We start from the raw sequence: 144,179 nt of genomic DNA, 5'->3' as shown, positions 1-144,179 counted from the left end.
AAAAAATATTGTTACGCTGCCTTTGGCCCCATTCGCACATCAGTCCGCAACTTAGACATCACCTCGGTGCCATCCGGATCTTGGCATCTCAGCGCCTTGTGGTGTCAGTCAGAAAATATTGTTGCGCTGCCTTTGGCCCCATTCGCACATCGGTCCGCTACTGACGCCATCTCACAGGCCAACGGGGCGCCCCACGCCGACTTTCAGCATTGTTGGATGGCCACACCAGTGCGGCAACTTACTAGACACCACCTCGGTGCCATCCGGATCTTGGCGCGTTGTGCTGCCTTCGGCCTATTCGCACATCGGTCCGCTACTGACGCAAACTCACAGGCCAACGGGGCGCCCCACGCCGACTTTCAGCATTGTAGGATGGCCACACCAGTGCTGCAACTTGCTGGACACCACCTCGGTGCCATCCGGATCTTGGCGCGTTGTGTTGCCTTCGGCCTATTCGCACATCGGTCCGCTACTGACGCCGCCTCACGTGCCAACGTATTTTCTCCGCATTTTATACCCTATGCCGCATAACAGGTCATGTGACTTGTTTATAAAACTTTTCATTGGTTCATTTTACTTTTGGTTTCCTAATGATGGAAGGCTTGATCATATGACCTAAAAACAACACTTTTCATTGGATGAAAACTTTTTTTTTTTCCCAAACGATGAAAGCCCCACCTTGTTTCTGGATGTTTCAGACTAAACTGGCGTCAGCATGAGAGCACCACCATCTCGTAGCTCCGTCGTGGTCATTCCGCGAGCAATCATGGCAGCCGCTCCCCACCAGAAGCCTGCAGGAGTCGGGGCCCCCAAAACTTTTGATGAATTCTCAAGGCGGAGGGGACGCTTTCGAGAATGGGGTCCAAGACCTAGCAGACAAGCGTCCGATTTCCAAGGTGTCCCAGGGCCATTTCAGTGGACCAGGCCCAAAAAGGAAAGAGCCTGCCGCCATTTTGAGAGTCCTGTGACAGCCGCCTATCGCTGCACCGCAAGAGTGGGCGCAACTCAGCTGAATTGCGGCTTTTGACACAGTGGACCAAAAACGGACGTAATGGCAACTGAAACGGTAAAGGGGCGCCCCACTACAACAGATGACACTCCACCTGGAGAGGCACATTCACGCCGCCTCCCCCGGGGCGCCCCACGCCGTTATTCGGAGCAGCATTGTAGGATACCAAAACCAGTGCGGCAACTTACTGGACATCACCTTGGTGCCATCGTTCTGCTGCCTTGGAACTATTCGCACAACAGTTTGCTACTGATGACCCACCCCCCGCGACGCCCCACGCCGTTATTTGCTGGGTGGCAACTTACTAGACATCACTTTCGTGTCATCTAGATTTCGGCGCGTTCTGCTGCCTTGGAACTATTCGCACAACAGTTTGCTACTGATGACCCACCCCCCGCGACGCCCCACGCCGGAAATCTGGACGTTGTGCTGCGTTGGGACTATTCGCACAGCCGACCGCTACTTCATTGTTTTTCCCTAAAAATGTTTATGTTATTACTATTTTTGTTTTCTTGTATATATTTATAAATTATTAAAGTTTTATAATCTTACTACTTTGTCGGAGTGCTATATATTTTTAATGTGACACATAATTGTAAAAACTTTGATGTACAAAGAGTCATCCCTGGAATCTTCCGCTTCACGCTCGGTCCCCTCCCCAATCACAATACAGGATGGTTTTCAGATAATAGCAACGCTTCTGCTGTGACGGATCTCCTCGAGTGTGGGCCTTGATCTACTATAACTCCTTTGAAGAGGGGTGATTCTTTACAGCTGTGGCCATAAACTACATCTGCAGGGCTAGCTGATAGCCTAGGACCGGCCTGGACAATCGGACACAGAGGAAAAGGAGTGTCAGAGGGTGCGGTAGTGAATAGGGCGAAAGGGAGGTGTCGGGCGGGCACAGGGTGTGATTCTCAGGGAAGAGCAGCGCAGATGGGGGGAGGTTTATTACCCATGCATAAGACAGAGAGCGGGGGTGACCACTGCCTGGGTGAGATGCTTGCGAGGGTGGGGAGCCATGCTAAGGATCGACAGCGTGCACAGAGTGGGTCTGGTCAAGGCATCTAAAATGGCTGCCGTGCACGACAAAGGTGTGGCATTTGAAAAAAGACAAGATGGCGCAGACAATGTTTTTCAACACTTCCTGATTTCCTTCGAATCGAACGTTAACAGACGTTGGGGCATATTACCAAAGTTAAGCGATATTTATCCCTAAAGATGCATTGCAAAGATTTTTTTACCGTCAGAAATTATCGCAGATAAACCTTGCTATTATCAAGGTTTATCGCAAATACGTTAAAAAACGACCGCAATGCATTAATATCGCTGAAAACTCAGCGATATTCATGCATTACCGAGCTAATGCTCTTAGCCATGTTATCCACCTCCCATTGGATAACATGGCTAAGAACTGCTCAGGGCAGCTGTTACTTTTTGGAGATATTCGCGCTTATCTCGAATATTTCCAAAAGTTGATAATAGGAGATAGCGATGTTAGCGACTGTTTCCAGTCGCTAACATCTTGGCATGCCCACTTTGCATGTCATTAGTGATAAATATCACTCACATGCAAAGTGGGGCCCAAGATGGTCGCTATCTCCTACTAGCCGTCGCTAACTGGTGTTAGCAACAGCTAGGTAATACAGATATAATTTTATCTCCGCGAAGCGGAGCGCTGTTACAGATATATATCTTGTTTTTGAACGTTAATTTCTCAAAATGCACTGAAGCACATATATTGAGACCTAGCAAAGGCACATCGGGCTACCAGTCCCTAATATTTTACCAAGTTTTGTGCAAATCCATTCAGCCGTTCGATTATTATTATTATTATTTTTTTTGCCCCGCGGGGCCCTTTTAAAACCTCCACATCAAACCTAGGGGGTCAGCGAGGATCTACTATGCCCCCTTATGGTCATTTGCCCCTTCGCTTTGGCCTCCTCTTGTCTCTCGATCCTACCGAGAGACAAGATGGCGGCCGCTACGTACTGTTTGGAATGTTTACAGACACCGGAGAGCCAATCAGCTTCGCTTCGCAAAGCTCCGTAACGCGAAAAGTACGCGAAGCGGTGCGCTGTTACAGATATATATCTTTTTTTGAACGTTAATTTCTCAAAATCCACTGAAGCACATATATTGAGACCTAGCAAAGGCACATCGGGCTACCAGTCCCTACAATTTTGCCAAGTTTCGTGCAAATCCATTCAGCCGTTCGATTATTATTATTTTTTTTTTTTGCCCCGCGGGGCCCTTTTAAAACCTCCACATCAAACCTAGGGGGTCAGCGAGGATCTACTATTCCCCCTTATGGTCATTTGCCCCTTCGCTTTGGCCTCCTCTTGTCTCTCGATCCTACCGAGAGACAAGATGGCGGCCGCTACGGACTGTTTGGAATGTTGACAGACGCCGGAGAACCAATCAGCTTCGCTTCACAAAGCTCCGTTGCGCGAAAAGTACGCGTCCTGGAGCGCTGCCCGGTCCGCTGTTACAGATATATATCTTTTTTTAAACGTTAATTTCTCAAAATCCACTGTAGCACATATATTGAGACCTACAAAAGGCACATCGGGCTACCAGTCCCTACAATTTTGCCAAGTTTCGTGCAAATCCATTCAGCCGTTCGGGCTAAAAGTGAGGCCAACCGCCCTATAGAAAACTCAATGTTAAAAACACGTTTTGGGACCCCCCTTTTTTCTCGACCCCCCCTGGACGAACCCCCCCCCCAATTTTCAGGGGCTGCTCAGAAACAAAATGTGCCATTTTCCTGAAAATTTCAGCCAATTCCGTCCACAAACGCCAAAGTTATTAGACATAGAATTTTCAAAAAACCCATAGAGAAAAAATCCTAACTATATATACCTACTGGCGACCGCCAGTAGGTAATATATATATATATATATATATATATTCACTGAAAAAACCATAGGTTATACACCATATATAGTTAGGAATTAGCATTTAAAAAACCTTATTTTACTCACACAAAACCATTGAAATTCCATATATAGTTAGTTGTACTAACTATATATCGCGCACCCGCAATCCACTGCTGATCATGTCACATATTACATCATTCATGACATGGTCAGTGACATCACTGATGACATCACTGATGACATCTCAAATGACATCACTGATGACATCACTGATGACATCACTGATGACATCACTGATGACATCACTGATGACAACATCCAGTGACTGTATTTTTCTGTAAAGTTAAAATATGTCTTACATATTTAAGAATGAGTGGATGTATAAATGTCTGGATGAAGGATTTAGTAGGTGCATGACTGACTGTATGAGTGATTAAATGTGTCTCACTGAGTGCATGGGTTAGTGACTAAACTGTCTCAATTTGTGCATCATTATGTCTGTTGTTCTATCAACTGCTGCATGTGTTGATCATTAGCTATATGATTAACTATATGGGTTATTGATTGGTTGCCCAAGTATTTCTATGGGAGACTGAGAGTGTGTATGGGTGGCTGGGAGGTGTATGACTCTGTGCATAGATGTGTGAGCAGTTGATTCACTAGATGTATGGGTTCAAAAGTGCATGTGGAAACAGCTGTATGGGCGGTTGACTGTGTGCATGAGTGTATTGGTGAGTGAATGGATATCTCAGTGCTACATGTCAAAGTAAGTACATATGTAAAGCACAGTACATGTGAGAGTTGACATATATAAATAACTGTGCAAAAGAGCCAGTGAATGTGTGAGTGGCTGTATGGATCATTGTGAACTTGTATCAGGGATTGTATAAGAGAGTAAATATGTGTTAGTATATGTTTGAATAAGTAAGGTGTGTATAACTGTATAGTTGAGGAAATGGAGGTGTGATTGATTCTTTGCATGACTGACTAGGTGTGTGAGTAACTCCATGGATGAGTGACAGTCTGTGAGTGTCTGTTTACACTGAGTGTATCTAAGGTTATATTAGAGTCTGAAGAGCATCATCGTATTATCACATGAATGATGTCATCAGTGATGTGATCAGTAATGTCAAATGAGATGTCACCAGTGATGTCATCAGTGATGTCATTTGAGATGTCATCAGTGATGTCATCAGTGATGTCATTTGAGATGTCATCAGTGATGTCATCAGTGATGTCACTGACCATGTCATGAATGATGTAATATGTGACATGATCAGCAGTGGATTGCGGGTGCGCGATATATAGTTAGTACAACTAACTATATATGGAATTTCAATGGTTTTGTGTGAGTAAAATAAGGTTTTTTAAATGCTAATTCCTAACTATATATGGTGTATAACCTATGGTTTTTTCAGTGAATTTTCAAGGTTTTGTAAATGCTAATTCCTAACTATATATGGTCTATAACCTATGGTTTTTTCAGTGAATTTCATTGGTTTTTTAAAAGCTAATATCTATAGCTGTAAAATGTATTCTTCTTTAAATCCAGAAATATATTTTATATGTTTATTAATAATTTTTTTTTAAATATTTTTTTTGTTTCGCTCCCGGTCCGCGAACCGGAAAGCTTTCCGTTAGCTCACATTGATGCCGCGACCCGGTCCGCGAACCGGTAAGAAATCAACATCGTGACGCGTCGCGAAAGCGCGACGTATCGCGTTGCCGCGTAATGCGTCTTATGACGTACCGCGTTAGCGCACCCGGAAGTGCCCCGGGGCGCGGACCGAGGCGCGAAACGCAGCTCCCCGGAAGCGATCCGCGGCGCGTCGCGAAAGCGCGACGTATCGCGTTGCCGCGTAATGCGTCTTGTGACGTACCGCGTTAGCGCACCCGGAAGTGCTCCGGGGCGCGGACCGAGGCGCGAAGCGCAGCGACCCGGAAGCTAACCGGGGCGCGTTCCGCAGCGCGTAACATGAGCGTGAGAGGTCATGTGACTTGTTAATAAAACTTTTCATTGGTTGATTTCACTTTTGGTTTCATAATCATGTAAGGCTAGGTCAGGTGACCTAAAAATAACACTTTTCATTGGTTGAGAACTATTGTTTTTCCTAAATGATGAAGACCCCTCCTTCTTTCCTCACTCTGACTTTCATCATTGTGAGAGGAAGACCTTTATTAGTACTTCAATACTTCAGAAATGGCTTCAGTAGTTGCTTCAGCTGGTGCACCCCCACCACCACCTCCACCTCCTCATGGGAAGAGAGGACCACCTCCCCAGGTCATGACCAACACAGAGGAGGAAGAGGAAGAAATGGAGGAAGAGGAGGGAGAAGAACCACAGTTCCTCGAAGAGGTGCCCCGGGTTTCCCATAAGAAAGCCAGTTTCATCTGGCAGTTTTATTCAATCCCTCCTGGCCAAAAAAAAGTGAATGCGAGGTATGTCACCTGCCTCATCTGCAAAGATAAATTATCAAGGGGGACAGATAAGAAGTATAGTTATGGGAACTATACTATGCACAGGCACATGACCAGGAAGCATCCACTTAATTACAGCCGGGCGGAAATACGGGATTTGGAGGAAAATCCTACATCAACTCCTGTGGCCAGATCAAGATCATCAATTTCATTGACACCAGCAGAGGCACGGGAAACTGTGCCAAACATACAAGAGAATTTTGGCCACATGAAACATACTTGTATGCACTGTGGTGCGTTGATAGCATGTGGCAATATGAGTATAAATGCTATCAACCTGGCTTATGAACATCATAATTGCCCTAACCGCCCCCAGTAATTTTTTTTTTGCTCCTGTTGAGCCCTTTTCAATGCCTGTTTTTTGTTGTTTCCCCCCCAAAAAAACCAAAAAAAATATAAAATCGTTCAAAAAATACAAAAAAAAAAAAATGTTCAAAAAAAAATATATATATATAAAACAACAAAAATATTTAAAAAAAAGTTCTTTTCAGAACTACCTCCCCTTTCAAAAAAAATTGCTAGAATGTTTAGCACTCTGGCAAGCTCTATTTCTTTTGGTTCGCTTCCCGGTTAGCTTCCCGGTACGCGGACCGGGAGCTAACCAAAAAAAATAAAAAAATAAAAAAGAGTAAGTATAAGGAAAGTAAACAGAGAGTGATGTTAAAAGAAAGACAGCTATAGGGAGTAAAGAAGAGATACTGTTTAATAGATCTATTTACCGAAGAAAAGACGGAAGAGGGTATAATTGTGAAAAACAAAATAGATAAGGAAGTGAAAGAAAAAAAAGAGAGTATAACATTAACAAAGAAGAGTTTCTTGGAGAATGTGAGTGAATGTTCAAAATAAGATTAAAACATGGGGAATAACAGAGAGAAAAAATAGAAAACAGAAAACAAAAAATAACAGAAAAAGATTAATTGAAACAGCAAAGAAATGTAAGTAACATAGAGCCATATCATCAACATAGGCAATAAAAGTTTTGCAGCTTTTATTGGCAGAAATGTGTCGCTAAAGCCGCTTTTGCGGCAGAAAACTGCCGCTAAAACCACTTTTGCACCAGTTTTCTGCCAATAAAAACAGCAATAATTTTATTGGCTGTGTTCATAATATGCCCCTTAGTGTGCTTCAACTACACAGAGAAAGCATTATGAACAAATAGTGATAGAGTGATCAGTCAAAGATACTAAGAGTAATAGAGACGGAGTGAGTGAACAAGAGTGAGGAACTATGAGAAGAGAGGGACTGAGAAAAAGAGTGGAAGGAGTTGAGTAAGTAGGTAATAGAGAAAGGAATGAGGGAAGTAGCAAAGGCAGGAAACTGAGGGTTAAAGAAATGAAGCAGTGGAACTAATAGAAGTTAAATGTGATAGAAATGTAACGAAAAGAGTACAAAACATTTACCTTATAATTGTCGTTAAATTACTCACTTTTTGTTTTTATACTTTCAATCTGTGAAAGAGAGAACAAACATTTGAAAAATATTAAAACATGTATTTAAAAATTACAAAAGACAAGGGAAAAGATTGAAGGACAAACAGTTTTTCAACAACTTTGACACTTACAGAAGCTTCTGCTTCTCCAGGCCCCCTACACAGTCCTAAAGATATACATTTTAAACTAACAGTATCTTGATGCAGATGAAGTGAGGCCTATCTTAAAACATGGTGCATCTTTTGCATTGCTGTTGTCTCAGAAAAGTGTCGCAAGACACTAACATTTTAAATGATTGCTTCAGGATGCCAATAAGATGTGTCCTATTCAAAGGTTTGTTTGAGGTGAGGCCTACTCAGGGTTGCAGATGAAATTTCGAGTTGTTGAAGAGAATAGAGGACATAATACATGTGAAGGTCTACCAATGAAGTGAGTCATGTCCACTGCACTCTTGAACAAAGTCCAAATCTCCTATGTTTCCCTGGACAGACCTAAACTTGATCTGCACAATGTGATTCGTAATGATAGGAAACACAGGTGATGTAATTGAAATACGTGCAATTTCTTTTGCTCATTTCACAATCACATCACTTGTGTTTCCTTTGCTTAGGTATCTCATTGTGCAGATGTAGTCCAGCATATGAAAGAGTACGCAGAAGTGCAGCACTGCATGCAACAACTTTGACACTTACAGAAGCCTCACCTTCTCCATGCCTCCTACACAGTTCTACATATACATCATAAATGCAAACAGTACAGAATTAATTATACATGTTAAATGGTTTATTTTTGCTGTTCTCAGAATGTATCAAAATTCACTAAAAACAGTGACTTGAAGGTATTCATCATATAACAGCGGGGAAAAAAAAACACAATCAAAATGATTGTGTTTAAAAAACCCATACAACATAACAAATCAGAATTCAGAACTCCTTAAAGTTAACTTACTTTCCATGACGTCAAAGGATGTCCTATGAACAGCTTACACTCTGTTGTGCTGTTATTACTTTCAGCCCGCCACTTTCTGAAAGAAAACCTCCATCGTTTTTAAAAACATGTTACATGCAATAAATGACTTCTTGCTCTCTACCACAAGTTTCCACAAAGCCAAATCTTGTCAGAGCCATTTATAACTCTTGGATTTCTTGTAAGCCAATCCCGTCATTTGGCATTTCTGCAACTTTCAGAATTAAAATGTTGAAGATCATTTTCACAATCCTGGAATAGTAATATCTTCCCCTTCTTGCTCAGTCATGTTCTACATTTCCTATGACACTGATACTGCTTACTATGAAGCAGACTTACACTACCTCTATGACTACTACAATTATTTAATTCTCTACATCACTATTAATCACAAAGCAATGTAAAACAGTAGACAGCATTGCAGACTTACATTCCCTCTACTCTATGTTTTGATTGGCTGCTTCAATTAGCTTATAAAAAGAAATAGTTTTTCTGAACTCATTCAAAGTGCACTTATTTCTCCATGACGTCCAGTCTTATGGTTAGAAGTTATGTCTCTGAACTACACTTATCCTCAAGGCCAAATCGTGTAGGAGCCATTAGAACTTCTTGAAATTCCACAGAGCACATCCCGAGATTCTTTCCCTAAAATTTTGGTTTTAAAAACACCAGGTAAGAGTTTTTAAGGTCATACGGCAATTTTTTTTTGAAAATTAAAACAGAATCATTGCAGAATGACCAGCCATTTCTAGACTTTAAATAAGCTGTGTAATGTCCTGATGTTATTGAAGGACCGTCATGATATATAATTGCTGCAGTTACAAAAGTCCTTCCTGATATTGACAACTGCGAAGCCACAAAATTTTTAATTAAAGTTGTCAATTTTGTTCCATCAGGCCTACATCGTTGGAACATTAAAATGACATACTGGCCATAAGTTCGTATAAATAATGTGGACATCATTTCAGATTTACATTGGCTACACTCCATGTTGCGATCAGCTGCTTTTACTAGCTTATTAAAGGAGACTGATTTACTGTCTGGCAAAGTTAAATATATAAATCTTTCTACACTAGTAGTACTTGATACCATACAGTTCTCGCAGTCATGCTGCCATTGATAAGAAAGCCCAAACAGCTGATCTACATCTACACCTTCAGCATGCAATACATCAAGCGTATACATTAAAAACTCCTGACAATCTTGCTGAATATTTTGAGAGAATTGTGTTTGGCCTGAACATCTGTCTAACAGATTTCGAATTTCAGACACACTTTCTATGTTTCTTCTATCAGTGCTACATTTCTCTAACACAGAATTTAACAAACTGCAAAATCTTTGATCAGAATTGACCTCAATCTCTTCTTTTACATTTTCTAGAGAAAACAAAACATTAACCACTACATTAGCATAGCAGTTGACACCAGAACTGTTTTCAAATTGAAAACCAACAACATCTTCAACAGAATTCTTTTTGTTTCTGCTTATAATTTCAGGTTCATCGACTTTTCGTCTTTTTGCTACAACCTCCCCAGTATTGGTTACATTTCTTCGTTTCCGGCCTACCACACGTTTCTCAAACAAAGGATATTGAGGCAAATGTGGCGCATACTCTCTTCTTAACCTATTGTATTCCTTAACACAATCTAGATCCGCACAAATGCTTGTGACATCACACTCAATCAAGTACAATCCCGATAAAGTTCTAACTCGTGACAATGCCACATATGCCATACCCTCCTTGAACACAGAACTGCCAATATTCACCAATGCACTGTCTACACTTAAACCTTGCGATTTATGGATTGTCACCGCATATGCCAAGCAAACAGGAAACTGCTTACGGCGAACATATAAGTCTTTTACAAGCAAAAATCTAGCAGAGCAACGACCAATTAGCTGTACTTCCTCAATGCCATCAAATTTAATTTTTAAAAATTCAATTCCATCTCTATTTCTGTATTTTACAAAATCAACAACATTACCCATTGATCCATTTACCAGACCTCTTTCAACATGTAAATTCCTTCTTAAAATTATACGGCAGTTCAAGCACACATTCAGAGTCTTTTCAAAACCTGCAGTTTTAGATATACTCTTCTCTAATGAATCCAATTTTGTTTTCAGATTCTCAGACAAAATAATTGTTGATCCCATATGCTCTACTCTGTCAATAGCTTCCAGTTTCACAATCTCTTGCTTTTCTAAATGCAACATTTTGTTGTTGAATTTGGCACATTCTGCAAGAGTTGGCATCAAACATATTCCAGATTTCTTCTCAGTAATTTTCTGAAAAATATTCTAAGGCACAACATCTTGTTCTGGATATACATTTGACAGTAATCGTGCATGTAAAGCTTCTTTCCCATGCTCGGTCACTTTTCCAATTCTAACATCTTGTAGAATAGTCTTGTAAACTTCATCCTTCGCCTGACGCATATTTTCATGCAGTTCAGCATAATTGAAGTTTAACCATATATTGACGTTGCCAATGCTGCCTAGGCACTTCCTGGTATCTTCATGCGTGAGCATTTTGAACACAGGTTGCCCTTTCACTGGTGTCAGCTGCAGAAGATCTCCGAAAACAATGATGTGTTTGCCACCAAATAACACATCATACTCTGTTTTGAGAACTTCTTGCATTCTCAAATGCACAAAGGCAAGCATGACATTGGAAACCATGCTTACTTCGTCAATGATAAGAAGTTTCATTTTCCTCAAGATTCTTGAAACTTCAAAACAAGCATCTCCAGACAGCTTGTGATATTGTAATTTGTTGTCATGTTCCACTGGCAGCATCAGTAAACGATGTAAAGTAATCCCTTTAATGTTATGTGCTGCCAGTCCAGTTGGAGCGGTGACAACACAAGACAGCGATGACTCTGTCCTTTCCTGCAAATAGCATGAAATTGCTTTAATGAGGAAACTTTTTCCAGTTCCCGCTTCTCCACTCACGTACAGTCGGACAGGCTTCAACGACGTACATGAGCACTCTTTCTTGTCATGACTTAATCCATGATCAATTTGCATGGTAACTTCGTCATATATTTTCCTCTGCTCAACATTGAGTTGTCTTTCCAACTCTTCTAAGTTAACTGCATCCTCCTGAGCATGTGCCATGGCTCTTTCCACTTCATTCATAGCAGTGGCAGCTTCATTTTCGATAACAGGTCCTCCTAGTGGATCCTGACTCAATGAAGCAGAACTCTGACTGTCCTGAGAACTGTCTCTGGCAATCTCGGCTGCAATCATTGCTTCCTGCTCAATTTCCGCATTCAACATTTCTACATATTTGGGAAAAGCAGGACATTCTATGGTCTCCTTGGCGGCATTGAAAGAGTCTTCGTAACAGAGAAAATCTCCAAGCAGTTCCTCTTCTGCACACCAAGGCTTGAAAAGTTGCAAAAGTGCTAAATAGAAAAACTCCTTTTTTTCAGGAGATTCGCCACTCAATTTTCGATGGTTTACCAAGTGGCATTTTCTTTGCTTGACCAGACATCCCTCACTTCCTATTACAGCATACACTCCTTTCTCAGTATCTTCTTTGATGTTCCTCTTGAATATGTAATTTTGCAGAACCTCATACAGACAAACATTCTCGAGGTGACTGCTTCGATTTGGATAATATGTATCCAACATGTTGGTCTTCAAAATGTCGGTACTGTTTGGCTCCTTTTCCGCCAAATACTCAATTTCCCGCACAGGTTTGAGAACTCGATTACGCGTTGCAGCAAGACCAAGACTCGCCCAAATGATACTCCTGGACTTGGCATAGAGACTTGCTGAAGACAACCGGTCAGAACATTCGTACGCTCCGATTTCTCGATGCGACAACATCTTCAGACTGAAACTGTACAACTTCTTGCTGAGGCTCTTTTCATGGGAAATGTCCTCCCACATATCCTTCAATTCTGTCTTCTCTTTTTTGGTGATGTAAGACGTCACATACCGAGCCACAGCCATACAGTTATCAGCCACAAACTGTATATCCATGTTAGCATTCCACATGGACAAAATCACCGGGTTGTAGTCGTTGATGTACTTGGACTCTTCGTTCCTCTTCAAATTGTATGTGTTTTTAGGTGATTTCTTCATCACATTATGTCGCAGCGAAGACATCAAACTGTTTACTCTTCCTTTAGAAATCACCGGTCGTGGAAAACCGAAACGACATTTGGTGTAGAACTTGTCCTTGTTTCGGAATTTACGACGACAGTACTTTCCACATCGATGGCTTTGGAAACGCAGAACTTTTTCTCTTAGGCTTTTCTTCTCCTTTGCGTTTGGAACAGCACACGTAGAATACTGTTGTATAAAACTCATCACTGAGTCTTCTGGATCCATTCCAAATTTAGGTGCATCCTTGATCTACAGCAACATATGTATATGAGGAGCACCTCTTGCTTGGTACTCCTTTCTCCAGAAGAAATCCAACACCTCTCCAAGAGGTGGATTCTTCTTATTCATGATGAAAGACATCATAGCTTCAAATCTATGATTGAAGTACCTACATACATTGACTGGATCCAAAGAGCACAGTTCTCCGGGTGTCTTGAATTCGATGTTTTCTACGTTAGCATTTGCCTCTCGTAGAAATTCAAGTAAGTCTTCCCAGTCATACTCGGCACAGCTCAGAGTGAGGAACCATGTGGGAGTACCTAAGTTCCTCAGCATACATTTTAAATCACCATGACGACGGTACCAGTACTCATTAGTACCACGCTGACACGCCATGAGATTAATCAGGTGAGAATCCAAAATACTGTCTTGGACATTGACTTTATCCATAAAGTCACTTGCCGAGATGTTTTGCATGTGTATACCACTTTTCAAGATGTGGTTCACTGCATATGACAGTCCAGACAGATCGCTTTCAAACAGGAGATGAAACAAATAAGGAATGCATTGTCGAAACCTAGCATCTCCTGCATACAATCGCAAAGTCCGGTATTCAGAAGCAGGAATTTGATGAGGTCGCTCATCATATCTTCCTCCCTGACCTGTTGGAAAAAGCTGTGGGAAACACCGAGCTTCCAAACTTTCCTCCCAAACACTAATGGGACTCCCTTTGGCTTGTTTCATTTGAAACAACTCAATAGCATTCCCCATGACTTCCTTGGAATGCAAAGGATGAACACTATAATGTTCATATATTTCTTCACTAGTAGAAGTTTCTACTTTCTCAATTTGACCAGCACACAAATCGCTATCCTCTTCCTCACTTACTTCCTCTTCTGCAACATGTACATTCTTATAGTATTTACTATTTTTTTTCAAATACAATGTTGCCTTTTTAACTTTCCTAACATCTACTAAATCTTGCCATATTTTCTTATTCTTTGTCGGAACCCCATTAACTAAGATAACCAGAGGTTCCTCGTCCACTTTTTCTACTCCAATTGTGTTAATGTTTTTCTTCAAATCTAGAGGCAAATAAACAACTCTTCCCTTTAATCCTCTCTGTAAATCTGATGGAGGCAATTTCCCTGTCTTTGGCTCCATTCTTACAATAGCCTGAAAGGGATGGATACTTTGAATCAAAATAGATTCATAAGTATTTAAATCCTTCAATTCAGAAGGAATCTTAACCAATTCCAGATTATTATGAACTGCTCTAGCAGGCATCTGGTTTTGATTTAATTTGCAACAACAATAAGTACACACACGTTGATCCAATCCCAAATCAAAACAATTTTCTACCAACAAGTATGTTGCGAAATCCTTCCATTCACTATTATTTTCCCTTTCACTTTTTGCATATAAATCCACTAACTTAGTCTGATTCTTATAATAAGTGCGTCGACAACACACACAAGTGAAATTGGGCCTCTCACTTGATTTGACCTGAAACGTGGCAATTTCCCTCTGGAAATTATCTGTACTGGAAACCTGTACACTATCTTCCACATTACCCGCTTCTTCTTGGTCAATTTCAACATTCTCCTCTTTACTTCCAAAGTAACAAAACTCAATTTCTTCACATATATTCTTCACATCTATTTCAGAACCATGCAAAAGAGCAGCACATAATTTTTTTAAGCATAATTGCTGGACTCTTAGCATAATACAACATTCTAACTAATTTCCTCACTTTATTATGATGCACTGCTAGCATCCTGAAATGATGAAAAACACTCTGGCATACTCTCCTGGAAAGACAAGCCAGTGAATGACCATGCAAACCTGTCACTTCTCTCACTCTGCAAGGATCTAATTCTTGCAACAACCTTATTTTCTGCTTCAAACTTTTCTTATTAAATGACCGTACAAAATCACAAAGCAAATTGATGGAATCCTGTCGCACACTGCAAATACTACTACACTTCCAGGTGTACACAGGACCCTTAGCACGTCTTCCTAAAACCTCATTACCTAACACCTCTTCTGCCTCTGTTGTCACAAGTTTTTCTTTTTCAACTGGACAACCATCTTTCACTTCATAAGCACGACCACTGGTGTCAACTGCATGCACCAAATCATTATCCTGGAAATAACTCTCCTCATTAAAAAATGCCTCACAGCTTGAACTATGCATCCATTCTCCAGAAAAAACTTCACAAAAATTACGACGATTAACTATTCTCTTCCATCTACTATTTCTTTTGAAATCATAAATTGCCTTGTTTAGCTTCCTAATTCTATTGATTATCAAAATAAATAACTTACGTTTAATTTCAAATGCCTGATCAGTAACTTTCTCAACTTTTTTTTTCTCTTATAAAAAACCACTTTCTGTTGACCTTTCTTAATATTTTTTAACAAATTGCCAATTATCCTGTTGCGGAACATTCGTTTACGAATGTCCCTAAACTGTTGTTTCCTTCTACTATCATGCACAGAGTTATCTCTTGCTCTAGCAGTAACATTTTTGATTGGCCTTTCCTTTCCATTTGAATTGGTTCTCTTTTTCTGGACTGAAACATTTTCTGTAGTAATATTTTTTTTACTGCAAATATTTCTTATGAATGTTTTTGTACTCTTACCCGGTGCTTTCTTGTTGACTTGACAAATCTTTTTGTTAGAGGACTGCTGCTTTTTTTCAATCACCTGCTGTCTTTGACGTTTTGCAGCCTTTCTCAGTCTTTCTTTCGTTGGCATGGTGAAATGTTGAAATGATCTGCAGTTGAATCTGTGGTAAAATATATTAAAAAATGTTATTAACCACTATTACCCAACAGTACATCAATAACAGTAATCAAAAACTTAAAACACTACTTTACATTTTTACATATAAGATTTTTTAGTGCATGGCAATTTTAGAATACAGAAATAGCAGAAAAGAAATGGAATTTATAATCATGTTACCTGTGCTATCTTATATGTGAATCTGATCTAATTTTATGAGCATATTTTAATATTTTATTGAAGACACTACACATAACCTGTTTTTGAAGGTGTCTTTATTTTTAAATTAAACGGTTTACATTTTTACTTTTTTATTATTATAAAATTTTAAAATAAATGTTTATAGTTCCATAGGCTCAAGCAGGTCAGCTTCCCACCCTATGTCATATAATTCGGACAAATCTGCATCCTCATCACGTTCTTCTTCATCCTCAGGATTTAAATTATCCAAGGGATCAACATCCACTGATGTTTCAATTACAAGTTCAATGATGAGGTCAAAATCAACTGATTGCAGATTATCGCTCATGTTGATGTTGTCTTTATCTTTAAAGAAAGATAACAACAATGAGATGTTGCAGAGTAAGAGACAAATCTCAGAGATTATAATAGTAAAATTGTTTAACAAGAGTAACATTTTGCAGCTATTATTTAGCCATGTTCAGCGATGCTGAGCAGGTGAAGCCTATGTCTAATTTTTCAGTGAACAGGACTCATCTCTTCTTAACCTTGGATAAGCCTCACCGACTCTGTGTCCCCTGCAGATACTTAAATGTAAAGGGGCAGATTTATGTTAAATGGCACATCCCCAGGCATGCACCAGTTAACGTGCACCGCTGCTCTGCCACCCATGGTGTGCCGCATTTACAATCAGATAGGAGAAAGCTGCGTCAAAACCCTGCGCCTGCTTTAACCAGGCATAGGTCTTGACGCAACATTGTGGAGATGGGGCACCTCTGAGCCTTGCTGGAGCTGCATCACACTTGCAATACAACTCCAGCAATGCGCCACCTTTACAGCACAGATACGTCACGCATCTGTGCCATTTTTGCCCCATGCTGCGCCGCATTGTAAATGCAGCACACCATGGGTGGCGGAACAGCGGCGCAGGATGACTGGCACATCCCTGGTGATGCGCCAGTCATCATAAATCTATCCCTAAGCTTCTTATCTTGTTACAGATGAACCGCCATATGTATCATCAAACTATTTTGCATTTCCTAAATAGCGAATTTTAAGGAATAAATAGCAATTCTTTACCATTCCTAATTTGCAATGAGCAAATTGCTAATTGCAAATTACCCATTCATTTCCATGGGCTAGGAGACTCATAGGAATGAAGGTGCAATTTGCGATTAGCAATTAGCTCATCACAAATTAGGAATTTTTTCAAGGGTGCAGGGGTGTCTCAAGAACACCCTGCTGCACCCCTGAAAAAGAAATTTGGGGGCATATGGCGCACATACATGCCCTAAGGGCATGTATTGGCGTCATATGGCACCTTTTGTTTTTTGGAAAAAAAGCTTTTTGAAAAGAATTCGCAAATTACCACAAACTAGAAGTTGGTGGTAGTTTCCAAATCCTTAATGTCATTTTTTACATATTTTTTGTTTGATACATTGCATTTAAGGAATCGCAAAATTTGCAAATCCTTCAGTGCAATCGCAAAATAAGGAATAGCAAATATTGCTATTCCTTATTTTGCATCAAACTTGTTTGATACATACCATTTGTCTAATTAGCATTCGCAAAGGCCGAAATTTGCAGAATTTTGATCTTTGCGAATGCTAATTAGCTTGATACATATGTCCCAAGTGAGGCCTGTCTTGCAACATGGTGCATCTTTTGCATCACTGCTGCATCAGTTTCATGTGGCACGTTTTTTTTACACCATGACACATCTGCCTAAATGCATCAATTTGTAATTTTATCGCCTCATAGCAAATCTTTTGCACCGCCGCTGCATCATAAAAGTGACGCACAGTGGTGCAAAAGAGGCATACACCTATCATAAATCTGTCCCTAGCATTTTAAATGATTAATCCAGGATGACGATAAGGTGTGGCCTATCCAGAGGTTTGTTTAAGGTGAGGCCTACTCAGGATTGCAGATTAAAGTTACGCTTGATGAAGAATACAGAGGAGATAATACATGTAAAGGCCTACCAATGAAGTAAGTAATGTCCACTTTATTGCGCCAGTCATCATAAATGTATCCCTAAGCTTCTTATCTTGTTACAGATGAACCGCCATATGTATCATCAAACTATTTTTAAAAGCGTTTTTTGATTGCCTTTGCAGCATGTTTGTATCACTTTTAACATGGCTATGTACCACAAACATTCAAAATCTAAATTTGCCATGCACAGGTGGGAGCATATTTACAAGCAATTTGCGCCACAGAGAAAGGTCTTACATTGAAATGGGAAAAAGAACATCAGAGACAGTCAATTGCCTTATAAAGAAGCATACACCATTATGTCCTTGTCATAAATTTAAAAACAATTCCTTTTCCCCAAAAACGATTTTCAAATCATAATTTCAAAACACTAAACATGGGAAAATTACTTAAAATGTCCTTAAGACACATAAAAGCGTTTTTTGATTGCCTTTGCAGCATGTTTGTATCACTTTTAACATGGCTATGTAACACAAACATTCAAAATCTAAATTTGCCATGCACAGGTGGGAGCATATTTACAAGCAATTTGCGCCACAGAGAAAGGTCTTACATTAAAATGGGAAAAATAACATCAGAGACAGTCAATTGCATTATAAAGAAGCATACACCATTATGTCCTTGTCAGAAATATTATAACCATTAATTTTCCTCAAAAACGATTTTCTAGTCATAATTTGAAAAGACTCCACAGCTCCTATGCAGAAAAACACCCTGTCAGTACTAATACTTCACATTTTCTCCAATTACATTTTCTCAAAGAAACAAAATCTATTTGTAAAACACTTGAGACAAAGCAACATTTGAAAAACACAACTTTCTTCATAATTTTCTCCTAAAAGCACACTATTCTCTATCTAAATTAAAGAAATATTTTCTCACCTTAGCAAATACTTTGAGTTTGAAAACAGTCTCAGAAACACACCAATTTGTCTTCAGCAGAGCAAAAGGTATGCACTCCAGAGTCTGCAGCTATCAAAAGCACAGAAATGCTGTAATTCTTCACACATATCTCTCATGTCACCCAATCAAAACTCTTCCCTCACTTTTTTTCAAATGAAAACCCTTCCCCCCTCTGCCCTTTCTGCCTTTTCTGCATGGCAACCACCTCTTGGAAGACTTCTGGTGTTTGCAAGTTCACACAACAATGTTGCAATTGAACTCTGAACTCTCAGTGCACCTCATATCCAGTGCATTCTTTCATTTAATGATTTTTTCCTGACCACTCAAAATACATCTTTCAAACAACTCATCCATGCACCCTAACTTTCTGTTTTCAGCAATCAAATTCCACCAATCACTGTTACTGCTTCATTAACACAGAAACTCCACAGTTTTTTTCATTTTAAACTCTTATTTTTTCAACTGCCATTTCATTGCCACACTTCATCTGACTGCAGGAGAACCTTCTCTCACCATGTTTTCTGTCTGGATTGTTGGACATAGTTACATCTATTGGGCTCAGAGGTATGCTGAGAACAGGAATTTACCTAACCTCAATTTACAAGATGTGGAAATTAAGTGGTTTGGCCGCAGAGGATTACAATGTCACCAATTGATACCATTGGTGAAAACCTTTATGCATTTGCCAAAACCTGACCTGTTAATTGTGCACTGTGGAGGTAATGATTTGGGCACTTTGACTGGGGTAGGTCTGGAAATGCTTTTAAAGGACACCTTTGAGCAATTGATGGCACTTTTTCCTCAGACTGCCTTGGTATATTCAAATATATGCCAAAGACAGAAATGGAGGTGGTCAAACCAATTTTGTCCACAAATTGAGAAGTCGAGGAAGCATGTAAACAAATCTGTTTCAGCTTACATGAGAGACCATGGAATGGGCTCCCTGTACAACAATAACTTGCGTTACTACATGCAAGATATCTACAGAGGAGATGGAGTTCACTTCTCAGATGAGGGCAACAGAGTTTTCATTCTGAATTTAAGACTGTGCATTGGTACCTACTTATAAGTACCTAAATGTACCATAAACCCAAAAGCTCTTCTCAGAGCTACCCTACATCTGATCACTCACAATTATTATTTTACTCTAACTTTTTTCACTAATTTTCAACAAAGTACGCTCCCTGGGGCGCTTACCGGTACGCGAACCGGGAGCTAACCTCGCTAAATTTTAAAAAAAATGTTTTTTTTCGCACATATGGGCCTCCTCAGCCACCCTCAGAAAACCTAGGGGGTCAAGATAAGTCTACCGTGCCCCCTTCTACCCATTCTGAACATTATTTGCCCTCCATCTTGTATCTTAATTCGACCGAAACACAAAATGGTGGACTCCCGTAATGCTTAAGGTTCGCGAACCGGGGCGCTCACCAGTTCGCGTACCGGGTCGCTCCCTGGGAAGCGCACCATCAAAAAAGGTGGGAAAGTAGTTTACAGAAAAGCGACTGGAGACAATTTCACCAAATATAGATTACCTCATACTACATACCAATGTCTACCATTTTCACAAATTTGATTGAAATTCCAATTAACCATTTAGCCTGTAGACCTCTCTAAATACCCTGAGGTAAATTACTTCACAAAACACATCTGAAGTGTTGGAATTGACAACCAATTAAAATGTTACTTTCATTTTCTACTTTTTTTACCTGACATTTGATTGGTTATGTACCTGAATATATATAAAGAAAGAGAGAGAAACACAGCCATTTTGACTACTACTTCCTGAATTACATTGCAAGATCATTTTCACTCACAACTTAAACTTGTTTTTAGAAGGTGAGATATTATTTTATAAATTTGAAAACATTTTCAGATAGTTATATACTATCCCTCTGTAAGAGTTAGACATTGAGAAAGGCTTCTTTATTATAATTATGGATTGATTTAGGTTTCTGTGGTATAATTATGAATTTACTTAGGCTTCTTCTACTATCCCTCTGTAAGAGTTAGACATTGAGAAAGGCTTCTTTATTATAATTATGGATTGATTTAGGTTTCTGTGGTATAATTATGAATTTACTTAGGCTTCTTCACAGGCACTTTTTAATAGTACTACTTCACGCCTGAAACCATACAGTGCCCATAGATTACTTCTCTGTTATAAACTCACAAGTACCTGTCTGAACTTAAACCCAACAGTGCCCTATCACTACTGATATATTTATTTTTTATGCAAATTACAGCAATAAAATGAAAGGTGAGCAGAATGTTTCCTTCGAAATTGTTCTGGACAGCAACAATGAACAAGTTATGGAACCCATTGATGACTTAGAATTCATGGATGAGTCACGGGACTATGAATTACTTCAATGTGTAGAATCTGTCGATCATTTACTCCATTATGATGACGGTCAAATGTGGGAACTTATGTTCACTCAACAAGAGGACATATCGGACAGTCAAATGCTAGACGTTCTATTAAATTTTGAAAAACAATCTGAAAAATAAAATTGTATGTAATATTAAAAAATTGTTTGAGTCTTTAATCATTTTTATATGTAATTCATAAACTAGTTAAATGTTAGAAATGTTATTAAATTTTGAAACACAATCACAATAATAAATAATTGCTTAAAAAATTAAAAAATTAAAAAATAATCAACAAAACCAACAATCAATTAACATACAGTATTTGAAAAGTCTATCATTCATTTTTCATTATAGTACGCTGCCCAGAACGCTTCCCGGTTCGCGAACCGGGCGCTACCCACGCAAAAAAACAAAAAAAAAAATATTTTTTTTTTGCCCCGCGGGGCCCTTTTAAAGCCTCCACATTAAACCTAGGGGGTCAGGGAGGATATACTATGCCCCCTTATGGTCATTTCCCCCTTTGTTTTGGCCTCCTCTTGTCTCTCAATCCTACCGAGAGACAAGATGGCGGCCGCTCCGGACTGTTTAGAATGTTGACAGACACCGGAGAGCCAATCAGCTTCGCTACGCGAAGTTCCGGTACGCGTAAAGTCCGCGAACCGGAGCGCTGCCCAGAGCGCGCTTACAGATATATATCTTTTTTTAAACGTTAATTTCTCAAAATCCACTGAAGCACATATATTGAGACCTAGCAAAGGCACATCGGGCTACCAGTCCCTACAATTTTGCCAAGTTTCGTGCAAATCCATTCAGCCGTTCGGGCTAAAAGTGAGGCCAACCGCCCTATGGAAAACTCAATGTTAAAAACATGTTTTGGGACCCCCCTTTTTTCTCGGCCCCCCCTTGACGAACCCCCCCCAAATTTCCAGGGGCTGCTCAGAAACAAAATGTTCCATTTTCCAGAAAATGTCAGCCAATTCCGTCCACAAACGGCAAAGTTATTAGACATAGAATTTTCAAAAATCCCATAGGGAAAAAATCCTAACTATATATACCTACTGGCGACCGCCAATAGGTAATATATATATATATATATATATATATTTTAAAACACCTCCTGGTTATACCCTCTTCACAGAAACCAGAGTCATGGCCCCAATAGTGCACAGAAAAGGTTTATTTGGCACAAAGGAAAATTACCTTCCGCGTTTCGAAGTCAGCCGACCTCTTGCTCACGGGTGGAGATCTCATCCATTGCCATTCCTTTTAAAGTGATAGTGACATATTTTGCTGGTGTGCATGTGATCAAACAACATAAACAACATACTTAGAGTGTTACATTGTTACTCAGTCAAAACCCAGTGATAGTAAATCAAATTGCAGTATTTTAACAAAGCGATTTACACATTATTGAACCACGCATTATGATTGTTATATAAATCATATTGTCCATTTTGTCTGTTATTTGTCCATAAATGCCCCAGTGGGCATATATTGTTTCCCGTACTTTCACCAGGGACAAAAATTATTTTATAATACTTCATGAGTATTGCCCAAGTGGACGAAGACAGTCATGTGTCCAATAGGTCGCTTCTTGTCCTGCAAACCAAAAAAACAATGAAATTCCTACTCCATACTGTTATGTACTCGGTTTGATCACAAAGTAAAAGTTAAAATCATTTAAAACCATAGGAATGGAGATATACTTTTCAGGCAGCTGTCATTGTCTCACAAGCATAAAACTTACAGTAATACACTATAATTACGCAAACTTGAGTCTAGATATATCATTCAATATGACACTTTACAGCCAAAAGGGCATAATGTGGGGGAAGAGTTGGCGATTCATCTGCAGAGCTAATACAGTGTCTGTGTGTTTCTGTAAAGTTTAAATATGTTTTACATATTGAAGAATGAGTGGATGTATAAGTATCTGGATGAAGGATTTAATAGGTGCGTGACTGACTGTATGAGTGAGTGATTAAATGTGTCTTACTGAATGCATTTGTTAGTGACTAAACTGTCTGAATGTGTGCATCAGTATGTCTGTTGTTGTGTAAGCTGCTGCATGTGTTGGTCAGTAGTTATATGAGTGGCTATATGGGTTATTGATTGGTTGCCCAAGTATTTGTATGTGAGTCTGAGTGTGTGTGTGGCTGACTGGGAGGTGTGTGACTCTGTGCATAGATGTAGTTGATTCACCTGGTGTATGGGTTCAAGAGTGCATGTGGAAACAGCTGTATGGGCGGTTGACTGTGTGCATGGGTGTTTTGGTGACTGAATGGATATCTCAGTGCTACATTTCCAAGTAAGTAGATATGTAAAACACGGTGCATGTGAGAGTTGGCATATATAAATGACTATACATGAGAGCCAGTGATTGTGTGAGTGGCTGTATGGATCAATGTGTACTTGTATCAGTGATTGTATAAGAGAGTAAGTATGTGTTAGTATATATTTGTATATTTGAGGTGTTGTCTGTATAACTGTATAGATGAGGAAATGGGAGTGTGATTGATTCTTTGCATGACTGATTAGGTGTGTGAGTAACTTCCTGGATGAGTGGCAGTGTGTGAGTGTCTGTATAGGTGTATGAGTGCATATGATAGTTTTGTATTGATGAGTGTCTGTATGTATGAGTGATTGTATGTGTGAATGAGTGGATGTGTGTGTAGACCTAGGAATTAGTGAGTCTGTATGTAGTTACTGGTATTGATGTGTCAATAATTTCAGGAATGGTAGTTTGTATTTAACACTTGGTGGATCAAAGGTTAGATTAGAGTGTCAGCAGGTGCATCGTATTATCACATGGATGATGTCATCAGTGATGTCATCAGTGATGTCATTTGAGATGTCATCAGTGATGTCATCAGTGATGTTATTTGAGATGTCATCAGTGATGTCTCTGACCATGTCATGAATTATGTAATATGTGACATCATCAGCAGTGGATTGCGGGCGCGCGAGTTATAGTGAGTCCAACTAACTATAACGTGGGAATTTCAATTTTTTTTATGAGTAAAATGTTCAGCTAACTATAACTGGTGTGAAACCTATGGTTTTTTCAGTGAATTTCAAAGGTTTTTTAAAAGCTAATTCCTTACTATAACGAGTTTGTAACCTACGATTTTTAAAGTGAATTATTACGTTTTTTTAATAGCTGTTTTTTATAACTATTAATTATTATATTTTTTATAAACTTTTTTTTTTCTAAAATTAATTTTTCAATGTATTTTTCCTGTGTTTTTTTTTATCATTTTACCTCAGAGCGCTCAGGGTACTTGCACCCGTAAACGCACCCATAAACGTAGCAAGAGCGCTATTCCCGCGTGCAAAAAAATATATAAGTATGTATTTAAAGCAAAATAATAATGCAAGACATTCAGTGGCATACTTATAAAAGTACTATTTTTGATTTTAAATAACCATATTTTAACTTTAAACGCATTTCCTAAAATCTAACAAAACGTCATTCAGGCGCGCCGCGTAAGCGCCCCCGGAAGCGCCTACGTACGTGCCGCGTAAGCGCCCCCGGAAGTGCTCCGGAGCGCGTAGCGTAAGCACGTCAAGTCATGTGACCTTAAAATAACACTTTTCATTGGTTGTTAACAGTTTTTTTTACAACTAATGAAAACCCCACCCATATCCTTCACTACCTCTTTCACTTTGTAGAGAGCAAGACCTGTTCCCTTTTTCTCCTCTTCAATTCTTTGGAAAGAATGGCTGCAAGAGCACCAAGCAGCAGTGACTCTGATGAGTTTATCCATGAGGACCCTCCTCAGCCAAAAATTAGGGAGCACTTCATCTGGAAGTTTTTCAGCATTCCAGAAGGTGAGAAGAAAGTAAATGCTCCAAAGGTGGAATGCAAGATATGCCACACAATTCTTTCACGTGGTGACCCCAGAAAAAAAAACAGTTTTGGGAACGCCACCATGATTAGACATGTGCAAAGAAGGCACCCCCAGAACTATGCCCGGGAAAGTGTCAGGGACCTGGCACAGAAGGCACCGAGAGATGGCCCCTCGACTTCCACCAGAGGACCAACATCATCGGTGGGAGGAAGATCAGTCGAGTTGATACCAAATATTCAGCCTGTTTTTTCTGACATTACAATTAGGTGTAAGCAGTGTGACGAACTGCTTTGTTATGGGGAGCAGAGCATTCTATTAATTGTTCGAAAAAGGGAAGAACAATGCTGCGCCCCTCAGCCCTAATTTTTCCCCTTTTTTTTGCTCCTGTTGAGCAGTTTGGCATTCCCTAGTTTTGTTTTTGTTCTGAAAAAAATACCAACAAAAAAAAAAAACGTTGGGAAAAAGTACAAAAAATAAAAAAAAGAAGAAAAAAACAGTTCTTTCTATAACTACCTCCAATTCTCCAAAAAGAGCTATATTCTTTACAAATTCTAAAGGAGTGAGTGAACTGAGTACAGTGAGAGAGGAAAGGAAAATGAGTGAGGGAGCAAAGAAAGGGACGAGAGGGGAAGGGAAGTGAAGTAAGGGGACTGAAAGAAGGTGAGTGTGGGAGGTGAGTGAAGGGAAGGGGAGTGAACATGGGGAATGAGGATAAGTGAGGAAAGCGGAGTAAGGGAACGGGGGTGAGGAAGGGTAAGAGAAGAGCAGTGAGGTTGAGGAAAGAGTGGTGATAGAGGGTGGATAAAGGCAAGTGAGCGTGAGACAAGGGGAGTGAAGGAAAGAGTGAGCGAAGAGGACTGAGTGAGGGAACATAGAAAGATAAGTGAGGGAGTGCAGATGAGTTATAGGGAGTAAGCATGATGGAAGAGGAGTGAGAAAGGGAGGCATCGGAGGTAGTGAAGCTAAGAGAGAGGGAGTGAGGGAAGGAGAATGAGGATATGACAGGACAGAGGTAGTGAGAGAAAGAGTGAGTGAAGTGGTAAGGGGAATGAGTGAGTGAGCGAAGGAAGGGAATAGAGGGGAAGAGGACTGAAGCATAGGTACTGAGAGAAGGTGAGTGGGGGATGAAAGTAAAGGGAAAAGGAAAGAAAGTTAGGGAATGAGGGGTAGTGAGGGAACCAGACTAAGAGAACGGGAGTGAAAGAACGGCAGAGAGCATGAGTAAAGAGGGTGGATAAAAGAGGGTGGATAAAAGTGAGTGAGGGTAAGACAAAGGGAGTGAAGAAGTGAGGGGATAGAGGTACTGAAGGAAAGAGTGACAGAAAGGGACTGAGTGAGAGAGCAAAGAAATATAAGTGAGGGAGTGTGGCTGAGTTATAGGGAGTGAGCGTGACAGAAGAGGAGTGAGAGACTAAGAGGACGGAGAGAATGGGGGTAAGAGAGAGAGAGTGAGGGAAGGGGAGTGAGGAAGTAAGAGGACAGAGGGAGTGAGAGAAGGAGTAAATGAAGTGGAGTAAGGAGAGTAACAGAAGGGAAAAGAGTGAAGGAGCGAAGGAAGGGAAGAGAGAGGAAGGGAAGTAAAATTCTTCCCACACTATTTCAAAACCAAACTAACATTTTAATTGGTTGTACATTTCAACACTTTGAAACTCACATAATATTCACCCATCCCCCCAGTGCTCATTCACCCTGTTACCATGGTAACCCCCACCTAACTCAGCACACAGTTGAAAAGTTCATCATACTATGTTGCAAAAGAATCCAGTAAGGGTGTTTGACCTCTCAATGTAGTAGCTAATCATGTGCAATGTTTCTTTCAATGACTTTTTCTCAACCATTAAAATGACTTCTTTAAAAAAAAAAGCATGCACCCTAATTTTCAGTAGAGAATTTTAAGAAACCACCAATCATTTCTTGTTTTTCAAGTGCACTGAATCTCAACCACTTTTTTTCATAACTCCTACTTTCAAACTGCCATTTCATTTCCACAACTCATCTGAATACAAGCACATCCACCTTCAAGATGCCAAAAGTCTGGTTTGTGGGTTATAGCTTTGTCTACTGGAGTGAAAAATGTGCAACTAACAGAGGTATTTCCAACCTTGATTTACCAAATGTGGACATTGTGTGGATTGGACACAGAGGATTGAGAAGTTACCAATTGATACCATTGGTAAAATCCTTTATGCATCTACCACACCCTGACCTCATAATTGTGCACTGTGGTGGCAATGACCTGGGCACTTTGACTGGGGTTGGTCTGGAAATGCTTTTAAAGGACATCTTTGGGCAATTGATGTCACTTTTCCCAAAAACTGCCTTGGTATTTTCTAATATATGCCAAAGGCAAAAATGGTACTGGTCCAACCAATTTTATGCACAGATTGAGAAAGCAAGGAAACATGTGAATAAATCTGTTTCTGCTTCCCTCAGAGACTATGGTATGGGTTCCATATACCACAACAATTTGCGTTACAACATGCAAGGCATCTATAGGAGAGATGGTGTACATTTTACAGATGAGGGGAATAAATTCTTCCTCTTGAATTTGAGACTCGGCATTGTTACCTACTTGTAGGTACAAAAAACACCCACATAACACAACAGCTCTTTTCAGAGCTACCCTACCTCTAAGCACTCTAAATTATTTTTTTACTCTAATTTTTTACACTGTTTTTCCCCGTGGTGCACTCAGGGTACGCGTGCCGGGAAGCGTACATGGGAACGCACCCAGCGTTTACCCAGCGAAAATTTCAACAAAAAAAATAGTTTTTTTGCCCTTCAGGGTCCTTCTAGGCTCCCCTCAGAAAACCTAGGGGGTCAGGGGGTATCTACCCTGCCCCCTTTTAATCATTTCCCCCTTTTTATTTTCACCTCTTGTGTCTCGATTCTACCGAGACACAAGATGGCGGACTCTCCGGACTGTTTAGAATGTTGACAGACATCCGAGAGCCAATCAGCTTTCCGCTCGCGCACTCCCGTAGCGCGCCGGGGGCGCTCCCCGGTACGCATACCGGTAAGCGCTTGAAGCGCGCCTATAGATATATATGTGTTTTTGAAGTTAATTTTCGAGAAAACCACTGGAGCAATTTTCACCAAATATAGCAAAGGCACTTCTGCGTACCAGTCTCTACAATTTTGCAAAGTTTGGTGTAATTCCGTTCAGCGGTTCGGGCTGTAGCCTTGTCAATTCGTCCTATGGAAATTAACATGGGAAAACACGTTTTGAGACCTCCCTTTTTTCTCGGCCCCCACTTCACAAATCCCCCCGAAACTTTCAGGGAAGGAGCGGAGTTGGCCTAAATTTTGGAAAATTACACGCAATTTCCTCAACCGGCGCCAAAGTTATTCCCAATAGAATGTTGCGGATTTCCTATGGTAGCTAGGTCCTAACTATAACTACCTACTAGCGACCGCCAGTAGGTAATATATCTCCTATATAAATAAAAAGGTAAAAGTTTGTTTGTTCAAAATCGCAAATCTCCGAAAGTTCGTCACCGACCGCTTTGAAATTTTGACACAACGTGGGATTCGAATACGCTCATGTTTTTATATGCACAACGTTGGATTCCAATATGCGCGTGACGAATACGAGCATGTTTTTAATCGAAAGCCCGGACAGACACATAAAAATGTCAATGTTCGTTTGTTCAAAATCTTAAATCTCCGAAAGTACTTCACCGATTGCTATGACATTTTGACACAACTTTGGATTCGATTAAGCACATGTTTATATATACACACAACGTTGGATTTGAATACGCATGTGTCCAATACGCGCGTGTTTTTATTCAAAAGGCCGACCAGACCCTATTGATTTGGTTGCTGCGCAAAATCTACAAGGGACGCATAGAGACAATAGTCTAAATATATTAGGATGGACAGTTGGTGTCAGGATGGCAGACCGGGAACTGGGTGGAGGGAGAGGGGAGGAGTTGGTTCACTTTGCAACATTAAGAAAGGACGCATAGAGACAATAGTCTACATATATTAGGATGGACAGTGGGTGTCAGTATGGCAGACCGGGAAGTGGGTGGAGGGAGAGGGGAGGAGTTGGTTCACTTTGCAATATTAGCGCGAGTTTATATATACACAACGTTGGATTCTAAAACACATGTGTGCAATACGCGCGTGTTTTTAATCGAAAGAACGAACAGACCCTATTGATTTGGTTGCTGCGCAACAACTACAGGGTAAGCAAAGAGACAATAGTCTACATATATTAGGATGGACAGTTGGTGTCAGGATGGCAGACCGGGAAGTGGGTGGAGGGAGGGGGGAGGAGTTGGTTCACTTTGTAACATTAAGAAAGGACGCATAGAGACAATAGTCTACATATATTAGGATGGACAGTTGGGAGCGGGTAGGAGTTGGTTCACTTTGCAACATTAGCGCGTGTTTAGATATACACAACTTTGGATTCGAATACGCGTGTGTACAATACGCATGTGTTTTTAATCGAAAGGCAGAACAGACCCTTTCGATTTGCTTGCTGCGCAGCAACTAAAAGGAACGCATAGAGACAATAGACACAAAAACATATTATGTACCCACAAGCATTGTGAAATTAAACATAATAGAAACGTGTGCTTACTCTTTTCTTTCTCTTCCATTTAACCAGACTGAGCCACCGCAACGCGTGGCCGGGTACAGCAAGTATAAATATATATATATATATATATATATATATATTCACTGAAAAAACCATAGGTTTCAGACATGTTATAGTTAGGAATCAGCAGTTAAAAAACCTTAGAAATTCACTGACAAAACCATAGGTTTTAGAGGTGTTATAGTTAGTTGGACATTTCACTCGTACAAAACCATTGAAATTCCCCGGTTATAGTTAGTTGTACTAACTATAACTCGCGCGCCCGCAATCCACTGCTGATGATGTCACATGTTACATAATTCATGACATGGGCAGTGACATCACTGATGACATCACTGATGACATCATCCAGTGAATGTAGTTTGGTTCGATATTTAAATAAGTATTACGTATATATAGCAATCTGCCCTGAAGACTGAGTGGAGGTATAATTGTCTGAATGGAGGATTTAGTAGCAATGTGATTGACTGTCTAAGTGACGAATTTAAAGTGTCTCAATAAATATATGGGATAGTGAATAAACTGTGTGAATGTCTGTATCACTCTATCTCTTGTTGTGTAAACTAGTATTTGTATGGGATAGTAAATGAATATGTGTGTGGTTGGGTGGGAGGTGTGTGACTGTCCAAAGATGTGTAAATAGTTGATTTAGTAGGTATTTGAGGTTAAGACTGTATGTGGAAACAGTTGTTTGGGTAAGTGAATCTCTTTATGGGTGTGGTGAGGAGTAAATATAATTCTCAATGATACATGTCCAACAAACTAGAAATAGAAAAGGCATTGTATGTGACAGTTGTTGTATATAAATAAGTATACACAATAACTGTATTCTGGTAATAGTGATTTTATAACACACTAAGTATGAGTTACTATCTACATGAATACATAAAGTGGTGTTTGTAAGTGTGTAGCTTAGTAAATATAAGTATGATCAATTGTTTGCATAAGTGAGTAGGATGACTGCATAAGTGGATAGGATGTGTGCTGGTGTGTAATATTGATGTAGGTGTATAAGTATATTTAATAGTGTTCTATTGATCTTTGTTAGCATGTATGAGTGAATCTATAGGTAAGTGTTTAGATGTGTGTGTAGATGTAGGAATCACTTAGTGGGTTTTTAGAAACTTGTATTGGTGTGTCAATGGTTTCAAATATGGTACTTCATATTTTATAAAGAGTGTTGAAAAGTTATACCAGTGTATGATAAGATGTATCAAATTGCTCACGTAGATGATGTCATCAGTGATGTCATTTGAGATGTCATCAGTGATGTCCTCAGTAATGTCACTGACCATGTCATGAATGATGTAATATGTGACATCATCAGCAGTGGATTGTGGGCACGCGAGTTATAGCTAGTACAACTAACTATAATGGGGGAATTACAATGGTTTTGTACGAGTGAAATGTCCAACTAACTATAACACCCCTAAAACCTATGGTTTTTTTCAGTGAATTTCTAATGTTTTTTAAATGCTAATTCCCAACTATAACATGTCTGAAACCTATGATTTTTTCAGGGAATTTCAAATGTTTATTAAATGCTAATTCCTAACTATAACATGTTTGAAACCTATGTTTTTTCAGTGAATTTCAAAGCTTTGTAAATGACAAATGTTTAAATGTATTTATTCTTCTATTTTTTTTATACTGATTTACTAAATTTTTTTAATGATTTATTTTTAGATATTTTATTTTTAAAATTACATTACGTTCTGTGGTCCCCCTTCCATTTACTTGTTTTGGGCCGTGAGGGCCCCATCCCCCAGAGCCTGACTCGCAAATCAAATTTTATTCATTTTTTTTTTCATAGGAAGGGAATTCCTTTGGAAGGAAATACAAGTTATTTGTAAGTATGCTTAGAATTACTTTTCAGGGTTAGTGCTGGGCTAAGAGATGCAGCACTGGTTTCTCTCCCGATAACAGGTGAGTAAATTGGAATTCGTTGTTCGGATGATTTTAGGTGAATATTTTAAAGGTCCAAAACTCCACACTTAGAAGAATTTCCAAGTGAAACTAGTGAATGTTAGCCTATGGAAGGAAATTCACTTAGCAGGTAAGTAGTGTAATCATTACCTTTTCTTACTCAGGGGTGGATCCTGGATCCAGCACTGCTGCATCTCCTCTAAACAGTTGAAAGAATGCAAATTACCAAAGACGCGCGGAAGCCCACGTTTCTTTCTTTTTTTTATATTGCTAGAATGCGCTGATCATACGCGCACTCCGCAATTTCCCCCCCCCCCAAAAAAAAATGTGGACCCTGGGGGTCCTTGTGGGACCTCCTGAGCAGTCCTAGATCAGGGTGTGTCTACATTCCCCCTTTTCACGTTTTAAACACACATTTCACAGGTTTCTTTAGCCTCCCTTCTACCGAGGCATAAAATGGCTGCCAACAGTTTCTAGTTTCGAATGTTGACAACCACTTGACAGCCAATTAGAATTGAGCGCGTGAACCGAAGGGTTCGCTTATGGTACGATGGCAATGCGCGCAGTATCCATATTCATTTTTTTTATGGGAAGGGGGCCTCTTGGCCCCCCTCCCGTGGCCAATTCCCGGCACCGGTGACCCCATCCCCCCGGACATGGCCAATAATTGTTTTGGTTTTTATAGAGGAGGGCTGCATAGCCCCCCTCCTGAGGCCACTTCAAGGCCCCAGGGACCCCATTCCCCAGGCCTGCCTTTTTTAAAATGTATTTTTGTTAATGGGGAGGGGCCGCGTGGCCCCCCTCCTGCACCACTGGTAGCCCCGGGGAGCCTTTCCCACGGGGCTGACCCTCACCAGTGGGGACCATGAGGGGTCTCCAGTCCCCCCACGGTCCACCCAGCTCCCCGCCTCCTGTGGGAGACGGTGTTCTATTGATATCTGAACCCCATCTGTGTGTGTACCCCCTAGGAGTTGCCTTCACTTTACGCATGCATGTTTGTGGTAGCGCATTCGTGTTAATGTTGTGCATGCGCACAACACGTCCCACCATCTGGCCGTGTACCCCTAATGTATTTAAATTTATTTGCGTATGCTCAATTACAACATGCCTAATCACAGCTCTCACACCCAGTGACATCATGCTCAACCAATCATCGTTCTGCAAAGCATTTATAACCTTCCAACCTTCTCGAACTTTTCACAGCCCTGCCGATAGTGTTCACTCCTTGCATCGCGTCGCTGAACTCGAACTTTTCCTATTCCGCAGACAAAGCCATTGATAGTGTTCGTATCCACTTCTTCGTGGGTGAGTACTTTTTTTAACGGTGATTAAGTCAATTAATCTGAACCATCTTTAAGTAACGCGTAAATGCTTATTTTTGTTCGATTTGGCAATGCTGTTTTTAGGCACGCTTTCCTGCTTTTTTATATCGTTAAAGTTGACTTCGTAACCTTTGTGTCTGTGCAAATAACTTAATCCTGCTGTGTTTCTTTAATTTGCCAAGCGTCACGTGGCCATTCCCGCAGCAGTGTGCCACATGCTGTTCACGTTAATGCGATGTAGTTTTCTTGTGTAAGTAGTGCTTCACGTGCCCCATGCATTGCAAAAGTAATGTTTTTGGCCCTAGTGTACTTTAGCACGGTTTCCAGCTTTTGTATGTCAAATAACTTGCCTTGGTAACCGCTAATTCTGGGCAAATCACTTAATCCTGCCGCCTTTCATTATTTAAGTAGTGCGCCACGTTCTGCTTCCTCCCCATGCACTGCACATGTAATCGATTGGCCAATGTTGTATTTTATCACACTCTCCATGTTTTTTAATAACGTTAAACTTGATTTGCTATCCTTTGTTTCTGTGCAAATCACTTAATCCTGTTGCGTTTCTTTATTTTGCCAAGCGCCACGTGGCTGTTCCCGCAACATTGTGCCAGGCGCTGTTTAAGTTAATGCGATGTAGTTTTTCTCATGTAAGTAGTGTGTCACGTACCCTATGCATTGTAAAAGTAATGTTTTTGGCAATGCAGTATTTTAGCATGGTTTCTAGCTTTTGTATGTCGAATAACTTGCCTTGGTAGCTGCTGTTTCTGGGCAAATCACTTAATCCTGCCGCGTTTCATTATTTAAGTAGTGTGCCATGTGCTCCTTCCTCCTCATGCATTACAAATGTAATCGATTGGCTAATATTGTATTTTACCACGCTCTCCATGTTTTTTAATAACTTTAAACTTTATTTGCTATCCTTTGTTTCTGTGCAAATCACTTAATCCTGCCGCGTTTCTTTAATTTGCCAAGCGCCACGTGGCAGTTCCCGTAGCAGTGTGCCACGTGCTGTTTAGGTTAATGCGATGTAGTTTTTCTCATGTAAGTAGTGTGTCACGTACCCTATGCATTGTAAAAGTAATGTTTTTGGCAATGCTGTATTTTAGCATGGTTTCAAGCTTTTGTATGTCGAATAACTTGCCTTGGTAGCCGCTGTTTCTGGGCAAATCACTTAATCCTGCCGCCTTTCATTATTTAAGTAGTGTGCCACATGCTGCTTCCTCCCCATGCACTGCACATGTAATCTATTGGTCAATGTTGTATTTTAGCAAGCTCTCCATGTTTTTTAATAACGTTAAACTTGATTTGCTATCCTTTGTTCTATGCAAATCACTTAATCCTGCTGTGTTTCTTTAATTTGCCAAGCGCCACGTGGCCATTCTCGAAGCAGAGTATTTTAGTACAGTTTCCTGCTTCTTTAACTTGTCTTGGTTTAGAATCTCAAGATAACCGGTGCTGCCTTTACCTTAAATATATGGAACGTTATTGAGTATTTGAAGGGTCTATGTTCTGTGCTGCATTTGGGAAGAAAGTTAGCTTGAAAAGTATTTCATATTTTGAAGTTAGAAAGGTGGTGTAGTATTTCTGTAGAAACATCTTTCCTAGGAATTAAAGCTTGGTAAGTAGTCAAATGTTCTGAAACTTCGACGCGAGGGGTGAGAGGCGCTGCTCCTGTTCCCTGTGGCTTATTGGTAAGTGCTGCCCCAGAGTGACAAGAGTTTGTTGCCCCCATTTGTAGGGCAGGTTTTATTCAAGGCAAGGAGTACTAGTGGTAATCATTGATATACATTTGACGAGTTAGTCAGCACTTTCTGGTACCACCAACTTGAAATAACCACAGTGCGTAGGGCCGACCATTTTAAAAACAGAGTCCAACCTCTGTGTGTTTGAAAATCACTTAGGGGTCCATTAGGATGTCGGGCGGTGGCACCACCGCGGTGGTGGCGGGGCGGAAAAACAGATTTTTCCACCCGCGAGCAGCGGTACTCACGTCCGCCACATTAGGATAGCGAAATATAGGTCATTTCCCGTCCGCCGCGGAGCGTCGTGCACCGCCATCAAAGTGCGCCCGCCACCGCAGCGGCGGGAGCCAATCGAGACTATCCGCCGAATGACGTCCGCCCCGCTCGACAAATTAGGATGCCCCAAAAAAGCCGACGCACTGCAGCGGAGACACCGCCCAGCCTGAGCAGGCAGAAAGTCGACAGAGGAGCGCGATCGCCGAGACCCAGCCATGGACCAAGCCCTCCATATGCATCCGGTGATGTAACTGCTACAACACTATCGCCAGATGGGCCGCCGTGGACGATGCTGCAGGTACGCAACTACACATATGCAACACACACCACACATGCCGACACAGGGCCCAACACCACACAAACACCCTGCTGGGGGACACAACACATCCAGACGGGCACCCACACATCACCCACCTGACAACAAGGCACCCCTCTGCATCCGGAACCCACATCGTCCGCCAACCAGCAGCAACGTCCCAGTCCCAGTCACGTCACCGCCGCGGTCAACACATGCGCACTACGCAGAAGGCAGGGCCACTCCAAGGCATGGGCAGGGCACAAACACCATAGGGACACACCACCCCCAACCACAAATCAACACACCCCAACAAGTCACAGCCCAGGTGCCCATCCCGTGCACCACCCAGGCACACCAACAAAGCACTGCAACAACAAGCACAACACACACCCTCTGCACCACACACCACACAACCAGGGACACAGTCACTGCAGGAGTGGCTGACAAGGAACACACAACACCAGTGCCACACACACTGAAGGCTCACAATCCTTGCCAGCACATACACACACAAACAAACACACACCCTGGGTGTAGCCACAAACACAACCCACACACAGGGATGCCTCAACAAATGCCTGCACAAGAACAACACACAAACACTACAGGAACACATACTGAACTCCAACAGAAACAGACATACCCAGTCAGCCAAACTGGCGAAAAGCAATGGGAGCACAGACACAAAAGGAGTACACAACAACATCACTCAGGAACAAAACACACACACCATAACACCAATCACACAAGAAATGCATCTGGACAAACACACACTGCCACATCAAACCGACAACAGATGCACATGAAACCCCAATCAACAAACACCACAAGACATCAGGGGATGCACATCAGGCAATGCCAAAGCCACATAAACACACCACTGCATGCACAACAAGCAGTGTGTGCATAACAAGCACAACAGCCACACACACACATGATCGACACAACCGCATCACCCACACCACAAATCAGCACTGCACAAATACAAGAGCACACCCAGGAACTGAAGCAATACCACAGCCAACATCCACACATCCAACACAACAACTACACATAGACCATTCTGGGATACAAGAGCCCAGCCACCTCCACCACACACAGCTGAAGTGCACATGACCACTACAGAATGACCAATAGCACAAGGACAGCACACATAAACCATTGGGGCAATGCCCAGAGTGGAATACCACTCATGGCCCAAGAACTGCACCCAAAGCACAAGCCCACAAATGAAGTGATGTGGAGGCACACACACACATGGAAAACAAGGGGACAGCTGACATCAAAGTGAAACAGCCTGCATGTCAGTAGCAGACATGTAAGGGGTGTACCACACACAAATAGAGGGAGGGAACACCCACAATGGCCAGGCACAAGTGGCACACATAGTGGATGGTCCAAAACTAGACACACCATGCCATACAGGAGTAGAAAAACCACCATGTGCCTGCAATGCATGACAAACACAATGCTAGTCTGGAGCAGCAGGGCCACACAGTTTACACAAAAACACCCAAAACACATTGAAGATCAACCAAACACAACACTGATGTGCAACTCACACACTGTGCACACTTCAAACTTACAAACACAACAAGGAGGAGTCACACACAACATCATGGATACACCAACACACAGCACAGTGCACTACAAACAGATCACACAAGTGCATACAATCCTCTACACAGGTCAAGACAAAACAAACAACAGGAATACAACTCCTTGGTGACACATGTGTGTCCCCCACAATACAGGAGCACACATACATCCACTACAAACTCACACCCTTCACACTGCACACCTCTGCTACACCCAAGTCCACGCATCTCATGTAGGCCATGGTACCAGGACCAAGGGCCAACACAAGATGACCATACACATACAAGGCTGGGCACACAGAAAGGAAACAACACACATACTTCATGACATATCCCAGCCAGCTCCTAAACACTTGCACAGCATCACACCCTGTGCTGGCAGTGTCCCCCAACCCGACATGTGAACAGTGTAGCCAACAGTAGCAAATCACTAACAAGATGGCTGCATGGCAGGTAAAATAGCCATCACACATGACAACATTTGCAGGCTCAGAATGGCCTTAAGACCCTGTAATCCCTGTCCAAAAATATGATGCCTGCAAAGAGCCTTGCAATGTTGAAGTTGGAGGCAAGCTAGCCGGGCTGATGAGAGGTGTTACCTCGAAACCGGGCCGGTCCTCGGATGCTTGTTTCCGTTCTGGGAAGGACATGGCTTTTGTAGTTCGGACTGGACTGTTCCCATGGGGCACAGGGTCAGCGCTGATTTGCATATCGCCATTGTCTAACCCAGGGTGGTGTGGAGTGGAAAAACGATGGATTTGGGCCCAGATCTTTGGACTGGGGTGAATGTGTGACATTGATCCACATTCTGTCCATCACTGTTGTGTTTGCAATTACCGCTCTAAGTGTACTGGGGATGCTCAGACGTGAGTCCCAGGCACTCCACACCACTGGAGGCAAGCTAGCCGGGCTGATGAGAGGTGTTACCTCGAAACCGGGCCGGTCCTCGGATGCTTGTTTCCGTTCTGGGAAGGACATGGCTTTTGTAGTTCGGACTAGACTGTTCCCATGGGGCACAGGGTCAGCGCTGATTTGCATATCGCCATTGTCTAACCCAGGGTGGTGTGGAGTGGAAAAACGATGGATTTGGGCCCAGATCTTTGGACTGGGGTGAATGTGTGACATTGATCCACATTCTGTCCATCACTGTTGTGTTTGAAGTTATACTTTGAGCATGGTGCACAGGCAATCAAATGCGAACAGAAACAGAACTTTAATCAGCAAGGAAACTGACAAAACAGACAAAAGAAGTAACTGTATTTATTCACAGATTGCACAGATGTAGCGGTACAACAATTGTAGACAACAGCAAGGCTCAAAATGATGTACAAATGCCAGATACCATGCACAGGTGAAACACAAATAGGAAGGCCAGTGTCCATAGCATAGGGGAAAGGCCAACACAGCAGAGTAGCAGGGACAGTGTCCAGGGGAGAGTAAGGCACAGCAGAGCAATAGGGCCAGTGTCCATGGCAGGGGAGAGGCCAACACAGCAGAGCAACAGGGCCAGTGTCCATGGCAGGTGAGACAGCAAGTAGACGAGAGGCTGCACAGGGGAGAGTACAGCACAGCAGAGCAACAGGGCCAGTGTCCATGGCAGGGGAGAGGCCAACACAGAAGAGCAACAGGGCCAGTGTCCATGGCAGGGGAGAGTACAGCACAGCAGAGCAACAGGGCCAGTGTCCATGGCAGGTGGGAGGCCAACACAGCAGAGCAACAGGGCCAGTGTCCATGGCAGGGGAGACAGCAAGTAGATGAGAGGCTGCAAAGGGGAGAGTACAGCACAGCAGAGCAACAGGGCCAGTGTCCATGGCAGGGGAGAGGCCAACACAGCAGAGCAACAGGGCCAGTGTCCATGGCAGGTGAGACAGCAAGTAGACAAGAGGCTGCAAAGGGGAGAGTACAGCACAGCAGAGCAACAGGGCCAGTGTCCATGGCAGGTGAGAGGCCAACACAGCGGAGCAAAAGGGCCAGTGTCCATGGCAGGTGAGAGGCCAACACAGCAGAGCAACAGGGCCAGTGTCCATGGCAGGTGAGACAGCAAGTAGATGAGAGGCTGCACAGGGGAGAGTACAGCACAGCAGAGCAACAGGGCCAGTGTCCATGGCAGGTGAGAGGCCAACACAGCAGAGCAACATGGCCAGTGTCCATGGCAGGTGAGACAGCAAGTAGATGAGAGGCTGCACAGGGGAGAGTACAGCACAGCAGAGCAACAGGGCCAGTGTCCATGGCAGGGGAGAGGCTAACACAGCAGAGCAACAGGGCCAGTGTCCATGGCAGGGGAGAGTACAGCACAGCAGAGCAACAGGGCCAGTGTCCATGGCAGGTGAGAGGCCAACACAGCAGAGCAACAGGGCCAGTGTCCATGGCAGGGGAGAGGCCAACACAGCAGAGCAACAGGGCCAGTGTCCATGGCAGGTGAGACAGCAAGTATACGAGAGGCTGCACAGGGGAGAGTACAGCACAGCAGAGCAACAGGGCCAGTGTCCATGGCAGGGGAGAGGCCAACACAGCAGAGCAACAGGGCCAGTGTCCAAGGCAGGGGAGAGTACAGCACAGCAGAGCAACAGGGCCAGTGTCCATGGCAGGTGAGAGGCCAACACAGCAGAGCAACAGGGCCAGTGTCCATGGCAGGTGAGAGGCCAACACAGCAGAGCAACAGGGCCAGTGTCCATGGCAGGTGAGACAGCAAGTAGACGAGAGGCTGCACAGGGGAAAGTATAGCACAGCAGAGCAACAGGGCCAGTGTCCATGGCAGGGGAGAGGCCAACACAGCAGAGCAACAGGGCCAGTGTCCATGGCAGGTGAAACAGCAAAGTAGACGAGAGGCTGCACAGGGGAGAGTACAGCACAGCAGAGCAACAGGGCCAGTGTCCATGGCAGGGGAGAGGCCAACACAGCAGAGCAACAGGGCCAGTGTCCATGGCAGGTGAGAGGCCAACACAGCAGAGCAACAGGGCCAGTGTCCATGGCAGGGGAGAGGCCAACACAGCAGAGCAACAGGGCCAGTGTCCATGGCAGGGGAGAGGCCAACACAGCAGAGCAACAGGGCCAGCAACACGCCCATGTTCAAAACAATGTACAGGACTAGCACACCTGTATGATGCACAGGCGTATGAGGGTGATGTCAACTCACTCCTGGCTGTCATGCAGACTTGTACCTGGCTCTGTGTCGGGGACAGCAGGCCCACTTGAATTTGGTGACAGAGCCCCAGGTGCTGTGGGGCTAACAGTGGCTTGGCAAGCTAGAGGGCTGTGTGGACCAGGTGGCATAGTGGCCCGTGGAGGTGGAGTCATGCAAACCTCTGACACAGTGTGGGTGGGTGAGGTTGGAAGGGTGCCCTTCCACTTTCTGGGAATATGAAATGGATTCCCTGTCTTGGGGTTGACGGGAAGTGGTGATGACACAAAAGGTACACAGCCCAACTGTCCCACATCTGGTGCAGACACTGACACTACCTCTGGAGATGTGCTGGAACCCACGGAATGCTTGGTCTGGCTACGTCTCTGGACCACTATCCCCTCTTTGCCAGGTGTACCCCCTACCGTGCCCTCATTTGCCTTCTTGCCAGGTGTACCCCCTACAGTGCCCTCCTTTGCCTTCTTATCAGAGGTGGTCTCTACACTGCCCTCCATTGCCTTCTTGGCAGGGGTGATCTCTACACTGCCCTCCTTTGCCTTCTTGCCAGGGGTGGTCTCTACACTGCCCTCCTTTGCCTTCTTGGCAGATGTACCCCCTACAGTGCCCTCCTTTGCCTTCTTGCCACGGGTGGTCTCTACACTGCCCTCCCCCACCTGCATCAATGGAAGTGGAATTGGGGTAGATGGTTTTGGTGGATGTGTCCCTGTGCTCTTCCTAGGTATACCCCTAATATGCAAACCCTCCTCAGTGGGCACAGACACTGCATGGGTAGGTTTGTGTGATGTACTACGGACAGGAGATTCTATTGTTGGTGTTGCCTCTGCAGCATGTGAGGCTGATGTCAGCTTCATTGCTCTTCTGGCCTTTCCCTTCCCTGACTGGCTCTTGTCTGTGCATTCAGGGGTGGCCATGCTCTTCAGTAGGGATGGTGTCTGTGGGCGGGAGTGTTTGGGTTGTGTCTGTTGTGTGCTTCTGGTGCAGTACCTTTTCGTTGATGCAGGCGAAGCGTTCCCACTGTCATCTGATGTGGCCACTGACTGGGGGGTGGACAAAGGCACCTGCGCTGCAATGGGAGCATGTGCCTGTTGAAGGGCTGACGTGACTGCGGATGACAACGCCTGGACTGTACGGTGTAGCCCACCCAGGTCTGAGTGTATGCCCTCCATGTATGCAACCACCTGGCCTAATTTCTTGTCATGGTCACTGAAGACAATGGGTGGAACGCTGGTTAAGCATTGTGCAAGGTGGAGACCAGCAGCGTTTCTCTTTCAGAAGACCCCCAGACTGTTGTTTCTTCTCGCGGTTAGAACCGGGAGTCTGTTTCCAACAAAAGACTTTGAATCAAAGTGGTGACTGTTCGTGTTTTTCTCACTTGCATCACCTGAAAATTGCCGGTATCCGTTATAGATTTTGAAGACTCCACTGTCTACCTTATCCGAGGTTATTCAGAAGTTCTCCCCACAGGACAGACAGATTGGCCCCTGAAGAAGGGACTCTCAGGTCCCGAAATGCATCGGGCCCACGTTAAACAATTTTTTTCGTAAACAATTGATTATCTGTCTCTTTGTAAATGTTCTCAAGATACATGTATAAGGAGTTCATGCTTTTGATTTCTATGTGAATGCAACTAAAAAATGATATCAATGTAAAAAAATGTTGGGGGGATTTCAACAATTACCTGTAAAGATTTACATTTACAAGTATATTTGCTATTCTTGTGATTCATTTTTAATATAGGGTTGTTAAATTGTATTCAATGACCTAGAGGGTCACTTTGTGACCATTTGTGGATAGTGCACAGTGTTGCGACCGTCTTGGTAGCATTTTTCCACTTTTGTCTATTGACCCCTGTTAGACAGCGAGGGTTACACTGCTGCACCAATTGTGTTAAGATTGTTTATTTGTTATCAATATATGATTACCTTTTGAGTACCTTTAATTGGTGTGCGCTTCCAACCCCACTTCTTTTCTCACTGAAGGCAATGAGCAGGGTGGTCTGGCCCACACAAAGCTGGCGCAGGAGCTCAACACACTCTGCACTGAGGGCAGCAGGAGAAACAGGTGCAGGGGCAGCAGTGCCAGGTGTCAATGTGACTCGTCCCCTCTTAATGACACGGATACGGGCAGCACCAGAGGAAGTGGATGGGAGGCTGGGCACTGGCCGCTGGGTGGTAGATGATGATGCAGACTCCCCATCCCCTGTGCCTGCCAACATGGATGCATCCCCACTGGCATCTGATGATGTGGTACTCTGTGTCTCTGGCACAGATTCCTCCTGCATACTTCTGTCCTCCTAAGATGCACTGGTGGGCTCTGTGTCACTGGCCTTCAGTGCAGCTGTAGTGCTGCTCTCGCCATCACTGGTTTCTGGCTCATGCTCATCCGTGGTCTCTTGTGAATCTGCATGAGAGAGAGATACAGGGTTGTGTAAGTGTCATCATCTGGTCACACGAATTACAAGCAATGTAGTATAGGAGATGCCCAAATGTACATGGTAACCACCACACCCTTCAATCACTGCGCAGAAACACACTACATAGACCTCAACAGTGCCTGTAACGCACAAATAATACCATGAATTAGCCATGTTGATGCAACACAGCACTACTCCCTGCCCGTAGATGGAGTGCCCCCCTCCACTCACCCTGCCCTAGGGACATGATGTGGACACAAAACTTATAACCAATGTCAGACCTTCAGGGAACAGGAGGGGACAACACACACATCTATTAGGGCATTACAGTCCACAATGCCAAGTAGGCCATAGCAAGCACCATGTGGTAACCTGGGGCACATTGTTGCCTGATGTGTGGGCCTCAACGATCATGGTGCATGCAAAGTAGGCATACATGAAGTCACACTCAGAAAGTCGACACTGCAGTTCATCCCATTATGGATTCCCCACACTATCCCAATGAAGAACGACCATGTGGAGCCTAACCCATCTGGCAATGCGAAAGTACAGCAGGGATTATCAGCTCAGTAAGGCCAGGGTGAGCCAATGTCTGATAGAATGACACATCACAGCAGCCACTCACATTACACAGCACATCAAAGTACCGCATGCACATCACATGGGTCTCCGGTGCCACATGCCCTGTACACATGCATCCACTCCCAGCAAATGTCACCCTCCCCAGATACTCACCACCCCTGCCTTGCTGCCGATGCTCCCTCAGACGTGCATTCAGGTCTGAGTCACTGCCAAGATGCGGCCCATCAGTGGGGTCATGCTGCGCTGTGCCAAACGCCCTGTGCGTGGTAGCAACCCCAAGGACATCTCTGCCACTAGCTTTGCCAGCCGGCTGATGTTGTCCCAACTCTTGTGACAGTGGGTGCGTCGTCTGTTGGAAACCCCCAGGGCTCGCACCTTTTCTGCAATGGCCCTCCACAAGGCCTTACGCTGGTGTACCTTGAGCTGCAGGTAAGAGAGAAAAGAAGGGTTAATATACAGTTACACAATGTCAGATACCAACATCTATCAGAACAGTAGCAAGACACAGACTCATGACTAATTGTAACCTCCCTCCCTCCAGAACTGGGTGCCCACTCACAAGGGCACTATGCATGGCCCAGACATTTGTGATTGCATGCACACATTGGGGCGTATATGCTCCATGATATTCCCACAAATGCATGATGCCTCAACACAATATGCATAGACAGAAGTGTGTAGGTCTGCAGTAATCCAGGGCGTAGATGGGGCATATCTACTATTCAGTGTGAAGGAACTGGAGCAAGGAGCATGTAAGTCTGGTGAAGTATAATCGTTTTGTTGGGCAAGCCCTGAATCTACTCTCTGGGTCACACTGACTCAGACTACAAGTGCACACAGAAATATTCACACATGCAAATACTGTCTAAGCCTGGGCGGCCAGCTACGCTCCGTGCACGGAGTGCACGGAGTGCCGCCTCCTACGCATTTTGCGTAGCCAGGCGGCACTACGCGCGCTCCGCAGACGGAGCGTAGCCGGCCGCCACCCGCCTCCCTCCCGCCCTCCCTAAATACATATATAAATGTATAAAAAGCTTTTTAAAACACTTACCTTGTCTGCCGCGTCCCCGGGGCTCCCTCTCGCCGTCCCGCGATGCGCGCCGCCATTTCGGATCCTAATGCGCATGCCCGGGCGGCCGCGCATGCGCATTTCTCATGAGGAATGCGCAGGCGCGGCCGCCCGCGCATGCGCATTAGGATCCGATTCGGTGGCGGCGCGAACGGCGAGACGGCGAGAGGGAGCCCCGGGGACGCGGCAGACAAGGTAAGTGCTTTTAAAAGCTTTTTATACATTGATTTATGTATTTAGGGAGGGTGGGAGGGAGGCGGGTGGCGCGGAGTGGGGCTACGCGGAGTGCGCGGGTGGGCGTAGTTGCGCGCCCACTTCGCATAGCTCCGCGGAGCCCCACTCCGCACACTACGCCCAGGGTTAATACTGTCCTGGCACCTACATGGCTATCAACCGTTGGCTCTGTATGTCTGACAAAGTAACACACACCACACAAACATACAAGTCCAGGCATATAAAAGAGTGACATTGTGACACACACACTCCCTTGCCCTGGAGACAGCGTGTCTGTCAGTGTTTCACACAACACCACACCACCAGGCATATACTGCAGTTGCGCACCCCCCCCTGCCCTCCAGCTACCTTCATGGTGACTTAAAACTACATTGGGACCACCAAACAGCCTTGGGAAGTGTCCCAGCACCTCGTCCACAAGGACCTCCAGCTCCTCACTTGTGAATGGACTGGCACGGATCTTCTCTGTCCTTGCCATCCCTGTGGACATGTAACACCTGTGGTGGAAGTGAGTGGTGAGGGGACCCAGGCAGCAGCAGGAGAGGATCCCAGGCATCAGCAGGAGAGGGTCCCAGGCAGCAGGCTCTTCAGGCAGCAGCAGCAGGAGAGGGTCCCAGGCATCAGGCTCTGTGAGGCTCACTCCCACAGAATTATAGCCCCCTGGGTTCGTTTGGAAGCAGCAAAGCAGCAACAATTGGTTGTCCAGGTGTGCCTCAAAAGTATCCAATGACCGCCTCCGCAGTGGCGGAGCACACCTTCCGGGACTTTCAAATCTGCATCTTGCCACCGCGATCATCGCTCCCATTGGGTGTAGGCTATGTTCCATGACGGTGATGCACCGCGGGTGCCCGGGGTGCGCTACCGCGATGTTGCATCATTTAAATGCATGCAATGACCGCCTCCGTGCAAGGCGGAGCATGCCCACCGCCATGTACACATGTCCATATGCCAATGCCTACCGCACTTGTGAAAGGGGTGGTGCTGGCGTCACACCGCCGGAGACAGGCGGTAGGTGCCACAATGCATGCGGCGGAGCATGCCCACCGCCATGTACTCATGTCCTTATGCCAATGCCTACCACACTTGTGAAGGGGATGGTGCTGGCGTCACACCACCGGGGACAGGCGGTAGGTACCGCGATGAGTGCGGCGGAGCATGCCCACCGCCATGTACACATGTCCATATGCCAATGCCTACCGCACTTGTGAAGGGGGGGTGCTGGCGTCACACTGCCGGGGACAGGCGGTAGGTACTGCTATTTTCATAACCATTAATGGCTATGTCAATCCTGAACACTGTATCAGTACACAGCAGCAACATGGTGAAGGGCACATCATTGTACACACAATGCCATACTTCCATGTCATCCACAGATGGACGCACGTTCAGTGTGACACACTTTGGTCTGTGGTCCCTGCCATGTTAGTTATGCATTTAATGGCTGATGATGCTTGACACTCTTGAGCTGGTGTTCATGATGTAGTACAAATCCATTTGTTGTGGGTCAGTGATGACCTTGACAAGGCTTGTGTCACTGCATTGTATCGTATCAGACTGGTGCATTCACAACAGCTCATGCACACAACTGAACGTTTTCCTGATACTCTGATCATTGTGTTGATGGATGTGTGCAGAGTTTACATGATGCATGTGACAGGTACAGCAGATGGGTATGATACAGACATGGTAATTTCCAAAACATTGGCGGATGTTGCAGCACCTTGCCTGCACATATGAATTGTGTTCTCCAGAATGTGCGCATTCACATTCCCCGATGTGTTTGTGGCACTTGTGTATTGTCAGTGGAGAGGTGTGCCCTCTGTGTGCATCAAAAGGCCAGCCATGTAACCTGGTGTGCCTTGCATGTCTCAGGCAGTCGATGTTTTTCCATGACATCATTGATGGTATGTGCTGTGCCCATCTCATGATGGTTGTCACTGACATTTTCAATTTGACCTCTCAACTAGGAGGAGGCCAAATCTCCTACGTCACCTGACAGTGCTGGAGGACATGGAGAATGAAACAATAATACGGAAATTCCGCCTGGATAGACCAACATTGAAGATCCTGTGTGATCTATTGGAGCCCCACCTGCAGCCTCGCCGTCACTATCCAACGGCATTCCCACCCACATACAAGATGATGGCAGCACTCCACTTTTTTGCGACAGGTTCCTTCCAGGAGACCGTGGCTAGCGCTGGAGGGATGTTCCAGCCCATGTTCAGCATGGTGCTGAGGGATGTTCTTGCTGCGATGATTCTGTATCGAAATCGCTATATCCACTTCCCTAGGGGAGGAGAATTGGCTGCCGTGAAGGGGGACTTCTATCCCCTTGGGCGCATCCCACATGTTGTTGGTGCCATCGATTGCACCTATGTAGGTCTGGTGGCACCACAGGTAACGGAGCACATTTATAGGAACGCAAACATTATCATTCCATCAATGTGCAGGTGGTGTGCCTTGCGGACATGACCATGTCTCATGTATGTGTGAAGTATCCTGGCTTGGCGCATGATTCGTACATCATGAAGAACAGCATGGTGCCACGGATGATGGAGAATCTGCATCCCGAGCGTGCTTGGACTGTGGGTGAGTATGCCTATTGATATGGCGTGCTGTGTGTTACCTGATGCACTCTGGCTGTGCAACATTGCAATGGGTGTTTGCCATTCACAGGTGACTCAGCATATCCCAGTAGGCCATGGCTATTGAGCTCCCTCAGGAATCCCAGGACCCCAAATCACATCCGCTACAATGAGGCCCATGGCAGGACCCGACGGGTAATCAAACTGACTTTTGGCATGCTGAAGTCAAGATTCCGCTGCCTTGACAGGACCGGAGGTGCACTGGCATACTCGCCTGGGAAGGTGTGCAAGATCGTTGTGGCATGCTGTATGCTGCACAACCTGGCCATCCACAAGGGGGTCCCCCTGCTCCTGGACGATGGTGAGGAACCAAGGCCACCACCTGTTCAAGGACCTGAGTCCAGTGATGAGGACAGTGAAGAGGTGGAAGGAGTAGACCTGCGCCAGCAGCTCATTGACCGCTACTTCACTTGAAGATGGGTGACGAGGTACAACGTGTACATTGTCTGGTGTGGTTGCTGTTGTTGTGAAGGGCTATGCACGGATGTAACCGACAGGCACGCGTTCAGTCACCTGTGTGTGGTAAATGAGACTTTGACGTTCCATGTGGGGACGTATGATGGACCCTATTTGTTCACACCTGCAGCCCAATGTTTAGTATGCCTGTTGTGTCTTGTATATGTTTTGTGTAGTGTTCTGCCTGTGATGCCACAATGAGACCAGTGACTGTTGTTCTGTTGTGTCTCCCTAGGTGCTACAGAAGAATACTGCCCTACATACTGTACATCATTTGGACACATCATGGACATTGTCAACACTGTAAATATTGCGCTAAAAACGAAAATGCACAAAAACAGGTGCGTCAGGTATTTTATTTTGAAAGTGGACATGTGAATTGTGCGGGAATATTTACATGAAGGTGGGGAATGAGCAGTGAGTTGACAGTCCTGTTCGATGAGATGCAAGAGTAGACACCGAATGGATGGGGTGACCCAGTCCAACAGACAGGTGCCATTGCCAAGGAAATGTGGGGAAAGAAAGTCCAAACAGTAAATGCAGTGGGGAAGAGGGTTGTCATCATGGCTGGCTCCGTGGCTGGCGTGTGGCTGGTGCTTTGCCTACGGAGACTCCCAGGCTCGTCTTCGGACGCCCCCTAGATCTTTTTGGCAGTGGGGGGTCTGCTGAATGGCCAGCGGCGTCAGAGGACTCGCCCCTCTCTGTTGGGGCAGGGGAGGATGGTGCACTGTCATCCTGCGGCACAACAGGAGGGGACGGAGGTGGTGGTTGGGACATAGGCCTGTCCCTCTGCAACGCCACTTGCTGGCCCATGAGGTCCACCATCTGTCCAAGGTGGTTGTCGATGGACCTCATCAGCAGGATGAGCTCCCTTAATAGTTCATCCGACCGGCCACTTTGTCCCTGGACCTCTTGGTATGCCTGCACAACTCTGGTGAAGTTGTCCAGGGATGGTGCCCACTCCTCCACAGGTCTGGTGGTGACCCTGGCCCTCCCACCTGCTCTGCTGCCACTGTGGATCCACGCACTCTCTCCCTGCCCTCCACAGTTGTTTCTGTGGGCTGGTCATCCCCTGGGACAGGGAGGGTGCTGCAGGTGGTACTGGTGGTACTAGTGGTAGTGGCGGTGGTGGTGGTGGTGGCTGCAGTGGAGGCAGAGGTCGTGACAGCAGGGGTCTGCTGCGCTGTTGTTGCTGCAGACGTGGTGGTGGGAAGGATGGGGGCCTGGGACCTCTGGGTCTGTGGCACACCAGATGGGCCGGGCCGGAGCTCATCGTCCAAACTGTCCTGGGAGTCCACTTCTGAGAGTCCATGTGCCGGGGGTGGAGACTGGCTCTGCTGGTCGTTGGGGTGGTCCTCAGCAGTTAGTTCTCCATCCCCTGTGGAGTAGATGGGGAACGATCAGTGTTGGGCACTGTGCAAGTATTGTATCATCTGCGTATCATCAACTGTCTGTACACTACACAATTATGAAGTCAGCAGTAGTACAATTCATGGCAACACTGTGTGTAATATCATAGTGCAGAGGAACATAATTTACTCATACATGTTGAATGTCAATGCATTGCATGCAATTGTTGTTGCGTTTAGGGATGCAGGTCTACCACACACACACATCAGGAAGAGTTAAGATAGTACCGACCTGTTAGGTGAGGGTGAATAGTGCAATGGCTGACACTTGCTCCTGGGTGGGGGAGGCCTGTATCCTGCTCAGCTGTGGGCCAGGGGGCATGGTGGGAGTGGTAGTGCAGGCCTCCCTCCATCAGACAGATATCACAAGCAAGATAGCTACCTACCTGTTAGGTGAGGGTGAAGAGTGAAATGGCTGACACATGCTCCTGGGTGGGGGAGGCCTCTCTCCTGCTCAGCTGTGGGACAGGAGGCATGGTGGGAGTGGGAGTGCAGGCTTCCCTCCCCCAAACACCCTCCAAGTGAAGATGGCTACCTACCTGTAAGTTTGTTTGTTGAACAGTGCAATGGCTGACACATGCTCCTGGGTGGGGGAGGCCTCCATTCTGCTCAGCTGTGGGACAAGATTGCATGGTGGGAGTGGGAGTGCAGGACTCCCTCCCCCAAACACCCTCCAAGTGAAGATGCCTACCTACCTGTAAGTCTGTTGGTTGAACTGTGCAATGGCTGACACTTGCTCCTGGGTGGGGGAGGCCTCCATGCTGATGGAGTGTGGGCCAGGGGACATGCTGGGAGTAGTAATACAGGCCTCCCAAACCCAAACTGTGCTCCAATACCAGATGCCTGCCTACCTACCTGTATGTCTATTTGTTGAACTGTGCAATGGCTGACACTTGCTCCTGGGTGGGGGAGGCCTCCATGCTGCTCAGCTGTGGGCCAGGGGGCATGGTGGGAGTGGTAGTGCAGGCCTCCCTCCAACAGACAGACATCACAAGCAAGATAGCTACCTACCTGTTAGGTGAGGGTGAAGAGTGCAATGGCTGACACATGCTCCTGGGTGGGGGAGGCCTCCATGCTGCTGGAGTGTGGGCCAGGGGACATGCTGGGAGTAGTGATACAGGCCTCCCAAACCCAAACAGTGCTCCAATACAAGATGCCTACCTACCTGTAAGTCTGTTTGTTGAACTGTGCAATGGCTGACACATGCTCCTGGGTGGGGGAGGCCTCCATGCTGCTGGAGTGTGGGCCAGGGGACATGCTGGGAGTAGTGATACAGGCCTCCCAAACCCAAACAGTGCTCCAATACAAGATGCCTACCTACCTGTAAGTCTGTTTGTTGAACTGTGCAATGGCTGACACTTGCTCCTGGGTGGGGGAGGCCTCCATGCTGCTGGAGTGTGGGCCAGGAGACATGCTGGGAGTAGTGATACAGGCCTCCCAAACCCAAACAGTGCTCCAATACAAGATGCCTACCTACCTGTAAGTCTGTTTGTTGAACTGTGCAATGGCTGACACTTGCGCCTGGGTGGGGGAGGCCTGTATCCTGCTCAGCTGTGGGCCAGAGGGCATGGTGGGAGTGGTAGTGCAGGCCTCCCTCCAACAGACATACATCACAAGAAATATAGATACCTACCTGTTAGGTGAGGGGAACAGTGCAATGGCTGACACATGCTTCTGGGTGGGGAGGCCTCTATCCTGCTCAGTTGTGGGACAAGGGGGCATGGTGGGAGTTGTAGTGCAGGCTTCCCTCCAACAGACAGACATCACAAGCAAGATAGCTACCTACCTGTTAGGTGAGGGTGAACAGTGCAATGGCTGACACATGCTTCTGGGTGGGGGAGGCCTCTATCCTGCTCAGCTGTGGGACAGGGGGCATGTTGGGAGTGGTAGTGCAGGCCTCCCTACCCCATACAGGCCTCCTAAGCAAGATGGCTAGCTACCTGTTGTGTGAGGGTGGACAGTGTAATGGTGTTTAGGTATTGCAAGGAAGTACTTCTCAGTGTGTTGTTTGGCATTTGTTTGTACTTACCAGCCTCCGCTCCCCCAGCTACTCCTGTGAGACTCTCAGGAAGCAGTATGGCAAGCACCTTCTCCTCCCGTGGAGTGAATGTTTTCGGTGGGATGGGAGGGCCACTGCCAGTCACGTTCACCAGCGTCCAGTTCTTACTCCTCCTCTCCTTGACAATCCTCTTGAGATCATGCCACCGCTTCATGATCTCCTTATTGGATCATGGCGTGGTCCCTACTGCATTCACCCTTTGGACTATCCTTTCCCACATTTGTGTCATCGTGGCTATTGGTGTCTGTTGGACCAGGTTACCAAACAGTTGTGGCTCTACTCTCACAATCTCATTGACCATGACTGTCAACTCACTCTCAGTGAATTTGGGCATTTTTTGTGATGTCATGGTGTGTGTTGGTTGAGGTGTTTGTGGGTGCAGGGGTATGGTGTTGAGGTGTGAGGTGTGTTGTGTGCTGGGGGATTATTTGTGCTGGTGTAATGGTAATGGTGCTCGTAGTGGTGGATGTGTGTGTGTGCTGTGGTCTTTTGCCTCTCCTGTTAGATGTGGTGTATGGCCTTCTCTTCTGGAGTGTTGCAAAGGATTGTGGTTAGTGAAGGGGGGTGGCTTTATACTCAGCGGTGTGGGTGTGTCCAAGTGGAATTTGGGTGTCAGGTGTGTTTTGGGAGTTGTCCTGTGCTATTTTATTTTTATTTGTATTTATTTTTGTTATTTGTATGTGTGTTATGTATTTGGGGGGCATGGCTACTTTTATTTTTGCAATGTTTGGCATCACTGTGGTGTTTTGGCATCGTCCGCCATGTTTTTCATGTCCCGTCCGCTGCGGTGGCTATGCTGCAGCTCTTCCGCTATTTCTCCCATTCACTCCTGTGTACGTCCGCGGCGGTCGGTACCAGTGGTTCTGACCGCGACACCCTCGAGGATATACTAAATTCCCGTGCGGTGTGTCCGCTGTCCTTGCGGCGGGTTGTTGCTTTTCCGCAGCTTTTCCGACCGCCGCGGTTGGTTTTTGGCCATCACCGCCCACGTCGGACGGCTTTGCTTGGCCCACTACCGCCGCGGTCGGTGTTTAGTGGCGGTTGATGCTAATGTGGCCGCCGGTGTATCCGCGGTGCAGGCGGGCGGTTGGTTTCCACCTCCGTGGCAGTCGGGGTGGTTTTCCGCCCGCTATCCGAATGACCCTCTTAATCTCTCCATGGCACTTAATCTCTCCCACGCTGATTGTGAAGCACTGCACCAATTGGCCATGCCACGCACAGACCTCGTTGCTGAAGCAGCTTGTTTTCACTAAGTTACAACTTGACATCTTCATCAAAGTGGACTTTCCTTTGGGACTTCCTTGTGGCCTCTGTTTCTGCGTATTTACAGCAACCACTTATTTTCCCCAGCCCTGAATGTGAGGCAACATGATTGTGAAGTGCTGCACCATGTGGACGTCCCTTCTTTAAAGCTTGTGAGCAGAGTGAGGGGTCAGGGGTGGGGGGCAGTTGTTATATTAGTGGTGTATTTACTCACATATTTAGTTATTTATGATATTGTAATCAGCGGCGGCCGTTGGTGGGAGTACCTGCTGGGCGGTGACGTGGGGAGGGGTAGGGGCAGGGTGGGGGGTAGTAATGTATGGATTACGGAGTTTAACAGGTAATTAAACATATAAATAAATAAAACACATTTTGTTGCTCGCACTGCATCGCATTTGGTGATGCAGTGCACGCAACGAAATTTGTTTTATTAATTTTTACTCCCCACGTCACCGTGCGGCAGGTACTCCCACCACTGGCCGCGGCTGATTGTAATGTACTGTGAGCATGTGATGATATTCTCTTAACCTTGTTTTTATGTTTATCCGCATTTTAAATAGAAATGGATGCCACTAAGTTCCAAGAGCTTTTTCATTATGTGACACATAAAGTGTATCCTGAACATTTCACTAAATTCCAGAAGCATGGATTGCATAAACTGTCTAACAAATTCACCATTGATGGTACTATAATTTTTTAATTCATGTTTTTTCATGGTAATGTTTTAAGACTGGTTAAGAAAAAGGCATGGTCTCATTTCATGTCATTCTTTGCGACATGCATAGTTTCTTTTCTCTTTTGTCAATAGATGGTAGCTTGTTCTACACTGGTAAAGAAAAGAACAATACAGTTGTCCTTGGTGCTGCAGCAGCCTAAACATTTTTTTCTGAATTCCATTTGTCTCTTATTAGTGGGCATTTTGGTATCAACAAAACGAAAAAAAAGCATGTCCTCCTGATTTTATTGGCCAAATATGTCAATTGAAATTGAACAATGTGTGAGTTATAATTTTTCTTTCTTCTATAAATATTTTTTTTAAATGTAAATCTCCATTGTGATAGTCTTATAGACGTTTGTTTCTGGAGCCCATATATTTCTCATTTAAATGCTTGTTACACGTTTTCCGCCTGCACTTGAGATACAAAGTGAAAATGTTATTTTGAAATTTTTTATTTGAAGACATGTCTTTCAATTTTCCTTGATGTTTATTAAGTGCAACCTATCACCCACAGACAAATGGTTTAGATGAGCATACTAATATATAAGCTGTACACCTTCAGAGAAGGAGAGTTAGTGCTTCTGACAAATTGCAAGCGAACAACAAGAAAAGGAGGCATTTTGGAGCATAAGTTTACTGGACCATACCGTATTGCTGATTTGCAAAAAAAGCTTGTAAAATTAGTCAAGAATGCTAGCAAGATGCCTTTACGTACAACTTATAATCTCGACATGTTGAATCAAAGCAAAATATTTAACATAACCATTCGAATTTATCTAAAAGGTTTTCCTACAGATATTGAAGCATCCCGAATATGACCAATGGCAGTTAGTGATAGAATCTAACCAAAAACAACAGGGCAGCTACAATTGTGGTGTTTTTTGCATTTTGGTAATAATACTTCCATTATGGTTTTTTTAAACAATAATTTGTTGAAGATACATTACTTTATGTTATTTTATGTTAATAACTGTTTTCGTTAGAATAGTTGTAAATAAGAAACAGGGTTTTTAGGGATGACACTTGTTAACGCCTTCCGAGCGCATCCATAGTGCCCATTGGAAGCATATTGGTATTCTCATATGATTTTCTCTAACCGCTAGTATGGTCCTAACGCGGTTGGTTTGAAACCTGGTGATTGCTTTTCAACCCCAATCCTATTGAGAACAATTGTTTTTATGTACATTAAAATTAGGCTTGGACATTTGTACAACATATACATTTGTAACTCTTTTTTCAGTTTGCAGAATGTTTCATAAGTCAGCAGCCAATTGCCGAGATTGAAGAAAGTATATGCCCCTGTTCTAGCTCATTATACAGATGTCTCAATCATGGGACGAACTGGTCGCCACAAGCTAAATGAAAATTGCAATGGACCTAATGGAGTCATCAGGTTTGACATTAACATTTCATGATAGAAGATGTATAATACCCTAGTGGTGTCATAAACTTCGGATTACTTGGTACTTTGTTTTGTCTTTGAATTTTTTTTATTAAAAGGCACAGCTTAAATTTTGAACATAGTATAGTAAGATATTTCCATTATGTTTGTGAATTTCAAATTATGTTTTTTATCCTGCCATAACAAATTGTTTTGAACAGTTGTGACTGTCCTATGTACTTGATCGGTGAACACCTGGAAACATGTAGAAAATATTGCAAATTAGGTACTACAATTTTTATTGTTGCTGTTATGATGTGCTAATGTATATCTTTTTTACATTTAGAGTCTTTCTCTATTGTATGCAGCCAAAGGGATTCACACATTTTTACGGATAACGTTAAGGTAAATACTCCCAATATGACTAGTCGACGAAGTTAAAAAGTAACGGATATAAGTACTTGAGGGGTTTTTGGTGGCAGATAATCTCCAATTCACACTGGTGCGGATGAGTCTGATACAGGGTGGATCTCAGTATAACTAATGGATTTGCAAGGGTCTTTTCTGAGTTGCATCCACCATGTTGGTTCACTGGCTATACACCCTTTCCAGTTATGGACTCATTACCACTTTGCCACTGACTGGGGACAGTGCACTATGTTTAGCATGTAGATAAATTTTACAAAAAACTATTAGCCTGTATACGATTCGAACAGAATAAAAAATCAATTTTCACTTACTTCCCAACAGGCACTATGTCAAGAATGCAGCCGATGGGTGCACTTTAATGCATAGAAACAAATGCAATATCCTAGTTACCTTTTTCAGATTACAGATGTACGAAATGTATGTATTAATAAAAGTTTATTTACATGGTAATGATGTGTACGCATGCTAGTTGTAGATTTACATACTCTGCATACTCTTGCCATCTAGTGGTGTGTCCAGATTATCATAAGTAGTATTTCTTTGAAGAAGTCTTTCAAGTTGGGAGTAAAGTCACTCCTCCTTTTTTAATTAGTCTGCTTGGACATCGACTCCATTGTTACATTCTATTCACACATGAGGTTGAGATAATGGACTGAGTAAGTGTATTATAGAGTTGTCAATGCGTATGTAAAATAAATAAAACATGAAACAACCACAGGTGTTGGTGGGTAGGTAGGGGGGCACATGTGAATCAATATTTAACATTTCAAGAATAGAAGGTGACACTGATAATGCCCTAGGTATTGACCCTGTTTGCAGATTCTTACATAAGTCAACAGCCAATGCCAGACAATGCTTGATTAGCCAATGCTGTATATTAGCACACTCTCCATGTTTTTCAATAACAAAAAGAACAAAGCTAAAGAAGTCTTTCAGAATCCCTACTGTAAGGCTGTTCTGTGATACAAGCGAACCATAACTGTGGTTAATTCAAACTTTAGAATGGCTACATGGTTAAACATGAGACATGTACCAAATTGCCCAAATTAAGTTTACACTTTTTACAATAGCAGTTAAGATGTGCTAATGTACATCTCTCACACATTTGTTTACATTCTCTTGAAGAGTTCTGCATTGTCTACAACCCAAAAATTCAGACATCAACTCAATTGGTGCGTTTTGAGTGAACAAAAACAAGAATCGTACAAATGTTATGTTCGACACTATTGCTTCCAAGCGCCCTTTCAGTAGTTTCTTCCGTACAGCCAGAACTTTTTCCATGGATGTAGATGCATAATCTTTCACGTCTGTACAACCCTAAGTGAAACAAAATGTCAAACTTAGGGTAGCTAGTGATGTCAAATGCATATCAGACGCGGTGGGTGCGCAACTCCCGCCCCGCGATTTTTTTAATGTTGATAAACGTATTTATATATATTTAATATAAATATTAAGACAAGAGATTATCAGAATATTGTTTAACTTTATTAAAAAGTATATCACTTTTTAATGCAATTTCGCTAAGTCGTGCTGGGTGCATCCTACGCGCACCCCATGTGACCTAAAAAAAAAGAGATTTAATTGGTTCATTACATTTCCTATTGAAATTATTGAAGGACCCCACCCATTTCAATCACTCTTTTTAGAACTTTTCTTAGGGAAAGACCTCCTGAGAAGATCTGCTGCTCTTTCTTTTTTGGATAACAGATTTACTTAAAGATACCATGGCTGCTAATCCACTATCATCCTCTGATTCAGAGAACTCATCAGAGCACAAATTTGTTCCTGAACCTCCACCAAAGGAAAAGTATAGCAGCATTGTTGTCTCGACATTTTTCACCTTTCCACCTGGCTTTAAAAAAGATGAATGAAACAAAAGTGACTTGCCGCATATGCAAAACTGCATTCAAGAGGAGACCCCAATAAAAAGTACTCGTGCGGAACTGCAAGTATGCAGAAGCACTTGCAGACCAAGTATCCTGTCAACTTTGAAGGGAGGAGTTAAGGAGATTGAGAGTAGCTCTTCCTGGTTCATCAGAAGGCCATAGTACCAGTGGAGCACCACCGTTAACCCCTACGGCACAGTCTAATATTCGTCCCCAATTTAGAAAACTTAGAATTACCTGTATAAAATGCGGACTGTTGATAGCATATGGAGAGCAGTCAGTGGATCTTTCCGACAGGCTTAAAAAAGGTGAATGCAACAAAAGTTACTTGTCGCACATGCAAGGAAGTTTGGGAGAGTACCAACAACTACAAGTCATGGTTTCTTTAAGTTACAAATGACATTTCAGGACGAGTAAATGCCAGAGACAAAGTTGTATCTCATTACAGTCTCATACATAAATACATACATACATACATACATATATACATACAGGAGAGGATACTTTAATTCTTCTTCCTAGTACATTTAAAACGATCTAACATTAATAAAAAAGGCAGCACAGTATACATTTCCTTTTTACCTTTTTTACCTCACAAGTACTGACCTGCCCATAACACACACTGTCACATTCATTCAGCCATTACCATGTCCTGGTTTGTTTAAGTTACAAATGACATTTCAGGACGAGCAAATGCCAGAGACAAAGTTGTATCTCATTACAGTCTCAGTCTCATACATAAATACATACATACATACAGGAGAGGGACCGCCACCCCCGGTGCGTCTTTAAAATATGTGGGGGACAGCCCCCCAGGATTCTAAGTCAATATATGCGGGGGGCTCATGGGGCCCCCCCCGCAGCCCCTGGGGACAGCCACCATTGGGGCTTCTTTAAACTGGGTGGGGGACAGCCACCCCTCGCGGCTCTAAATTAATATATGCAGGGGGGCTTACTGCCCCCCTGCAGACCCGGGGACTGCCACTCCCTGGGGCTTGTTAAAAAGGGTGGGGGAGCTCTCAGGCCCCCCAAGCCCCAGGGACCGCCACCCCCCGGGGCTTTAAAATGTTAACTGGCGGGGTTTCGAGGCCTCTCCAACCCTGGGAACCACTACTCCCCGGGGCTCTATTTTAATGTCCGTGGGGGGCTCACAGGGCCCCCCCAGAGCACCAGGGACCACCACCTCCCAGGGCTTCAAACAAATGGGTGAAGGGGCTCTCGGGCCCCAAGCTCCAGAGACTTCCACTCCTCGGGGCTTCTCAAAAATGTGGGAGGGGGCCACGCCGTCCCCCTCCTAGAGCCTTCAATGGCCCTGGGGACTGTCCCCCCCAGGGCTGGAGTTCTATCCATCTATGGACCCCTATGTATCTGTATACCGCCCTATTTCACGGGGAGCTGATATAGACTGGTTCTGTCTGTCTGCTGCTGCTCCCGTATCTGTTTGTGACGACTAGTACATTTCATAGTTGAGACATCTGTGTAATGAACTGGAAAGGAGAGATATACTTTATTCAACCCCTGTTTGAAATCTTTAACCTGCAACTATAAAAAAAGGTTTGTTGGGTGATTTTCTATATGCAGTAATGGCCAACAAATGAACTCTGATTGAGGCATATTTAAGACCTGCCCTAGTTAAATAAAGGAGGTAAGGAAGAATCTCTACCTCCTGCCCCTTTTGTAGGGTCAAAGTGATTTGCCACACACCATAGGTAGAATCTCTTTCTCTTAAACACGTATGACACTCTTGTGGAAGGCCTCTTAGTCTCTTTCAGAATGTGCATGCAGTCCTGCGGCAGAGTTAAGTGTCCCTATTTCAGGACCTCAGGAGCCATGCTGCCAAGTTAAATGAGGGAAGGCTGGGTTGGAGAATCTTTCCACCCATATTCATCAGTAGGTCCACCCTGGAAGGTAGTCTCCTGTAGCGGAATACCGATAACAACAAGTCCTGGTTTGTTTAAGTTACAAATGACATTTCAGGACGAGTAAATGCCAGAGACAGAGTTGTGTCTCATTACAGTCACATACATAAATACATACATACATACAGGAGACTATACTTTAATTCTTCTTCCTAGTACATTTAACACGATCTAACAATAATAAAAAAGGTAGCACAGTTTACATTTCCTTTTTACCTTTTTTACCTCACAAGTACTGACCTGCCCATAAAACACACTGTTACATTCATTCAGTCATTACCAAGTCCTGGTTTGTTTAAGTTACAAATGACATTTCAGGACAATTAAATGCCAGAGACAAAGTTGTGGCTCATTACAGTCTCATACATAAATATATACATACATACACACAGACAGGAGAGAGACCGCCAACCCCCGGGGCTTCTTTAAAATAGGTGGGGGACTGCCATCCCCCGGGATTCTAAGTTAATATATGCGGGGGGGCTCGTGGGGCCCTCCCGCAGCCTCTGGGACTGCCACCCCCTGGGGCTTCTTAAAATGGGTGGGGGACCGCCACCCCCGGGGCTCTAAGTAAATATATGCAGGGGGCTCACTGGCCCCCCTCAGTCACAGGGACCACCAGCCCCGGGGCTTTAAAATGTTAACTGGGGGGCTTTGAGGCCTCCCCAGCCCCGGGAACCACCACGCCCTGGGGCTTGATTTTAATGTATACAGGGGGCTCACAGGGCCCCCCGCCGCACCAGGGACCGCCACCACCCAGGGCTTCAAACAAATGGGTGGGGGGGGGCTCTCTTGCCCCCCAGCCCCATGGACGTCCACGCCCTGGGGCTTCTAAAAAATGGGGTGGGGGGCCACGCTGCCCCCCTCATGGAGCCCTCAATGGCCCTGGGGACTGTCACCCCCCAGGGCTGGTGTTGTATCCATCTGTGGACCCCGATGTATCTGTATAACCCCCTATGTCACGGGAAGCTGATATAGACAGGTTCTGTCTTTCTGCTGCTGCTCCCATATCTGTTTGTGACGACTAGTACATTTCATAGTTGAGACATCTGTGTAATGAACCGGAAAGGAGAGATATACTTTCTTCAACCCCTGTAGGAAATCCCTAACCTGCAACTGTAAAAAAAAGGTTTGTTGGACGATTTTCTATATGTAGTAATGGCCAACAAATGAACTCTGATTGAGGCTTATTTAAGATCTGCCCTAGCTAAATAAAGGAGGTAAGGAAGAATCTCTACCTCCTGCCCCTATTGTGTGATTTGCAACACACAATAGGTAGAATCTCTTCCACTTAAACGCATATGACACTCTTGTGGAATGCCTCTTAGTCTCTTTCAGAATGTGCATGCAGTCCTGAGGCAGATTTAAGTGTCCGTATTGTAGGACCTCAGGAGCAATGCTGCCAAGTTCAGTGAGGGAAGGCTGGGATGAAGAATCTTCCCGCCCATCCGCTCTGGAAGGTAGTCTCCTGTAGGGGAATACCGACAACTACAAGTCCTGGTTTGTTTATGTTACAAATGAGATTTCAGGATGAGTAAATGCCAGAGACAAAGTTGTGTCTTATTACAGTCTCATACATAAATACATACATACAGGAGAGGAACCGCCACCCCGGGACATCTTTAAAATGGGTTTGGGACCGCCACCCCCGGGATTCTAAGTTAATATATGCAGAGCTCATGGGGCCCCTGCAGCCCCGGGAACCGCCATCCCCTGGGGCTTGTCAAAATGGGTGGGAGACCACCACCCCCCGGGTCTCTAAGTTAATATATGCGGTGGGGCATACTGGCCCCTCCTGCAGCACCAGAGACCGCCACCCCCAGAGCTTTAAAATGTTAACTGGGGGGGCTTTGAGGCCTCTGCAGCCCGGGTACCACGACGCCCCGGGGCTTGATTTTAATGTATACGGGGGATCACAGGGCCCCCCACAGCATCAGGGACCGGCACTACCCGGAGCTTCAAACAATTGGTTGGATGCTCCCATCCATACTTTAATTCTTCTTCCGTGTACATTTAAAACAATCTAACATTATTAAAAAAGGCAGCACAGTTTACAATTCCTTTTTACCTCACAAGTACTGACTTATAACTTCTATGTAAAGGCATCTTGCTAGCATTATTGACTAATTTTACAAGCTTTCTTTGCATTTCGGAAATACGGTACGATCCAGTAAAGTTATGCTCCAAAATGCCTACTTTTCTCATTGTTCGCCTACAATTTTTCAGAAGAACTTACTTTCCTTCTCTGAAGGTGTACAGCTTATATTTCTTAGAAACTCTCTTTTTATATTTTTCTTTGTTTTTCCTGGGCAACCTCAATATTCTGCTTTGTCTGCTTCTGCAAATCTGCTTTTCTAATTTTCTCTTCTGCGATAATACCTGTATATTAGCTTTCTGTAGGTAGTACAAACTCAAGCTAATAAAGGAAATATTCTCAGAAAACAACATTCAACTGTCCACTCTGGGTGAGGACACCCCCTTTGGCTACTATTTATTCAAGTCGCGAGGTAAGGTGACTTCTCCTTTTGTAGTTAGTCCGCTTGTGCATCGGTGCCATTGTAAAGGAAACTTAAAACTCAATCATGTGGCTTCAATCGTAAAGCGAACAATGCATGGCTCAACTATCAATACCAGTCCTTCTGATGCTCATTCATGTACTTACACAAGGTGCTCAAGTTGGACAGTCTTCACTTTTAAATATATCAAGTTTTTGTTGGATTTGGTCCACCTCAGAAAGGCAATGTTCCTGCCAGAAAGCATGTCACCACCAGCTTTTTGACTTAGCCTAGTACCAAAATACCCATTTCCTGCTCTACTCTGCAACAGATTTTTTTTCAAAATGGGTTGAGGCATTTCCTCTGAAATCCAAGACTGCAGCCGTAGTTTCTTCAACACTGTTGCAACTGTACTTAGGCCATGGAAGTCTGATAATAGTTCTATCAGATCAAGGCCAGCAGTTTGTGAAAGAAGTGAGTGACCAATCACGGCCTAACATTTTGATAATGCAAAGATATTTTCTATTTTCCTTGCCAAATATATATATATATATTTGTTTTTTCAGTTTCATTCAGACTTATCAAAGCTCTTAAAAATAAAACGTTATGTAAGTGCAGCTTATCATCCACAGACATGGTTTAGATGAGCGAACCAATGCTACCATTTAAAGGTAGTGCTAATTCTTCTTCTTTAAAAGTTTGCGAATACTTGAGGGGTTGCTCTCATGGCGGTCTTATTGCATCTGTTGAGGGGGCGGAAGGGTCATTAGGGTATGACAGAAGGAGTTGTGAGGAAGATGGGAGGAGGGCAGGAAGTTGATGGGTTGGTAACAATTTCGCGGAGGTAAATTAAGGGATGAATACAAAGTCTATAACGGAACTCCATTGAGAACAAGTGGGATGGGTGAGATGCTGTTTGTATGACATTCAGTCAGGCAGCTCCCTGCTGCACCCCTTGCAATATTGTGGCCCTTGCTCGGCCTAACTCACCCATGCACAAGGCCTGCACTGTATAGTAAGCAAGTTCCCCTGTAGAATTTACTAACATATATATATATATATACACACATAGGTACAACTATATTATACTCTTAATAACTCCATTCTCACCATCTGTGTCCAAATAGACTAACAATTGAGTTGATTTCCATGCACAATATCATCGAAAGGAGGAGACAGCCTAACCACGTGACTAGATAGACTTCTTCAAAGAAAAACCACTTGCAAACATCCCAACACACAAGATGACAGGACTATGGAAACCATTTGAATCTACAGCACTACATGCCAAGAGTAAATAATTACTGAGTAACTGACATTTTCTATCCGTAAGATCTGTCAGAAGTAAAGAAACATGTTCTCAGTGAAGTGAAATGAGTTATTCTGATACATTGAAACTATTTTCACAACTTGTTATATCACTATTTGTGCTCCTCACGTTTAATATTTTGAGCTACACTGAAACTATTTTTACAACTTCTTTACTGTAATATCGACATTTGTGGTACTCACATAAAATATTTTGTGATACATTGAAACTATTTAAAAAACTTCTTTACTGTAATATCAGTGTTTGAGATGCTTAGGAAAAAAAATTAAGATACATTGAAAATATCTTTACAACCTCTTTACTATAATATCGGCGTTTGTGGTGCTTACTATAAAATGTATTTAATATTTATTTTGGAAATCAAGGAACAAAGTTTGTGCTTGTGGAAATTATTTTGAAAACATTCACTATTTTGTGATACATTGAAAGTATTCTAATAACTTCTTTACTGTAATATCAGTGTATGACTTGATCAGAAAAAAAACAAGATGCATTGAAAATATTTTTACAACCTATTCACTGTAATATCAGTGTGTGTGGTGCTTAATATAAAATGTCTTTAATATTTAGTTTGTAAATGAAGGAACAAAGTTTGTACTAGTGCAAATTAATTTGAAAACATTCAATAAATGTTTACAATAAATAAATACGGTGTCACTATGCATTGTGTCAAGTGCTTTATTAAAAATATGCAGAAACATTGTCCCTTTAATTATTGTGACACACACAGCCAGACAAGAATGAACAGTGCAACTGAAGTGCATTACAGAAAGGTAGCAAGCATGTAATTTGATGATTGGGAATTGGGATGGCATACAGAGCTCACATATAAAGTGTTTCCCAGCCTTCTTACTTTTTCTCTTGAAGGGTTGATACCGTCTTTCCCAGAGAATTTGAAAGCAGAAAGTAGGAGATGAAGAACAGAGGTAGGAGGTTATATCTCAAAGTGCAAAAATGGATAAAAAGGGTGGACCAAAGTATGCATGCACAATGGCCAGTGGAAACGTTTTGAGAGCGGGTACGCCCAAGGTGGTGTACAATGTGCAATATCTGGTGGCAGTACCACCATGCACCGAGTGGGCAAGGGCACATAAATTGATGGATTGTATGGGCTTGGACAATGAGGAGAATACACTGGAGGAGGACCAGGTCAAGTGAAGAGATTTCATTGAGGAGGCATAGCAAAAGAGGTGGCCACAATGGGGAGGAAGGTCCATGGGTGGTGGAGGCTGGGTTTGTAAATCTGTGTCCTACCTACTGTGTTGCAAGCTTAAGACACAGTAATAACCAGAGCCCCTTACTTTGTGTCCCCCGATTATTTTGTCAATTAGGGTGGAGGGAGGGAATGGAAAGGAGTAAACTACATGTCTACAAGTGTACTGGTATGTTCAGAACACTACATCAAGCGCTGAAGAACAAAGGACACATATAAAAGAAGAAGTTACTCAAAGGAAGGCTGCACAAGAAGGAAGGTGAATCTTCTACACAAACAGGTAAGTGAGCAAAAGAACAAGTGAACAGGACTAAGAACACTGGAACGAACGGACGCTGTGGAATAGATTGCGATAAGAGGTAGAAAGTTACTGTAAAAAAGATGCGATGACAAAGACGCTGGGGTAACACTGTTGTCCAACACTTTTAATAATGCCCCCGGGATTTGCCCCCCCCCTTGGTCAAATTAAAACAAAAATGCTTAAGAAGGACACCTTTGGGGAATTGATGTCACTTTTCCCCCAAACTGCCTATCTATTCTAACATATGCCAAAGGCAGAAATGGAACTGGTCCAATCAATTTTGGCCACAGATTGAGAAAGCTAGGAAACATGTGAATAAATACGTTTCTGCTTTTCTCCGAGACTATAGAATGGGGTCCATTTACCACAACAATCTGAGTTTCAATATGCATGGCATCTATCGAAGAGATGGTGTACATTTTACAGATGAGGGGAACAGAGTCTATCTGCCCTCTCTTCAAAATAGGAAAGCAGTTCGCAATGACATAGTGCGAGCCGCAAGGCTCCCGCCCTGCCATTGCAAATGCCAGTGTCCTGGGGGTGGGTACCCTAGGACACTGCAGGCGCCGGCGCTGGGGGATGGCGGTCCCCAGGGCCATCTTAGGCTCCAGGAGGGGAGCCAGGTGACCCTCCCTCCCACACATTAAAGAAGCCCTGAAGGGGGATGGTCCCCAGGGCTGGGGGGTCCTAAGTAGGCCTGGATGGCAAATTCCGTTCCGCTTGCAGAATTTGGGTAATTTCGCGTTCCACGGAGAACGCGAAGAACGCGAAAGAGGCCAAAATTCAGCTTTCCGCTTCTTCGTGACATTTTTTGCTTGTTCGAGTTCTTAAAATGCGTGTTCGCAAGATTTTTCCCCCAGAGCACGCAAACAGCAATTGCGAACAGGAAAAAAGCATCTACGTAAATCTCCGCGAAACTGTAAAAAAATCTCTGTGAACAAGCAGAAATTCCGCGAACACGCGGAATTGCTTGTTCACGGAAATTCTGCTTGTTCACGGAGATTTTTTTACAGTTTCGTGGAGATTTACGTAACGCGATTACGCAAATTCCCCCCACCCCCACCCCTAGCCCTAAGACCCCTCACCCTTTTTACCAAGCCCAAGGGAGTGGCGGTCCCCGGGGATGCGGGGGGGGTCAGTGAGCCCCCTGCATATATTAACTTAGAGCCCCGAGGGGTGGCTGTCCCCGGAGCAGTGTGTGGGGGATTGAGACCCCCCACACTATTTTTTATAAATTCCCCCAGAATTTGGCCGCCCTGGGGACTAATAACCTTTAAACCCCAGGAGCCCGTGCTTCGTTTTTTTTTTAAGCGGTGAAATGCGTGGATCCTACACGCATCCTGCGGTTTATAAAAAAAATTAAAAAATATGTTTTTGCCCTAGAGATCCTTGTGTGACCCCCTGAGCAGGCCAAGGGGGTCAGTGTGTTTCTACCCTTCCCACTTTTCACAGTTTGCACACATATATTTTACAGACTTCTTCACCCTCGCTTCTACCGAGGCACAAAATGGCTGCCAACAGTTCCTGGTTTTGAATGTTTACAACCGCTTAACAGCCAATTAGCATTGAGCGCGTGATCGGGATGGTGCACTTATGCTATAATGCCAATCCTCGCACAATCGCGGATCCAACGCGCCCATAGATATATAAATGACTTTAACCGTAATTTTGTCAGGAACTACTGAACAGTTTACCACCATATAAGCAAAAGGCACAAGTCGGAACTGAGGACTACCTCTCTGCCAAATTTTAAGAAGCCACAGGGAGTGGCGGTCCCCGGGGCTGCGGGGGGGGGCAGTGAGCCCCCTGCATATATTAAATTAGAGCCCTGAGGGGTGGTGGTCCCCAGGGCAGTGTGTGGGGGATTGGGACCCCCACACTATTTTTTTTAAATGTCCCCGGAATTTGGCCTCCTCGGAGACTAATAACCTTTAAACCGTGGGACCCAGTGCTTCATTTTTTTTTCCGGCGGCGAAATGCGCGGTTCCTACACGCATCCCACGATTTAAAACAAAAAAAACCATTTATTGGCCCTAGAGGTCCTTGTGCGACCCCCTGACCAGGCCTAGGGGGTCAGGGTGTGTCTTCCCTGCCACCTTTTCGCGGTTTTCACACATATTTCACAGACTTCTTCACCCTCGTTTCTACCAAGGCACAAAATGGCTGCCAACAGTTCCTGGTTTTGAATGTTCACAACCGCTTGACAGCCAATTAGCATTGAGGGCGTGACCGGGACGGTGCGCTTATGCTACGGTGCCAATCCTTGCACAATCCGCGGATCCACCGCCCCAATAGATATATAAATGACTTTAACTGTAATTTTCTCAGGAACTACTGAACAGATTGACACCATATAAGCAAAAGGCACAAGTCGGAACTGAGGACTACCTCTCTGTCAAATTTGGTGTCATTCCGTTGTGGAGAGCTGGCAGGGACTGTGGGGGGATTGGGGACCCCCAACGGTGCCCAACGAGAGGCCAGGCCCCAGGGGATGGGGACTCTGGTGCCAGAAGTGGCCCGGAAGGGGGCTACGAGGCCCTCCTCCACAACAAATGTTTAAAAAAAAAACAAGGCAGAGCCCCGGGAATAGGGTCCCCGGGGCTAAAAGAAGCCTCAGGAGGGGGGGCCATGCAGCCCCCTACCCATTTTTTTATAATGAAAAAAATAATTAGGGGCACGCCCTGGGGATGTGATCCCCAGGGCAAAAAAATAGAAAAAGAACGGGGCTACACGGCCCCCCTTCTTAAAAAAAAAGGCATTGCACCGGAGGCCACGCCCCCTACAAACAGCACTCTGCAAACGCGCCCCATGGCACGTTTGCAGAGGGGGAATGAATTCCCCTTGAATACTGGGTGTCCCAGGGGGCCAACTAGCTCACCAGGAACCTCCAGTATGCGCCAGGGGGCTGCGTTGCGGAGTGGTGTTCTGAGGCCATGCCCCTTTTTACACCTCTCTGCAACACAGCTCTGTGGTGCTTACTAGAGGTAGCTGGTTGGCTAGTTGCGCCCCATGCACCCTCAGGATTCAAGGGGAGTTAATCCCCCAACTTAAAACGCACCACGGGGCGTGTTTGCACAGTGGTGAAGGGAGGGGGTGCGGCCTGAGTTCACTTGTGTGCAAACACGCCCTGTGGCGTGGTTTAAGTTGGGGAATTAATGCCTTGTCAATACTGAGGGTCCCTGGAGGCCAACTAGCCCACCAGGTATCTCTAGTAAGCGCCACAGAGCTGCGTTGCAGAGTGTTGTAAAAAGGGGAGTGGCCTCTGAACACCTCTCTGCATTGCAGCCCCCTGGCTCATACTAGAGGTACCCGGTGGGCTAGTTGGCACCCAGGGGACCTCACGATTCAAGGGCACTTAATCCCGCAACTTAAAACGAGCCACAGGGCGTGTTTGCACACATGTCACCTCAGGCCCCGCCCCCTTCCTTCCCCATTGTACAAATATTCCTCTAAAATCAGCCGAACTACGAATTTTGATTTACTCACCTGTTATCAGAAGAGAACCGAGTGCAGCATCTTTTAGCCTAGCACTGACCCTGAAAAGTAATTCTAAGCGTACTCACAGTAACTTGTATTTCCTTCCATAGGAATCCATTGCGTGGTTTTCAGCAGAAAAGTTTCTAAATGTCTATTTTTACAAACTAAAAATATTCCTTAAAAATCGCCTGTATGACTTAAACGCATTCTTTCAACTGTTTACAGGCGATGCACCAGCTCTGGATCCAGGATCTACCACTGAGTAAGAAAAAGTAACAATAACACTACGTACCTGCTAAGTGAATTTCCATAGGGTAACATTGAGTGGTTTCACTTGGAAATACTTCTAAGTGCGGAGTTTTGGAACTTTAAAATTTTCACCTAAAATCAGCCGAACAACCAATTCTCAGGAAAGACCTCACTGCTGCATCTTTGAGCCCAGTACTGATCCTGAAAAGTAATTCTAACCATACTTACCAGTAACTTGAATTTCCTTCCATAGGCTAACATTGACTGGTTCACTTGGAAATTCTTCTATGTGGATGGAGTTTTTGAACTTTATAAAATTCCTATAAAATCAGCAGAAGTACAAATTTCAATTTACCCACCTCTTATCAGGAGTGACCTCAGTGCTGCTTCTTTGAGCCCAGTACTGATCCTAAAAAGTAATTCTAACCGTACTTACTAGTAATTTGTATTTCCTTCCATCTGAATCTATTGTCTGGTTTTCACCAGAAAATGTTCGAAGTGTCTACTTTCATAAACTAAAAATATTCTTTAAAAATCGCCTGTTTGACTTAAACGCATTCTTTCAACTGTTTACATGAGATGCACCCATGCTGGATCCAGGAGCCACCACTGAGTAAGAAAAAGTAACGTTAACACTACTTACCTGCTAGGTGAATTTCCTCCCATAGGATAACATTGGTGATTCTATATGAAAACGTTTTTGTGTCAACTTTTAAAATACAATAATATTCCTTAAAAATCACTACAGTAACCAAAACGCCTTTACGCAACTGTATACAGGAGATGTCCCAGGACTGAATCTAGGATCCAGTCCTGTGGTTAGAAAAGTAATCCAAAAAGTAACAAATTGCATTTAACTAGAAATTCACATTGACCTCGATGTTGCATTGTGTCTGAAATTGTGTTGCGCATTACAACAACTGTAACTACTGTACTTAGAAGACTATTGCCTATTTGCAAAGTATTTAAACTAAAGTAATTCATTCTGAGAAAGTATATTTTATAATGTAATGTATAATGTAATTATAATGTAATTAAAAATATATATATATAAAAATAAATTGTAGAAAAAATGTAGAAAATTGGTATAAAAAAATAAAAATAACAATTAATACATTTCAAAATTGTCACTTACAAAACCTTTAAAATTCACTGAAAAACCCATAGGTTTCAGACATTTTATAATTAGGAATTAGCATTTAAAAAACCTTTGAAATTCACTGAAAAAACAAAAGTTTTCAGACAAGTTTTAGTTAGGAATTAGCATTTAAAAAACCTTTGAAATTCACTGAAAAAAACATAAGTTTCAGCCACGTTATAGTTAGGAATTAGCATTTAAAAAACCTTAGAAATTCACTGAAAAAAACATAGGTTTCAGGGACGTTATAGTTAGGAATTAGCATTTAAAAAACCTTGGAAATTCACTGAAAAAAAACATAGGTTTCAGACATTTTATAGTTAGTTGGACATTTTACTCATACAAAACCATTGAAATTCCCCCTTTATAGTTAGTTCAGCTAACTAGAACTCGCGCTCCCGCAATGCACTGCTGATGACGTCACATATTACATCACTCATGACATGACATGAACCTCCATCGGTTTTAAGGATGGGCCAGTTTTTCTTAATGATGCCTCTAATGATACGCTCTTGTTTGCTAAACGTTAGTATTAGACGAGGAGTATCTTCAACATCTACCTTGTTGGAATTTTTAGGCGTTAATAAAGAATCTCTGGACCTGTCCTGTGTTTTGGACAGTGCTTTAGACAGAGTTAGATCACTATATATATATACACACAAATGTTGCCACAGCGAAGAACAACAGGGAATAACAGTGGTCTGCATGCAGGCACGTGTTTTTATTTAATCCTTGGCATGATGCGTTTAAGCTTTGTGCCTTCATCAGATGCCAAACAAACATTACTAGTGCTAATTCACAGTTCCTCTTTTGAATACTGCCTGCATTCCCCCCATTGGTGGAGGCCTGATGGCCCGTAGAAACTGCAAGTCTCAGCAGCCCCCATCTTGGGACACTGAAAATAACTGCCAGACAACGGAGTCATGGTACCTGAGACTCCGCAATCCCCACTTGCTGAGACCAACGTCTTCTGCCGCCAGCCGATGTAGACCGGTTTGTGAGGCGCCGGTAAATACTCAGCGTCTCGCCATGTAATCATGGCCCCATGCTGGCCAAGCACAATCCTCTCATGGTCGCAGCGCTTCCAGATAGATTCGATCCCTCGAAAAAACACACCTGTGCCACTACGTTCTGGAAACGTTTGGCCGTTTTAAGTTGGGGGATTAAATCCCCTGAAGTTGGGGATTAAATCCCCTTGAATCCTAAGGGTCCCTGGGGGCCAAAAAGGACATGTCCTCAGACCGCCTCTCTGCAATGCAGCCCTGTGGCGCTTATTTGAGGTACCTGGTGGGCTAGTTGGCCCCCAGGGGCACTCAGGATTGAAGGGGAATTAATTCTGCAACTTAAAATGCGACACAGGCGCATTTTCGGAGTGTTGCTAGGAGGGGGCCGGGCCTCTGGCCCGATGTTGGCTTTTTTTGTATTTTTTACAAGGGAGCTGTGTGGCCCCCCTTCTCTTTCTTTTTTTGGGGCCCTGGGGACCCCATCCCCCAGGGCCTGACCTTTTTTTTATTTTTACACAGGAGGGGGGTGCATGGACCTGCTCCAGAGGCCAATTATGGCCCCGGGGACTCCTTCCCCCGGGGCCGGCCTGTCCGTTTTTTTAAATTATTAGTTTTTACAGTGGAAGGGGGGGCCAAATGGCCCCCCTCCCTGGCCCTGGGGACCCCTTCCCCTGGGGCCTGCCCTGTCTGTTGGGGACTTTGGGGGGCACCCCAATACCCCCATGGTCCTGCCGGCCCCCGCCTCCGGCGGGAGCTGTCATTGCTTTTGGGCAAGGGGAGCTGCTAACATGCAGCTCCCCTTGCCCAAAAGCAATCTTGCTTTGCTGCATTGAAGCAAGAGCAGGTTTTTCTGCTCTTGCTTTAATGGAGCAAAGCAGAGTTTGCTGTGACAAGGCGGGAGCTGTGCTCCCACCCTGCAATAGCAAACAGCAATGGCCCGGGTGGGCACCCTGGTACATTGCAGGAGCCGGCCCTGGGGGATGGTGGTCCACAGGGCCATGAAGGGCTCCAGTAGGGGGGTGCACGGCCTCCCTCCCTTCCAGTGCAAAGCCCCAGGGAGTTGGTTGTCCCCGGGGCTCGGGGTCCGTAATGTACCCCCACATTTGCACAAGTAGTGCCCCAGGAAGGTGGTGGGTCCTGAGGCCTGTGGGGGGTGGATCGAATCCCCCACACAGGTTCTTTTTGTAAAAAGAATTGAGAGCCCCAGGGAGGTGGCGGTCCCCAGGGTGTGTGAGGGGTTGGGGTCCCTTCACACATAAGTTTTTTAATAAAACAGGAGAGCCCAGGGGAGATTGTGGTCCCCCGGGCTCCGGGGGGCTGCATGCCCCGGCAAATAATAAAACCAGCATTGGGAGGTGGTGGTCCACGGGGCGTGTGGGGGCCCCTGCAGCCCCCCGCTATATATTTTGACATTGCCCCCAGGACCTGGCCCACCCGGGGGTTTAAAAATAACGAAGCGCGGAGGCCTTTACTTCATTTTTTTCTCAACCGGATTTGCGCACCCAGCGTGAATTCGGCAACTTAAAAAAATATATATGCTTTCTTTGGCCCTCAGCAGGCCTGGGTGGTCAGGCTGTACCTGGTGGTCTAGTTGGCCCCCAGGGACCCTCAAGATTGAAGGGGAACTAATTCCCCAATTTGCAGAGTGTTGCTGGGAGGGGACTGGGCCTCCGGCCCGATGTTGGCTTTTGTTTTTTATTTAAAGGAGGCTGTGTGGCCCCCTTCTCTTTCTATTTTTGGCCCTGGGGACCCTATCCCCCAGGGCCTGACCACTTTTTTTTCCTTTTTTTTAAACAACAGGGGTGCCGTGTGGCACCGTTCCAGAGGCCAATTATGGCCCCGGGGACCCCATCTCCTGGAGCCTGGCCAACATCTTTCTTTCTTTTTTTTGTTGGGAGGGGCACCGTGTGGCCCCATTCCAGAGGCCAATTATGGCCCCGGGACTCCATTCCCCAGGGCAGGCCTGTCCATTTAAAAAAAAATTATAAGTTTTACAGGGGAGTGGGGCCGCATGGCCCTCCTCTTGGGCCACTTCTGGCCCCAGGGACCCCATTCCCTGGGGCCTGGCCTCTCCGTTGGGGACTGTAGGGGGAGCCCCAATGCCCACATGGTCCCGCCGGCTTCCCGCCTCCTGCGGGACTTGGATTTCTTTTCGGCTAGAGGTGCTGCTAACATGCTACTCCCCTTGCCCAAAAGCAATCCTCCTTTGCTTCATTGAAGCGAGTACAGGTTTTCCTGCTCTCACTTCAATGAAGAAAAGCAGAGTTGGCTGTGACAGGCCTGGAGCCGTGCTACCACCCTGCCATAGCAAACAGCAATGTCCCGGGGGTGGGAACCCTGGGAAATTGCAGGAGCCGGCCCTGAGGGGGTGGTGGTCTGCAGGGCCATGAAGGGCTGCAGAAGGGGGGCTGCATGGCCTCCCTCCCTTCCAGTGCAAAACACCAGGGAGGTGATTGTCCCCGAGGCTCGGGGGTCCATAACGTACCCCTACATTAGCAGTTTGGTCTGTAGCTCTGTCTAAAGTTTCCTATGGAAAATAACATGGTGAAAATGCATTTTGGGACCTCCCTTTTATCTCGCCCCTGCTTGATGAATCACCCCAAAACTTTTAAGACAGGAGCTGACCGGAGCGCGTCACTAGTTTTTAATATTTCGCAAAGATTTGTAAACTGGCGCCAAAGTTATTGGGAGAAGAAAAAAACGCTTTTACTAGCAAAACTAGGTCCTAACTATAACTACAAACCGACGACCGCCAGTAGGAAATATTCATGCAAGATCCGTGGACCCCTCCCAGAGGCGCACCGGTGGGCCATGCTGAGCCCCATAATGGGTCCACGGCTCTCGTGTGTAGCAAAAAAATTGCTTGTTGCCATTTCCGATCCCAGTAAACATGATTTACTCTCTTTTTTAACACACACAAGGGGCCAGGAAAGCTTTCACCTGACCTCTTCATTTAGTATTCAAGCAAATGGATCCATGCAGGGTCTGCACCCCTAGATATACACTTTTGTATTTCAGGTAGTATCTCTAAAACTACTGAATGGATTTACACAATTCATACGATATTTGCTTTCTGGACCAAGAGCTAGCTGTATGCCAAATTTGGTGTAATTCCGTCCAGCAGTTTAGCTGTAGTCGAGTTTGAAATCCCTATGGGAATTAAATTGGGGGAAATATCTTTTAGGAGCCCCCTTTATGTCGGCCCCCACCATGAGAATCACCCTGAAACTTTCAGCAGCTGAAGTGAGTGTAAAAAACATTTGGGAAACTTTCATGAAGATTGGTTAACCCACGCAAAAGATATAGCCAAATCTAAAGCACGGTTTTACGATGGAAACAGGCTCGTAACTATAACTAACTACTGGTAACCACCAATAGTTAAAATATATGTATGATACACAGTGGTAGTCACTAGGGTAGAGGAACCAATGCAGCTCCAAAGGAAGGAGGTATTGTGCTGAGTTTCGCCTGTGTGTCACTCATCCAATCCGAAAGCAGATTATTGCAGAGTGCCATGTGGGCGTGTCCAGCAACATGGAACAGCAAGTCCAGACCCACAGCTGTCTCCTGTGAACCAGAACTAGGACCAAACATCAGGAAAATGGGAGACAGGAAGCGGGATGCTAAAGAGCTGCCATCTGCCATTGCCACTGCCACCACCACCAATGCAGGTCCGTTGAGGGTCTAGCTCTTCCTGTTCTGCCCAGGACCACCGAAGGTCCCGCTGGTCCTGTTTTACCTGTGTCATACCCTATGGCACACACCTTACTCTGAGACCAGGTGAGACCTGGATGGCTGGCGCCGGAGACAGGCCACACAAGTGGTAGGTCTTTCCTTGTCCTCAGTGCCGCATCGACTATGCCAGCAAATTCCAGGAGGACACACAGCATGGGTGTGAGGCAGAGATGCCACACGAGAAGCCGGCTTGAGGCAAGAGGTTCCTGTTAGGGGTCCCTTGCTAGGGGTATGCGTGGGGTGTCAGCAGAGGCAGCCAAGCCAGGACCCGGTGCAGCCAGTGGCCCTGCATCCCCCTGAGCCTCCCACTAACCAACACCTGGACTGCCGAGGGTAACACAGCAAACATGTGTTTTTCGTGCCCTATTCCCTGGTCATCAACTGCAAAACTGTGCAGGAGGGGTGAGTCTCGCTTAGCTGACCAGGTCACAATACAATAAGGCCACACGGGGAGTGCAATAGGACAGAAAGATACTTGCCATCTGTTCCCTCTGGCATCCCTTTGCCATAAAAGTGACTTTCTCAAACAGTGCTGGCTACTGTGACTTTAAATTCATAGGCACATAGCAAGGTTCACAACTCCATACTCCTTGACTGTTAAGGGTAACTCGGCAACAGTGCATGCTCGTGCCCCCCTTCCCAGGGCATCTACCACAAAATTGTATGGGAGGGGTGAGGTGACGCTACCATCATTCCAAGCATTTACTCACACAGCAATTTTCCCAAATCCTCAGCGGAGCTTATCTAGTCACAGGACAAACGCCGTGAGGCAATAAGTGGTCGCCATTCCTCTCTCCAAGCTTCATAGCTCCTGAGTAACCTGTTACTGGAGGATCTCACCACTTGCCACTCCACAGAAAACATACTCTAGAAACAGCTATTATTTACCAGCCAGGCAACTAATCAGCCAAATATTCATCTAACCAAGCACCAGCAAATTATCATGGGAGGTTTTTGTGAGAACTAAATAAGGCTGCTTCATCCAGAAGGGCGTGGAGGGTGCATGCTTGCAGCAGTAGACGAGTGGCCACAGGGAGATGATTAGCATTAGGCTGCGGTCACCACACATTTCACAGAGGAGGCTGGCATTAGGCCAGTGTGGCATGTGCCTCCTCTCTCAGACCCTATTCGAAACAGCCACCATGTGATCAGAAAGAAACTGAGCACGACAGACTCCCATTAGGAGGAAGAAAAAATTGCAATCTTGCCCAGAAGATAAATTCAGTAAGGCAAAATCCCTGGAAGAATCAGCCTTTATTTTGTTTTCATTGCTCGCAACCAAACTTTAATTTCACATATTGCTTGCATGTAAAAAAAATCCACAAATATTCCACATTTATTTGACTTTTTAAAAGATCCATTCAAGGCTATTTTTACTATCATAGATGACTCAAACACTCTCCCAGCACCCATCTCCCCGACCACAAGAATAAAGAGCGCCAACCATGGCTCAAGTTCCAACACTGGATGGAATAACGGGGCTGCCGACCAATTAGCTAAGCCAGCATTGGCAGACAACAGAGAGCCTACCCCGGGGCCGATTTCTGACCTGGAGCTACTCTCACTAAGATCTCTGTCACCTCAACTCATGCCCACCCTTCAACATCACATTTGTTGCCTAGTCCACAAATGCAAAACGCCGCTCCAATGCCAATAAAGGTCAATGTAAATATTAACAAATGGGACAGCTGTCGTCAACTCGCCAGAATTCTGTAGACCAGAATTGACTTTACCACACTTTAGCTGGGCAGCCAGAGTCAGAGTTGCAACAGGCACAGGATCACCTCAATTCATATCCAAATTGCAAATTGATCTAAATTGCCGAGTTAAGCACACTCAGGTCACTGCCAATAAGGGCTGGTCAGTGCTCTAATGATCTTTGCTCCAAAAAGGAAGAATCAATCAACCAATCAATCATTTGTAAAGCGCACTACATACCCGCAAGGGTCTCAAGGCACCGGGGGGGGGGGCGCTACTGATCGAACAGCCAGGTCTTGAGTATCCTCCTGAAGGTCAGCAGGTCTTGGGTCTGTCGTAGGCTCAGTGGGAGGGTGTCTCATGTCTTGGCGTCGAGGTGGGAGAAGGATCTCCCACCGGTGGTTGTTCTTCGGATGTGCGGGACGGTGGCGAGTGAGAGGTTGGCGGGGCGTAGCTGGCGGTTGGGGATGTAGAAGACACCTGTAACTGGATCCCCCAAGGAATTTTTAACTACTTTTGAGGCCCACGATAAATACCTCAAAGGAAACACAGCCAACCTTGCAAGATCATCTACATTATGTAAGAGCACAGGTACAAGTAGCAGCAAAATCCTCCAAAACCACACACCAACAGAAGCTGGGGTTGTCTTGGACCTTTTATTTTGAACCTCGCAATTGACGTTAGAAGCCCTGACATACCAGTCACATAAATTGGAATTCCAAGTGGACTTGCTTAACCTTATGGCAAACTCTACCTGCGCCCCGGTCAACAAATTTGCAACAATCCCAGATGTCCTGTCTACTTTAATAGAAGACCTAAAGTTAAATACAGAAGTTCCTCGCCACAAAAATGCCTTAAGTACACTAGGGCAACCTCTCCAGGCCCTGAGCAGCATCAGAGCCCCCAGTAACCCAAATAAAGGGAAACTAGGGGTAGAGGGCAACTGTCACTCCTCAACTTCAGCAGAAATGGCATATACCCCCCGAACAAACAAAAGCAACCACACTGGCACCTCCTGTATGAGTGCTTTAACAGGCATTCTATTATCATGCTGAATGACCCTCAGCTGTTTCCCAGCTTTATATGAATGTCTGAAATGAACACAGATTCTTCTGCAGGTGGACAGTGAGTTGCTTACTTGGTCTTCTTTTTTGAGAAAGTCCTGTATAATGATGTTGATGCATCGCTCCAACCACAGGACCTTGAAATAACCACCATCGGCCATGGCCTTAACTATATTATTGCTATTGTCCTTGGCAACAAATCCAATCTTAAGCCCTCTTGGTCGCAGCCATTCAAAGACCTTGTTGTTGAAATCTTCCAAAATGTTTGCAGCTGTATGTGATTTCTCCATTGTAAACATTGCTACTGTGGCATGCATCTGAGCAGCATTAAAAATCGCAGCAGCGTCAACACTTGCAGATATTTTTTCTCTAGCCCCCACAAAAGAGATCGAGTGTGCAGTGATGCACATGTAATCAGTTGCTTCGCAACTGGTCCACATGTCTGTTGTCAGGTAGATAGTGTGGACAGCACTCTGCTGCAATGCTTGTCCAAGCAATTCAAGCAGATCGTGATGTAGTGCTGGAACAGAAACTCTGGCAAAATAGGACCCGCTGGGAACCCTCTGTTTTGGGCAGATGGCTGCCACAAATTCAAGAAAAGCCACCTTTTCACCAAGGAAAAAGGAAGGAGGTCCAGCGCTAACATTTTAGCCAACATTGCGTTGTACAAACGTGCCGTTGAGTGGTTGGGTTCATTCTGCTCCTCTGGCCTAAACACGGCAGGAATAGTAGCCTGGATTTTTTTCTTTCCTGATGCCACTTATGCAGGTAACTTCTTGAGACCAGGCAGTGGCAGGCTCAATGTGCTTTTCAGCAGGGCAGTCAATGTCCTCTGCTGCCTGGTGTCTTGACCTGAGTCTTGCTGATGTGGGCAATACTACTGCACTACTGGAGAGAGGGCTGCTTTGCGTAATGAAGATATCTGCATCTTCTCCTTCCACCATGACTGCATTGGATTTGGATTCCCTGCTCAGCTGACTTTCACCCCCAAGAAGAAGATGCCCCACTAACCCTCGTTTTTCTAGCTGGTGATCTGGAAGACAATGGATCTTCTGGAGCAGGTTGCTCTGCTTCCTCAGCATGAAGCTCAATGTCTTGAACTACTCCTACCTTGGGAGGAACTACTATTGGTGGTTGTGGCTGTTGTTCTTGTTGTTGTCCACTTCTCCAAGTTTCCTGCAATGATTGGGTACTACTTTGCGATAGAGATAAGTCATATAATTACTTTCATGGTGATTGACCAGTCAGGAACAATAAGAGAGGGCAAAAACAACAACAACATACTGATAAAACTGTTTGCATTATGTGCCGCATGTGATGTGGCACTGACTCTGTGGGATGTGCACCTGACAAATGACAAAGGAAGGATAATAATACCCAGACAATGAATGTTGTTGTGCATCTATATACTAGGAGACATGGGGTTGATTTGTTTGAAGCAAGATGTAGTGGTAAATGGTATAAGCAAAAAAGAATATCTTTATACAGAAAAACTTAAAATAATTTAAAAAACTAACTTACAAATTAGTTAAAACAAACAAAATGGGAAAAATTGAACTAATTAAACATCATAGAAGTTATCCTCAAAGATATAATAGTAAATTATTAAACTGTTATTTCATTGCTCAACCATCCATGCCTCTGGCAAAAAGAGCAGAATCTGTTTGGACACACAAAATGGCTGCCTAGCAGTGCCACATTGTCATCAACAACAACTCTGAACAGGGAGGCATTCATTGGGAACAATGAGAAGAAGACATGCAGGCCTATAGGGAAAGAACACTGGTTGGATCCACAAAATGGCCGCCAGCTACATGGTCACAACAAGAAGCTGGAGGCATAGAACAAATAATGCATGGAGGCCTATGGCAAAAGCACATTGGCTGCCTTCACAAAATGGCCACCAGCCACATGGTCAATCACAACAAGAAGCTGGAGGCCTACAACAAAGAATGCATGCTGACCTATGGCAAAAATACACTGGCTGCCTACACAAAATGGCCTCCAACCACATCGTCACAACAAGAGACACGAGGCCTGCAAAACAATCAAACAGCACATGCAGGCCTAGGCTGGGACAATTTATTTTATTTATTTATTTATTTTATTTTGAAGGATTTATATAGCGCTAGATCCACCCGAGGGTATCAGAGCGCTTTACATCAGCAATGGTTATAAGCAAGAAAAAACACAATAGCAATGAATGAAACAAATTATACAGGCGGTCAGACAAAAATACAAGGAACCATTAAGAGTACATAGTGTGAAGGGAGCATATAAGATAAACAGAACCAAACGAAAGAACCAGTATGTTGTTACAGATAGTAATTTTACAGTGTGCCAAGGAGGGCTCAGTGGACACAAAAGGGAGTGGGTGGGTATAGTGAGGGGGAAGGGGTTTGGAGGGTGTCAGGAGGGGGTGAGAGTGCGAGGGGTAGGTGGAGTTGCCTAAGGGAGGAAGGAGGAAATTAGTCAGAAAGGAGATCAGGGATTTAATTTCGCCAGAATTTAGGGCCAGATGTAGGTGGACCAATACCGGTCGGTAACGTCCGAAATTACCGAATTTCAGCCGTTACTGACCGGTATTGGGCATTTGGGATGTAGGTGGCTACATTTCAGATTCTGTAATTTACCAAACCATTTAAGGAATCGGTAAATTACTGATTCCTTAAAATACAGAATCGGTAAATTACCGAATCTGAAATGTAGGGAGCACTCAAATGAGTGCATTGCACAGTTAAGGATTCGGTATTTACCACCAAATAATGGTTGGTGGTAAATATTGAAAACCTTGTGGCATGTATGTGTGCCACATGTGCACCTATGCACTATTCAGGGATTCAACAGGGTGTCAATGTGATATCCTGCCACCCTTGAACATGGTCCCCCTATTGCCGATTTACAGAGTCGTCGGTGAATACCTAATCGGTAAGTCCCAATCATGTTTTGGAATTACTGATTCGGTAAATACAGAATCGGTATTTACCGATTCGGTAAATACCAAATCGGTAAGACCGAATCCTACCGGTTTGGATCTTGGTTAGTGCAGAGTTAAGGGGCAGGATATCGGCATGGGATTTTATTTTATAGTACAGTTAGGTGTCATCAGCGTACAGGTGATAGTTGATTTTTGCTTAAGTATAAGTGTAAGGGGTTCCATAAGGAGGTTGAAAAGGGCGGGAGAGAGGATGGATCCTAGAGGGACACCTAGGGAGACAGAGGTTGGTCTAGAGAGGTAGTTTTGAATTTGAATTTGTTGGCTTCTATGTTGGAAGTAGGAGGTGAACCAGTTAAGGACAGTGCCATTAAGACCGAAGCGATCTTTGAGTGTATTGAGTAAGGTTGGGTGGTAAACTGTGTCAAATGCAGCGGTGAGGTCAAGGAGGATGAGTAGGTAGGTCTCGCCCTTGTCCAGCGCTAAGTGGATATCATCGACTATGTTGAGCAGTGCAGTTCCAGTGCTGCAACCTCTGCGGAAGCCAGATTGAAGGAGTCTAGAAGGTTGAATGTGTTAATGTGTTTGTCCAGTTGGAGAAGGGTGCATTTTTTAAGGGTTTTGGAGAGGAGGGGGAGGTTGGAGATAGGGCGGAGGTTGTTAGGGTCATTGGGGTCAGCCTTGGCATTTTTGGGGATGGGAGTGATTTGTCTGAGTTAAAGGGAGATGGAAACACTCCCTGTTAAGAGGGAGGCATAAATGATGTTGGTCCAGTAAGGGACAATGACGTGTTTGAGATCTTGGACGAGTGCGGAAGGGAGAGGGTCATTAGTGTGGGAGGATGGTTTGAGTTTGGCTAGGATGTTGAAGACTTCCCGTTCCGAAACGGAGTGGAAATTATGCCATGAGGCGTTATTTTTAAGCAGTAGGATAGTGGGGAGGGGTTCAGGGGGGGTGTGGTGGGAGGAGGAGTGAGGGAGTCGGGGTGTTTTCAAAGGGAGGGGTGGATAGGGTGTAGTATCCAGGGGGTGTTGAGGGCTGAGCGAGGGTTGGGTAACAAGGAAGGCACGGTCAATTTTTACAATTTTTTCACAGAAAAAGTTGGCAATTTCTTCACATTTTTAGTGGAGGCCACCGGGTTAAGAGATGCAGGTGAGGTTTGATTTCTGATAATGTTGAACAGTTATTTAGGTCTGTTTTAGGCACGAGAGAGTTGTAGATGAAAGAATTATGCTTTTTCCAAAAAGATGTGTTTTTTGTAGGAGGATCTTGCAATTTTGAGGAGAGCCAGATGGGATGGGGAAGGGTGTTGCCTCCAAGTTCTTTCAGCCAGTCTCAGTGAGCGTCCTTCTTTGTTAAGGTCTAGGGTGATCTATGATTTAGAGGGGGCATTTTTTAGCGTTTTACTTTTCAGAGGGGCAAGTTGGTCTAAAACCTCAGAGACAGTTTTGTTAAAGTGCTCAGTGAGTTCATTTGCATTTGTAGCAGGGGGTGAGACTGAGTTGGGATTGGAGTTTTTGTTCCAGTGTGCCGGGGATTTGCTTAAGATATCTGGTCACAATTGTAGTTTTATTGTGTACTATGGGGCAGGTGAGGCTGGAGGGGAGATCGTGAACAGAATGAGATGGTGGTCTGACCAGTCGATAGGGATGATGTTGGATAAGGCTGTCAGAACAGGGTTGGAGATGATAGCATCTAGAATAGCTCCTTTGACGTGGGTAGGGGAGTGGCAAAGTTGCTTGAGGTGGGTAATCTCAAGAAGGTTATTAAGAAGGATGATTGCAGGGTCATCGGGTTCATTCCAATGCAGGTTAAGATCTCCTAGGAAGAGATTTTTGAAATTGGAAAGTAGCGATTTAGTTAGAAGGTCCGATAGAAAATCTCATGGTGCCCACGAATGGCCCTGAAAATGTCTTAGGTGATCGCGAGTGCCTGGCAAGTCACTACTGCGGACCCAAAAAAAACGGAACACGGAGTTGTGGAATTCCGTAAACTCTGCAAATGGAACGGAGGGGAGTTTTATGCCTAGGCTTAATTCAGACTGAGGGTAACACTTGCACCCCTCAACACTTTCCTGCGGTGCAATCAGTAAATCCCATGACAAAGAAAGCAAAGGAAAATCAACGCAAGGCCAGAAACAAATCAAGAAACAGCCTAGTAACTATTGCCTGCACTAGTACTAGCAACTCGCCCGAGAATGCAAGAATATTCAAAACAGAACCCATGCAAGATCAAGGTCCAGGCAGTATGGGTATTGTACCAAAAAGAACGATGTATCCAGTTTTCGATAAACACTGAGGCAATTTAACTCAGAGCAATAGCCTCCTTGAGGTGTGTGAGCCCCCACCTTCACCCAGACCCCGGGCTCCACAATAACAAGATCTTTACTGGGTCCCACCAATTGTAACTAACCCACAGAAAAGTCTGTATTACTCCCCCCAGCCCCAAGCATTAGCTGACATGGCTCCTGCGAGTCCCGCTCTGTGTAGTCCGGAGCGAGCACAGGCCAGCAGTGACAAAAACCATCTGATCTTCACCCCAGAATGTCAGCCCAGGGGAAGACAAGACATTCTTAATTGTGGTAACACTCTGAAACTTATGCAGGCAATTCCATCCCTTAAGAAGATAACGTCAGGAAACATTGAATCAAGTGAATTCCTTCCACCTAGGGAGGACAATGTGCAAGAGCCCACCCTTGTAACATGGTCTTCTAACTTGCTAGCCAGGGAAGTCCTTCGGGAGAAAGAATATTCTGCCAGCTGGCTATCGGCAGTCCTTCAGGGTGACGGTCGTCCCTAAGCCCCGTCCCTAAAGCCCTGTAACACAGTTCGCTCATATACCTGCAGCACCTAACTCATACTCAGCACCCAAACCAGCGGACAGCATGAAAATGTGCTCTTGGAACATAAATGGTTTGCACAAAATTAGTAACCACAAGCAATTAACAAACCTTCTAGGAGATAGGAGAATACCAAATTATTCTTCTGCAAAAAACACAGGCAACGCGAAAATTCACAATGGAAGAATTTGTTAGCTACTTTAATCTAACACAGAAATCAAATAAGTTTGGCCACCCAAAGAAGGGACTGGTTATTCTTATAGCCACAGCATTAAAGACGGAAAGCGAGGTGGTGGAATTAAGTGGTAATAACAATCTAATAGTTAAACTCAAGAAATGGCACATCACAGTTATGCAATCCTGTTGCTCATCAATCTCTATATTCACCCTGTCCCACGATCCAGGAAAATTATTTCCTCCAAACTGGTAGATGTTATATCAGAAAGTCTACAAGACCCAACCCCCTTGGACCTTCTTATTACAGGAGATTTTAACATGGACTTGCTGGGGCTCTTTACCTGAGAAGAGGACACTCTGCAACAGGACCACATCTAGGCAGTTCCTACTCAGTCCAATAAACCTGCAACTAACATACCTAGGGATATTAGGTTTATCTCACTGGTAATACATTTGGAATCTCTTGGGCTAAGAGTCCTGAACGGCAGGTACCAAGAAGACACACCACCAGCATGGTCCTTCTACTCAGGAGGTTCACACTCCACTATTGACTACACTTTAGCATCACTCAGTACTTCATTTGTAAAAAAAATATGTTCTGGGATTCACAGTTTTATCACAGAATCTCGTTACCAGAGCTGCCGAATGCAGGTTAACATTTGATTTATCTACACAAAGACACAACCTGGCAAAGTACAAAAAGTCTCAGAAAAAAACACTTTTTGCTTTAATGCTTTTACCAAAGCAACATTGTATGTCAATAGAAGTATACCTACCGGCACACCTTTAAAAAATAAAAATGTCAAGCGTCTGCGCTGGCTGACCAACACAAACCACCCTTTTAATGTGCAGAACTTTTATCAAGGGGCCCTCCAGTGTAGAGAAAAACAGCTGTTCTCTTTACCAGCCTTGTTTCTCTAATGGCCATCAACAATAGGCATATGGGATAAAATGTTTTGTTCAATGACCAACGATGCCCGGTACTGGTGGAGGCTGAAAGAGAAGCACTCTCTGGTAGATTCACACTAAAGACCAGCGGTCCTGTCCAGCTCAGCAACCAGCAGTAGAGTACCCAAGAGGCTTTCCCAGTCGGAGAGATGCACGTAATTGCAGTCACTTCTGCAAACCACGAGTGCATATTCATTTTTGAAAAATGACTGCACTGCTGCTATCCGGATGAAAGAATGCTACAGCACCGGCCCTGTAAAATAAGTGCCGGTGCTGAGTAGAGGAAACCACCAGCACAAATTAAGCACTGCCCTCCCTCTATTCCTTTTGATCTCAGCATACCAGATCAAAAAACTAGATAAGTACGACTATGGGCAACACATTATAGCATTTAAGGTTCACTATCTCTACACCGAGAGGTCACCTCCTTGCTGGAGGATCTTGTCACAAGAAATTACAAGAAAATATATTGGACGAGGGACACAATAGGGTCAACTGGAGCTATAGCCTCAGACCTCCTCACCCGATGCCTTAACAATTATAATTACACCCTAGTACAAAATTGTTCACCAACCCGGTCATTTCACGCCAAGCTTCACAATATGTACCTTAATTAACAAGAGCAGGCAAGACGGAGCACCAGGCCCAAACGAAATTCTGCAAGTGTTGTACAAGACAAACCCTGCTTTTTGGGCATCCAACCAATTGAAAGTTTTCGATAGAGTCCTTCAACTAGAGATTATTTCAGATTCATATAAAGGATCCATCATGAAAATTATAATGTCATAACACTATTAGACACCGAGGCCAAACACTTTGCAGGTCTTTTACTAATAGAACTACAGCTCTGGGTGGAAGAAAAACAAATTGTTCCCCCTAGTCAATCTGGGGTCGTACAAGGAGCAGGCGTGTTAACCAACTTGTTATCGCTATCTGTCATTATAAATAAACAGAAGCTAAACAAACAATCCATGTTCGCTTCCTACATTACCTCGTCCTCTGAAAGCAATACAGTTGCTGTACCCGGGTAGCTGGCAAGAGTGATGGCTCCTTCCTGTCCAGGAAACTAGACAACACCCAGGGCTTAAAACAAGGCTGTGTGTTGGCACTGTACTTGTTTAATCTTTTCCTGGTCGACTTGACTGTAGCCTTGAACGAAGTAAATGCTCATACCCAAAATTAGGAGGCATGTACATCTCGAATCTTCTATATGCAGATGACGTGATATTATTAAGTCAAACAATAATCGACCTGCACCAACTCATCAACAAGTTATCTCATTATTCATCTGCTAATGGGATATCAATTAATGAGAAAAAAACCAAGTTCATAGACCTGAGCAATAGAAGGTGGAATCCTCACATCTGGTATCTTCAAGGTCGTCAACCGGAACTTTTTTAAATCTACAGATAACTTGGAGTACTATTTGACGAAAAGGCTTCCTTCCTCCACCACTAGCAGGATCAACAGAGGAAGAGTAACAATCTGCTCCTCGCATTCCGCACCTTGCAGAGATCTTTATGAAGTCCGAATTGCATGCCTCTGCTAAAGGTAATCGCAGCAAAACTTCCACCTGGATGTCCTACTGGGGCGAGGCCCTACAAGGCAGAGATTTGCCTACTTAAAACACCATCATCGCGAAAATATTCAGATCACTTTTTTGACTTCCTTGTAATGTCTCTCCGGCTCAAATAAGGTTAGAGTTTGGTATATTAAACCAAACAACTGCAAAAAAGGGGCCTACATCAAAGTACAGAAGAGAATTAAGTAATTGTCTGATAACCAACTATGCCAGGTTCTCGGTCAAGAAGTACAGACAAATAAAAATTTGCTCTCCTGCTTAGACCAGGCGATCGATGATCTGGCTGTTTATGGGAAAGCACTTTGCCTCAAGAATCATTTATAAAAGCGGTGGATAGCGTTCTAAAAAAATGATGATGCTAAAAGATAAGGAGGTCTTTTAAAGCCATATCCTACGCATGGACGAACCTAGGAGAATACAAGGGGCCTCATTTATGAGGGCGTGCGTCAGTTTTGCGCTTCCGATGCGTCACTTTTTGTGACGCATCGGTGGCGTAAAACATGCCTCCTTTGCCCACTATTTAGAAAGTGACGCATCTAAGCAGATGCGTCACTTTGTAAACTCCTGCGCTACATTATACCTGCGTCAGATATAATGTATGCAGGGGGGCGTTCCCCCGCAAAAAGCCTCGTAAAAGTGACGCAGTGAAATCTATGAGATTTCACTGCGTCACTTCTAGGACGCCGTTGTGTAAAAATGTTACGCCTGCCTCACAGAAGGCATAAGACTGACGTAGGCCCTTTCACATGGGGCTTGCCCCATGTGAAAGGGCGCATTGCTGGAGTTGCGTCCCTTTTGCAATGCGTCACTTTTGCGCCATACAGATACGTCAAAAATACTGACGTATCTGTAACTCCTTGCGACATGATACGTCATATTATAAATATGACGCATCCAGCATGTCGCAAGGAGGGTGCAATGAAAAATGACGCATCGCTGTTTTCACGCAGCGATGCGTCACTTTTCATAAATGAGGCCCAAGGTTCTTAAGCCCCAGCCCTGCCTGGAAGACAGGTGAGTTGCGTAGTTTAAAGAGCTCTTTATTAGACACCTCTTTGGTTCCCTCCCAGGTCTTATCCATGCAGTGCCTTGACTCAGGACCACCAACTAACCACGTTCTTTGCATACTAGGTAAGTCTGGGGAGAAGGGCCTCTCCCACAGAACGTGCCGGTGCCCCGGGCTGCTGCTGAAAGAAGTAGGCTACTAAGAACTCTGTTTAACCAACGTGGCATATATACCCACAGGCAAGTGGCAATTGTCTGCCTCGCGGCAACGGACCCCTAAATATTAAACTTATCACATTGTTAAAACGTGAGGCAGGAAAACTAGCAACGTGAGAATTATTGCCTCTCATTGTTATTAAAAAGCTGCTTTTAAACGAGGCTTGACAGAGCTGCTAGGCAATTTTTATTTCACATGCACGTTTGCAGATTATGTTTCTTAAATTTAAACTGCAGGGTTTTCAAATAGAAATTCAGCTGGTAATCAAATAGAAACTTCGCTGGTATTAAGTTTGCTAAATTGTCACTCTGAAATAACAGACTCAGAGATTCAAACCCAGGTTGTGCCCATGTGGCCCTCATACGCTATCAGCACTTGCACTTTAGCCTATGCGTTAGGAGCAGTCAAGATGGTTCCTTCTTATGGATGTCTGCTTTTTACTCCGTATTTGCTGAATTTACTTTGCTGCTCTAGAGTTCCATGTGATTTTTATAAAGTGTTTTATGCGCCTTTAATTTTGATCGACCTATAATAATTGTTTTAATGAAACAAGTTAAAATGTTATGTTGATATGCACTTTAATGGACTTAAATGTCTCAATAAAGTATTTCACTCTCTACTCTCAGTGGCGGGCCCTGCTATGCATGTATATATATATATATATATATATATATATATATATTACCTACTGGCGGTCGCCAGTAGGTATATATAGTTAGGATTTTTTCTCTATGGGATTTTTGAAAATTCTATGTCTAATAACGTTGGCGTTTGTGGACGGAATTGGCTGAAATTTTCAGGAAAATGGAACATTTTGTTTCTGAGCAGCCCCTGACAATTTGGGGGGGTTTCGTCAAGGGGGGGCGAGAAAAAAGGGGGGTCCCAAAACGTGTTTTTAACATTGAGTTTTCCATAGGGCGGTTGGCCTCACTTTTAGCCCGAACGGCTGAATGGATTTGCACGAAACTTGGCAAAATTGTAGGGACTGGTAGCCCGATGTGCCTTTGCTAGGTCTCAATATATGTGCTCCAGTGGATTTTGAGAAATTAACGTTCAAAAAAAGATATATATCTGTAACAGCGGACCGGGCAGCGCTCCAGTTCGCGTACTTTTCGCGTTATGGAGCTTTGTGAAGCGAAGCTGATTGGTTCTCCGGCGTCTGTAAACATTCCAACCAGTCCGTAGCGGCCGCCATCTTGTCTCTCGGTAGGATCGAGAGACAAGAGGAGGCCAAAGCGAAGGGGCAAATGACCATAAGGGTGCATAGTAGATCCTCCCTGACCCCATAGGTTTGATGTGGAGGCTTTAAAAGGGCTGTGGTGGTGCGCCCGGTTAGCGTAACGGGAAGCGGACTGGGGAGCGTACTACAAGGAATGAAGAATGATTGACTTTTAACTTATTGTATGTTTATAGACTTTTTTTAACTTTTTTTCTGCTGAGTGACGTCTCGGCCTATCTTCACGGGATGCAGTCCCTACCATCTCGGCGTTTAAGCCCAGGGGGACCGGTAGTGTGGGAGAGATAACGGGGCATATTATCAAGGGGGTTTATCTCCGCTTTTTTGGCTTTAAAAGCCAAGAAAGCGGAGATAAAATTATCTCCGTATTACCTAGCTGTCGCTAACACCAGTTAGCGACCGCTAGTAGGAGATAGCGACCATCTTGGGCCCCACTTTGCATGTCAGTGATATTTATCACTAATGACATGCAAAGTGGGCATGCCAAGATGTTAGCGACTGGAAACAGTCGCTAACATCGCTATCTCCTATTACCAACTTTTGGAGATATTCGCGCTAAGCGCGAATATCTCCAAAAAGTAACACCTGCCCTGAGCAGTTCTTAGCCATGTTATCCAATGGGAGGTGGATAACATGGCTAAGAGCATTAGCTCGGTAATGCATGAATATCGCTGACTTTTCAGCGATATTAATGCATTGCGGCCGTTTTTTATCGCATTTGCGATAAACCTTGATAATGGCAAGGTTTATCTGCGATAATTTCTGACGATGCTTAGCGGTAAAAAATTCGTTGCTAAGCATCGTTAGGGATAAATATCGCTTAACTTTGGTAATATGCCCCAACGTCTGTTAACGTTCGATTCGAAGGAAATCAGGAAGTGTTGAAAAACATTGTCTGCGCCATCTTGCCTTTTTTCAAATGCCACACTTTTGTCGTGCACGGCAGCCATTTTAGATGACTTGACCAGACCCACTCTCTGCACGCTGTCGATCCTTAGCATGGCTCCCCACCCTCGCAAGCATCTCCCCCAGGCACTGGTCACCCCCGTTCTCTGTCTTATGCATGGGCAATAAACCTCCCCCCATCTGCGCTGCTCTTCCCTGAGAATCACACCCTGTGCCCGCCCGACACCTCCCTTTCGCCCTATTCACTACCGCACCCTCTGACACTCCTCTTCCTCTGTGTCCGATTGTCCAGGCCGGTCCCAGGCTATCAGCTAGCCCTGCAGATGTAGTTTATGGCCCCAGCTGTAAAGAATTACCCCTCTTCAAAGGAGTTATAGTAGATCAAGGCCCACACCCGATGAGATCCGTCACACCACACGCGTTCCTACTATCTGAAAACCATCCTGTATTGTGATTGGGGAGGGGACCGAGCCTGAAGCGGAAGATTCCAGGGATGACTCTTTGTACATCAAAGTTTTTACAATTATGTGTCACATTAAAAATATATAGCACTCCAACAAAGTAGTAGGATTATAAAACTTTAATAACTTATAAATATATACAACAAAACAAAAACAGTAAAAACATTTAAACATTTTTAGGGAAAAAGAAGGAAGTAGCGGTCGGTTGTGCGAATAGTCCCAAGGCAGCACAACGTTCAGATTTCTGGACGGCACCCAGGTGATGTTGGCTGGGTGCCGCACTGATTTCGGTATCCGGCGTGGGGCGTCGCGGGGGGTGGGTCATCAGTAGCGGTCTGTTGTGCGAATAGTTCCAAGGCAGCAGAACGATGGCACCAAGGTGATGTCCAGTAAGTTGCCGCCCTCCGAATAACGGCGTGGGGCGCCCCGGGGGGGGGGGGAGGCGGCGTGAACGGGCCTCCCCAGGTGGAGCCTCGTCTGCTGTAGTGGGGCGCCCCTTTACCGTTTCAGTTGCAATTCCGTCCGCTTTTGGTCCACTGTGTCAAAATCCGCAATTCAGCTGAGTTGCCTTCCTCCGAATAACGGCGTGGGGCGCCCCGGGGGGGGGGGTAGGCGGCGTGAACGGGCCTCCCCAGGTGGAGCCTCGTCTGCTGTAGTGGGGCGCCCCTTTACCGTTTCAGTTGCCATTCCGTCCGCTTTTGGTCCACTGTGTCAAAATCCGCAATTCCGCTGAGTTGCGCCCACTCTTGCGGTGCAGCGATAGGCGGGTGTCACAGGACTCTCAAAATGGCGGCAGGCTCTTTCCTTTTTGGGCCTGGTCCACTGAAATGGCCCTGGGACACCTTGGAAATCGGACGCTTGTCTGCTAGGTCTTGGACCCCATTCTCGAAAGCGTCCCCTCCGCCTTGAGGATTCTACAAAAGTCTTGGGGGCCCCCGACTCCTGCAGGCTTCCGGTGGGGAGCGGCTGCCATGATTGCTCGCGGAATGACCACGACGGAGCCACGAGATGGTGGTGCTTTCATGCTGACGCCAGCTTCAGTCTGAAACATCCAGAAACAAGGTGGGGCTTTCATCGTTTGGGAAAAAAAAATAGTTTTCATCCAATGAAAAGTGTTATTTTTAGGTCATATGATCAAGCCTTCCATCATTAGGAAACCAAAAGTAAAATGAACCAATGAAAAGTTTTATAAACAAGTCACATGACCTGTTATGCGGCATAGGGTATAAAAAGCGTAGAAAATCCGTTGGCACGTGAGGCGGCGTCAGTTGCGGACCGATGTGCGAATAGGCCGAAGGCAGCACAACGCGCCAAGATCCGGATGGCACCGAGGTGGTGTCCAGAAAGTTGTCGCACTGGTGTGGCCATCCTACAATGCTGAAAGTCGGCGTGGGGCGCCCCGTTGGCCTGTGAGATGGCGGCAGTAGCGGACCGATGTGCGAATGGGGCCAAAGGCAGCGCAACAATATTTTCTGAATAGAACACACCACAAGGCGCTGAGATGCCAAGATCCGGATGGCACCGAGGTGGTGTCTAGCAAGTTGTCGCACTGGTGTGGCCATCCTACAATGCTGAAAGTCGGCGTGGGGCGCCCCGTTGGCCTGTGAGATGGCGGCAGTAGCGGACCGATGTGCGAATGGGGCCAAAGGCAGCGCAACAATATTTTCTGAATAGAAGACACCACAAGGCGCTGAGATGCCAAGATCCGGATGGCACCGAGGTGGTGTCTAGCAAGTTGTCGCACTGGTGTGGCCATCCTACAATGCTGAAAGTCGGCGTGGGGCGCCCCGTTGGCCTGTGAGATGGCGTCAGTAGCGGACCGATGTGCGAATGGGGCCAAAGGCAGCGCAACAATATTTTCGGAATAGAAGACACCACAAGGCGCTGAGATTCGGTTAGCACCGAGGTGGTGTCAAGCAAGCTATGCAGCTGAGTTGCGTGCGCACTTGCGGCGAATAGGTCGAAGGCAGCACAACAATGTTTTCTGAATAGAAGACACCACAAGGCGCTGAGATTCGGTAGGCACCGAGGTGGTGTCTAGCAAGTTGCCGTACTGGTGTGGCCATCCTACAATCCTGCTCCGAATAACGGCGTGGGGTGCCCGAAGGGGGGGGGGGAGGCGGCGTGAACTGGCCTTCCTAGGTGGAGGCTCGTCTGCTGTAGTGGGGCGCCCCTTTACCGTTTCAGTTGCCATTCAGCTGAGTTTCGGCCGCTCTTGATGCTACAGCGACAGGCGGCTGCAAGAGGACTCTCAAAATGGCGGCCTGTTCTTTGGATTTGGGCCTGGTCCACTAAAATGGCCCTGGGACACCTTAGAACTCGGACGCTCTAATTTTTTTTCCTTTCCTCTACATGCAAAAAAAGGTAAATGCCCGGTACGTTATACGCTTCATCTGCCACGATGTACTCTCCAGAGGAACCGAAAAAAAATATAGTTATGGTAACTATACCATGCATCGTCATATGGAGAGGTGGCACCGATTAATTATAGTGCTGCATAAAAGAGAGATTTGGAGGAGAACCCCCGACCTGCCAGTACATTCATCAAAGAAGTGGCACTGACAGCATCAGAGGCAAGGGAAACGGTCCCAAATATTTAGAAGAACTTTGGAAAGATTAAAATGACATGTTTAGATTGTGGCAAATTAATTTCATGTGGACAGATGAGTGTTACTCTAATAAATACAGCATATGAACATCATCATAGTCGATGGTTGGTAGAGACATTTTGACTATATCCTGGACCTGCCCGTCCTCGCCCAAAATGGCGCCGGAATAAATGGGACTCGTAACTCCTTGTTGTGTACTGGTTGCACAACCTTGATATCACGAGATTCGTATGCAGTTTTGAAGCACATGGCGGGCGGGGACGAGAATAGATTGAATATTTCGATATCCCTATTGATATTAAGTTCTGATGTGTTATTGATTACTGTACTATTGAAAGTTCGAATTAACGTCACCCATGGTACTTGCCCGCAAATGTATATCTAGATAATTTTATTGTAACTGGCCCTGTCGTATTTTAATTATAAAATGTACGTCCACCGATTCCGCAACTGTTAGACACTTTAGTTCTTGCAACCTAATGGCCCGCCCGTTACGTTCCTCTACAGTGTAAATGTCTACTCATCATATACGATTACAGTTTGCTCCGTGGCCGGCCCACGTGGTTATAGGCCCGTATTTGTATAATGACATTTTCACAATAAAGGTTTTTAAAAGAAAACATGGTAGTAGTATATACATTGGTAAAGTTTTTAATAATAGTCACTGTTTTAGAATCAGTAAAAGGCAAGTGAAATAAAGCAGACCAATTACATGAAGGGTAAAAGGTATAATACGCAGGAACGCAGTAAAGATAAATGGTCAAGGGCTGTTGTGTTTTCTACTCCTGCAACATAAAGTGATCGATAAGAATCTCATATTCAGGCGTATCGGCGACTAAGACAGCAGGCCGACCCTCTTTTGCTCAACGGCTCCGTCATGGGACGAAGAAACGCCCTTTTTCTCGAAAAAGGAATATATTTTACTTGCAGGACAGTTGTAAATTTTCCGGGAAAGTACATTAGCCTGGAACATTATAACATATATTTAAGAAAAAATAATGTTCGAAAGTAATAAAAAGCTTAATTTTTAGGTCATATGACCAAGCCTTTCATCATTAGAATAAGAAAAGTAAAATGAACCAATGAAAAGTTTTATTAACAAGTCACATGACCTGTTATGCTTACGTTACGCGCTGCGCGTCGCGCCCCGGATCACTTCCGGATGCGCTAACGCGGCTCTTCATATGACGCATTACGCGACAACGCAGGTCTAGAATATAGTCAAAATGTCTCCACCAACCAGCGGTCGGAACACAACCCCTTTCAGCAGGCTAAATAGTTCTGTTAAATGACAACAGAAGGGACAGGCAACAAGAACCATCAGTGAAAGAGGGGAGGGCTAGTTCTTCTCTACCGGGTCACGTTGGGGCGCTACCGGAACTGATCGAATTGGTAGTCTACAGTGTTTCTGGATGTTTCAGACTGAAGCTGGCGTTAGCATGAGAGCACCACCATTTCGTAGCTCCGTCGTGGCCATTCGACGAGCAATAATGCTAGCCGCTCTCCACCAGAAGCCTGCGGGAGTCGGGGGCCCCCAAGACTTTTGTAGAATCTTCAAGGCTGAGGGGACGCTTTCGAGAATGGAGCCCAATCTCTAGCAGACAAGCGTCCGAGTTCCAAGGTGTCGCAGGGCAATTTTAGTGGACCACGCCCAAATCTGAAGAGCCGGCCGCCATTTTGAGAGTACTGTGGCAGCCGGCTATCGCTGCACCGCAAGAGCGGGAGCAACTCAACTACATGGTGAGCGAGACGCTGTAGTCGAAAGAGCGGGCGGTAAACAGCTGAATAGCGGAAGAGGCACAGTGTAGCAAAAGCGGGCGGAATGGCAACTGAAATGGTAAAGGGGGGCCCCACTACAGCGTGTCTTTAGGTGAAACGGATTGTGGGACAAGGTCAAGAATGGAAGAGTTACCAAAAGGCAAAAAGTTCCGCTTGATCCCGGGAGCCGGCCACCTATGTCGGGGGCGATCTCAGGCTACACCAGGAGAACACGACTTGGGGAGGGAGCCGGAGCCAAGCGCCCCCTCCGAGTCCGCGCCATCACACGTCCCTCGGGGGCCTCCGTCAAGCGGTTCAGGGTGGCACCGCATTACATTGTTCACAAATGCAGTCACGTCCTCAAACAGCCCCCACTTTACTTTGAGAATAGTGAAGCTGAAGCAAGTGCAAATAGGCTTCAGACAGTGTTACAAGCACTCCTCAAAACTTTGAACCATCAGAGTGCATGAGTTTCATGCTCGATCGATTGAGCTAGCCGGATCGGGCAACAAAAAGTATAAAATAGTTATGTAAATAGTTGTTTAATAAAATGTTTTACCCTGTTACTTTGCTGGTGTGTTGTATATATTTGTAATATTTGCATAGAGTTTATCGTTATTTTGGGCGGGGTGGGTGGCGGAGCCGAGCTGTATTGCAGCCATCATGGTGTGGAGTTCAGTTCATCTCAATAGTTTCGTGTTTGTCATGAGGGGTTGTTCCTAATGTTTCTATTTTAGCGAGGTCAAAAAGAGATCCCATTAGTGGCCTACTGATTTTGCTCGATTCCTTTTGTTTTTTTACACGATTTTTCGCTATCTGCAAAGACTAAACAGAGTATTGCGACTCTGTGCTTGTTTGTAAATAGAGAATGAACCAAAGAGAACCAATTCTAAAACAGTAAATGCTTGGATAACAATCAATCAAATGGAGAGAGAAGCAGGCACGACGGATTACAACGGGGGCAAAGGCCTGCGTTAACTACCCTTCACTATCTGCAAAGAGAGAGTACTCCTAATAGAAATGAGGGGGAGGGGGGGGCAGCATTCAAAGCAGATCAGTGTGCATAAACACGAAAATGTTTTTACTTACCACGTACTTGACATTCGACAGCTTATGATATTTGCTATTAAAAAACCATTGAAATTCACTGAAAAAAACATAGGTTAGAGACCATATATAGTTAGGAATTAGCATTTAAAAAACCTTGAAAATTCACTGAGAAAACCATAGGTTATAGACCATATATAGTTAGGGATTATCATTTAAAAAACCTTATTTTACTCACACAAAACCATTGAAATTCCATATATAGTTAGTTGCACTAACTATATATCGCGCACCCGCAATCCACTGCTGATGATGTCACATATTACATCATTCATGACATGGTCAGTGACATCACTGATGACATCACTGATGACATCTCAAATGACATCACTGATGACATCTCAAATGACATCACTGATAACATCTCAAATGACATCACTGATGACATCTCAAATGACATCACTGATGACATCACTGATGACATCTCATTTGACATCAATGACCACATCACTGATGATATCATTCATGTGACAATACAATGCATCTCCTCACACTTTAATATAATCTCTGTTACACCCAGTGTTAAATACAGAGTATAATTTTTGAAACCATTGACACACCAATACTAGTTACTACATACGCACTCAGTGATTCCTATGTTTACACACACATTCACTCATTTACCCATACAATCATTCATACATACAATCACTCATCTTTACAACACTATCATATGCACTCATACACCTATACAGACTCTCACACTCTGTCACTCATCCATGGAGTTACTCACACACCTAGTCAGTCCTGTAAATAATCAATCACACTTCCATTTTCTAATCTATACAGTTAAACATAGAGCACCTTACATTTTGAAACATATACTAACACATACTTACTCTCTTATACAATCATTGATACAAGTACACATTGATCTGCACAGAGTCACACACCTCCCAGCCAGCCACACACACTCAGTCTCCCATACAAATACTTGGGCAATCAATCAATAACCCATATAGTTACTCATATAGCTACTGACCAACACATGCAGCAGTTTACAAAACAACAGACATAATGATGCACAAATTAAGACAGTTTAGTCACTAACCCATGCACTCAGTGAGACACATTTAATCACTCACTCATACAGTCAGTCACGCACCTACTAAATCCTTCATCCAGACACTTCTACATCTACTCATTCTTCAATATGTAAAACATATTTAAACTTTACAGAAACACACAGTCACTGGATGATGTCATCAGTGATGTCATTTGAGATGTCATCAGTGATGTCATCAGTGATGTCACTGACCATGTCATGAATGATGTAATATGTGACATCATCAGCAGTGGATTGCGGGTGCGCGATATATAGTTAGTGCAACTAACTATATATGGAATTTCAATGGTTTTGTGTGAGTAAAATAAGGTTTTTTAAATGCTAATCCCTAACTATATATGGTCTATAACCTATGGTTTTTTCAGTGAATTTTCAAGGTTTTTTAAATGCTAATTCCTAACTATATATGGTCTCTAACCTATGGTTTTTTCAGTGAATATATATATATATATGCGACCAACATCTCGCCAGAGATCGAAACACATCGTTGTTGTCGAAAATAAACCCGTAATACTTCCTAACCTCAAAACCGGAGTGGCTCGCGTTTATCCTGCTAGGATTGCAGGGATTGTCGTTTGCATATATATCCAGATCTACAATATCATGCTTGGGCGTTTTTGCTGAAGAATGTGAAAATGCTATTGGCTAGACCTCACGGTGAGTTGTGCACTGTACAAGAATGTTTGACATTTGACATAACCTGCTCAGCTCAGAAGCATGCAGAATGCTCAATGCTATGCTAAAAGACGCATGGGGGTCTGAGGGGTGACTATGGTTTTATGCATACATTTGCAGATCCTAGGTATTTTAAGAAGGTGAGACTGAAAGTATTGCAATGTATGGCGGAAACATGATACGTCATTAAGAAAAGCACAAAACGTGCCTATTTCAGCAATCTTACCGCTATTTGGGATTCTCTGGGGTCCCCGGAATGGTCCAAGGACCAACTGGCACTTCCACTAAAAATAGCAGCCATTGATAGATGGGAGCATTTGGTTAATGAAGGAAAATTAATAACTTGGGAGGCGTGCCGGGAGTTAACTGACAACAGAGTTTCAATATTTAAATACCTTCAAATACAAATATAGTTTCAGTCTCTTAGCATGAAGATAGGTGGATCCAATGAACTGGAACAAAAACTGACTCTTGGTGTACCAAAGGCCAAAGAAATTTCAACGTGGTATTGGTTGAGGATTCAAATAAACACAAAAGAGAGTAAGGGAGTCTGTTCACAGCAAGTGTGAACGGGGAGTACTCCTAGTCCCCAAAACTAACTATCAATAAACATAAGAGGAGTATCACCTGGAAAAGCTCTATCCAAATGGCTTCCTTCTACCTTACAAATTTCCTTTCAGAGAGACTTTGAAATTGAGAGAGCTCATCGAGTTCCTACGTTCAAACCCAAATCTTCAACATATCCGAGGGTGGTAATTTTTAAACCGCTGCGTCATCAGCATTCGGAACAAATTTTGGCTCATATGAGGAAGGTTACATCGGTGACTTGGGAAGGACATCGGATTGCTATCTCACAGAATTTTGATAGAGGCACTGTAATTCGAAGGAAAGGATTTCTCAATCTGCGAAAACGTCTTTTTGACATGAACATCCCCTTTTCCTTTGCTGGTCCTGCCAAGTTTCGTATTACTTTTAAGGGTCGATATCATATTTTTGATGAACCTTCTGATTTTTCTTCCTTTTTAGATAACCAATCTTGAATCACCGATGGATTCTTCTCCTGCTCCTGGTCCTTCTTCTCCTGCTCCTGGTTCTTCTGGAACTTGATTCTCTTTGTGTTTCTTTCTTTGTGTGGATTCTTACATATTTCTGTCTGACATATGTAGCTGTTTCAGTGCTACATGTTGATTTTGGCTCATCCCACTTTTTCAGGTGTCTTGCTTTTCGTATTTCTATCATCATGGCTACCTGTGCTTTTTTAGTAGCCTATTGGTTTCTTTGTTCTCCTTTTTGTTTTGGTCTCTTCTTCTTTGTATACTACTCCATCTGCGTTAGTTGCTCTTTTTGTGTCCTCAGTTATTTTCCTTCTACACTAGTGTTATTTTCTGACTGTTAAGTGTCATTATCTTTGACATTTGCTTCATGTGGTGTTCTTTTGTCTTCTTATAGTTTCTATGCTTATTGACAGGATTTTTCGCCTCTTCGTCTTCCCCTCGCGTAGTATTATCCCGCTTCATATTATCTTGTTGTTTTACCTTCCCTGCATTGTCTCTCACTCTATATGTAGTTATGGTTTTCGTTCCGTATTTTCTGGCCTTATCGTATCTATCTATTTCTTATACGCCATAATTATTCCTTTTTCGTTCTGATGTAATGTTTATTGTACTATTTCTACTTCTATACTGCTTATATAGTTATGGGTTTTATTCATGCTATCTTTGTATTATGAACACTGTTCACTTGATGGATTCCCTGTTCTACATATAGGAAGTACTTTGTGTGTTGACAGTTTTTCTCTCTCTTCTGTTCATATGTTTTTCTATGATTCCTTTCTCCTTGTCTCTATTGATCATATGTTTAATTCTATTGTTTTGTTTTGTGATTAAGATTAAGATATACGTTCGGTTTATACTCGGTTCATATATTTGAATGCTTTATTCTCTTTGGACGGTATGTTCTGTAGCGTTGTTTCTTGTTCGTTCTTATACCTGCTGTTTTTTTAATAATACAACATCTCTTAAACTTCTTTACATTTATGTATTATGTTCCCTTAATTTATAGGCTCACTGTACACTCTATCTAAATGTTTGATTATATATATATTTTTTTGCTCTCTTGATGAATTTCTATTTATCGTTACTTCTGGTTCATATTCATTCATGATGATTTCTATTACAGTATTTACTAAGAATTAATTCTGCCAATTGCTATGTTTGATTAATTCACTGACTGTTTATACTCAAACAGGCACATGCATCATTGTAGTAATTTGAGATTTCGTAATTGCGAATTTTAAGGAATCGCAATTAAGAATTCGCAAATGCCTATGCATGTAGAAATTGCTGACAAATTTGCGATTTCTAAACATTCCTTAATTGCGACTCGCAAATTGCGAGTCGCAATTAAGGAATCCCTCTCCTTTCATTCCTATGGGCCTAGAGGCCCATAGGAATGAATGGGAAGACATTCTCATTTTGCGAATCGCAATTAGCGATTCGCAAATGGAGAATGCGATTTCAAGGGTGCAGGGGTGTCCAAAGGACACCCTGTTGCACCCCTGAAATTGATATGTGCACCCATGTTACGCACACACATGCCCCAGGGGCATGTGTTTGCATAACATGGGACTTTGAAAAATGCACTTTGATGCTTTTTTCAAAAAAATCGCAATTTACCATCACCTCACATGTCATGGTAAATTGCGATTCTTAATTACAAAATCGCTAAACTTTTCACTTTCTTGCATTGCATTTAAGGAATCGCAAATTGCGATTCCTTAAATGTAATCGCAATTTAAGAAATAGCAAATTTTGCAAGGAGCTACTTGTTTTATGCATTCCAAAAGCAATTTTTGCGATCGCAAACGGCTGATTTTTGCGATTTGCACCGTTTGCGATCGCAAAATGCTTTGATGCATGTGCCTGTATGTATATAGTTCATTATTTTTTCTTCTCCTCTCATGATTTATATTGTTCATTTCTGGCTCATAGTTTTGCATTATGTTTTTTTCTTATAGTATTTCTTGAACTTTAACTCTGTATATTTTGTACTTATGATCCATATACAGGGTATTTGTTTATTCTTTTCATTTAGTTGTCTGTTTACATTTTAGATCGCCTTATTCTTATTATTAATGCTTGTTCATATATATTCATGATGTCTTTATTTTACTATGTATTGCGCCTTTGTATTCCTGTTTTTATTTAGCTCAGAGACCTAGTGCTTTCTTTTTGTGTAGAGAACTGTTGGTCTTTGGTATGTCTTTTGTTTGACGTCTTACTCCCTCTACCATGCTTCTTGCTCGGTTTTTATTTCTATGTTAGCCTGTGTCTGGTTTGAATGTAGTCTCCCTTAATGTTAAGGGATTAAACCATCCGGTTAAGAGGGCTAAGGTTCTTGATTATTGTAAATCTCTGTCTTCGGATTTAGTGTTCTTACAAGAAACGAAGGTCTCCTATAAAGAAGCGTTGTTATTACGGAAAGAGTGGGTTCTTGATGTGATGCGTTCGGATGCCCTTGGCAAGAAGAATGGGGTCATAACACTTATCTCCAAAAAATGTGGGTTGTCAGTCATTTCTGCTGAGCATGACTCTGAGGGACTTTGTTTGTTATCTCGATTGTCTAATGGCTCTGCTGATCTTTATGTTTTGAACATTTATGCCCCAAATGCTGATGATCCTTCTTTTTGGCTAAAGATCATTAAACAATTAGCTCTTACTCCACATAATGGTAATTTGATCGTTGGTGGTGACTTTAATTTACCACTTGATCCAGTGTTGGATAGAAATTCAGCTTTCTCTTTCTGCCCTCCTAGATCTCCTAAACAAATGTTAAATATGTGCTCTTCTGCAAATCTCCAAGATATTTGGCGTCTCCATAACCCTACAGGTAGTGATTTTTCCTTGTTTTCCCCCCTCATTCTAGCTTTTCCCATATTGACTATCTCTTAGTTCATTCGTCTTTAGTGCAGCACTCATCTTCTCCGTACATTCATCCTATTCTTATCTCTGATCACCCGGCTGTTTCTTTTTCTCTCCTAAATCTCGCTCCTAAGAGTAAACCTTTCTCTTGGAGACTTAATACGGAAGTTCTCCATGACGTTGTTCAAGTTCAGAATATACAAGATGAGATTGAACATTTCTTTTCTGATAATGAAGGCTCAGTTAGTTCTCCGATGGTTTTATGGGACGCTTTTAAGTGTACACTCCGGGGACACATTATTAAAGTTATGGCGAAAAGAAATGCTGACATCAAAAGGGAACTCGCTGAGTTAGAAGATAGTATTAAACAACAGGAGCTTCTTTTTCGACGTACTAATGATAAACAATTGTTGGGAGAGGTGTGGCGCCGCGGCCAGGGCGACTGACGCTGGAATCTGGGGATCACGGTTCGATCCCCGGCTCCGGCGGCAGGTTAGCCCAGCACCATGCGACTCTGGGCAATAGCTTGCTTAATCTTCCCGACGGCCCCCAGCGCCTAGAGACCCTAACAGGTGATTGTGCGCTATACAAATGTGGATTATTATTATTATTATTATTATTGCAATCCATAAAAAATGTGAAATATTCATACAACACTGTCGTTACCAAGAGAGCTCATATTGGGGTTCAGGCCCAGAAATCCAAACGGTTAATCCTGAAGAATCGGGCTGGTACGATTCTAGCCGCAACTTTGAAATTTCAGGAGTCTAGCTTTAAATCCTCTCAAATCTCTTCTATTACTGACAGATCTGGTATTAAAAACATTCAGACTAAGGAAATTCTTGAGGTGTTTCGGGATTTTTATAGTTGTCTCTATACCCCCACAAATCAGTCATCGTTTGAAGCTTGCCAGGAATTTTTTTAAACTATTCCTCTTCAGTCTGTCTCTATAGCGGATGGAGAGAAATTGGGTGGCCCCATCACATCTGCTGAAATTATACATGCTATCAAGTCTACCCATTCTGGTAAAGCCCCTGGGCCGGATGGTTTTCCCATCATGTTTTACAAGACCTTTCTCCCTTCTATGGTTCCTCGTCTTAAAGCTGTTTTTGATGTGTTTATTCACGAGAGCTCGGTTTCTGGTACTGCGGCAGATGCTACTATTTAGTAATTCCAAAAGACGGGAAAGATGTCTCAGACCTTAAAAACATTCGCCCTATTTCCCTTCTTAATATGGAGGCTAAAATCTTTGCTAAGATTCTTGCCAAGCGGTTAGAATATTATATTCCTTCTTTAGTTCATTCATCTCAGACGGGGTTCGTGAAGGGTAGACTTGCTAGAGACAATATCCGTACCTTCTGCCATATTCTATGCACAGCTAAGCGATCTACGCTTCCAGCTGATGCTCTAGCCTTAGATGCCGAGAAGGCTTTTGATAAGGTATCTTGGCCTTTTCTCCATGCTGTTCTTCGTGCACATAATCTTGGTGACTCTTTTGTTAACATGGTTATGTCCTTATATGCCCAACCGAGTGCTAATATCCGTGTCAATGGGGCTACTTCTGAGTTTTTCAGTCTTCGTCAAGGTACCCATCAAGGCTGCCCCTTATCCCCGCTTTTGTTTTTATTAGCTATTGACCCTCTTCTTAGACTAATTGATCTCCATCCAGATATCAAGGGGTTTACTTTTGGTCCGCATCGCATTAAAACAGCGGCTTACGCGGATGATGTTCTTATTTTTTTGGATGATATTGTTTCAGCTATTCCCGCGCTTACAGATATTATTGCTCATTTTTCTAAGGTCTCTGGATATACGCTTAACAGAGACAAGACTGAGATGTTCCCCCTGGATGCTTATTGTTTCCCTGCGCATATGGGTAGTGCTGGCTTTAAGTGGCAATCTAAACATCTCAAATATCTAGGGATTTGGTTTTGTGGTACTCCCTATGATACAGTGGCATATAATGAGGCGCAAACTCTTCTCAAAGTTCGTCAACTTTTAGATACTTGGTCCCCTAAATATATCTCTTGGTGGGGTCGTATCCAAACTCTAAAAATGATGATTACTCCTATTATTAACTTTGTTTCTTCTATGGTTCCGGTGAAATTGTCTTCTTCCTTTTTTCTTGAGATTGACTCCAATACTTCCAAGTTTCTCTGGAGTGATAAGAGGGCTAGAATTGCGTATAAGTCTTTGAGGAAACCTTATGAGATGGGTGGTTGTAATTTTCCTGAATGGGAGAGATACCAGATGGCTTTTTTAGCTTCCCAAGGTGCTTTGTGGTTTTCCTTGACTCTTGTTCACACGCCTTCTTGGGTGTTTATTGAGCAACATCTCTCATTTCCCTTACCACTTTCTTCCTTTTTAACCACATCCACTTTATCTATTCCTTTTTCCCGCTCAATTATCTTAGATACTATTGCAGCGGTTAAGTCTGTGGATAAGAAAGTGGCTACCCCAATTCATAAATCGAGGTGGTCTTCTTTATGGCGTAATCCTAGATTAAAATGTGTTATTGATCCTGCGCTGATCCCTTACTGGACTTCTAAAGGAGTGACTTTAGTTCGTCATTTATATGACTCCAATAATAATCCGTTGCCCTTTTCCTCTTTAGCTCGACAGTTCTCGCTCTGCATTTTGGACTTCTATACTTTTCTAAAAATTAAAGTAGCTCTTGCTAAAGTACGCCTGGAGCCCAATTCTCCTACTGTTATGTTATTTTCCTTGTGGCTTCGATCTGGTCATGTGGCTTAAAAAATGTATACATTTCTGTCTTTTACTTCATCTGCCTTACATACTGGTACCCAACCAAAATGGTTACATCATTTTGATAAGGATCTTACTGACCATATTTCGCCGGAAACCTGGCTGTTGATTGGGAAATTTTCTCTCCGTGATAAGATCGCCCCTTCTTTAACCCAATCTAACCCAATCTAAAAAAAATTCTCTCAACCTTCTCCATTGGACTCCTGTGCGTTTGCATTCGCTAAACTTGAAGAATGATGATCTCTGTTGGAGCTGTGGTCTGGCTACTGGCGATTATCTGCATATGTTTTTTACTTGTTCTCTTTTACAACCTTTCTGGGATCTCATAAATAAACATCTTATATTAATTTTTAATACTGATTTTCAGCTTTCCTTCCCCATGGTCCTATTGGGCCCTTTAGCTTCCCAAGTGTCTTTGCCTTTGGATACCTTAGATTTGCAATTGCTTGATCTTTTATTGACAGTTGCTGTTAAGGTAATTCTTATGGAATGGAAGTCTTTTTCTTCCGTATCATATCATACACGGTGGGCATGGGTTTCTTTTTTACGAAGCGCACACATTTCAGTTGATGTGGCTCATCTTACCCCTACTATTTCTAGTAATGTTTGGAAAGCTCTGGACGCTCATATGGATTTGGCCTCAAAGGGTTTGGTTGACCAGTATCCTTTTGTGTCATCTACTTGATTGCTATTTGTTATTTGTGTAGTGTGTGTTTGTAGTACTGCAGTGGATCCTTCCCTTCCCTTTCTCTTTTTCCTTCTTCTTGCTGCCTCCTTTTCTACTTTCTTTCTTCTGTCTTCTTTTCCTTTTTCTTTCTTTTTACTTCTTCGATTCATGATAGTGATACCGTTTACGGATATTTTGGTTCACTTATATTTCCCCTATGGGTTTCTTATATTTTACCTTTATATTGTTTGCGGGAATTATTTGTAATTGATGCACTCATAAGTACTGTGCCTATGGATTTCGATTGTATCACTATGTATTGTATTTATCTATTTCTTTTTAAAATTTAATGAACTTATTGAACAAAAAAAAAGTATCTTTTACTTCCAGGAAATGTAAAACTTAAGCACCCATTTCCTTCTATTCAAATGCCATGCACCCTGCCCTAGAACTTTTAGGGCCTCCCTTAGTGGGGTCTTACCAGTACTAACAAGCATTTGCAATGCAATAGGTCTCGCATTAGGAAAGTTTGAGCTATTGGTATTGTAATTGGCAAAGTTTTTATTTATGTTTCTTTTTTTTTAAATAGCTAAATTAATAGCTTCGTCATTTACAATGCCAATAGTTATAACTTTCGCAAATGTAATACCTATAGCATTTGTAATGCAATATGTTTTGTATTTACAAACCGCGAGAGGACAAAAAAAAGCTCCGGACCACCGCCTCCTCCCAGGCCTTCAAAAGGGACCTCAAAGTTCTCCTCCTCCAGAGACACCTCCAAAAGTAATTCACGTCCTCTTGCTATTTGTGAGGAAGACTTCCCACTACTGATAATTTCTACTTTCCATGACCATGGAAGTGCAATCCCAGTGTATGCCTGTGATTGGAGGGTCTGCCTTTTTGCAGTATTTTCCATGTACTGGTGTTCGGTGCCCTTTTGTAACATGCACACACCACTCTGCCCTTGCAACACACGGCTGCTACCTCTCACATATCTTTGCCTTTGATACTTGCACAAGTGCCACCTTGCCCATGTAACGCTTGTTCCTGAGCCTGAGTGTCTAGCACTTATTGCAGGACTATACCTCTAATTATACTCTGTTTTCTCTTATAACTGCACACTTGTCACTTTCATTTCCTCTTGTGCACTTTTGACTACCTCATGTATTTTGGTTGCTCACAATTTTTACTCAAGTATTTTGTTTGCTCACGATTGTCACTATTACCTTTACTACCGCATGTATTTTTGGTTGCTCATAGTTTTTACTACCTCATGTATTTTGTTTGCTCACAATTGTCACTATTACCTTATGTAAGTAACGTATGTTTTTGCAACCTGTTCTTTTGTAATGTTTCTCATTATGTTTAATTTCTGTTCCTAATGTAAAGCGCTCTGACGCCTTCGGGTAAAGTCCGCGCTATATACAAAAGCACAAATACATAAATAAATAAATACCGCCTTCGGGTAAAGTCCGCGCTATATAAAAATGCATAAATACATAAATAAATAAATACCGCCTTCGGGTAAAGTCCGCGCTATATAAAAATGCATAAATAAATAAATAAATAAATACCGCAAATCAAACATCCTCGTCACTCTGCCGGCCTGCGACCAGGAAGTCAGGAAGGCCGGCGCGACAACCGGAAACAGGAAGTAGGAGGGCGGGAGCCTACCCCGCCTCCCACGGAAGAGCCGCGATTGTTTGGAGCACCGGAGCAGGCAGGAGCCTACCCTGCGCCCCGGTGCCGAAGGAGGGAAGAAGAGTCCTGCTGCTGGGCCCTGCAGCTGAGGAGAGCCGCCGCACGAAGGAAGCCGGTGAGTGGGTTGCTGAGCTGCGGGGGGAGCATGTGTGTGCGCGCGCGTGCGGGGGGGGGGGCGGGCTGTGTATGTGTGTGTGCGTGCGTGTGTGTGTGTATGTGTCTTGGAGTGCGTGTGTGTGACTGTGGGGGAGGGGGTGTGTGTGTGAGCGAGTATCTGTCTGCGCGCGCATGTGTACGGCGCGGGACGCGACATGCGCGTTCGCGCACACGAATCCAGGAGAAAAAGCGCGTACACCCTCTTGTCCTCCTTCCCCCCAGACTGATCGCTATACGTCTCCAGCTGGACACATGCATCCTTGCAGGATGCATTGCCAGCGAGACCCAAAAAGGAAGCTTTAGGCACAGCAAAATGTTTATTTTGCCAGGGTGAAAGGTCTGTTTAAAACTGCACTACAGGCTGCAGTGTCAGGCTTGAGACATGTTTGAAAATGCTACTTTATTGGATGGCACAATGAATGCTTCAGACCATCAGTAGCATTTAATTTGCAGGACCTGGGTACATGTAGTACCATTTACTAGAGACTTACAAGAAAATGTAATGTGCTGATTAGGTGAAAGACACTTTAACACTAGTGTTCGTGTGCACAGAATCCTGAATCAAACAAAAACAAAGTCAGTAAAAGATTGAAAGGATATTTGAGGACTGACCCTGCCGTGAGTGCCAGGTCCAACACACAGGTAGATTAGTTGGTTTCTTTTGTTGGATCAACAAGGCCTGGTTGTGTTTCTTTTAAAGGTTATTGCACAGACAGCTGGACTGTCCTACAGTATCATATACTTTTAGGAGGCACTCGTTTCAATCTACCCGATGTTTCCTTTTTGCTGTGTTGTAGCACCAAACCACTAGTCAAAATATGGATCAGGGTCTCATCCTCTAGAAGGAAGTACCTGCTGAGGTGTTTGCAGTTTTTAGGGTGCCATCATACAGGTTTATTCATGATTGCCCGACGGTTAGTTAAGAATGCATGCATTTGTATGATTTGTTAATTTACCTCAAGCTAACAATTACAAATCACTGGAGCGCTGACCAAAGAGGGTCAGATAAGAGACAAGAGGCACGACAATGAGCTTCTGATGCGCAGTTGGCAGAGATGGATGTCCCGGGGTATTTGCAAGAATTTAAGAGGCATCAACACAATATAGTAAAATGGGTGACAATAGTGGCAGAAGGACCATTGTCCGATGTTAAGACTGGCCACAGTGCTCAGAGATTACTCACTTGTGTCATTGGAACTTGTTCTACCTTACAATCTGGTACAGAAGCCAGATGGCAGTTTCCTTAACCAGGTTGCAGAATATACAATGTGATTTCTGATGATGTAATTTTTGGGCCAGAAGGTGTGAGTAGTTATTTCCTGTGATGACATCATTATGCTCATTGTGGTTTGAAAACTTTAAAAACCTGACATATTTTTGTCACAAATTGTTTGTGTTATGGTTGTTACCACTGCCAGTTGTCTGATCCGGTATCCTCACACCAACAATCTACCTGCAGCGGCTACTTCCTCTGGCCAGGAAGCTGAACGAATTTGTTACAGCTGTTAAAAATTAAATTACCTATAGCACGGGGTGTAATTGGTGTTAAAGATATGTTGCGATTGTTTTGCAGCCTGCTAATTCTTAGTGCTGACACATTCATGCACTTACTTTGTCTAATGTTAGAAAATGATTTTCCGGAGTGTACAAAGGGGCAATTACCCGAGAGCCTGCCTTGTCTTTGATTTTGTAGTTACCGGCACATTTTAGTGCAAAAAGCAGAGTAGCATCGGCATTAGTGCAGAAACCCTCTGCTGAAAGTGCTTTCGTAACTGACTACAGATTACATGCCCCAATTTTCCTCTTCAGATGGTTCCACGATGAAATAATACTAAAGAAAAAAAAACGCCATGCAGCTTCCAATCTTTTTAGTGTAGGACAGAAATTACCCCCATTCCTCCTGCCTTTCATCTGGAGCAAATGGAGAAATCGCATTCTCCCCACAAATGCAAGGCGCACATGTATTAGCTGTGTGCTTTATGAGGTCAAAGCCATAATGCAGCTTTGTCTGCTGCAAGAACACATATTACACCGCAGAAAGCCTTATTTTGTACATAACTCAGAAATGAACGTCATTGAGCTTAATGTAATGTCACCCAGTTAATGGGGAACAGCATGAGGCTTTGCAGCTACTGAAGTTATTGTGCCCTGCGCGGTGCACCCAGCATTATTATAGATGGCTAAAATATGTCTTTTGTATCTACTAAATGCTTGTACTCTGTAAACTGTAGGAGATATGAAGCGAATGAACAGGCTTCTAATGCGTAGATTGATTATTACCGGAGCCCACTGTCCTCCTTTCTACCCCAGCTTGCCCTGCGCCCCTCTGTCTGTATATATTGTATGCATTTCTAAGCTTCGTTGTTGTTCCGGACCTTTGCAGCTACTTTCACAATATGTCAGTCACATGCAGGGAGTCAGCTGCAATTGGTCCAGCAAATGCAGTGGCGTTGGGACGTAGGTGTGCGAGGGGCCAATGGCATCCAAATGACGTTCTCTTAATTACCAACCAGGAGCAGTCATCCATTTTTGTTGTTGCATTATAGGCCATGCACCTCTTGCTGGGTGTTACAAAGTATAATTGTAGTCACGAGGTATGTAAAAGTGGAGGTTTTTTTGTAGCTCCAAGATGGTAGTTACAAGTACATGAGATAATTCAGAGCCCCACCAGGAGCTGCATCATCGCTGCTCAGCTCACTCTCACCAACTGTCATTCTTCCAGTCCACCAGGCACACCAACATTCCACACAGTCATCAAGCATACCAAGGTTCCATACATACACACATGCATACTAGCTGAGCAGCAGAAATGTAAGTACTACATATCATCTCTCCTTAATGAAAAAATCAACACAAATTAGTTATAACTGTAAGAGAGAGTAACATATATCTGTAAAAGAAATGAGACAACACTGCAAACAAATCAATGTGACCATGGAGGAGAATGAAAGTGAAAAAGAATTGTGGAGCAGGATAAGGTAAGTGCATATTGCAGAAGAACAGAGGAAGAAAGAATAAGTACAGATAAACAGCAAGGAAAGGGTGCAAATGAGAAGATAGAGCAAGGCACATCCCCTTCCCTTGGGAACATCATGAAGAAAATACAAAAATGCAATAAGTAACATACTCAGAAAGTACACAAAAAAAAATAATGTGTGGGGTTGGGAGAAAAGTAGAAATAAAGAAGATGTAAAATTCAAACTAATCACCCATTTGTACACACCACACACAAAAGAGAACACTGTGCAGGACTTATAGAATGGGGAACACCCGCGGAGTTTAAATACCAAACCATTCAGTATCCTACCCTAGGGAACTCATGTTACACATTAAATGATGCGTACATAATAAACAAGTGTAGAGTAGACAATTCATTTTAAAGGTACAAGAGTGAAGGACACATGACTCATTGTACAATAATAATCAAAGATGGGTACAAGGCCCAACGTGTATTTCAAACACAGATAAAAATATAGGCACAACTTTAACAGAGGCCAGAGAAGGGGTACATTACCCAAAGTACAACTAAACAGAGGCCAAAGTATGTGTACATTGCCCAAAGCACAACTAAACAGAGGCGAAAATATGGGTCCACTGCTCATCTCGCATAACCAAGTAAAAGTGGGTACAGAGATCAATGTGCATAACAACAGAATATAGGTGCATAGCCCAAAACACATGCCAAAAGTATGGATCACTGCCCAACAAAGAGGCCAAAACATGGAACAACTGTCCATCGCGCATATTCCAATAAAAGTGGGTACGGAGCCCAATGCGCATAACAACAAAATATGGGTCCACAACCCACTGTACATTACACATAGATGAGTAAACACAATAACAATACGGAGAAAACAACAACTCACACTACTAGATGACAATACGGTAAAAGTAGATGGTAATGCTGATGCTAGGCACAAAACAAAGACCTTGTAGGGTGAAACAGTGAGAAGGTTGTGCCCACCACCCACACTGAAGACTAGACCGAATGTATGGAGACCAGCTCCCGTACACAACTACCCTACAGGAAAGGTATAACTTAATACACTAGTGATTTCAAGGTCAATCCTAACTGGAACAAATGAAGCCCTCACTAAATACATACCACAAAGTAAAAAACTCAATAAAAGTGCAAATGAAAATAGTGTAAAACTCAGTACATAACCATGACATAAAACAAGGACTGTAGTAAACTTCTTCTTACACAGCAATTGCTAAAACACATTACAGTCTTACATAAATCGATGTGTAAATCAATATAAGCATATTGAATAGCTGTACTTAAACAGTTAAAAGTGACAATGTATATGAGCAAACCCCTGTGAGCGAACTCTCTCACCCGAGATCTTTGTTCAGAAAGGTACAAGTAGTCACAGATCAGCAGAGCAAGAATAACGTGACAAAGACCCTTCTTAGTCAAAGCGTCTCGGTAAATGAAGCTGGAAAGAGTTCTGCAGTACTCACATCTTTTACCAAAATTATAATTGACCCACGAAAGAAAGAGACCATTTCTATCTACGATTTAAACTACAAGAAATAATCTATCACTTTGTATTTGCATTTTAGACTATTTTTGGTTATTTGTGCAGAGTTTTCAACGTTTTAACTTGGTGAGTCCTTATTTTTATTTCATGACTGCTGTTATTTTTTGTGGCATTTGAATGTGCAACATGAGTATCCTGATTCAAATGAGTGTTTTAAGCTTGAGGCATCTTAAACTGAACAGTGTACGCGTTTGAACGGCTGGACATTGAGACTTCCAGCTACCTTCAGAGACTTTTGGATGTGCCGGTTGTTAGTAATTTTAACGAGGCCGTTCATCAGTTTGATGTTTGAATTGTGCACGAGCCATCTTTTAAAAATAACATTAAAGTACCTGCTACCTTGGAATGTGTCCTTATCTCCGTCATAGATCGAGGCTTTCTTTCGACGTTCTGCTGCTGCTGATGGACGCTTTGCGGCGCTGACATGCCTAGAGCCACCCGGACTAGAATCAGAAAACGTGCCGCCATCTTGGATACTTAGTGTTTCCCTTCACACCGATGTCAGCAAGTGCTGCTGGAAATGCCTTCGGCGAAGATTGGACCATTTATCTTTTGCAGTTTATAGAAATGGTCTCTTTCATTCGTGGGTCAATTATAATTTTGGTAACAGACGTGAGTACTGCAGAACTCTTTCCAGCTTCATTTACCAAGACGCTTTGACTAAGAAGGATCTTTGTCACGTTACTCTTGCTCTGCTGATCTGTGACTACTTTTACCTTTCTGAACAAAGATCTTGCAATTTAAGATTTGGAATTACAATATCACACCCCAGAGCACTACTGATGTTGCTCCTTTTATTTTATTAAGAGGTAGGAAACCTATTTCATCGATCACTCCATCTTGGTTGTTGGGGAAAGTTGGACAGTGTCATAATATTGATCTGAGGAAAGTGAGAGAACATGTTGAGGAAAAGCAAAACAAGTATAAGATGAATTAAGACAAGAAAATGCATGTTAAAGAGGGTGTTCTCAGAGTTGTAGATTGGGTTTTGGTTAAAAAAAACAATAAAGTGAGTAAAGGACAGTCTAAATTTTCTGAACCTGTAAAAGGTTTGAAGATTAACAAAACTTCTGTGTTGTTACAAAGTAAAGGGTGGTGGAACAGTAATGCATTGGTCAAGATATCTTCCGAACAGGCCAATATTATTCTTCAGAAAGTCAATTCTACTATGCCTTGGTATAGACAGGATTGTCATTCTTCCAGTCCACCAGGCACACCAACATTCCACACAGTCATTAGGCATACCAAGGTTCCATACATACACACATGCATACTAGCTGAGCAGCAGAAATGTAAGTACTACACTGGGCCACTAGTCTTACACATGCATACCGGTGCCAAGGATTCAGAACACAAACTGCTCATGTTGTTTGTTTGTAATCTGTAAACGTGTCCTCTCAATAATTTAATGTAAGAAACGGAATCGTCTATGCATTAGATGCGGGCCACATCGTGATAACATTTACTGGCACGGCGCAGAGTCGAGCGCCTGTTTTGTGCGCCTGCAGTGGTAAAAGTGAATTCATTTTAACCCAAATTTCGTGCTTTATTTTCAGAGAGCGCAACTCTGAAACAGGAAAAGTTAAACCTTGCTTACTGTTTCCAAGCTGTTCTATCTAAAAGAAAATAAAGAATCATCTCAGAGAAATATTTAGTCAATTAATTAGCCTCATGAACACAAGGCTGATAAAACAGGTACTGAACTCTGCCCTTACTAACAAAGCCCACATTGAATCTACCCTCTTCTTTTGGAAAGCGCAATAATGCCACAATGGATTCCGGTCAGCACTTTATAATTGTACAAAAAAATTCACATATTGCTCATTTAGTTTATCAAGTACTCTTGCCACTGGATTCTAAAGGCAGGTTGTGCTGTAAATCAAACAAGCAGAAACATTGCAATATTTTAGAATGTCTGTTCACTGTGCAAAATAAACAGTTTTTGCTCCCAAAGGTAAAGTAGGTAGACCGAGATTAACATTTGTATTAGGTTCAATGACCTCCCGTGAGGTGTCTATGGAGTGCCTTTTTGTGAATAAATATTATAATTGTGTGTATTGTTCTGGGCTACAATATCACTGAGTGACTGGCTTGAATTTTGACCGAAAACCACACTTTAGGCGTCAACTCTGGGTGACAAATGGTGATGTACACTACCCACATATGGACAGGTCTTAAATCTCTTGTCCCCTCTATCCCCAACAGTGGATAATGCAAGCCCAGTATGGGAGCTCGCTCCTCTAGTCCATGTGTAGATTTTCCTGACAAACAGTGTTGACTTCTGATTTACTGAGGTGGAGCTAAGAGTGGGGATCATGTACCCGACAATGGCTTTGTTCAACCACAGAGGTCTGGAAATAAATTTGATGTTGCCAGATCTAACTTCCACCAATTATTTCACCTGATAATCCCTGTGTTCATGTTTGTGTATGTTTGAGACGAATTAGAAGGAGCCTAATGTTCACTCGTCTGGAATTAGATGTCAGAGTGGTATCAGGTTTGGTTGCCTCTCAAATTATCATCTGACACTTAATTTCAGAATTGTGTTGTATTATTTTGTCTAATCCTCGTTGCGTATCTGATTAGAACATACATCAAGGAGTTTTCTGTATGCTTCCATTAATTTTATTCTGCATTTTTGAAAATCCCTGCAGTGCCTTAATTATGACGCCTACAAAGCTCCTACGATGCCGGACCTGCATACCTCAAACACCACCTCTCCTTCTACACACCCACCAGACATCTCCACTCCGCCCAACTGGCCCTGGCCACCTTCCCACATATATTCAAGACTTTGGCTGGAGTGAGATCCTTCTCCTACCTAGCTGCGAAGGCCTGGAACTCCCTGCACCTACATCTCAGGCAATCACCACCACTGCCTCAATTCAGGAAGAACCTCAAACCTGGCTCTTTGGCAGAACCGCAGATCACCCCCCAATGTGACTTGAGACCCTAACGGGGGAGTAGTCGCGCTATACAAGAAATCCGATTGATTCATTAGGCCTGATTTATATCTTGGGGGTCAGAATACTTTGCCGTAATGGCAACAGAGTTTACATACTGGCAAGCTAAAGATCTCCCTGCCTGATTGAGATGCAAGCTGATCATAGGTTTAATCACTGCTAAGACTACTCCATGTCCGCTGTGATTAAACCTGTCCAACAGCCCTGTGGAGTAAGCACCATCAGACACAGACCTCTAATTCCACCCATCTAATTTAGATGGACAGATTTAGAGGTCAGTTTTCACTGTCGGTTAGCTCCAGGAAAACCCAAGTGATAAGGGGCCGTGAAAACTACTAAATGCTCCCTTCGCCATTGGGGATGACTGCCATGGGAGATGAGCGATTCGGCTTAAGGATTTTCATTTTTTAAAATAAAAAACAGAAATCAGTTTGGTGCAGTGCGTTGACAGGAACCACTATGATTGCGGTTCCCGCTGATGCTTTAAGAAATCACTGCCTGCTTGAACGTCACTTCTCAATTTGGTGAGCGGCAGCTCGCCCAACAAACATCTAAATCAGGCCCTAAGGGGCACATGCATCAACCTATTTAGGAAGTGCAAACAGTGCGAATCGGTAAATTCGGCCGTTTGCACTTCCTAAATACGTTTTTGGGATGCATCAAACACTTTTTCAATATTCGCATTTTTTTGCAATTCTTAAAAATGCGAATGCATTTAAGGAATCGCATTTGTGCGATTCCTTAAATGCAATGCATCAATTAAAAAAAAAATGCGAATTTTGAAATTGGAAGTGCAAATTAACACGAGGTTGACCCTCGTGTTAATTTGCGAAAATCTTTCAAAATGCAAAAAAATGCATTTTTTACACTGTCATGTTACTGACACACATGTCCTTAGGACATGTGTGTTTGAAACATGCACTTTCAGATACATTTCAGGGGTGCAGGGGGGGGTCCTTTGGACTCCCCCCTGCACCCTTGGAATGCATCAACAAATTGCAAATTCGTAAATGCCTTCCCATTGACTCCTATAGGAATCAATGGGATTTGTGAAAAAGCAGTTAGGAATTCTGTATTTATTTGCGATTCGGTAAAAATTGCGATTTTTACCGAATCACAAATCAATACCGAAAAAAATGATGCATAGCATTTTGCAATTCTTAATTTGCGATTCGGTAATTTTCGCAAATTAAGAAATGCAAAATGTATGAATGATGCATGTGCCCCTAAGTTCTTTATTTCCATTGAACTCATGGCTCTTCTTAACGTATTTGGCTATGTTCTGCTAGTTGATATTATCCGATTTTTCTCGTTTACGAATGCATTTATGCTTGGTGTTCACATCTGAGTATTTTCTTGAGCAATATATTTATGTAGCAAAGTCCTGCTAGGTGGATCAGTAACCAACCTTTTCATCCTTTCATTACCTCACTTACTTGGATTATGTCCAATTCTTTGCTGGGACACATTGCCGATCCCTTAGCAGGTATAGACTGTGCAGCAGGTGTGGGATCGTTAACATGACCATGTATCACTTCTAGAACATTTGTGTTAATCTGCCTGATAGAATCTCATTCATTCCATTCTTTATCATTTCTGTGAGAAGTTTCCAGTGTTTGCGTGGGTAGTACTGCTATTTTTCCAACAAATGTTAATTTCATTTTGTCAATTCGAACATTTTATAGAATATTTACAGTAAATATAGGTGGCAAAAGTAAAGCAGAATGGTGTAATAAGCAATGCATTTTGAAATATTATTGATAAAGCCCAGATAAGGCCTGAGGGTGTGTTTATGGGTACAGTACGTTGCACCACAGAGACAAATTTTTTTCTCAAGAAAAATACTTATTTAGTTATAAATTATAACTTTGACAAGCAAAGGGTAATGTAAGGGCAGAGGAGAAGGGTGGTTTGAGAAAATCGGTAAAGGATCAGGGAACCCTGGATAAGGGAACCTACTGGTAGGGCCGTAGTAATGGATAGCCAAGTAGTATGGAATTGCCAATCAGCAGTACATAGAGGTACACTACATTGAGATTGTTGTATGAATTGGGAGTACTCGACAACCAGGGTTTTACATGTTGAAGTGGGGTGGTCTGTTCCCTCAAGACTGTCTGTAGTCATTCCTGGAGATTTTCCCATTGAGCAGTCATGGGGTGCTTGCGGGTACCCCGATCCTCTTCTCTATAGAATGGTTTCCCATCGTCTCAGCCCATTTCGATAACTGTTGGCACTTAGGCTGGTAACAAGGGTGGGAATTTAGAAGACCAGTAGGAAGTTATCATGTGTCTAGCAAGAAAAGGGTCAAGTTTTCCAATCTTGAGGCTCAGTGGCAGCTGATATGGTCCGGGGGCAGAGAGGGAGCTGGCTAGAAAATGTAATAAAAAAGAAAGAAAACTTAACTGCAATCGAGTAGCAGCCGACGCCTCTACTCTGTCGCAGGAAGACCCTGGGCTCCCCTAAGCCAATCACAATGCTGCAATGCAGCATTGTGATTGGTCTGAGCACTGTGGTTCGGTGCTCATATGGGGACAGGGAGTCTGTGCATGTTCATCACCAGGCAGTGCATTACAGCTGGTGGGGAAGATGCAAAGTGTACACAAACTGTAATTCGCACTTAGGGAGTGAAAACCAATCATCCCCACTGGCCAGCCCCCCCCATTCAGCACCTAGGAACGGAAAAGTGCAATAATATTAATATTCAGTAATTATCATTTTATCTTTCCTCTGCACTGCTCTCAAAGCAGTGGGGCAATCCTCCTCCGGTTTAGCGGAAGAGAAAGCCCTGTTGAGGCTGCACAATCTTTTTTTTCAGCATGCTTGATTATTCCTAGAGAGAGAGGGCAGCATTCCTTCAGTGTTTCTAAGAGGTACCATTGCTTCTTCCTTGTTGATAGCTTGGATTTTGGCAATTACTAAATTGTGAGTAATCCAATGCTTTTTACATTCGTCATCATAATCTGTTTGAAGAATGGGATGATTTTTTTGTTGTAGAATTATTATGAGGTTGTTTCTTTCTTTCCAATGATAAGTTCTCTTTGAGCAGAAATAGCGTGTGATATTGTTCTTTGCTATCTTTCCTTAGCATTGGACCAAGTTTCAGGTAGACTTGAGACCCAAACACCTTTAGGAGTTACATTTTGTTTTCTGTTCACTGCCTGGAAAAAAATATCACTTTACAATATGGCTTATTTGTATTTGAGCTGGCAAATAAGCAATTATTTCAAATACATTTCACCATGTGTCTGTATGTGCAAAGAAAGTTTGAAAACTAATTTATTAAAAAAATAAAAAGACACAATTTTGTACAATCTTAGTTGCTGTGCACTTATGGGGGAGGATATTATTCATATCCCAGGCAGTATAACTTAAGGAAATGGTTCTGAAGCTATTGACCTGGTACCTGCTCTGCCATCAAACTTTGCTGGTCTTGCAGTCAGATGTCAATGTTCCCGAAGTGGGTGGATGTGGTGCACGTTTCTCGCGTTTCCTTGTCAAATAATTCTCTCCTGAGGTGACAATACTTGTCTAAGTCAATCCACAATGCATGCATGGACATGGGGTTTGTGGAATGAGAGAGGTACATGGCTCATTAAAGAAACCCTCTATATGGAATGATAGAGATAGAGAGCAGACTTGAATTGCCACTTTGTGGGAGTGTGGAATATGGAAATTAACTAGGGTTCCTGAAGGCTGGATACTCCCTATAAAACTGCAAAGGTATGTGAACTGCCCTCCTGCATGGAACCAACAATTATCCCATCATCAGCGGTGGTTCTGATGAAACGATGTACTGTGATGTAATGCTGGTCTTTGTGATAGGGAAGATCCACGTATCAGCGGCGATGCATTGGGTCTGCTCAGAGTTGTGCTGCCCAGCAGAGGAGAAGCATCAGTTTAGCTGGATCCACAGAGGCTGGCACAGAAACTCAGGTCCACTTCCAAAGGTCCAGTACTGGGGTGGCACCACTTGGCAGGATAGACTCACAGATGGCAGAGTCCAGGTGCTGGGGTCAAGGTTGTTGGAGCCTTCAGTCCCTGAGGCTCAAGTCAGGAGGCCAAACAACTATCCCTTGGAGTCACTCTGGTGGTCCTGGGTTCAACAGATACAGGTCCAGTCCTTCTCACCCAGGCAGAAAGGCAGCCAGCAGCAGGTCAGCATAGTAGGGCAACAGTCCATCAGAGTAACAGTCCAGTCCAGTCATTTCAGCAGCACAGCAGTCCTTCTTCCTGGCAGAGGATCTATTGGTCCAGAAGTGTACTGAAGAGGTGATGTCTGAGGTCCAAAATGTATACAAAATTCTGCATTTGAAGTGGGAGGAGCTTCTGGAGGTGCCCCTTTAAAATGCAAAGGTGTCTTCTTTGCTAGCCCTCACTCAGGACTAACTGCAGGGTGCCTGCAGCCCATTTTGTGGAGGCAGGATACAGCCTATTCAAGTGTAAATATGGCTGTGCCCATATCCTCCCTCCCTTCCTGCCAGTGATGCCCCAGCCAGGCACACCTAAGCTCTCTACTGCTTGTGGCCGTCTAGGAGGAATACATAAAGCCCAACGGTTAACTACACCCAGTCATATGCTCAAGAGACAGGCTGTAGGCACCAAATGGCTAAGGCAGGGAATTGCAACACAAAAAGAAAATGGACGGAATTTTAAACAATGTCAAGCATTCTCCCCACTCACAGATCTGGGTTAAATCCATCATTAATTTGCTTGCCACGCCAATCTAGTTTGGACCCAGCCATATGCAAGTCAGCCTTTGCCCTCCTCTCATGGGAACAATCAAGCTCAAACTGCAGGGCCAGGTCCTCCTTGGATCAGAAAAAAAGCATCCCAGGACCGGTTTTGGGTATCACCCCTCATTAGCTAGGCTAGCTTGAAACCAGTGGTGTAGAAAGCAAGGGTCCCACGCCTGGGCCTACCCTTTCCACTTAGGGCAAAATGCAACACAAAAAGATGATGGACGGAATGTTAAACATTGTCAAACATTCACCCCAGTCACAGATCTGGGTTTAATCGGAGGTGACATGGTGAGCAAAAGAACAATGGATTGGGATGCCACCTGAGCGATTGTCAGTCGTTAGACAAATTGCAAGCATTCCTCGCTTTACCTTTTGTGTGATTCATGTACCACCCTAAGTGGCATGGATATGCCCAGACAAGAATCCCATGCTCACTGTGTCACTGAATTCAAGCTAGCCTGGCTGATGAGGAATGAAACCCTGAAGCCAGTCTCAGGATGCTTGGTTCTGGTTCAGGGAAGACCTGGCCTAGCAGTTTAGGCTAGACTGTTCCCGTGAGGAGCAGGGTCAAGACTGATTTGCTTATAGCTGGGTCCAAACTGAGGTGAAATGGTGAGCAAAAGAACAATGGATTGGGATGCTACTCCGAGCGATTGCCAATGGTTAGATAAATTGCAATCATTCCTCCCATGTGTATGTTTTAAGGCAGGAAAATGCAAAAGTGGCATTTTGTTATTGTAATTAAAAATCTGACTTTACCACAAGAGAAGATTTTTCATTACAATTCCAAAAACACCAAAGATGACCTGATCACCTGTTCCCACTAGGAAGCTACAGCTTATTTAATGTAATAAGATAACTCCAATGTTATCCTATTGAAGATGTAGGCCTTGCAGTAGTGAGAAATTAACTTGAGTCTTTTTCACTACCAGGACATAAAAAACTTAAATGTATATGTCCTACTTTTTAAATACACTGCTCCCTGCCCTCTTGGCTATCTAAGGCCTACTCTAGGGAAGGCTTATAAGGAAGGTTTGAGCCATGGAAAAGATTTATTTTTCTAGGTCAAAATGGCAATTTAAAACAGCACGCACAGACTGCAATGACAAGCCTGGAAAGGCTCCCTAAGTGGGTGGCACAATCAGTGCTGCAGGCCCACGGGTAACATTTAATTTTCAGGTACTGGGTATGTGTAGTACCACTTTAATTATGCCAATTAGGTGTAAGCCAATGCTAAATGTTTTAAGGAGTGAGCACATGAACTTTAGCACTGGTTAGCAATGGTAAGTTGTGCAACGTTCTAAGGCTAGCAAAAACAAGATCAGCAGAAATGGAGGAGGAAGGCAAAACGTTTGGGTAAAGATCACTCTAAGGCTGACAGGTTTCACACAGTGATTTTTAATTGTTCTACCAAAAAATTCTTTGAATGTGGTTCATGTGGAACACAGTCTCTCTTATCTCCCATAAACTCATTCTACATGGTTGCCCTGTCTTTTGAAATTGTTACTTGCAATATGGCACACATAGGGTCTTTAGAAAGAAATGGTAGAATAGGCAACATAAATATGGCTGTAATGAGGCAAGCAGTATGGCCCTGTCATTTGTGAGAAGAATGCCTAAGTGTAAATGTAGCTATGCATGTTGTTTATGAACAGAGTGACATGATTAGGGGGTCAGGGTAGTGGAATTGTAGAGGTCTGTTAATCTTACCTGGCATGATGTTGGGGTTCTCTTGAACAGGCAGTCCATACAAGAGATCAGGTTGGATGGTTGCAGGTAATTGAGTTATTGGTTGAGGACAGTAAGTACCCACCTCAAGTAATAATCACAATCCTTGTCCAGGTGAGCCACCAAAGGGACTAAATACACCTGAGCTCAGCTTTCTGGTAGCTATGGCACGGAGCAGACAGGCTTAACTAAGAGGCAATGTCTAAAGTATTTGTGTATTACTACAACAGTAATACATTCAAAAGGCAAAACAATAAAAGTCCCAAAACCAATGAAATATATAGAATAACATTTTATTAAAAAAATGACACAATACAATAAAGGGAATTGAAGATATATGAACTTTTGAAATTTTACGTACCAATGATATTCATGGTGAATCAATTTAATGTGAAACATGATGTAGCACGGGTAAGATACACTAACTAGGTTTGCAATGGTCAAAGTTTTAACCTACTGACTTTGGTCCGTTAAGTCCCAATCCAACACAGGAGTACAATTCTAGAGCCCCCCAGGACCGCGAGGGAGGCAAATAGAGACTCACAGAGTGGCAGGCAGAGCTCAAAAGTAGTGTCTATTCCAGGTCCAGTTGCCCACCCACACCGCCGGTCACACACTTGACCCCATCATCTCTGCAAGCCCCCACGTCTCCTTCAACCACACCACCGAACCCCACTGGACCGACCACCGCTGCGTCCATTTCACCTTCAGGAATCCCACCACACACCACCGCACCGAACACATGCCTCGTTGCTGCTGGGGCAAAGTCACCGAAGAGCAGCTAGTCACCACCCTCTCCCACAGCCCACCAGCTGACCCACCGAACCCAACACCACCGCCCTCAACCTCCAACAGTGGATCAATGACTGTGCCAACACTCTCGCTCCGCTCAAGACATCCCCCAACAGCCACACCAGCAAGAAAGCCACCTGGTTCACTGAAGACCTCCAGGCTTCCAAGCGTACTTGCCGGAAATTGGAGAAGAACTGGCTCCGTGAATGATCACCAGACAAATACACAGCCCTCAAGAACGCCACCGGCAGACACCATCAACTCATCAGAACCGCCAAGAGGACCGCTTTCAAGGACTGCCTGGATAACAACGCGCACAACAGCAAGGAGCTCTTCAGCATCGTGAAGGAACTTTCCAAACCCAGCCCCAACACCAACGACATTCCCCCCTTCGCGGCACCTGTGCGACTCACTTGCCACCTTCTCCCACCGCAAAATCGCCAACATCCACGACAGCTTCAACGCCACAACTCCCCCGCAAACCACCGAGACATCCACCCCCGCGACCACCAGCCGGCTGATCGCCTGGTCCAACATCATCGACGATGACACCATAAAGATCATGAACTCCGTCCATTCCGGATCCCCGTCTGACCCATGCTCACACCACGTCATCAACAAAGCCAGCACAATCATTGCTACCCATCTCTGGAAAGCTATCAACATTTCCTTCAAGACAGCAACCTTCCCGGAGATCTGGAAGCACGCCGAGATCAACGCCTTACTCAAGAAGCCCAAGGCGGACCCCAAGAACCTCAAGAACTTCCGTCCCATCTCCCTGCTCCCGTTCCCGGCCAAGGTCACTGAGAAAATCGTCAACAAACAATTGACCTGCTACCTCGAGGATAACAACATCCTGGACCCATCCCAGTCCGGTTTCCGCAGCAACCACAGCACCAAAACTGGCCTCATCGCCGCCACCAATGACATCAGGACCCTGCTTGACAACGGGGAAACAGCAGCCCTCATCCTCCTGGACCTATCAGCTGCCTTTGACACGGTCTGCCACCGTACATTACGAACACGCCTACACAGCGCCGGGATCCAAGAGAAGGCCCTGGACTGAACCACATCCTTCCTCTCCGGCAGAACTCAGTGCGTCTGCCTCTCACCCTTCTGCTCCACCGCCACGAGATCATCTGCGACGTACCCCATGGCTCTTTCCTAAGCCCGACGCTGTTTAACATCTACATGGCACCTCTCGCACACGTCGCCAGACAGCACGACCTCAACATCATCTCCTACGCCGACGACACCCAGCTGATCATCTCCCTCACCAAACACCCTCACACCACCAAAACCAACCTCCACGAAGGAATGAAGGCCATCGCCGAATGGATGAAAAACAGCCGACTGAAGCTGAACTCGGAAAAGACAGAGGTCCTCATCCTCGGGTCCACCCCTTCAGCCTGGAACGACTCCTGGTGGCCAACATCACTGAAAACAGCCCCGACACCCACCGACCACGCACGCAACCTGGGGGTCATCCTCGACTCCACCCTCTCAATGTCTAAACAGGTCAACGCCGTCTCCTCTTCCTGCTTCAACATCCTCCGAATGCTCAGCAGGATCTTCAAGTGGATCCCCACCAAAACGAGAAGTACAGTCACCCAGGCCCTCGTCACCAGCAGGCTGGACTACGGAAACGCCCTCTACGCAGGAACGTCAACAAGCTCCTGAGACGGCTGCAACGAATCCAGAATGCCTTGGCGCGACTGATCCTCGACATCCCCCGCCGCAGCAACACCACACCCCACCTGAGAGACCTACACTGGCTCCACTTAAACAAAAGGATAACCTTCAAGCTCCTCATCCACGCACACAAGGCCCTCCATAACGCCGGCCAGCGTACCTCAACAGACGACTTAGCTTCTACACCCCTACCCACAAGCTTGCTCTGCCGGCCTCGCCCTCGCCACAGTCCCCCGCATCCGAAGAACGACCGCCGGCGGCAGATCCTTCTCCTACCTCGCCGCCAAGACCTGGAACACCCTCCCCACCAACCTACAGCAGACCCAAGATCTACTGGCCTTCAGAAGACTTCTCAAGACCTGGCTCTTCGATCAGTAGCAACCCCCCCCAGCGCCTTGAGACCCTCACGGCTATGTAGCGCACTTAACAAATGTCCTGATTGATTGATTGATTGATTGCCACTAATCGGCTGGATGGTTGCAAGAAAAGGCCTATTGTAGCTTGTTGTGTCCCTGTAGGTTTAAAGGGAGGTCAGTTCTATGACCCCTGGAGTCCACTTCTATGTCCTGGGTACACGACGGAGAACATTTCCAGGTGTATAGGCTTTTAAGTCTTAGACAACAGGTTCATTCCTCTTCTGATCTTCCACAGGTCAAGGAGATTTCTGAAGTGTGTGCCTGGAGATGCCACATTTGTGCCTGGCATGAGCCAATGGGTGAAAGGACCCCTGGGGATGCTTTCATCAATGTGGTAAAGGTTTCCGGGGCTACCAAAACTACTTTGGGTATTTTCAAAATTACGTACGTCTTTGGTCCTGGTAAATCATGGCTCTGAGGGATGGGGGTATGCATGGTCGGTGTAGTATGGTAATCCTGGTGTCCGCCCACACCTAACACCATAATCCAGTTTTAGGTAGGACCTGTACCCAAACAATCTCAGAGACAAACATCTGGTAGAACAATGCTGATGTTTCACAACCACACATGGGAGACACAAGAATTGGTTTAGTCTCTGGCATTTAACCTTTGAAGGGCACCCCAAATGTTATATATCAACCCAGGCCGATCTGTTAAACAGGATGTGACACTGTAATGTCAAATAGAGGCCCACTGTGATTGGGGCCTGACTGACTTGGGGGACAAAAGAAAGGCCCTGCCCAAGTGTCAGATAATATTTGCCTGTGACAGACAAGGCCTCTTTGAAGCGCACTTCAAGTGACATTCAAGCAGCACTTGACACAAAGATGATCCTCCCAGGTTCTCCTGCATATTCAGTCAGGTTCAGATGTGTTATCTCTGTCCAATACGGTCAGCCTATTATTTGCTCCTGGGAGCAAGTTCACACCTCATTCACACCTACTTTAAAGGTAAATACTGGCTGACTGCACACATGCAGATTAACAGCCTGATTCATGTAGGTAAATTGCACTCGCAAAGGGCCAGATTCTCAGAATCTGGCCCTTTGCGAGTGCAATTTTTGCATTTGGTATTCATGATACCAAATGCAAAAATCGCTATGTAAGAATTCGCATATTTGCGTGGAATGGCATTTAAGGAATCTCTAATAGAGATTCCTCAAATGCTATTCATGACACAAAACAAAATAGCGATTTTGGACTTTTGGGGCCGCTATTTACCGAGAGGTCAGACCTGTCGGTAAATAGCAAAAACTCAGAAAAATGCTTTTAAAAGCATTTTTCTAAGTTGCATGTTGCACACACACATGTCCTTTGGACATGTGCGCGCGCAACACCTGTTCAAATGTGCATTTTAGGGGTGCTACAGGGCGTCCTTTGGACACCCCTGGCACCCTTAAAATCGCTATCTCATTTGCGAGTAGCAAATTGCTACTCGCAAATGAGGGATACTCCCCATTCATTCCTATGGGCCTCTTGGCCCATAGGAATGAATGGGGAGTATTTGCGAGTAGCAAATTGCTACTCGCAAATAAAGAACATGTAGGAATCGCTATTTAAGTAGCAATTCCTACATGAATGCCGTTTTGCGTGTCCTCAATAGCGAATCGCTATGATTCGCTATTAGGGACACGCAAAACGGCATGTACATGAATCAGGCTGTAAGTGTCCAGGAATGTAAGGCAGGGCAAAGGTAACTTTCTAAAAATTATTTTCCCCTAAAATTTCGTGAAAGTTCAAATTCACCATTGAATTTGATTTTTTGATAACTATTAAAAATAGTTGTTTCATTATTTTTCAGGCTAGCCTCATTCTTGAGAAACAGTGTTCGTATTTAATATTGCATATCAGTGTTTTACTATTGAACTAGCCTTCCTACAGTGAAAATTGCTTGGAGATGCTTGTCACGCTCAGGACATTTGACATTAAAATTGTACTTGTCCTTCTTTTAAATGCCAGGCTCCTTGCCTTGTGGGTTATCAGGCCTACCTATGGCTGACATACATATTTAAAAGGATGGTTTTGGCCTGTCAAAAGAGATTATTTTGACTGGTTGAATTTGAGGTGAAAGCTGCATATCCAGGCTACAGTTAATATGCCTGCAGTCATATTGCATTCTCACTATAGTGGGTGGCACAATGGGTGCTGCAGTCTCCTTGTGACATTTAACATATAGACCAAGGTTGCACTTTGATACAATAACCTAGGAACTTAAAGGTACCTTAATTATGCCAACCCACAGCATACTAATTTCACTGTGCTGAAAGGAGGAGCACAAGCACTTCACCACTTGTGATAAGGGGTAAAGTGCACAGAGTTCTAAAGCCAGCAAATATAGAGTTTGAAAAAAAGGAAATAGATTTGGGGTGATCCTGCAGAAGGGCAACTTTCCAACTATGGTGAGAGGGTTTACTTATTGAGGCTAGAACAACTGGCACAGATGCAGGCAGGAATGTGAAATCTATAAAAGGAGGTTAATGGTTGTAGCTCAGTACAGTGACCATAGGCAGCTTCACTTCCTGGGCTGCGGCTGAGTGAAAGGAAACAGAATCAAGATGTCGAGGTCCTGTGAAGGAAGTGACAGACTGCTATCTAGAAACTCAGGAGGTGCAATAGTGGTGTTTAATAGCATTTCTTGTATGGCTCATTCCAATTCTAGGAAGGGTAGGATAGAAAAAGAATAAGTGGAGGGCACACATGCATACTTGCCAAGGTGTTTTCACTTATGCTGTGTGTTCACGCCTGTCTTTCCTCCCTCACCTTTGTTTTTAGTGACCTTTATAGCTGTATACAGTGCATGTGGAGAAATGTATCTACATGCAATAACCATACTTACACCTAAAATATGACTATAGTTTACATGCTTATTTTGAGACTTATTTGTCCCCACTCCTTAATTTACAAGGTTAAAAGGGGGCGAAGACTTACACATCTTTTACTGGACGTATGTTGCTCTTTTTATGAATTCAGTACAAGTAGAAAACACAGTAGTAGGCATATTATCACGGCGACAAGGTTCTCTGCTAAGAGAGTTACCTTAGTGATTTTTACCCCTACTGTCTGTGAAAGGCTCTGAACCACTAACTCGAATAGCACTATGTGATGTGGAACAAAAACAATCAAAAGTATTATACGTTGTATGAACACCATTGTAATATATATGTTATCCCTTGTATACTATGAAATGAGCACAAGTCTGAAATTGTATATTTTGGTAATTAAGTAACTGTGCAGGTTATGAGATGTGTGATTAACGAAGGAAGGTATACATATTCCCCTAATCATTAAAGATATATCTTGTCTTTTTCCTTTGAATAGTTATTCACTTCATGTTTAACTGTGATGATGTGTAGAAAACAGTGGCAGATGGCACAAGTAAAAGCTGTGAGTCAGGGCGCTGTGAGGAGGGAAGTGGGTAAACAGCGGGGGTAGGTAAAATTAAATACATTAAACCACTTACCTTGTGCATGCCACGTTGGCGATGCAGTGAGTACCAGCTAAGTGGTTTTATTTATTTATTTTTTATTTTATTTTACCTACCTCGTCGTCTGTCAACTTGCCCCCCGCCCGCCTCACCCCAATGCCCCAGCACTCTTACCTGTCTCATTGCAATTTCATTGATTATACTACAATGTTATACTGCAAAACCTAATGCACCTAGAAGTATTCGAATGAGACTTATGTAGCAGAATAATTTTTCCCTTTTTAAAGATTTTCAGTTATTATTGCCATTGTAACTGTAGCTATTTAGTGTACAATATTGTAGTTTTAATTAAACGTTAAGCTACACGATAAATGCAATAATGCGTGTTTGCAGTCCCCATAATGTATTCATGTGTGCACATGTATTGCATATTTTGACATAAATTGACTCCAATAATAATCTAGAATTGTAGTATTTGGGAATGTCAGATTCAATATATAATATATATACATTTATGAATTTAGGGCAGATATAGCGTATTGCAATGCCATTGCAATGCTTTGATTCGGAGTATGTGACTGTAAAAATACTTTTTACAAAGTACTAAACCCATTTGAGGGTTCTGTAACTGTTTTCTGACTAAAGTTCGTTTTAAAATGGATACGCAATCACTATTTGTAGGGGGCGTGTTTTAGGGATCTCTTTTGAACAGCAGTTAATATCCATATGTATCATAAGTTTAGGGATGAAATATCAGTAATAAACCATCAAAAAGTTGCCAACCCCAAAGCTGGCGTGGTAACCCATATGCAAAATGTTGTAAATGTTAAAAAACGTTTGTTAGGAAGTAGTCAGTAGTGCACAGGCAATTACGAAGTCTGAAACAAACTTTTTGTTAAAAAGAGAACATTTTGTATCAAACACAGTCCTTTTCCTTTCATGAAAACGTGCTGCATTAAAAAAAACAGCAAGCCACTATCCCTGTGATGGCCACCGATTAGAGTGAGTCTCAATCTACAACCTACCTCATAAATAATAATGAGAACGTTTGAATTGTGTCCCGCTCTGGATCAGAAATTATTTACTGGCTTATTGGTTGCAAAAATACTGGTCATAAAATCCACTTTGATATCCTACCTGAGGTAATGTGGAAATCAAAACCAGTATTTTTTGTGGTGCCCTTAACCAAGTATGGTGTCTTTCAAGTTAGTTTCTCTGTTAATCTGTGCCTTTTGTGTCCCCATCCATTCATATAATTTTATAACGCATTGCTGCAGGTCATCTGTCCTGTTCTCCAATAATGTCTTGAAAAACAAGGATTTACCTGGTATAGCTGATTATTAAAAAATAATTCACAGTGGATGATTCCTGTAGTAGGTCTTCCTATTTTATTAAAATAATCTCTGATTTGCAAGAAAGAAAAGTTACTAATAGCCAATGAATGTATTGCCAGGAGTGCGTATATAAAAAGCCCCCTGATTTCACTGCGAGGCATTGCAAATGCATTATCAAAAACTACTGCTGTATCATGTAGGTGATGGATTTAAAAAACAATTCTACTATTGGTCCATACTTGGAAGAATGCTGCAAGTGACCAAGGACCTGATTATGAGTTCTGCCCTGCGGCCACATCACCAAACCCGTGTTTGGGCCGTCTGCCAGATTACGAGAGATTCTCGTGTCTGTCGGGCGTTTTTTTATGTTCCCATGGCGGTTTCATGAAAATGGGCACCACAATGGGAACACCAAAACAGTTCCTGCACAGCATGGACTGAAGAGCCCATGCTGTGCAGGAACTAGGCTGCATGCACACATGGGGTACATGTTGTGCCCCCCTGCATGCACCCCATGGTGCAGAGGCACAAGGGGGCCCTGTAGGGCTCCCTTTGTTTCCTCTCCACCATGGTTTTCATGGAGGAGTAACTACCATGGAAACCGTGGTGGAGAGGAAACTTGTAATAAGCTTGACTGGATATTGCAGCCTCATGACTGCCACAACACTGCCAGGGAATGGTAGTTCCCTGGTGACTGCGGAGGTGCAGGGGTGATCAGACTGCCCTTATTGTAACAGGGCATTCGGAAGACCACCATCGCCACACTCCCATGAGTATGGTGGTCTGTGGACTGCCAGACTCATAATTTGGCCCCTAAACTTCATATGTAAAAAACTATGGGCTCCCAAATTTAAATAAAGTGAAGTGGCACCCTGGTGGCATGCTAATTGGTGGGGGTCAACAATTTATGACATAATATAGCAGTAAAAGAAGTTGTAAAAGTACCCACGTGATAGTAAATATGCACTTCTTTCCCATGGCTTATAAAGCATTTCAGATTTTGTTCTTGTCTTTTTGTTATAGCATCTAAATCCTCAAGTCATGTATTCTTCTTTTGAAAAAACAAATTGGAGTATACATGGGCAGTGAATGTAATAGATATAAACATTTTAGAAGTATGATTGTTTTGTTGCAGGGTTGCTTAAAAATGAAGGGAAGACAGTCTTCTTTTGGCAATGGAAAAGCAGCTCTTTACTTTTGCAGCAGGAGGAGCAACCACCATCTCACAAGTAAACAGCTGGTCTCAATTTGCTGCTTCACAGGCAGCTATTTGTAGCTACAGTTAGACAATGGTTTTAACAAAAGTTCAAACAATAAATTACTAGGCAGTTACACATTGGTACACATTACCTATGGAAGAACATGATGTCACCTGTGACCCTAGACTTTTGCCTCATTCTCTATACATCCTTTATTGTAGTTATAACAATGCTTAACAAACTAAATATAATTCTACTTTTGAGTGCATGTGTATTTGGGTTGAATGCATGTTCATGTGTGTGTTTCCTCTATAATAGTGCTCCTAAGACCTCTTATCAGATTCCTTGTGTTCTTGTCTAATTAAATCTCCTGCTCCCAAAGTCTAATCATGTTTCAATTTATTGAAAACACAGAATAAGTGCTGGCGTGCCTGTGTGCTAGGGCCATAAACTCCTTCAAGCTGTCAAACACAGGTTTTCCTTTAACTATGACCTAATAGGTCATGCAACGTGTTCTCAAGTAAACTCTTTACCTCTTTTTCATTAGCACAAGTTGTTGGCCTGTACTGCTCTTTCACCACATATAGCTGTGAGACGTGTTCTGCTTTTGTTTGCTGTTGTGCTGTGTTTTCATATATAATTTCTTCCAAAACATTCCTCCCTCTAGTTGATATTTCATCTACTAGATGTCCTAACTGGAAACATCCCTTCCGCCTTAGTTCCAATCCTTCTACAACATGCTAATACTAATTGGATAGAACAATACACAACTAGTAAGACCATACTAGCTGGCAACAAGACTCCCAACAGTCCCGACATCCAGGAAAAGAAAAAAACATCTGGTGAAACAATTATCTGGGGCATCTCCTTCATCTACCATTTTCTTCAGTAGGTTATAAAAGCTTGTATAGACTCTTACAAAGTTCCATTGTCCACATTGTTTGCTGGGATAAAAGTGCAACAAGCAGTTCCTATCTTGACACATATCCCTCCTTGCATGTCCGTCATCGGTTCAAGTACATAACAGTGCTGCATTATTATCATTCTTAGTATGCAGCTCTTCCTTTATGGAATTGAATCCATCTTTTGTAGGGTTGATGCAGTTGAGGAGCTCCCATCAAGTTATTTGCAGCCATCAAGTTCTTGCCTTAGCCTGAGTAAATGGCAGAAAGCTCCAAAAGAACACATTAGCACATGCATCATTGGAAATTGCGGTCGCAGAATCTGCTCCTTTGCATCTGCAATTTTTGCATTTGGGATGCATCATTCTAAATACAAAAATCACTATTTAAGTAATCACTAATTTTGCGATTACTTAATTTGCAATTGCATTTAGGAAATCGTAAATTGCAATTCCCTAAATGCAATGCAACAAAAAATAAATACATTGCAATTTCACATTTAAGAAACACAAAATACCATCAACTCAAAGTTGATGGAAATTTGCGAGAACTTTGAAAAATGCACAAAAGTGCATTTTTCAAAGTTCTATGTTGTGCACATACATGCCCATGGGGCATGTGTATGTGTAACATGTTTTGAAATTGTAATTTCAGGGATGCATCAGGGTGTCATTTTGGCACCCTTGCACCCTTGAAATTGTATGCGCAATTTGCGAGTGCATTTCCCATTGATTCCTATGGGCTTCTAGGCTTGTGGGAGAGTTAGACTCAGATGGTGAGGCAGTCTGAGTCCCCAAAACAGGGTCACGTTGTGAACCCATTGGCACAGGCAGGAGTGTACGCCTAGCTGCATCTTTAGCAGCCGAATCTGCTAGTTATTTACTCTCTGACACAAAATCCTTTCTAATTGTATGTGCTGAACTTTTTGCAACTAACTTACTAAAAATCAGTGCCTCCCAGACCATGGATTTAACTTATTTCATAGATTGAGAGCTGCATGAAATGTAAGTAAGGATACAGAGACTCTTGCAGCTCTCTATATATGAAACTAGCAGCCCGTCCCGACGTTGTTCGGGTATGAAATAGAATGTGTGTAATGTGTTTATTTGGCAAGGGCAATTTATTTTAAAATCTCGCGGTAGACAACATTTTTTGTTTCATTAGAATAAGGACAGAGAAGGCCCAGCTGCAGCACTGGTTGATGTTAGCAGGCGCGTGTAATTGGTGTAGTGATCCGCGCCTGAGCACGGCTACAGCCCTGGATGATGTTAGCAGGCGCGTGTAATGTTGTTGAATGAGAGAGTTATCAGCTGCATGTAAATCCGGTTAATGAGAGAGTTGAGTGACAGCGAGTAGGAGAGGCTGCAGTAATTGTCCCCGCAGACACGCTCGTTTGCGTGTTCCCCCGCTTGAGGCCCAGATGCAGGCCAGTTTGATGTTAGCAGGCGCGTGTTCCCCCGCTTGCGGCCCAGCTGCAGCCCTGGTTGATGTTATCAGGCACGTGTAATTAGTGTACTGATCCGCCGCCTGAGCCCAGCTAGAGCCCTGGTTGATGGTAGCAGGCGCATGTAATTTCGTTGAATGAGAGAGTTCAGTAACAGCGCACTGGAGAGGCTGCAGTAACGTTACTTACCAGGCCTCCAGGTGAACGCGTTTGTCACGCCCCCAGCAGATGGCCACAGCAGACGATCTTCCGATTAATGTACGACCCACATGGCATGAAGGGCGGAACATAGCACACGCCCCCAGCGTGCCCCTTGATGCGGCGCAATTGCGTTCACATGGCATGAAGGCCGGACACACGCCCCCAGCATTTCTCACGTCCCCAGCGTGCCCCTTGATGCTGCGCAGCTACATAATTGGCGCTTGTATGTACGACTCACATGGCATGAAGGGCGGACACACGCCCCCAGCATTTGTCATGCCCCCAGCGTTTGTCACGCCCCTAGCACACGCCCACAGCCCACTATGTGATGGCCGTACCACACGCCCCCAGCGTTAGTCACGCCCCCAGCCCACGCCCACAGCACAAAGCAGACACACCCACAAGGGACTACTTTGCTGGCACGGTTATTTTACCTTTTAAATGGATAGAGGAGTTGGCCTAACGGCTAAGGCGCTCGACCTCGGATCTGGGGATCTGGGTTTGAGTCTTGGTAACGACGCCAAGCATCCTGTGATTCTGGGCAAATCACTTAATCTCCCTGTGCCTAACAAAAATGAATTTGTGTCCTCATGTAACGTAACTGGTGCTATGTAAAGCGCTCTGATACCTGATTCGGTTTGGGTCAAGTTCGCGCTATATAAAACTCTGCAAAAAAAATAAAATATGGTGGCCGTCTGCATAGCCTATGTCCTTTTGCTGCAAGTGCCCTTTCCAACGCTGCATTGGGTGTTGTGATTGGTGCTGTGGTTACTGAGATTACCCGCCTTAAAGGTTTGGGCTCTCTCTTTATAATATTAGTATGGATAAGCACAATCTATGGACTGTGAGGCACTGTTTTGTAGTATTTTAGTTTTGATTCCAGCCTCCACAGACCTTAACAGAATCACTCTCCATTAGGAGACGAACATTTTACTACTGCCACTGCCTGTTATAACACAAGTGTCTCTAAAAGAGCCACTAGGAAATTCCTATGCATAACAGGACTTCCGTCTGATTTGAGGAAGCCTTTCCCACTCCATCTCATAATGCTGGAGTGTATATTGGTAGTCACATAAGCTGAATCAAAATAAATCTTGATGACCTTTCCTGTTCCTTGCTTAAGAGCCACTATCAAGGCTATTAATTCTGATGCTTGTACAGAATAGTATGCCAGTCGTGTTACCTACTCTACTATGTGGAGCGCATCTAAAGAATCATACAGTTGTGCTGTAACTACTGCTGAAAATGTGTGTCTTCCTCCTGTATCCTTGACAATAGCAGAAGAACCATCCACAAAATAGACAATGCTACCTGGTATAGGATCCTCTGTTGCTTGACTAGATTAATTAGGAAGGTAAGTTGCACATCATCCACAGAGTCTAATATAGGATGAGCAAAGGATGTGGCGGGATCCTTCCCTGAATTCACCCCCGCCATATTAGCATGGCGGGAGGGACCACGGTGGAAGGAAACACCGCCCGCCACCGGCCGGGGCGGAAAATGTTGAATATGTTGGCGGTGTCTATGAGACACCGCCAGCCATATTACAATGGGCATTTGGCCACGGTAAGGCATGCGGTGTTCACTCTGGGGAGCCCCTGTGGGCCCCCAGAGTGATGGCCAAAGGGGGGTGGCACAGGGGGGGTACCTGTGGTACCCCCCTGCATTTGCATAATCGCAGCGGCAGGCACCACGTGGTGCCTGCCGCTTCGATTATGCAAATGCGTGCATTTGTTTTTAACATTGTGGCGGGCGGTGCAGTGAGCAATCCCCCGCCACAATGTTAAACTGAGGAGCGGGCACATCCTAATGCCAATGTCGGGACCCCCGCCCTTTAGGCGGGCGGTCCCGATCTCCGTTAGGGTGGCGGGCGGCATCCTAATGGACCCCTTAGCCTTCTCAATTATCGAAAACACTGCATGCTCTCCATAGAGGGTTAAAGGGGCCCCTACAACAACGGGGGTGCTCCTCTGCACTTCAAAGGCCGCAGTGGCGAGAGTTTGCTCGCAAGATTAATGTCATACCGCTGTCTGACCTTATAAACCTCCAAATGTGGAAAGTGTCAAGCTGTGGTCCCGATAATTAACAACAGCGTTTGGTTTGAGCAGCGCAGAAGATATAGCCAAGCTTTATGTGCAAATTACCCGGAAGCCGAGAAAGAAATAGGACTGAAGTTCAACCACAAATACTCATGCACAGTCTAAACGGAGTGCCATATTTGTGTAGTGTAAGATACCGCAAATGAAACAAAAGGTGTTCATAAAAAATATGTGCTGCGTAATGTTAGTAACCCTCAGTTTATGATATACAAGGTTGTAGTAAAACCCCTAGGCAACAGAGAAATATTATACAGATTATTTCCATCTTCATGAGAACATTGCTAATCTCTCTAAAAGCATAAATATAGTAACGAGATGCCAAATCAGTGCTTATTCTTAAATCAGGAAAAGAGGAACTAGCATTTGATGTCGAGTTTGGCACATCCAAGCAAGAAGAGAAATGTATCAAAAGAAATTATATTTGGAAACAAAGAGGGAAGTACTAAGCAAGTATAACATTTACAGACTTCTTAAAAGACAAAAGTTTTTTCACATATGCTGAACAACTTCACGTGTCATATGTAGAGCCCTACATGTGAACACGTATTCACAACAGATGTAACTATAACTAACACTTATAACTACACATCAAATATCAAAACAGATGATAATCCTTCATTACGTGCTGATACAGAACTAGCTAGTTGCATGGAGTAAACCACATCTTATTAGTACAGATGACCACTGTTTCTAGCAGTTAGACTACAAAGGCATGAAGGGGCATATTATCAAGGGGGTTTATCTCCGCTTTTTTAGCTTTAAAAGCCAAGAAAGCAGAGATAAAATTATCTCCCTATTACCTAGCTGTCGCTAACACCAGTTAGCGACAGCTAGTAGGAGATAGCGACCATCTTGGGCCCCGCTTTGCATGTCAGTGAAATTTATCACTAATGACATGCAAAGTGGGCGTGCCAAGATGTTAGCGACTGGAAACAGTCGCTAACATCACTATCTCCTATTACCAACTTTTGGAGATATTCGCGCTAATATCTCCAAAAGCTAACACCTGCCCCTGAGCAGTTCTTAGCCATCTTATCCAATGGTAGGTGGATAACATGGCTAAGAGCATTAGCTCGGTAATGCATGAATATCGCTCACTTTTCAGCGATATTCATGCATTTCGGCCAATTTTTATCGCTTAGGAGATAAACCTTGATAATAGCAAGGTTCCTAAGCGATAAAAATCGCCGCAGCTCGGCGATAAAAATATTGCCGCTAAGCCAACATAGCGATAATTATCGCTAGTTGTTGGTAATATGCCCCCACGTTCTCTATCCATATGTAGGCCCATGTTTACCGATCTCAGTTGTATTAACCAACGACTTTCCAGCTGTCTTAGCAGCTGTCTCTTATTACCACCTCTGTGTCTAGGGCCTAGTGTGCCTAAACAAGGAAAGGCAATTGAGAGATTTTCATTAAGGCCCTGTGCACCATTGTAATGTGCAGCAAAGTGATAGCCTGAATTGTTATTTTTAATGGCCCCCTCATGCTCCTAAATATGCCCCTTGAGCGATCTTATTGTGCTCCCCACATATATAAGACCATGATCCAGCGGCCTATAGGAAATATGTCATAAGCTACGCTACCCAACTTCACTATATTCACCATTAATCATAAATCAATTACAAGGCCCATTTTCTAACATGACATATATTGACCATCTGAATCATGTGACCTAATTAACCTATTCACAAATTATATACATTTATATACAACCGCGGTAAATGAATTCATTATATTTTACTAAACTCTATAAATTAATTAAGCCACTGTGGCGATTAGATCTTGCTAATGGTAACCTAAACTCATGAAATAACAAGACCAGCTTGTTTTCCAAAGTAAAGATTTATTTATTATTTGTTTAGAAATTGCATTTGTAATCTTTATTAGAACAATTTTATTAGAATATCTGTAAAAAGTAACGTTGGTTTAAGAAAATTCAGTAACATAAATCATTTAATTTCAAATGACATTTGGTATTATCATAATCCTAAGTTTCTAACTACGCTTACTATAATAAAGAATAATGAATAAAAGTCTTTTTGGGTCTCTTACGTGCTCCAAGAGTAATCCGTCCGCACGACACACCCATCCAAAGTTCAGCGAGAAGCCAGCCTCTCTTCCACGGGGAAGAGTTTTTATACCTTTCTACATTAAACTAATCTAAGTAAAAGTATATTTTCTGCTAAAGTCGGAGTCCCATTGGCTGTCAAGTGACAGACCATCGTGTCACCACATTCTTTTAACATCAGTTCCGTCACTTTCTTAGAGTCCATTGTCTCTAGTTTTCGAACAACGAGGCTTCCTCCAGTTTGCAACATTAACCGAAAGAAAATCATTTGCTTCCTCGGATATGAAATTGTCGCACACGCTTCTGCCGGTTCCTGGCCTTGGCCTTGCATGACTGAGGAACAGTTAGCTCATCACAATATTTTGTTTCAGGCAGCAGGAATTTTTCCATCATGGACTCTCTTTTGCTCTGAGCAGAATTTACCAAACACGAATGCACTAGGCCCAAAACCACTTTCCAATAACTATTATATAAACAAACACAAGAAAATAATTAATGCGAGAAATACAGTTTGTTCTGTTGCCACCCACCATAGCTAATGATTAACCAATTAGTCTAAATTACCTAGCTGAAGCACACAAATAAAGCAGCATTTATATCTACCACTCTTCATTTAATCCAACAGGATTCCTTATGCACCTGTAAAGAGTAAAGTGACACTACATAGACATGGAAAGCAAAATAAGCACATGCCATTATTTAAAACAGCTGCTATTAGTTAAGACATAACAATAGACAAGATTAATTTATTATTTTCCATATAAATAAAAATGCAACATAATGCACGTTTATGAGCACACATGTTAATAACCCTCGTGTCTTTTGTGTAAGCAACTTTTTAAAACTAGGTTGAATTAATACATACACAGCACAAAATCATTAATATAATTAATTAAATTATAGAAGTGTGACTTCACGAGTTGAAATGAAAACATTTCTAAATCTCGCTTCATCAACTTCCTCATCTGGTGATTTACAAATCACCACACTACACCCAAAATTTGGTAAATGTATCTAAAATGAATTTGGTTCGAGTTCACTGTGTTAGTATTTCTAAAGACTTGTTTCAGCAAAATCTTTGCAACTATCATATCGAGCTCTGTGTAACTCCTCTAGCTCTATCTCCCTTTCCTGTTCCTTTCTGATTTTGTAAATTCTTTTCTTCTCCTTCATGTCCTTCTTTCTCTTGTGTAACATGCAACTGATCTTTATCAAAACTATCACAAAAATTATAACAAACAAAGGTGTTAGAATCTTGCCAAGAACTGAACCACCAATTTCTTGAAACCAGGTTTTAATAGCTTGAAATCTTCCTGAAAGACGTTCTGTAAAGTCATCCTTTTCTAAGGGAACTATTTCCGAATGCATCTCTGTGATGTTTTTAATATACATTTCAATATTCTTGCTCTCGTCAGGGATGTATGTACAGCAATGCTGAACATGTAAAATGCCACAGACTCCTCCCTCTTTTGCTAGGAGTATATCTAGGGCAAGGCGATTCTGCATCACCACAACCACACCATCAACCGCAATGACCTCGGTATCCACTAATTGGAAACCACCTGCTGTGTCAGTGGACAATCTGTCAACAATTGTGGACAATTTTCTGATTCTTCCTGCATTCAGGGTTATACCTACTAAAGGTATCACTGCTTCAAAAATGTCTCCCAAAATTTCAGAGAAACTTTCTCTTTTGAACCTATTTACATGATTACTCATTTCAAACGAACCTTCTGCATTTCTGTCACCATGAAATAATTTTGGAAAAACAAGACCAACATAACATGTCCCATACCAATGATCTGGGAGATTATAATAAGCTTTGTCTCCACAGATAAAATTAATCCCAGGAAAAATTGGATCTTTACCACCTTTGAATCCCCAACCTCCCATGATTTGGTAAGTATCCTCACAATTGCTAGCACCTACAAAATAATTATCAAAAAGAGTATTATCTCTTCTAATGCAAAGCTTACCACTAATTGGTTTATCTATGTGAATTGCAACATTGTCAAAAGATTTGCCATTAAGCTTCTCATCTAAGCATGGGCGGATTTTGCGGATCCACGATTCACGGATTTGCGGATTTGCGGATCGTGGATCCGCAAAATCGGCGGATTTTGCGGATTTGCGGATCCGCGGATTTGGGGCGGGGCTTCCATGTGAGTGCACATGCCTCTTGTGTGGGTAAAAGGTCCGATTGTTTTTGAGCTGATGAATGAGTCACTGCATTTGAGCTTCAACTAGTTCCAGCGACCATGTGTGTGTTACTATGCAATTGCCCGAAGGGCGCAGGGGTCCCTTAGGTGAGCTGTCCATCATAGTGGGTCAATGGCGGGAAGACGGTGCACACCGCGAGTGTGAGAGCGGGGCTTCCATGCGAGTGTCCAGCATCACAGCTGATTTTCGAGGGTAGATTTGGGAAGAAGGCACACCTGCCTCGACGACGCTCACGAATTTTTTTGGGCAGATGAATGAGTCACTGCATTTGAGCTTCAACTAGTTCCAGCGACCATGTGTGTGTTACTATGCAATCGCCCGAAGGGCGCAGGGGTCCCTTAGGTGAGCTGTCCATCATAGTGGGTCAATGGCGGGAAGACGGTGCACACCGCGAGTGTGAGGGCGGGGCTTCCATGCGAGTGTCCAGCATCACAGCTGATTTTCGAGGGTAGATTTGGGAAGAAGGCACACCTGCCTCGACGACGCTCACGATTTTTTTTGGGCAGATGAATGGGTCACTGCATTTGAGCTTCAACTAGTTCCAGCAACCATGTGTGTGTTACTATGCAATCGCCCGAAGGGCGCAGGGGTCCCTTAGGTGAGCTGTCCATCATAGTGGGTCAATGGCGGGAAGACGGTGCACACCGCGAGTGTGAGGGCGGGGCTTCCATGCGAGTGTCCAGCATCACAGCTGATTTTCGAGGGTAGATTTGGGAAGAAGGCACACTTGCCTCGACGACGCTCACAATTTTTTTTGGGCAGATGAATGAGTCACTGCATTTGAGCTTCAACTAGTTCCAGCGACCATGTGTGTGTTACTATGCAATCGCCCAAAGGGCGCAGGGGTCCCTTAGGTGAGCTGTCCATCATAGTGGGTCAATGGCGGGAAGACGGTGCACACCGCGAGTGTGAGGGCGGGGCTTCCATGCGAGTGTCCAGCATCACAGCTGATTTTCGAGGGTAGATTTGGGAAGAAGGCACACCTGCCTCGACGACGCTCACGATTATTTTTGGGCAGATGAATGAGTCACTGCATTTGAGCTTCAACTAGTTCCAGCGACCATGTGTGTGTTACTATGCAATCGCCCGAAGGGCGCAGGGGTCCCTTAGGTGAGCTGTCCATCATAGTGGGTCAATGGCGGGAAGACGGTGCACACCGTGAGTGTGAGGGCGGGGCTTCCATGCGAGTGTCCAGCATCACAGCTGATTTTCGAGGGTAGATTTGGGAAGAAGGCACACCTGCCTCGACGACGCTCACGATTTATTTTGGGCAGATGAATGAATCACTGCATTTGAGCTTCAACTAGTTCCAGCGACCATGTGTGTGTTACTATGCAATCGCCCAAAGGGCGCAGGGGTCCCTTAGGTGAGCTGTCCATCATAGTGGGTCAATGGCGGGAAGACGGTGCACACCACGAGTGTGAGGGCGGGGCTTCCATGCGAGTGTCCAGCATCACAGCTGATTTTCGAGGGTAGATTTGGGAAGAAGGCACACCTGCGTCAACGACGCTCACGATTTTTTTTGGGCAGATGAATGAGTCACTACATTTGAGCTTCAACTAGTTTCAGCGACCATGTGTGTGTTACTATGCAATCTCCCCGAGGGGTGCAGGGGTCCCTTCAGCTTCCTGGCCAAAGGAACAGCACGAGGATTGCGCTCGTGAAAGTCAAGGATGCAAAGGCCGCTATCCAGCATCACAGCTGATTTTCGAGGGTAGATTTGGGAAGAAGGCACACCTGACAGAAGCTCCTGGTCACAGGAAGGCCATGTTATAAATATTTTACGATGGCGCCGGCAAGCTGCCAGCCCCATCCTAAAATAGTTACTAAATTTGCTTCAACAGGAAGCTCTAATAGATAAAATAAAGCAGCTTCCTGTTGAAGCTATCTTTGTAACTATTTTAGGATGGCGCTGGCAGCTTGTCGGCGCCATCGTAAAATAGTTACAACAGGCCAGCAAGGCTTCAACTGTTGTCCCCGGAATCCGCCGCTCGCGGATTTGCGAATTCACCGTAAATTCGCGGGAGTTCGCGGATCGCGAATTTACCAAAAATTCGCAAAATCCGCGAGCGGAACGGATTTTGCGCCCATGCTTATTCTCATCCTCTTTCTGCCAAAACCTGGATTTGGTCTGTTTGACCTTTTCATTCCTTTTGTAAATTGCCCTTCTCTCTTCAACTAAGTTCAGGAAAGTCTTTTCCTCTGTTCTCAATTTGCAAGTTAGATTATTTCTGTAAGCATACTCATAGGTGAGTTCATTAGTAACTAAAAAGAAATCCCTCATCTGTTTAGCTTGCTTGTGTTTATTTAAAGCATTCTCAATTTTCAGGTTAGCAAAAATCTCATCATAATTTGAATAATAATATTCCAAGCGACCAGTCTGATAAAATAAGATAGCTTTCACACTGCAGGTTATACCATAAGTAAGAGGAAGCATATTGTATGTTACTCCCTCAGAAACAGAAGCAGGTAACTTTACACAGATGTAACAATCTTTGACACTCATAACCTTAACATATTCTCCCAAAAGTCTCGAAAATTTATTACTAGAAAAATCACTAACAGACCTATCTTGATGAGCCTCTGGTCTGTGATTAATAACTTTGTTAGCTTTGTTTGTTGCTCTATGTTTATCTTGACTAACTGAAGTTTTGCTTGTCATATTGACTTTGTACATCTCCTTATCAATCCCGAAAGGAAAAATGACAGCTAACACTAACCAGAGCAGAATTAATATGAGCATACATATCAGAGTCATCTTACAGCAATTTTTAAGAATGGAACATTTTGAAGTACTACGCTTCAAAACAACAGGCATTCTAACTAACCTTAACTTTAGAAAAAGAAAACAAAAATTTTAAATTATGTCTAATAAAAACCAGAATTTTTAAAAACACCCCCCTTTTTCAAATTTTTTTTTTTAACTCTCTAACAACTTTTCTTCGACCTTGCGTCACAAGTTATTTTCCAACTAAACACAATTTCTTCGACCTTGTGTCACCTAACACAATTTCTTCAGCCTTATGCCAAAACAGTAACCTAAATTCTAACATATTAGTACTTCAATCATTGTCACTATTGTCTTCAACTTCTTCCTGACTGCTGCTATTTATCTCAATTACAGGTGGAACTATAATATAAGCCCACTCAGGAGACTTATATTTTTGATTTGGTCTCAAAACTCTCTTTGTTTTTCTAGAGATAACCTCTATCTTTTTCCCTTTCTCTGCTTTCCTTTCAGGATCCTCTTGACTAGTTATCTCATTTACCTGCTCCTTCGATCTTTTTATTAACCTGACTCTCAACCCTCCGTTTTCACTTGGCCAGGTTTCACCTTTTCTTAAAATGTTCCTTTTTGGTTCAGTCACGTTAGATTCTGTTTTCCAAGATCTTTTTCTCAAACTTTTTCTTTGACAATCTTCATCACTTTCTCCAGAATCACTGTCAGAAATTTCAATTCTTGACTCAGGATCTTCTCTAATCGGCAGCTTCACTTCGTTAGGAACTATACTTTTTATTCCATCACTGGTACTTGGCAATTCGTCTTCCTCCACTTCATCAATTACCTTCAACTTCCCAGTTCCGGATTTCTTGTTCCTGCATTCAGAGCTTACTTTCTGCTTTTCGATACTCTCCTGGTCTTGCTTCTGAACTTGATCAGATTTTTCTCTCTTCTCAGTTTCTCTTTCTTTATCTTGATTAGATTATTTTGCTGATTCTTTTTCTAGCAGATCTTTATCATTTTCAGAATCTATTTCAATAACTTCCAAATCCTTTCCATTCACTAAAGGTTTTTCCAGATGTCGACGTCTCTGTCGATCTTCAGAATCTGGATTTTCCTCAGCTTCTTCTTCAGAATCTGAATCAGCTGTTGTATCACTCTCTTCATCAGAGTTTTCAGGTGTAGGTATCGGAATAGTATGGCTTGGATGAATCCACCTTTTTATTCCCCTACACTTTATTGCATTTGTCGTTACAAGTATCACCTGCCTTGGTTTCTGCCACCTCGGGACCAGACAGTTTCTTCTTCGATGAACTTTTGTTCTGACCCAATCTCCAGGTCTCAGATCATGAGTTTGCACTTTATCTTTTGACTGTACTTCAGTTCCCACCTGATTAGACACAGAAGTCATGACGTCAGACAGCTTCTTACAATATTCCAAAATTGCACTGTCATTAATGCTCAACAGTTTTCCTACTGGTATAAATGCTTGTCTCATGACTCTACCCATGAGAATATCATGAGGACTTAGACCTGTCTTTTTATCTGGTGTACTTCTCAGAGTCATCAAAACAAGTGGAAGAGCATCTGTCCACTTTATGCCTGTTTCTAAACACATTTTTCCAATTCTATTTTTAATTGTTCCATTAATTTGCTCTACAACTCCAGATGCCTCTGGTCTGTATGCACAGTGCAACTTCTGCTCAACGTGTAAAGCTTCACAAATCAATTTCAACAACTTGTTATCAAAATGTCCTCCTCTATCACTCTCTATGGTCACAGGAAATCCGTATCTTGGAATAATCTCACGTAGGAGCAACTTCGCTACAGTAATTGAATCACTGTGTCGTGTAGGGAACGCTTCTACTCATCTTGAAAACAAACAAACAATTACCAAAACATATTGTAGTCTGTTGTGTTTCGGCATCTCAATGAAATCCATTTGTAACCTGGTGAAAGGACCACCCTCTCTACCTATTATTCCCGTTCCTACAACTGATTTCCTGTTTGGGTTCATTTGTTGACAGATCAGACACCTTTGACAAAGAGACACGGCAATTGTACTAAACTTAGTATTAAACCAAGTTTCCTTGAAAAGTCTAATCATTGAATCTCTCCCAACATGACCAGGGCCATGGTACATTCTGGCCATGTCAGCAATCATGCAATTTGGTAAAACTACTCTGCCATCTTTGTAAGTCCAAACTCCATCCTCATCTCGCTGTCTACATTCTGCCTTCAACCATGTGTTTTTGTCATCATCATCAGCTTCATTTTGTATATCTCTGATTTCTTGCCATGTCTCAACAATTGATGTTAGCATCAGTGAACTCGAAACAAATTCTTTGTTTTTCTCCCGATTAAGTGCATAATTATTTTTTGCACAGTATTTTGCTATTTCATCTGCATAAGCATTCCCTATGGTGATAAAATCCTCACCTTTTCTGTGAGCTGCACACTTTACTACAGCTATTTCTTTAGGCAACTGTATGCCATCAATTAATCTTTTAATGAACTCTGCAATTTTAATTGGTGAACCTGCTGATGTCATATAGCCTCTCTGAGACCAGAGCTGTCCATAATCATGCACAACTCCGTATCCATACTGGCTATCAGTAATTATAGTGACTCTCAGATCTTTTGCCAATTCACAAGCACGAATTAAAGCAATTAATTCAGCCACCTGTGCTGAACGAATTCCTTTAAGACATGATGCTTCTTCAACATCTGCCACTGAGCAGACTGAATATGCTGCTTTCAAAATACCTCCCTCTGATCTTAGACAGGAGCCATCTACAAAGTAGACATAATCTGATTCAGGCAATGGTACATCTTTAATGTCCTGTCTTGGTTTGGTACAGTATTCCATAACATCTAAGCATTCATGTTCCACATTATTCTCATCATTAATTTCAGTATCAGGTAATAGTGTGGAAGGATTTAAATTCACACACCTTGCAATTGACACATTGTCTGATCCTAAAATTATCTTTTCATATTTGGTCAATCTATTGCTTGTCAGATGTTGCGTTTTGCTTCTTCAACTGAATGGGGAACATAGACTTTTACAATAAATCCCATTATGATCCCTTCACTCTGCTCAAGGCTAACACTAGTTGCTGCAACTGCTTTTAAGCAACCTGGTAAGGCATTTGCAACTGGGTCAAGAACTGCTGAGAAATAAGCAATAGGTTTTCTCAGATTTCCGTGTCTCTGAATTAACACGGACAAAGCACATCCCTCTCTTTCACTGCAATACAGCTCGAAGTCTTTCTCATAATCTGGCATGCCCAGAGCTGGAGCTTCACATAGACTTCTTTTTAATTTTTCAAAAGCTTCCAACTCAATTTCATTAAGAACAATTGGATCTTTTATGTCTGATTTTGTTAGTCTCTGTAGTGGTTTTGCAATTACTGAAAATCCACTAATCCATTGGCGACAATAACCAACCATTCCCAGAAACATTCTGACCTGTTTTTGTGTTTTTGGAGGTTGCATTCCCTGAATCATTTTTATCCTCTCAATTGTCACCTGTATCATTCCCTTTGCAATTTGATTACCATGATATTTTACCTCTTGTTTACAAAACTGCAATTTTGCAGGGGACACTTTATGTCCTTCATCTGCCAGACGATTTAAGAGAATAATCGTATCTGTTACACAGTTCTCTCTAGTTTTTGCTGCTATCAACAGATCGTCAATATATTGCACTAATGTCGATCTGCCAGGTAGATTTAAATCTTCCAAAGATTTCTGCAACAACTCATTAAAAATAGAAGGACTCTCTGTATACCCTTGAGGAATTCTACACCTTGCGAGGGTCCTATTCTGGAATCTGAAAGCAAAGATTTCCTGACTCTCTGGATGTAATGGAACAGTAAAGAACGCATTGCAAAGATCAATAACAGTATACCATTCTGCATCATGCGGAATTTGGTAAAGAATGACTGCTGGATTTGGAACAACTGGACAACAAGGAACAACAATTTGGTTAATTTTTCTCAAATCCTGAACTATTCTGTACGTTCCATTTGACTTTTTGATCCCCATAATCGGTGAGTTACAAGGACTGCTTTCAATTTCTTTTAAAACACCTTGTTTAATAAATGTTTCAATCACAGGAATGACACCTTCAATTGTTTCTGTTTTCATTTTATACTGGGGAATGTTTGGAAATTCAACTCCCTGCTTCACTATAATTTTGACTGGATCGACATGTTTCATTAGACCCATTTCATTTCCAGTCAAATCCCAAATTTCAGTTTTGACAGTCTCTTTTAATTCCTCTGGTAAATTTTCTTTTTCAAATGTAGAAAATAATTTTGTTTCACTTGCTTCAACTAACAACATTGTCAATCGTTATAACCCATCTTCTTCCATGGTTTGTAATTCAATTCCATCAGGTGAACAATATATTTTGCAATTCATTTTGCACAATATATCTCTTCCCAATAAGTTTACTGGACTGCTGTTACAAACTACAAATCTGTGTTTGTCTTTAAAATTGCCAATTTCAACCTTAACAGGATCAGTTAGATCAGTCTTAATCTGTTGATTACTTACTCCGACTACTTGGATGGTATCCCCAGAGAGAGGCAGGTTTTCAATTTCCACTGATCTCACAGTCGAACGGGTAGCACCAGTGTCCACAAGAAAAGTAATTTCTACATCATTTACTTTTCCATTTAC

Source organism: Lissotriton helveticus, chromosome 10 (assembly GCF_964261635.1).
Source record: "Lissotriton helveticus chromosome 10, aLisHel1.1, whole genome shotgun sequence".
In the NCBI taxonomy this organism is placed as follows: domain Eukaryota; kingdom Metazoa; phylum Chordata; class Amphibia; order Caudata; family Salamandridae; genus Lissotriton; species Lissotriton helveticus.
The sequence above is the reverse complement of the archived record's forward strand: the minus strand, read 5'-3'. Positions refer to the sequence as shown.